At 38.5% G+C, this 144,179-nt stretch overlaps 9 protein-coding genes across 13 annotated transcripts; 3 read left to right on the top strand and 6 right to left on the bottom strand.

Moving 5' to 3' along the window:
* Positions 1 to 14,350: 14,350 nt before the first annotated feature.
* On the bottom strand, positions 14,351 to 16,623 carry LOC134823895 (craniofacial development protein 2-like). Its single transcript, XM_063835492.1, has 3 exons — positions 16,422 to 16,623; positions 15,315 to 15,388; positions 14,351 to 14,905 (listed from the first exon to the last, which is right to left on the bottom strand). Exons 1-3 carry the CDS (start codon positions 16,621 to 16,623, stop codon positions 14,351 to 14,353), a joined length of 831 nt encoding a protein of 276 aa, XP_063691562.1.
* A 70-nt stretch (positions 16,624 to 16,693) lies between these two features.
* Positions 16,694 to 30,503, top strand: LOC134823894 (uncharacterized). The gene is made up of 3 exons (XM_063835491.1): positions 16,694 to 16,718; positions 19,067 to 19,638; positions 30,276 to 30,503. Exons 1-3 carry the CDS (start codon positions 16,694 to 16,696, stop codon positions 30,501 to 30,503), a joined length of 825 nt encoding a protein of 274 aa, XP_063691561.1.
* Positions 30,504 to 30,665: 162 nt separating this feature from the next.
* Positions 30,666 to 43,046, top strand: LOC134824066 (protein pangolin, isoforms A/H/I/S-like). The gene is made up of 11 exons (XM_063835768.1): positions 30,666 to 30,820; positions 32,679 to 32,754; positions 33,252 to 33,330; positions 37,977 to 38,084; positions 38,236 to 38,345; positions 38,768 to 38,860; positions 39,019 to 39,155; positions 39,290 to 39,364; positions 39,716 to 39,797; positions 41,857 to 41,929; positions 42,100 to 43,046. Exons 1-11 carry the CDS (start codon positions 30,671 to 30,673, stop codon positions 42,677 to 42,679), a joined length of 1,563 nt encoding a protein of 520 aa, XP_063691838.1. The 5' UTR covers positions 30,666 to 30,670; the 3' UTR covers positions 42,680 to 43,046.
* An 8,549-nt stretch (positions 43,047 to 51,595) lies between these two features.
* On the top strand, positions 51,596 to 94,366 carry LOC134823811 (coiled-coil domain-containing protein 170-like). The gene is made up of 24 exons (XM_063835387.1): positions 51,596 to 51,713; positions 52,001 to 52,068; positions 52,733 to 52,799; positions 56,107 to 56,235; positions 56,517 to 56,600; positions 56,893 to 57,030; positions 57,234 to 57,317; positions 57,491 to 57,604; positions 57,916 to 58,012; positions 58,304 to 58,388; positions 60,395 to 60,482; positions 60,845 to 60,945; positions 61,669 to 61,796; positions 82,321 to 82,406; positions 82,622 to 82,720; positions 83,913 to 84,017; positions 86,183 to 86,302; positions 88,210 to 88,362; positions 91,452 to 91,532; positions 91,855 to 91,962; positions 92,184 to 92,282; positions 92,644 to 92,733; positions 93,176 to 93,289; positions 93,611 to 94,366. Exons 1-24 carry the CDS (start codon positions 51,609 to 51,611, stop codon positions 93,740 to 93,742), a joined length of 2,475 nt encoding a protein of 824 aa, XP_063691457.1. The 5' UTR covers positions 51,596 to 51,608; the 3' UTR covers positions 93,743 to 94,366.
* Positions 63,235 to 70,526, bottom strand: LOC134824101 (glutamine synthetase-like). Of its 2 annotated transcripts, none has more exons than XM_063835823.1 (10): positions 70,485 to 70,526; positions 67,773 to 67,908; positions 67,440 to 67,574; positions 67,080 to 67,299; positions 66,655 to 66,783; positions 66,287 to 66,453; positions 65,757 to 65,909; positions 64,521 to 64,611; positions 63,927 to 64,032; positions 63,235 to 63,519 (listed from the first exon to the last, which is right to left on the bottom strand). In XM_063835823.1, exons 2-9 carry the CDS (start codon positions 67,874 to 67,876, stop codon positions 63,955 to 63,957), a joined length of 1,077 nt encoding a protein of 358 aa, XP_063691893.1. In that variant the 5' UTR covers positions 67,877 to 67,908; positions 70,485 to 70,526; the 3' UTR covers positions 63,235 to 63,519; positions 63,927 to 63,954. The 2 variants fall into 2 exon arrangements, with proteins under 2 accessions (XP_063691893.1, XP_063691894.1); XM_063835824.1 differs by having other exon boundaries at positions 66,287 to 66,458; positions 66,660 to 66,783.
* LOC134824458 (uncharacterized) lies at positions 88,768 to 90,568 on the bottom strand. The gene is made up of 3 exons (XM_063836364.1): positions 90,557 to 90,568; positions 89,187 to 89,656; positions 88,768 to 89,079 (listed from the first exon to the last, which is right to left on the bottom strand). Exons 1-3 carry the CDS (start codon positions 90,566 to 90,568, stop codon positions 89,019 to 89,021), a joined length of 543 nt encoding a protein of 180 aa, XP_063692434.1. The 3' UTR covers positions 88,768 to 89,018.
* A 2,614-nt stretch (positions 94,367 to 96,980) lies between the features above and the next one.
* Positions 96,981 to 104,255, bottom strand: LOC134824227 (gelsolin-like protein 2). The gene is made up of 10 exons (XM_063836008.1): positions 104,233 to 104,255; positions 100,930 to 101,071; positions 100,694 to 100,811; positions 100,042 to 100,183; positions 99,292 to 99,424; positions 98,987 to 99,123; positions 98,584 to 98,679; positions 98,014 to 98,091; positions 97,578 to 97,707; positions 96,981 to 97,401 (listed from the first exon to the last, which is right to left on the bottom strand). Exons 2-10 carry the CDS (start codon positions 101,045 to 101,047, stop codon positions 97,265 to 97,267), a joined length of 1,089 nt encoding a protein of 362 aa, XP_063692078.1. The 5' UTR covers positions 101,048 to 101,071; positions 104,233 to 104,255; the 3' UTR covers positions 96,981 to 97,264.
* An 11,650-nt stretch (positions 104,256 to 115,905) lies between these two features.
* LOC134824551 (uncharacterized) lies at positions 115,906 to 120,400 on the bottom strand. 2 transcript variants are annotated; one of them, XM_063836459.1, is made up of 8 exons: positions 120,275 to 120,400; positions 119,861 to 119,945; positions 119,279 to 119,332; positions 118,855 to 118,953; positions 118,580 to 118,686; positions 118,147 to 118,301; positions 116,756 to 116,887; positions 115,906 to 116,492 (listed from the first exon to the last, which is right to left on the bottom strand). In XM_063836459.1, exons 1-8 carry the CDS (start codon positions 120,293 to 120,295, stop codon positions 116,315 to 116,317), a joined length of 831 nt encoding a protein of 276 aa, XP_063692529.1. In that variant the 5' UTR covers positions 120,296 to 120,400; the 3' UTR covers positions 115,906 to 116,314. The 2 variants fall into 2 exon arrangements, with proteins under 2 accessions (XP_063692529.1, XP_063692530.1); XM_063836460.1 differs by having other exon boundaries at positions 120,280 to 120,400.
* Positions 120,401 to 122,076: 1,676 nt separating this feature from the next.
* LOC134823984 (phosphoinositide 3-kinase regulatory subunit 4-like) lies at positions 122,077 to 134,117 on the bottom strand. Of its 3 annotated transcripts, none has more exons than XR_010161334.1 (9): positions 131,293 to 134,117; positions 130,396 to 130,551; positions 130,087 to 130,249; positions 129,730 to 129,874; positions 128,209 to 128,300; positions 126,758 to 126,901; positions 123,648 to 123,727; positions 122,452 to 122,675; positions 122,077 to 122,136 (listed from the first exon to the last, which is right to left on the bottom strand). XR_010161334.1 is itself a non-coding variant. In XM_063835584.1 (9 exons), the coding sequence occupies exons 1-8, from the start codon at positions 134,102 to 134,104 to the stop codon at positions 122,557 to 122,559; spliced, it is 3,711 nt and encodes a 1,236-aa protein (XP_063691654.1). In that variant the 5' UTR covers positions 134,105 to 134,117; the 3' UTR covers positions 122,077 to 122,171. The 3 variants fall into 3 exon arrangements, 2 of the variants coding, with proteins under 2 accessions (XP_063691654.1, XP_063691656.1); XM_063835584.1 differs by having other exon boundaries at positions 122,077 to 122,171; positions 122,557 to 122,675; XM_063835586.1 differs by having other exon boundaries at positions 122,557 to 122,675.
* Between the last annotated feature and the right edge of the window lie 10,062 nt (positions 134,118 to 144,179).

Here is a 144,179-nt window from a genome sequence, read left to right as displayed (position 1 = left end):
ATCCTACTGTTACTTGCTCTTCCTGAACAGAAAGCTATTAAGCGTCAGAGGAACGAGCAATATAATAGCATTAGCAAGCTAAGTAAATCCTATTGGCTCTCACGAAGGCACGTGACTTATAAGCACCGGAAGGTATGTCTGGCTGAAAAGTCTCCTGTGAGGGTTCTTATTGTGCCTGCTCGCTTCCCCTTTGCCATTATTCCCATATTTGTTCACAAGTAGTTCACCTATAACTCCTACAGCATTTTCCGGATTGAGTTGAGGAGTCTCAACGTTATTTACTGGTTTGAGATCTACTGTGATGGGTGCGTGCTCAATGCTCATCTTCAATTGTAGTGATCATGTAGTGTGATTGATATGATTGGTTTTTATGCTTTTGTTCGTTGATCTGACTCTATCTTGTTTGATAGTCAAAAAGTATAATAAGTCAAAAAGTATAATAACTGATCACTAATAAATATAATTGACAATTGTTAATAACCTACAGGAATTCAGCAAAAATAAGGACCTATATTATATTCTCCGTAAACTGTAAGTTAATATTCCCTCGTATCAGATGTAAAAACGAGACGGAGGATGCAAGTGCAAAAAGTCTTCAGGGATCGAAAGAGGAAGAAGTCCTGATTCTAATTCTACTTACTCGTTATCTGGTCGTGAAGAATTGAATTCTAGAGGGGTGAAAAGATTGTGGCCCCACACCCTTGCTTGCTATAATTCTCTTAAAACTATGAGAGAACTGATTGTTGAGGACTTGTCCCCCTATATGGGCATGTCGAAGTCGTGCTGCTTCAACAACTGCAACACCCCGATCGTGGAGGAACTTCCCCCAATGGACTTGTGGATCCCGAGGGGGTTAGTTCATGGAACGAGAGACCGTGTTGTTTTAGAAATTGTGATACTCTCATTGTGGAGAAACTGCCCTCGATGGATATATGGATCCCGATGGGGCTGGTGCACGGGAGTAGAGATCGGGGGTCTGGCGTACTGCATGTACCATTACATGAGTGCAGTGCGTCAGTACAGCAGGTTCAGGGACACGAGAGCCTGGTATAGTTGGTTTCGTTCTTTTTTCTGATAGTCTTGATTTCATTTTTGGATCATTTAGGATGTTAATGACGTGGATATTTAAGCAGTTTTTTAATTTCCTTTATTTTCAGGGTTTCGAACGTGGTCGTGACGGCTTTATGGTGAAGGTGTGCAAGGGGCAAGACGCCGTGGCTGGTATAATAGCTGGTCGAATTCAGTTCCATGAGCAATGTTTAAGGCCGGCTATAACGGGAACCGGTCATATGTTCCATGCACAGCGGTTGTATGGAGCAATCATACGGCAGATTGCGCTTTGTCGGGGAAACCACTGGATGCTCGTCAGTAAGGCAATTCGAGATTTCGGCAAACAGACTGTTCGCCGAACTGGGTGACTGGCTGTTTCCCGGTCCAGCTTCCCAGTTATGCTTGAATTGCAAGCATAATCCCAATATCCATCTTATCGAACGTAGTCAGTGCAAGCTACCTCTGTGCCATTATTGTGTACTTAGGATACACGTTCGAGGTTAGATCTTTATGTGTGTTACAGTTTTGATAGATGAATTTTTCTGGTATGTTGCGTTTCGTTCTTTTTTCTGATAGTCTTGATTTCATATTTGGATCATTTAGGCTGTTAATGACGTGGATATTTAAGCAGTTTTTTAATTTCCTTTATTTTCAGGGTTTCGAACGTGGTCGTGACGGCTTTATGGTGAAGGTGTGCAAGGGGCAAGACGCTGTGGCTGGTATAGCTGGTCGAATTCAGTTCCAGCAATGTAACCGGCTGTGGCCGGCTATAACGGGAACCGGTCATATGTTCCATGCACAGCGGTTGTATGGAGCTATCATACGGCAGATTGCGCTTTGCCGGGGAAACCACTGGCTGCTCGTCAGTAAGGCAATTCGAGATTTCGGCAAACAGGAGTTCGCCGAACTGGGTGACTGGCTGTTTCCCGGTCCAGCTTCCCAGTTATGCTTGAATTGCAAGCATAATCCCAAATTTCCGCTGGTCGAGAGACACCTTTGCCATTATGTAAGGTAGCGTTCGTGCCCGCCCCTTTCACACCTGCACCCTGACTACGCTTACGGCCTCGAGCGCCTAATGATTCTACCCTGCTATTTGATTCAACAAGACACATATTCCCCGAGTCGGCGACCAACTCACAAGGCACTCAGACTGGTTCCTCCCCCTCTAATTCTGCCCCTACACCCCGGAAGCGTAAACCCCGATTTCTTTTTAGTCAATATTGCCTCAAAGACTACAGCCAGATGCTCCTTTTACTAAAAAATTTTATCATCTTGTCGACACCCAGTGCAAAGGCCGCATTTTATCAGACTCATTTTGTTTGCTCCTACTCCATCAGCTCGAGTGTATTAACCCCCGTATGGTTGACGTGGAATGTGTTCGGGAGAAGGTTCGTCGCCGTCTACGTTCCCTGAGTCGGTTGAAACGACTGCCTACTAACATCAGTAGTAACGTGAACACTGGTACTACCGTTTTCACCTACCCCAGTGTTTCTCCATTAGTTTTCCGTAATGGAAACTTAGCGACTCCTCCCCCTGGTGATGACAACGCTATTGCTTTGTGCTGAAAATTCGATTATGCTGTCAGGACTCATGCCCCTGAATCAGAAGCTGAGGCGGCTCAGAACCTCGCCCAACAGTTGAGGACGATAATGGCCGGGGCCTCCGCTGGGTGCCCATGGTACGTTTATTAGTTCTGTGTTTTGTTCTATTCTGATTTTCCTTAGTCGTTCCATTTATCTTATCTTAGTATGAGTTGTAATCGCATGTCTATTTTAAGGGGTACTATGGTGGACGTCTTGACCGCCATCCAAACCTGGGCCCACACGTGGGATTGGGACGTCGACGTCTGTGTCGAAAGGGAGCTGGTTCGGCTAAGGATTTTGAGGCCCCTTGGGTGTTCGTGCCACACAGCTGAGGATGCCCCCCATGTATGTATCTACGGTGATGCAGGTGATGATCTTAATATGTTTTTTCTTATTGTTGGCCACTTTGTATTATTAACTGGGTTGATCACTTTTATGCTGACCGCTGTATTTCACACGTTAGTTATTCAAAAAAAAATGTATCGGGCCAATTCTCGAAGTTAAGCAGCCAGTATACCAATACATGAGCAGGGCCAGGAGATGTTATGTATCTATAGGATAGACTTAGAGTCAATGAGGTAATTAGCTAGCTGTTTTTATGCTGAGGTTATACTTATAGGAAAGCAATTGTAAAATAGTATAACAGATTTCGTTAAAAGTCTCATCAAAACAGATATGGGCGTATTCTGTTTTTGTTGATGCCAACCAACCAAGTCATTTTGTTTTTAGTTAATGTTATAAGAGTGTCGTTAAAAATTGGGAATTTCACGGTTTTAAAATACTTAGTATATATAGTTGCAGCAACAAGTTTAATATCCAGAGGCTCGGAAATTAGATATTTTTCAAGAGCTCTCTGAAATTGTTGCCTTAACTTATAATGATCACATCTCCCAATCTTTCATATTATGACGATGACATGACGCGGACGATGACCAATTCAGGCAGATTTGTAATCTTAATTATTTTCAGGGGTCAGACGTGGCACTTCCTCAATAAATGGGTACAAAGCAAAGCAACGACTCTAATATTGCGAATCATTACGCCGAATTTGATGCTAATGATAGAATATAATCCATACATCAAAATTCATGTTCCAGAAACTATCTCGGAAATACCTCGTTCAGAAACCATTAGCCTACCTCGAACATCATAATAAAAGATTCTTCAAACGACTGTTACAAAACAGTGTAATATGCAAAAAAGCTCCTAAAAGAAAAAATGTCATCCTGGAAATTTATATTGAACTATCGTGCCTATATAATACTAATAGTTACGAACATTTGCCAAGTGAACTTATGACTTACATTGATTACAAATTTATCTTCAATAAGAACAAAGCACTAAAATGGTTTAATCAAGATTAACCACAAATTTGAATCACCAACCAACGCTCTATTTGAAACCTTCAAGGTTTCGTTCAAAATTGAAAAACGTACGTAAAATATTGGAAAATATATATTAAATTGATTTATGTGTGAATTTATAAGTGGTCACATACTTGCTTTTATGCACACATCCAGAATTTTTATTAGCATTTAAATTATTATATTTGATTTTATTTCCACTTCGTGATATTGTAACGCGGTTAAATTTTAAAATTGTATTTTCATACTTTTATTCGGCTTTTGTTTTATATCTGATCGTATTTATGAATTGATGTATAGCCAAAACGAGTTCGTTAGTGTTCACTGTTCTCCTTGGTAATTTCATGTTTAATTCCTGTTTAATTCATACAATTGTAACGAGAAACAAATTTTGTTAAAACCAATTATGAATACAATGCGGAAAGAAGTTTCAATTACCGATGTTTCTAGTTATTATTGATTGTGACAAACTATATAAAAATATTTATTCTTGTGTTTTAAGAGAAAAAGATAAAAATCCAAAAATTAATTATAATTATTTTCAAAATTAATTTTTCGTGTGATTTAAGTATTCGTCTATTTTATGGACAAATAAAAAGGGTAATCGACTTCATTCAAAATATCTACTCATTACATTAAACTATTTCTTTTAAAAAGATGGTAAATTGATTTATTACGATATTTATTTTTTAAAACGATGGTACTGGTAGGTTCCTAACAAAAGTCTTGTAAAAAAATGTTTTTTTCTTAAGGGGGGAAGGTTGTGGGTTTACTACAGACATATATTATTTTTTATTAGCTATTTACAGAAATAATAACCACTTTCTTCCTTTTTAAAACATTAACATTTAAAATATTAGTCTTATCACAATGCTGGCAAGCATTACCGTTGCCCTTATATTCACAATACTATTTACCCCCTATACTATTATATCCCCTTTATTGTTTTCCAGGCATTAAGACTCATCGAAAGTAGTTCAGCAGGTATATTTAAGTTCAAAACATTCTAATTCAATGTTAAAGATGACAGGAATAAGAAATAGTTATATGGAGGTTTTTAAGAAATTTGCGCAAAATACGCGCCAGCATGTTATACGAAATTAGGTAAAAAACCCAAAATCGCCTAAGTAGTGGATGACCTTGCTGTACGGCAAGTTAAACAAGGATCTGAAACTACTAGGTTCCGTACAGACTCAACTCTGCACCCGTGTCAATATGTTCATTATATGCAAGCCTCTTGATTTATAATCACCGAGTCTAGTAATTGTTTAAGAGAGTTCTCTGGCAGTTACGAAACTCGAGAGACTGTGGGATACTGAAGGGAAAAGGAAGCAGTTTTAACGAGCTCTTCTCAAACACAAGGATATATCTTGTGAACTTGGCTAGTATATATGAAACATTTGATATGGAGTTGTAGAGGGAGTTATGTGCCTCGCCGGGCTAAAGTAGTGGATGACCTTGCTGTACGGCAAGTTAAACAAGGATCTGAAACTACTAGGTTCCGTACAGACTCAACTCTGCACCCGTGTCAATATGTTCATTATATGCAAGCCTCTTGATTTATAATCACCGAGTCTAGTAATTGTTTAAGAGAGTTCTCTGGCAGTTACGAAACGCGAGAGACTGTGGGATACTGAAGGAAAAGGAAGCAGTTCTAACGAGCTCTTCTCAAACACAAGGATATATCTTGTGAACTTGGCTAGTATATATGAAACATTTGATATGGAGTTGTAGAGGGAGTTATGTGCCTCGCCGGGCTAAAGTAGTGGATGACCTTGCTGTACGGCAAGTTAAACAAGGATCTGAAACTACTAGGTTCCGTACAGACTCAACTCTGCACCCGTGTCAATATGTTCATTATATGCAAGCCTCTTGATTTATAATCACCGAGTCTAGTAATTGTTTAAGAGAGTTCTCTGGCAGTTACGAAACGCGAGAGACTGTGGGATACTGAAGGAAAAGGAAGCAGTTCTAACGAGCTCTTCTCAAACACAAGGATATATCTTGTGAACTTGGCTAGTATATATGAAACATTTGATATGGAGTTGTAGAGGGAGTTATGTGCCTCGCCGGGCTAAAGTAGTGGATGACCTTGCTGTACGGCAAGTTAAACAAGGATCTGAAACTACTAGGTTCCGTACAGACTCAACTCTGCACCCGTGTCAATATGTTCATTATATGCAAGCCTCTTGATTTATATTCAGGTGCCTTAAAAACCGTGTTAAAATTGAGTTAGAGATCTGAAACTTTGCAGGGCGTCTAGACCTTGCCCAAATCGACTGTAAACAAAATTTCATGTTTCAGCAGTATCGGCAAGTGGGTTTTCTGGAACCCCTGTTTTACAACAGATTGTCGTGAAGCATATCACAGTGCTGGCAAGCACGAGCGGTGTCTTTATTGGGGGTATACTATGTACCCCCTTTACTATTGTACCCCCTTTACTATTATACCCCCTTTACTATTATAGCCCCTTTGGTACTCGTTGGAAGCCTCTTTCGTGCACGCGAAGCGTGCACTCCGGCCGGAGGCGGCGGCCGAAGGCCGCCGCCTCCGGCAGGAGTTTTTCAGGCATTAAGACTCATCGGAAGTCGTTCAGCAGATTTATTTTTAGTTCAAAACATTCTAATTTGATGTCAAAGATGACAGGAATAAAAAATAGTTATGTTGAGATTTTTAAGAAATTTGCATAAAATACTCGCCAGCACTGTTATACGAAATTCGGTAAAAAACCCAAAATCGCCATATTCGGGTGCCTTAAAAACCATGTTAAAATTGAGTTAGAGATCTGAAATTTTTCAGGGCGTCTAGACGTTGACCAAATCGACTGCAAAAAAAGTTTCAGGTTTCAGGAGCATCGGGAAATGGGTCTTCTAGAACCCCTGTTTTACGATAGATTGTCGTGATCACAATGCTGGCAAGCATTACCGTCGCCCTTATATTCACAATACTATTTACCCCCTATACTATTATATCCCCTTTATTGATTTCCAGGCATTAAGACTCATCGAAAGTAGATCAGCAGGTACATTTAAGTTCAAAACATTCTAATTCAATGTTAAAGATGACAGGAATAAGAAATAGTTATATGGAGGTTTTTAAGAAATTTGCGCAAAATACGCGCCAGCATGTTATACGAAATTAGGTAAAAAACCCAAAATCGCCATATTCAGGTGCCTTAAAAACCATGTTAAAATTGAGTTAGAGATCTGAAACTTTGCAGGGCGTCTAGACCTTGTCCAAATCGACTGTAAAAAAAATTTCATGTTTCAGGAGTATCGTGAAGTGGGTTTTCTGGAACCCCTGTTTTACAACAGATTGTCGTGAAGATATATCACAATGCTGGCAAGCATAACCGTTGCCCTTATATTCACAACACTATGTACCCCCTATACTATTATATCCCCTTTATTGTTTTCCAGGCATTAAGACTCATCGAAAGTAGTTCAGCAGGTATATTTAAGTTCAAAACATTCTAATTCAATGTTAAAAATGACAGGAATAAGAAATAGTTATGTGGAGGTTTTTAAGAAATTTGCGCAAAATACGCGCCAGCATGTTATACGAAATTAGGTAAAAAACCCAAAATCGCCATATTCAGGTGCCTTAAAAACCATGTTAAAATCGAGTTAGAGATCTGAAACTTTGCAGAGCGTCTAGACCTTGTCCAAATCGACTGTTAAAAAAATTTCATGTTGCAGGAGTATCGGGAAGTGGGTTTTCTGGAACCCCTGTTTTACAACAGATTGTCGTGAAGCTATATATATATGTATGTATAGACGCTTTTGCAGTAAATTGTAGCCTACATTTAAGTGTCCGTAGATCCAAAAGTATAAAAGATACAGTCATTTCGAACCACAGGTTTTAAAGATAATTGTTTATAATTTAGTTTACATTATGTCGAAAAATAATTTATCGTCATCATCATCACTTGATGACGTCATCAATTTAAGTGTTTTTAAAACTTGATTTTTGACAAAATAACAACTTTTCAAATCGATTTTAAAGCATTAAGGAGTAATTTTATTCAAAATCTGAGGACATTTTCATCTTAGATAATTGTTCAAGCATTCTGAAAATCTACCGGAAAGTTTTCCTACCTTGCTCCTTCATAAAGATATTCGCTATTGAAGTTTGTGCTTTTTTGAAGAATAATTTTATAAAAACACAAAAGTTGTGAATTAGTATTCTCTGGTGTTGGGCCATCCCTTGGGTTGTGGAGCTCAATTTTGCTTCCTAAAGGTCTAAATTGTGTTATAGGCTAGTTTTAAAGTTGAAAATCGAAAAGTTGCACACGTGGGGACACGCCCAAATTCATTTAAAATAGCTAAAATCACTAAAAATTGTTATTTTCACGATTTTTACCAACTTTGGAGTCCCGTTGTGATCCAAGTTCTTTTTGAAATCTTCTGAAACTTTTCATGCTTATCAAACTATATATTAAATAACACTATGCAAAAATTTATGGTGATTCAATATTTTATGCGCACGCAACGTCCGCTCAAAGTTTGCACGTGCGAAAGGTGAGAATTTTGCTCATTCGTGATTTCGAATATATTCTGCTTTCCCACGATATTAAAATGGCATTATATATGAATTTAATGCCAACTTGAATGAGTAAAAAGTGCTATATTCAGTCTGTTATTGACAGATATGCCTACCTAAACACAAGGAAACGTTTTCAAAGGTAAAATTTCGAAATCGTTGAAATTACCTCCTTATTAAGTTTCGACTGTGTAAATTATCCTGACATTATAATCAAAAAGAGATGATATTTGACCAAAACCCATAATCATGGGTAGAGTGAACCGCTGCCAGTGTCTCTCTTTCCAAACAAAAGAAAATGATATTAATTTGAGGAACCGTCCGCAAATGCAAATTGATACCGAGAATGAAATCGGTCGCTCGCTTTTCCCATTCATTTACGGCTTACGTATTGTAATAAAGCTTATTGAATGGGAAAAGCGAGCGACCGATTTCATTCTCGGTATCAATTTGCATTTGCGGACGGTTCCTCAAATTAATATCATTTTCTTTTGTTTGGAAAGAGAGACACTGGCAGCGGTTCACTCTACCCATGATTATGGGTTTTGGTCAAATATATAATATATAATATAGACGCTTTTTGCAGTCAATTGTAGCCTACATTTAAGTGTCCGTAGATTCGAAAGTATAAACGATACAGTCATCTCGAACCACAGGTTTTAAAAATAATCGTTTAAGCTTTAGTTTACATTGTATTGAAAAATGATTTAACGTCATCATCATCACTTGATGACGTCATCAAATTAAGTGTTTTAAAAACTTGATTTTTGACAAAGTAACAACTTTTCAAATCGATTTTACGCTATTAAGGAGTAATTTTATTCAAAATCTGAGGAAATTTTCATCTTAGATAATTGTTCAAGCATTCCGAAAATCTACCGGAATAGTTTCCTACCTTGCTCCTTCATAAAGATATTTGCTATTGAAGTTAGTGCTTTTTTGAAGAATAATTTTATAAAAACACAAAAGTTGTGAATTAGTATTCTCTGGTGTTGGGTCATCCCTTGGGTTGTGGAGCTCAATTTTGCTTCTTAAAGGTGTAAATTGTGTTATAGGCTAGTTTTAAAGTTAAAAATCGAAAAGTTGCACACGTGGGGACACGCCCAAATTTATTTAAAATAGCTAAAATCACTAAAAATTTTGATTTTCACGATTTTTATCAACTTTGGAGTCCCGTTGTGATCCAAGTTCTTTTTGAAATCTTCTGAAACTTTGCATGCTTATCAAACTATATATTAAATACCACTATGCAAAAATTTACGGCGATTCAATATTGTATGCGCACGCAACGTCCGCTCAAAGTTTGCACGTGCGAAAGGTGAGAATTTTGCTCATTCGTGATTTCGAATATATTCTGCTTTCCACGATATTTAAATGGCATTATATATGTATTTAATGCCAACTTGGATGAGTAAAAAGTGCCATATTCAGTCGGTTATCGACAGATATACCTAACTAAACACAAGGAAACGTTTTCAAAGGCAGAATTTCGAAATCGTCGGAATTACCTCCTTGTTAATGAAGTTTCGATTGTGTAAATTATCCTGACATTATAATCAAAAAGAGATGATATTTGACCAAAACCCATAATCATGGGTAGAGTGTACCGCTGCCAGTGTCTCTCTTTTCCAAACAAAAGGAAATGATATTAATTTGAGGAACCGTCCGCTAATGCAAATTGATACCGAGAATGAAATCGGTCGCTCGCTTTTCCCATTTAATAAGCTTTATTACAATTCGTAAGCCGTGAATGAATGGGAAAAGCGAGCGACCGATTTCATTCTCGGTATCAATTTGCATTAGCGGACGGTTCCTCAAATTAATATCATTTCCTTTTGTTTGGAAAAGAGAGACACTGGCAGCGGTACACTCTACCCATGATTATGGGTTTTGGTCAAATATATACATACGTATATATTCAGGGATAGACGCTTTGCCAGTCAATTGTAGCCTGTATTTAAGTGTCCATAGATTCAAAAGTATAAAAGATACAGCCATTTCCGACCACAGGTCTTGCAAATAATTGTTTATACTTTAGTTTACATTGTGTAAAAAAATTATTTGACGTCATAAACACCCCTTGATGACGTCATCAAGTTAACCGTTTTTAAAACTTGATTTTTGACAAAGTATTAACTTTTAAAATTAATTTTAAACCATTAAGGAGTAATTTTATTCAAAATCTGAGGACATTTTCACCTTAGATAATTGTTCAAGCATTCTGAAAATCTACCGGAAAGTTTTTCTAGCTTGCTCCTTCATAAAGATATTCGTCATTGAAGTTTGTGCTTTTTTGAAAAATTATTTTATAAAAACGTCAATTTTGCGATTTAGTATTCTCTGGTGTTGGGCCATGCCTTGGGTTGTGGAGCTCATTTCTGCTTCCTATAGGTATAAATTGTGCATTAGGCTAGTTTTAAAGTTAAAAATCGAAAAGTTGCACACGTGGGGACACGCCCAAATTGATTTAAAATAGCTAAAATCACTAAAAATTTTGATTTTCACGATTTTTATCAACTTTGGAGTCCCCTTGTGATCCAAGTTCTTTTTGAAATCTTCTGAAACTTTTCATGCTTATCAAACTATATATTAAATACCACTATGCAAAAATTTACGGCGATTCAATATTGGATGCGCACGCAACGTCCGCTCAAAGTTTGCACGTGCGAAAGGTGAGAATTTTGCTCATTCGTGATTTCCAACAAATTCTGCTTTGCCACGACAGTTTAATGTCATTATATATGAATTTAATGCCTACTTGAATGAGTATTAAGTGGCATATTCAGTCAGTGATCGACCGATATGCTTCCCTAAACACAAGGAAATGTTTTTAAAGGAAAAATTTCGAAATCGTTGAAACTTCCTCCTTATTAATGAAGATATCAGTTTATATTTCGACTTTATAAAGTACCCTGACATTATAATGAAAAAGAGATGATATTTTACCAAAACCCATAATCATGGGTAGAGTGGACCGCTGTCAGTGTCTCTCTTTCCTAAACAAAAGGAAATGATATTAATTTGATTGACCGTTCTCAAATGCAAAATGATACCGAGAATGAAATCGGTCGCTCGCTTTTCCCATTCATTTACAATTGTAATAGATTAAGAAGAACTATCCAAAGGCAGCTGTACTCGGCAATGAAGATTCAATAAACTTCAGCTTGTTCAATAAGTAATAACTACCACCCTTGTCCCTTACCCCGAAATACTAGGTATCGACCCGAACGCAACCCAAAGAGATTTTTACACTTTTACAGCATCTGATTGATGTAATCAATCGAAACTTAATTATACAATTCGTAAGCCGTGAATGAATGGGAAAAGCGAGCGACCGATTTCATTCTCGGTATCATTTTGCATTTGAGAACGGTCAATCAAATTAATATCATTTCCTTTTGTTTAGGAAAGAGAGACACTGACAGCGGTCCACTCTACCCATGATTATGGGTTTTGGTAAAATGTATATATATAGATAGATATCACGACAATCTGTCGTAAAACTTACTTACTTACTTTGGGCGATCCTCAATCGAAATCCCATTCACTGTCTGCCTCCACACGTCTCGATCGCACATAACAGTTCGAAGGTCGTCTAACTGGAGCCCAGTGTCACGAGCTACTACGTCTAGGAAGGTAAGTGGTCTCCTTCCACGGCCGGATTGGGCAAGTCGCCAGGGGAGGATAGTGGAGATAACTTGGTCAGAAGCTCTCATGCAATGCCCAGCAAATCTGGAACGCCTCGACGCAACCACTGAGGCAATAGATGGAAGGTTGCCATAGATCTGCTTGAGGGTTGGATGTTTCTTCCACGAGATGTTCTTGGCCTTCATTAAAAGACGGGTGTAGCATCCGTTGAGGCGCTTCTCAAGCTGCTTGTTTATGGTCCATGTCTCTGATCCATAGAGCAATACTGGTTCGACACAGGCTCTAAAGAACTTGACTTTCAGTTGTTCGGAAATGCCAGAGGACCAGACTTTTTGCAGTTTAATACAGGCTGACCAGGCCATTCCTTTCCTTGTGTTGAAATCCTTTCTACTGTCCGCAATAAAAGAGCCGAGGTATTTAAAGTCATCAACCTGTTTAATCTGGCGGCCTGAGATGGAATGTAAGTCGACAGTGTCAGGGATGTTGATGGTCATGAACTCGGTCTTAGAAGCATTCATAGCAAGACCAACTTGTGCGGCTGCATTTTCAAGGTCTGTCAGCAGAAGTTGGACTTGCTCTATGGTGTCTGACATTAAGGCCAAATCATCAGCAAAGTCAAGGTCTGTGATTTTGACCGCAGGCACTCTTCGACTTTTCCTAGGCACGATGGTAAGACCGAATTCTTCACCCATGCAGCTTCTTAGGACATAGTCAAGGACGATGATGAAGAGAAAGGGTGCTAGAGTGTCCCCTTGGAGAACTCCAATAAGTGTCCTAAAAAAGTCAGTAAGGCCGTCGATGGTCTGGACACGAGAGAACGATGAGTCATAAAGAAGCCTGATAGCATCTACAAGTGGAGCAGGGATACCGTAGAGGGAGAGGATGTGGAAAAGGGCATCCCGGTTAATGCTGTCGAACGCTTTCGAAAAATCGACAAACACAATTGCGGCTGAGCGATTTCCGATCTTGCATTCCTCGAGTATACGACGTAGGGCAAGGACCTGTGGGAGTGTGGATCTTCCTCTACGGAAACCATTTTGGTTTGGCCGCAAGAGGGGATCAATGAATGGGTAGATCCGGTTGAGGATGAGCTTGTTAAAAACTTTCGCTGCAACCGGTGCCAGTGAAATGCCACGGTAGTTTCCTGGATTAGTAAGATCACCCTTTTTGGGGATAGGAATGATTGAGGCCGTTTTCCAGGCTTGAGGGATCACACCATCCATGAGTGCTTTGTTACAGAATCCGAGGAGGTTTTCACGTAGCTGGGGAAGCTTCCAGACTGAGGGAGGGATGCTATCCAGACCGGGTGACTTGGAGGATTTGGCGGACTTCAGAACCGTGTCGAGTTCTGACATGCTGAAGGATGAGCAGCTGATGGGCAGGGTGTCAGAGACTCGCTGGTTGAAGAAGGGGAGGGTGAGGTCCGGCGGAGGCTGTTCTGTGCCTAGAAGGGACTTGAAGTGCTCGAACCAGATGTTGAGCCGTTCTTCGGTAGTGCCTCCTGGCACTTTGCAGTATGGCACAGTGTCGGAAGATGTTAGTTGCCTGATGATGTGCCAGGAACTGCGATGCCTGTGCTCAGGGTTAGTTTTCTCCAGCAGGTCAGTCTGTTGTCGAATGTGCTGTGAAGTAGCAGCATTATAGGCTTCGTCCAGTTGCTTCTTTGCGTCTTCAAGCTTTTCCTTGGACGAAAAAGAGGGGGAAATCCTGTGACTCAGGGACGCATCCTTTAGGATATTGCGATGGTGTGCAATATTAGGATCGTTGTAAGGATTTTCCCGTTTCCTCTTCCTCTTTTTTGGCAACACCTTAAGTGCTGTGCTTGTAACGCTTTTAACGAGCAGGTCGTAGTCGGACTCGAGCTCTGCTTCCTCTAGGAGTACACTGTACCTGTTTTTCACTTCCACTGCATACTGGTGTTTCATGATGGAATCGTGGATCAGTGGAGTCCAGTCAATGCTCCTAAGAGGGTCCCGTGCTGGAGTTTTGTTGACTCTGTAGCTGGCTTGAACAAAACATGTTACAATCCGGTGATCTGAACCGACAGTTTGCATGATGTTGTACGCTTGACAGTTCTTCACACTGTTTGCCCACTTCTTACGCCAGAGTACAAAGTCAATTTGATGCTTTGCTCTTTTGGGGTCTTCATAGGTCCAAATTTTATTAGCCGGTTTCTGGAAACAGCGGTTGGTGTTGGTCTACCAGATCCAGTAGTCGTTCGCCGTTGTCGTTGGTTGACTGATGGTATGTGAAACCGTAGCTATTACTGAGCTTCGCGTTGAAATCACCGCACACTGCTAGCATGTTGTGAGGAGGCACCTTAGAGATGATCCTGGTTAGAGCGTTGTAGAATGCAGTTTTATCTTCAATATCACTGCAGTTAGTAGGAGCATAACAGGAGAGGACTGTGAGGCGAGGATTCCCGTTTACATGGAGCAAGATGATTCTGCTATTAACTTTCTCTACAGATAGGAGAGATTTCTGAATTCTAGGAGATAAAAGAAACCCAACACCACCAACTGACGCATTAACTGAATTCTTCGTAGCAGAAGCAGTGATGAGCTGATATGATAAGATGTTTTCAATTCTTAGGGATTCTTTGTGGTGTTGGCGATGCTCTTGCAAGGAGATAACATCATTATGATGCATGAAGGCTGAGTGAGCTAACTCCTGTTTACGTGATACAGGGTTGAGAGTCCTACAGTTGAAGGTGCTAACCTGAAAAGGGGTTTTCCTACGAACTAAAAGGGTAGTAACAGGGTTGCTGCAACTATCAGGACCCACCCCTCCCGGGGGTTTTAGGGAGGGCCCGTCATACAGGGAGCTAGCTGCCACTGAGTAGTTAGGGGCTTGAACCCTAGTGCTGTTATCGTGTGTCATCATAAAAGTGAGGGGGGATTTTGTCTAAAAACAGGGGTTGTCGTAAAACAGGGGTTCTAGAAAACCCACTTCCCGATGTTCCTGAAACCTGAAACTTTTTTTGCAGTCGATATGGTCAACGTCTAGACGCCCTATTTGGCCACGTTACAAGCCTCTTCGCGTACACGAAAGAGGCTTGTAACGTGTACCAAAGGGGGTATAATAGTAAAGGGGGTATAATAGTAAAGGGGGTACATAGTATACCCACAATAAATGCACCGGTCGTGCTTGCCAGCACTGTGATAGTGATAATGACCACAGTCTCCTGCGAAGAAGGAGGGCCTGAAAATCCGAACGATGGGTTCAGTTGTCGTATTTCCAGTTTTGGTGCAGTTTTGATAATTTTATACATTGATTTATTCATTCTTGTATAGCCAAGACGAGTCCGTTAGTGTTCTCTCTGGTAATTTCATGTTTAATCCTGTTTAATCCTGTTTATGACATGGGTTTGGGGTTCAGTTGTCGATTTGGGATTTAAGTTGATTGGTCACCCAATTCAGCTGATTGGGTGCCTGTTAACTGCGTGAGAACTAGGTTCAATTGGGTTCAGTTGTCTGTCACCCTCTCCACCACTCCATCCGGTCTACTAGAGCTATTGCTCCAGCACTGAGACTGTGAGAGGCCCATGCATACGATTTTAATTACATTTATGGAGGAGCACTTATTATATTGAAGCAAAATATTATGCTAAATGGCTCGATGACCATCATAATCAAGCTATTATATATGCAATATGACACAACATTTTGACCTGTAGATTAATTCGGAATCAGCGTTCAAAAATAAATTCATCTAGCTATTTTATAACAAATTTAAACTCGTAAATATAGCATAAAAGTTTTAAAAGCTTCGGAAGTCTACAAACCATTTTCAAAAGTTCTACATTAGTACATCTTTAGTACAATTAGTTACCAGTGTAACTTTCCATTCCGAAAAATGTAATATAGTTGTAACAAAGCCAGGTTGTGAGAAAAAGAAAACATATTTTGCAATGAGTATAACTATGAGCACCCAAAACATATAAAAATGTCGATACAATCGACCACCATGATATTAAACGTGTTGTATTGATTTTTTCAGACCTAAAACTAACATTACAGGACGTGAAGAATAAAGATCTTATCGTTATCATTACATGCATAGAATAATCTAACTCTACATAATATTACCCTTATAATTCGTAACGATATACGCTATAATTATTTATGTCACATAAATCGTTACATTTTTTCGTCTAAGTCTTGTTAAGCTTAAAATAGAGTGACTGCAAGGAAAGAGACAAGCTGGATGAGAAGGAAAGAGAATGTTAGTTTACTTTCCGAGGATACATAGTTCTCCCTTTCTCCGTCGTCCTGGGATATCATGTTGCAGTTATCAGTACTGCAGACTTCCAATTTGCAGGAAATAACATTGTTATCTCCTACATCGTCTTCTAAATCTTCACACATGGCATCCTCCGTGTTTTCCGCAGTGGAACCGTCCGGCAGACACACTCTTCCGATCATGTCAACTGTCATTGATTCACCTTCTACAATTAAGCTTACAGTTGCGCAGACCATTTTGATTTGACTTTCATCACAAGGCATCATGCTGGATGAGTCACAGCCCGCAGGTAAATCTCCGGTCTTGAACAATCCACCATTTGATTCCATAATTTCCTTCGTGGCATCGGAGTCGTACTTGAAGGCTGCCTCGCTACACTGATAACAACTGATAGCGTTGGTACAAATCACAATACAACTTGCAGCTATTATAGCTAATATTATCTTCATCTTCTTAACTTCTGCTACTGAGACATGTTAATCAAAGCACGGTACACTTCAGAGTTCAGATGTATATAATAATAGTAACAATCAATCAAAGATATCAATAAAAAATATTTCATTAAAGGATACTAATAAAAGACAGAAATATTAAATATAATAGATTTTAAAATAATTACAACACTACAAATATATTACATTTATTGAGGATGATACAGAAGGAATGTATTTAATGTAGTTATTGAGGAGTCCTAACTCTCCTCACATCCTCAAGTGGAGTTTTCTTTCTACCATATATATATATATATATAATAACTGATAACCGTCTAGGGAAAAATATGAAATAACTCATCATGGATCACGTTATTCATTTTTACGGAACAATGCAACCTGATATACTGTGTAACTGTATATATAATGTGGAAGAAATTGTATTCAAAATTATGGAAAGATCAAGGATGGAATGAGTAAAACTAAAAACCGTATTTACTTTTAGCGCTCGCTCTCATATCTAAATGTCTTGCTATCACTTAACGACACGTCACCAATGATAATAACAATTAGGATAAACAATATACCCAACGAAGAGCTAGCAACTATATCAGACAGCTGTGGGGACTGATAACGGAAGCCAAATATTAGACTTTATAATTGGTTTGGGGGGGGGGGGGGGGGCTGTAAACCAATTATCTAATCACCTCGCAATGAGGAATGCGTCTTATAGTTATAGCGGTTAACTGGGACTTGAAATGATATATGATGTAGTTAAAATATGTCAAGAGGAAATCGGATGATCTGATGAATCACTTTACACTCGACTATTAGGTTTTTTGTTAGGGACTGGCCCAAAGAACAATCCATTACCTGGCTGGGGACCCCAGGCTATAATGTTCATGAACAACCACCGCGAATAGAGATTCGACAGAATGATCATAAGCTGAGCTCCGCGCAGTAAACCAGCCAATGTTTACTCAAAAATATATAAAATATAATAATTATTATCTATTAAAAGTCAAAAACTCACACATGCACAAAATAAGACATTATGACTCATGACTTACTTAAAGTTAAACACGTTTAACTTATAGAAAGAAATGGCCCTGAGGGATTATTCAGATCCAAACCCTTTACTCTGACCCCAATCATATTCCTAACTATATTCTTATCTGGAGTACCTTACAAGACATTTTTGTGGCGGACCAATTTGCGACGACCTAAATTTTGGCGGTCCGAAAATATGGCGAAATTGAACAAAAACCGTACATTTCGGACGTCACAGAAAATAAGGGTATTTTTCATCATTTTGTTTTCTGACACAAAGGAAATTCAAAATTTTCTAAAAATTGGTAAAATCATGTTGAAACAAAATGAAACTTATAAATCGATTTCTTCATCTTCCTCTAAGGGGTCCGGCTCGACTCTTTCAGTTTCACTTATTGAGTTTGGTATTAAATTGTTTATCTTGACTTAGTCTCTTATAAGACGTTTAAGTTAGCACATAAATGTAATTTATTGTAAATTTAAAACGTATTACTTGACATTAAATTCATCATGTGTCATGGAATATTGTGTTTATTTGTCCCACCATCATATCACTAAATTTTCAAGAACAAAATGAATCGATAAAGCCACAATTATTGGAATAAGCTAAAAAATAATCCGACGGGTTCTATTACGACGACCGAAATTTTGGCGGTCCGAAAATATGGCGAAATTTCGGAAAAAACCGTCGCATTTCGTACGTTATGAAAAAGTCTTGTAAGGTATGTACTTATACTTATAGTTATATGTTATAAAACCCTAACCATAACTAAACGACCTGCGTTATATCTCCACCGAAAGCACATCCATGAATTTGATACGTATGAAATAGTTCGATAACTCGCTTTATTCTGCACGTTGACCAAAATTTTTATACCAAAATCAAAAATTGAACAGAGAATAGTTTAAGAACAAAAATCGAATGACTATGAGTAAAAACCGTATTTACTTTTATCGCTCGCTCTCGAGAGCGAGCGATAAAAGTAAATAAAAATCTCATATCTAAATAATGTCTTGTTGTCACTAAAGACACGTCACCAATCACAATAACAAGGATATACAATACCCAACGAAGAGCTACTGCTAGCAACTATATCAGACATTCATGTATCACGTCGTGACCCCCAATGTCGTTTCACTGTAGATTTCACTGTAGATTTCACTGTAGAGTTCACTGTAGAGTTCACTGTAGAGTTCACTGTAGAGTTCACTGTAGAGTTCACTGTAGAGTTCACTTTAGAGTTCACTGTAGAGTTCACTGTAGAGTTCACTGTAGAGTTCACTGTAGAGTTCACTGTAGAGTTCACTGTAGAGTTCACTGTAGAGTTCACTGTAGAGTTCACTGTAGAGTTCACTGTAGAGTTCACTGTAGAGTTCACTTTAGAGTTCACTGTAGAGTTCACTGTAGAGTTCACTGTAGAGTTCACTGTAGAGTTCACTGTAGAGTTCACTGTAGAGTTCACTTTAGAGTTCACTGTAGAGTTCACTGTAGAGTTCACTGTAGAGTTCACTGTAGAGTTCACTGTAGAGTTCACTGTAGAGTTCACTGTAGAATTCACTGTAGAGTTCACTTTAGAGTTCACTGTAGAGTTCACTGTAGAGTTCACTGTAGAGTTCACTGTAGAGTTCACTGTAGAGTTCACTGTAGAGTTCACTTTAGAGTTCACTGTAGAGTTCACTGTAGAGTTCACTGTAGAGTTCACTGTAGAGTTCACTGTAGAGTTCACTGTAGAGTTCACTGTAGAGTTCACTGTAGAGTTCACTGTAGAGTTCACTGTAGAGTTCACTGTAGAGTTCACTGTAGAGTTCACTGTAGAGTTCACTGTAGAGTTCACTGTAGAGTTCACTGTAGAGTTCACTGTAGAGTTCACTGTAGAGTTCACTGTAGAGTTCACTGTAGAGTTCACTGTAGAGTTCACTGTAGAGTTTTTATGATACAGGGGGAGCCGCGCGGTCGTACAACGTATAACAAATCAAACAGCTGTGGAGACTGGTAACGGAAGCCAAATATTAAACTTTATAATTGGTTTGGGGGAGTTGTAAACCAATTATCTAATCACCTCGCAATGAGGAATGCGTCTTATAGCGGTTAACTGGGACTAAAATATGTCAAGAGGAAATCGGATGATCTGATGAATCACTTTACACTCGACTATTAAGTTTTTTGTTAGGGACTGGCCCAAAGAACAATCCATTACCTGGCTGGGGACCCCAGGCTATAATGTTCATGAACAACCACCGCGAATAGAGATTCGACAGAATGATCATAAGCTGAGCTCCGCGCAGTAAACCAGCCAATGTTTACTCAAAAATATATAAAATATAATAATTATTATCTATTAAAATTAAAGTCAAATGGGAAAAGCGAGCGACCGATTTCATTCTCGGTATCATTTTGCATTTGAGAACGGTCAATCAAATTAATATCATTTCCTTTTGTTTGGGAAAGAGAGACACTGACAGCGGTCCACTCTACCCATGATTATGGGTTTTGGTAAATATATATATTATATATGTATAGACGCTTTTGCAGTCAATTGTAGCCTACATTTAAGTGTCCGTAGATCCAAAAGTATAAACGATACAGTCATCTCGAACCACAGGTTTTAAAGATAATCGTTTAAACTTCAGTTTACATTGTATTGAAAAATAATTTAACGTCATCATCATCACTTGATGACGTCATCAAATTAAGTGTTTTTAGAACTTGATTTTTGACAAAGTAAGAAATTTTCAAATCGATTTTACACCATTAAGGAGTAATTATATTCAAAATCTGAGGACATTTTTATCTTAGATAATTGTTCAAGCATTCCGAAAATCTACCGGAAAAGATTCCTACCTTGCTCCTTCATAAAGATATTTGCTATTGAAGTTAGTGCTTTTTTAAAGAATAATTTTATAAAAACACAAAAGTTGTGAATTAGTATTCTCTGGTGTTGGGCCATCCCTTGGGTTGTGGAGCTCAATTTTGCTTCTTAAAGGTGTAAATTGTGTTATAGGCTAGTTTTAAAGTTAAAAATCGAAAAGTTGCACACGTGGGGACACGCCCAAATTGATTTAAAATAGCTAAAATCACTAAAAATTTTGATTTTCACGATTTTTATCAACTTTGGAGTCCCCTTGTGATCCAAGTTCTTTTTGAAATCTTCTGAAACTTTTCATGCTTATCAAACTATATATTAAATACCACTATGCAAAAATTTACGGTGATTCAATATTGTATGCGCATGCAACGTCCGCCCAAAGATTGCACGTGCGAAAGGTGAGAATTTTGCTCATTCGTGATTTCGAATATATTCTGCTTTCCACGATATTTAAATGGCATTATATATGAATTTAATGCCAACTTGAATGAGTAAAAAGTGCCATATTCAGTCGGTTATCGACAGATATACCTACCTAAACACAAGGAAACGTTTTCAAAGGCAGAATTTCGAAATCGTTGAAATTACCTCCTTATTAATGAAGTTTCGACTGTGTAAATTATCCTGACATTATAATCAAAAAGAGATGATATTTGACCAAAGTCCAAAACCCATAATCATGGGTAGAGTGTACCGCTGCCAGTGTCTCTCTTTTCCAAACAAAAGGAAATGATATTAATTTGAATAACCGTCCGCTAATTCAAATTGAAACCGAGAATGAAATCGGTCGCTCGCTTTTCCCATTCATTCACGGCTTACGAATTGTAATAAAGCTTATTAAATGGGAAAAGCGAGCGACCGATTTCATTCTCGGTTTCAATTTGAATTAGCGGACGGTTCCTCAAATTAATATCATTTCCTTTTGTTTGGAAAAGAGAGACACTGGCAGCGGTACACTCTACCCATGATTATGGGTTTTGGTCAAATTACTCTATATTAAATACTTAAAATTCCTGTCGATGCAGCTTTAAACATTTTGAAATGTGTTCAGAAATATCTAACATTGTGACAATTTCTGATAGGATTCATTCATCTATCAAAAGAGTAACACACATAAAGATCTAACCTCGAACGTGTATCCTAAGTACACAATAATGGCACAGGGGTAGCCACTGACTACGTTCGACAAGATGGAATTTGGGATTCTGCTTGCAATTCAAGCATAACTGGGAAGCTGGCCCGGGAACTATCTTGCCTGCATAATACTAGTATAGGAACAATGCTTTCAAAATGTATGTATTCATATTCATTATTCGTGTATTTTATTTTTTTTAATAGAAAAAGAGTAACGCAGAACTTTATTTAAACTGTCATTTTTACCTTAAATTATTTGTTTCAAGATAATATGTAAAATTGCATTATTTTATTTGCAATATTCAATTGTAAAATGTAAAACGATGGTAAGTTCCTAACAATTATTCCTGTCAAATTTTGTTTCCTTCTTGAGGGGGGATCCCAAACTAAATTTACCATCGTACCTGATTGTTTTTCTACCAGCACTCAATTGTACTTTCTTGTCTACATAACAAAGCCTAATCTACACAACGCGACCTTCATTGTGGGACAGAGTCATACTCTACGGTCCTTACCTATCTATATTCAACTTAACTCCGGACAGGTTGCATTATTATAATTACGTTCTGTGCAAAAACCGAAGGAATCTCAACTTACGGCTGGGCCATAATAATATTGATGCTTTTAGGGCAGCTTACATGGGTTCTTTTGCGATTGTTTTAAAGGCGACAACTAGCGCTATCCAGCGCTAGTTGTCGCTATCCGCAGCGCTGGTAAAAGATATTTAGCGGGATGATGATTAATCACCCTAAGTCTACACTCAACTGTCACGTGACTTTTTCAACCCGTTCTCTAGCTGGTCTTGAACGATTGTAGGTTTACAACCTACCAGGACGCGCGCCGAGTTGGACTCGTCGACGGTCAATATATGGAACAGATATTTTACGAGTATCACCCGTTAATTGAAGTTGAACGACTATTCGAAACCCTAACCCTCTATTAGGGTCTAATCTGATCCCAACACTAACCCTAACCCATCCTTAACAAAAGCAATAAAGCATATGTGATATGCTAAAACCCTAACCCTAACGAGAAATTAGATTAATTTCCTTATACCTTCATATCACGTGATCGAGACAGTTTTTCGCCAATATCAGGGGAGAATTTTTACCCTATGTCATGGGAGGTGATTCGGAATCAGCGTCCGAAAATGCATCGATCGAAGTTGGTTTCAACTGTCGGGGGCCTTTTTAGAACAATCTCGAAGATCGTAGAGTAATTTAGGTCGCTCGTAGAGTAATTTAGGTCGCTCAAAGATCGTAAAGTAATTTAGGTCGCTCGTATCCAGCGCAAAATATAAATTTTCGATAATTGTCGCAATCCAGCGCTAGTTTTCGCCATCCAGCGCTAGTTGTCGCGTTTACACTATCGCAAAAGAACCAGGTGATCGAAAAATGTTTTGATCACTACTATAGGTTCGTTTCTGGCTACAATCGAAGTAAGGAAAATACGTATAGAGGCCGTATAGAGGCCGTATAGAGACCGTATAGAGGCCGTATAGTCATAGAGGCCGTATAGACTATAGAGGCCGTTTAAAGGCTGTATAGAGGCCATATAGAAGCTATATAGAGGCCGTATAGAGGCCATAGATTAGATGTTTTGTGTGGCCATTTAGAGGCCGTATAGACTAAAGTGGCCGTATAGAGGCCATATAGTGGCCGTATAAAGGCCGTATAAAGGCCGTATAGAGGCCGTACAGTGGCCGTATAAAGGCCGTATAAAGGCCGTATAGAGGCCGTATAGAGGCCGTATAAAGGCCGTATAGTGGCCGTGTAGGGGCCATATAGTGGCCGTATAAAGCCAAAGACCATATAGAGGCCGTATAGAGGCCGTATAGTGGCCGTATAGAGGCCAAACCTAATCGCACATTTTCCCTTTAAATCCTATAATTTTAAAAGGTGAGTTACAAATCTTTTTCCCCCTCGAAATTTCATTGAATTATAATTTTATGGTTAAGATTGTCCCTTGTGTTGTGTAAGCTAGGCTGAATATTGGTGCTGGTGTCAGGGCGCCTAAGATAATTTAAAATTAACCAGACTCTGGTGTAAAATGTAAATTGTAGGTTATGAGAGAAAATTTAAGTGAAAGTAGGTGTTAGCCGAAACTTACTGATCCTGAATTATACAGATCTTACAGCATTGAAGCTTAAAAGCTTTGATCATTGGTACTTTGAATTTTGATATATTGTTCCTTGTTGTCCACGGAGAGACCCACTAAGGAACTCCACATAATCTCGAGATTATGAAACACAGATTTAAGTTCTCAATCTATAACTGCAACGTTTTCTCGGTTATTTGTTCAGTGGAGCTCGTTAAAAGCTGAATTGTACCTGATCTCTGATTCTGAGAGTTGCTAGTAAAGACCGCCAGTAGGCGGCCGCGAGGCACGTAAAGTAAAGTGATTGTTCACAAGCCAATAAAGTTATTATAAAGCAATAAATAGCTATTCGTAGATTTTCTGGTTGATTTCTAAGAGTGTTGACTGAGCCGAGACCCATTACAGATCAAAGAAATGCCGCCTAGTGTCAGATGTACCGATCAAGGGGTCCTCGTCCAATCAGACAAGGGATTGCAGGTCACATGACAACCACCAGCCAATAAGCTTTAACTACCCAGTTAGATTATCAGCCAGGACAAAGGGAAAATGTCATGTGACGGCTCAGTCAGCTGCTTATATCAGGACTCTCTTTCATTGGCCGCGCGCGCTCAACCGTGCCTCGCCACCATCACGTGACTTCGCGTTAGGGGTCACGTGACACCACGTGACACCACGTGCGTGACTTGAGCTAACATTGTAATGTAATGAGGCTACTGGCGCGTGATCCTGCTGGCGCCAGCTCATTGGACAGCGCTACATGTCATTTAACACCGGCTCTCCGAGATCAAAGTGAGAGCCGTTACCGGTCCACCAATCAGCACTGACCTCCTGTATCACGTTGACCAATCAGAGCTCAGGGAGTTGGTCACGAGATCGGAGCGGGTCGTTTGATGTTGTCAGAGAGCGCTACCTCTCCCTCCTCACTCCAACCCCATCTCTATTCGAGTTTTAGCTTGCTTTGCCTGGATTCTCCTTTCTCTCTCTCTCAGTAATCATCATCTTGATCTTCTCGCCTGGATCCCGTCCCATTGTTCTCGCTCCCCTCTGTAAACCCTACTCCTCTACACTCTAACCCACTCACCAGTACACTGCACATCTGGTCCTCAGTCCCACACAGTACGATACACACACAGTGTATTTACTGTTTACACCCACTTACACAGCAACTATATAATAACAGTTCCCGTTTCCTGTACTCTATATTTCCGGTGTTTATAATACTGACCACGTCACAGTTTCGTGTATTGTCTTGTAATGAGGACTGACTTATTGCTGCTTATCAAGTTTCTATACTGAAATCTACATATCGAGCTCTGTACACATTCACGTTGTTCTTTTTTCAGCTATGACTGCATTTTTCATCGTTAACAGTTTGTTAGTGTTCATGGAAACGATCACACCATGATTCGAGCGTGTTGTTTTCTGTTTAGTTATGCTGAAATTTATAACCGCGTCCTGCAGTAACTCGGATGAGTTCTGTAGAAAATTAGTTATCCCTGTTTAATTGTTAATCATGACCAGTACATATGCATATTTAAATCTGTGTAATTGTCAGCTTCACGCTGATTATAATACAATGACATGTCAGGTTATCGGGTAGGGTAATTAGATCGTACACTTATTTCCCAGCTGTACAATGTACAGTGTACATGTAATGAATATTAAGCCTGCTTATAACCCTCCTTATAAACTAGGCAAAGTAACTGCAGCCAGAATTTACCGATATTGACTGTTTCTGTCTCAGTGACTGTATAAGTGTAACATTAACTGTGACAGTTGCAGTATATGTATAAACGGTTGCAACTCAGGTACACGTGAATTATGTGACAGAATAATCACTGCTTAAAGTATCCGGCTCACAAATAACGTCATATTTGTCGTGACCTTTGTCGGTATATTGTGATCACCCAGACACTGCGATTCGTAAAGAATCGTGTACTGAATCGTATATAACTGCTCAGATCTGTATTTGAAGTGTAATGTCCAAATGTATAAAACTGTACTTGAAGTATGCTATTTCTATCTAAATGTATATGGAGCTGTACTCTAAATGTATAGACCTGTATTCTGAGTATTGTATCTAAATATCTATTCGAACGAGACAAATGAGGTAAATACCATTCTAATAATTCCGGTTGAGGGGTCTTATAGACTCAGTAGAGGGGTGAGGGGTCTATTGTAGTGTGTATTGAGGGGTGAGGGGTCTTTTGTAATGTACTCTTTTTGGATAACGTAATGATATTCACAGATTATAGTTGTTAGTTACTAGCAGGAGTTCTTTCTGATGATTTTTTCTGAATAGACTCAGTAATGACAATGTTCTAATGAAGATAATAGAACATTTCCATCACTGAGTCTATTCAGAAAAAATCAGACATTTTACTTGATAGAATCATCAAATGAGACTCAATAACACCACACGACTAAATCAGATTACTAGCAGAGGGGTTAGCCTTATTTTCACTGCCACAGCATTGACCAATATTATAAACCCTGAATAATTGTCACGTGTCACAACAAATATGGCTCACCTTCTCCGCTATGATAACCAAGCTTTATTATTTACTAAGCTTTACATAGCAGTACGTGCTTCTCTGGTTTGATAATAACAAGCTTTATTATACCATGCAATATAACTAATATCTGGATAGATAGTCGTAAGACAGATGTAATATCCGGATAGGAAAATTATTTATGAGTCATTTTCATTAGAAACGTTTATTATGCTGCACTGAGCCGTTAAAAAATTCTCGGTATATCATCTTTTAAACATCTTATTCTGGTGTGAAAATATTTAATAAAGTGTAGAAAATTCTCTAATATAACGAATCTACTCAATTACTCCTTTATGATACTCCTCAGTGATAATCTATAAATATGCACGTTTCTAAAGATATCACAATCTCAATAAACCAGACTGCATGGCTTTATTGATATAACGTGATATTAATAAATACCAGTTGGGGTTTCACTCCAGCAGAACATGAGTCTGCTCAGTCTGGTCAGTTTGCTCAGTTTGTATCAGACATGGAAGCTCCGTGCCATCCTCCCACTCCACATAATGGTACCTCTTGTTTCAATTACGATCTACTTAGTCCATAATGATAATATTCCATGCTCATAATTTGATTTATCACTATTCACATAGATCGGCTATAACATAGTGACATATACATAATACACAATAGGGTGTATATAACCAAGTGGTATTCTCAGATCAGCGCTTGTGTGAACTTGCTTGTTTTATCTTACTCAGTATCCTAACCATCATACCTATCTCTCTCTCTCCCTCTCTCTCTCCCTCTCTCTCTCCCTCTCTCTCTCTCTCTCTCTCTCTCTCTCTCTCTCTCTCTCTCTCTCTCTCTCTCTCTCTCTCTCTCTCTCTCTCTCTCTCTCTCTCTCTCTCTCTCTCTCTCTCTCTCTCTCTCTCTCTCTCTCTCTCTCTCTCTCTCTCTCTCTCTCTCTCTCTCTCTCTCTCTCTCTCTCTCTCTCTCTCTCTCTCTCTCTCTCTCTCTCTCTCTCTCTCTCTCTCTCTCTCTCTCTCTCTCTCTCTCTCTCTCTCTCTCTCTCTCTCTCTCTCTCTCTCTCTCTCTCTCTCTCTCTCTCTCTCTCTCTCTCTGTCTTACTCAGTATCCTAACCATCATACCCATCTCTCTTTGTTATCTGACAATGTGAAGCTATAACCTGGATTATCTATTCTCTGTGTTGAATCTGATAAACAGCAGCTCGACCCAGTCCGTGGACCAGTCTGCCAAATAAACGGGTGTGGGTTCACAGTTTTTTTTCCTCGGTCTGAAGACGCTTAAAAGACACATTTTATGAATAAAAATATTCGATAATTTCAACCCATGTCCAGTAACATACCGTGCAGTGTTAAACCTCCAGCTTGCAGACCAGGAAAACTTTGCATTCTTTAACAGTTTAGTATTAATTCTATATCACAAGTACAAGGTAAGGGGGAGCTGGCTCAGTATTACCTGTATATATATCTACGTCACCACCGGATTTACTCTTGTGGTCATCACATTACGTGTGTTGTGATCCCGGCTCCGTGTTGTGATTTACTCCGTAATTTTCTCTCAATCAGAGATCAAGTTCCTGATCGTTCCGTATCCCTCTGATCCCTCTCTCGCTTCCTTAATTGTTTGATATCTAATATTTTTCGCTTTCCAAAACCTTTTTCAAGAGTAATTATTACAGTTCGCAAAACACTGTCTCTGTCAACTTAATGGTGTCGAGAACTTTGGTAAGTTCAGATAATCAACAACCCATTTTCTAACGTATGTCGAGTGCTACATGTATTGTGAATTACAGCGACAAGGCGTACACTATCGCATTATATTACGGATTCTGCGAGGCTTTGACGTCACACCAGGACTCATACTAGGATTCTAAATTACCGTTTCTATATTCACACTCTTACACGGGGAGAGTTGGTACACTTCTTAACTTCCTTTACTTCTTAACTTCCTTTACTTCTTAACTTCCTTTACTTCTTAACTTCCTTTACTTCTTAACTTCCTTTACTTCTTAACTTCTTAACTTCCTTTACTTCTTAACTTCTTAACTTCTCAACTTCCTTTACTTCTTAACTTCTTAACTTCCTTTACTTCTTAACTTCTTAACTTCCTTTACTTCTTAACTTCCTTTACTTCCTTTACTTCTTAACTTCTTAACTTCCTTTACTTCTTAACTTCCTTTACTGGAGACCCGGAGTCCGGAACCCCCTCAAAAGTTCGGTCCCAGGCCCTAGTTTGTTCTAGGGCCTACCTCGAAATCAAATTTCAACATCAGGTTGAACCCCCCCCCCCCCGCCTTTTAACTTCCTTTCATCCATTTGCTGCATTAGTGTTCCTTTTAGCTGCCTTTATTTACTTTTAGTAGCACTTTCGGTTCTAATTCTCTCGCCCGATTTATTCGACTGCGTTATGCAGACTTTTTATTGACTTTCAGTAACTGATTACGTATTTGTTTCTATTTACTGAAATTTTACATTTATGTAAAATAAATAATAATTTATTATAAACACTTATACTTGTATTGCAGACTGATGTGTTAATATCATGAGCACTTCTTATTTGTTATTCAATTTTACTAAGACTTTTGGTTACACTTTTATTAGTTTTACAGGCTTACATCCCAATATCATAGTCCTAATAATTTTGTCATTCGGTTAAAAGTCTGAAAAGTTATCAGCTCTTACATGACACACGTTTTACCTATTTATTACAGTGATTCGGCCACATTGCACAATGCGCCACATGATACGCACAATGCGCCACATGATACGCACAATGCGCCACATGATACGCACAATGCGCCACATTCGCACATCACACCACATAAATCATGTCTAGAAAGTAGAAAGCCAGTTTGGTGACCTGATCATCAACTTACATGGTGTTACATTACAATTTGCATAACCCTACCTCACGCACACACACTGACAAAGTCTACAGCAGCAACCACACACACAGTCACGGCTACAACGCAGCATCTTATGTCATCAGTTACATGTCTTTTAATTTCGTTAGATTTCTCTTAATTCGGTTACACACGTACATTGAGAACCACCTCCGCTGGTTGAATTTCTCATATTTCACGTTCTTTAGTAAGTTAAGGCGTTAATTCTACAATCATAATAATTTCCATCTGTTTGGACTAATTTGAGCGTATTTATAGACTAATTTAAGCGTATCTAGACTTATCTGAACCTATTTGAGCTCATTAAGACTAATTTGTTGCTTCAATATCAATCCAGTTACCTGTCACCAGCTTATGTACACTGTGTAAACTCTAATACAATAAGTCAGTTTAATCAATCAGACCTACAAGTAATTAGTCTTAGGTATAAATAAGCCTTACTTCCCCACCTATACTTCATATTAACATCTCCACCTTACATTCCAAACAGTTCAACACCAAACAGTTCAACACCACACTCAAAACTAAACTCAACACCACACTCTCAACACTAAACTCTCAACACTAAACTCTCAACACCACACTCTCGACACCACACTATCAACACCACACTCTCAACACCACACTCTCAACACCACACTCTCAACACCACACTCTCAACACCACACTCTCAACACCACACTATCAACACTAAACTCTCAACACCACACTCTCAACACCACACTCTCAACACCACACTCTCAACACCACACTCTCAACACCACACTCTCAACACCACACTCTCAACACCACACTCTCAACACTAAACTCTCAACACCACACTCTCAACACTAAACTCTCAGCACCACACTCAACACCACACTCTCAACACCACACTCTCAACACTAAACTCTCAACACCACACTCTCAACACTAAACTCTCAACACCACACTCTCAACACCACACTCTCAACACCACACTCTCAACACCACACTATCAACACCACACTATCAACACCACACTCTCAACACCACACTCTCAACACCACACTCTCAACACTAAACTCTCAACACCACACTCTCAACACTAAACTCTCAGCACCACACTATCAACACTAAACTCTCAACACTAAACTCTCAGCACCACACTATCAACACTAAACTCTCAACACTAAACTCTCAGCACCACACTCTCAACACCACACCACGTGATCAAAACCATGACCTCACCATCAAAACCGCTACCTAGAACCACACTATGGCAGTTGAAGACGAGCTGGGCACGAGCGATGAGATCAAAGAGTTTAAGCACGAGGGAGAGCTTGACAGTCAGAAGGACTCACTAGCTGACATCAAACAGGCCCTGGCCATGTCTGCTGACAAACCCCCACTAGCCGCCGCTCTCGACGTAAGTAACCTGGTTTGTAAGTGGTTTGACGCGCGTGCACGTGTGTAAGGTAGTTGGGTAGTAGTAAGGGTTTAAAGTGGAGTTTCTTTGAACTTATTTTTCGGGATCGGCTGATTTTCTTTGAACTTTTTTTAGAGAAGAGCTTTTCTTTGAGCTTGGGCTCGGATTGCTTAATCGTGGAACTAGGACGAGCTGAGAAATGTTTGATTTTCATCGGAATGGTAATTTATTCTGCAAAATCGGGGAAACTTTGAAAGCTCTCAGTTCAAAGGAAACGGCCGTTTAATTAAACAATTTCTTTTGAGACAGCAATTCCTTTGATATCCCTTCGTAAGACAGATTATAACGAATACCAAGCACCCTGACACCCCTCCGCAAGCTTCTCAAACAAAGTATAAAATATGAAGTGTAAACCTTAAAAACATTACATTACTACAAACCTACTTCCTGGTTTGATGTATTAACACTGCTGTAGAACTACACGTGTGTAGAAATAGCACACGTACGAATACCACGCATGTGTGTATGAAGACCTCTATCTGACACTTGACAGTGACAGTGTATACCGGCTGCTTTGTCAATATGTCCATGTGAAATTTCCAACCTCGTTAGCATCATTAACCTCATTAACCTCATCGAACTCATTAACCTCATCAACTCTACTGTGTGGACCCTATAATTCCGGCCACTGAGCCTGATTTAAAATGCTCCACTGTTTCAGTTAGATTCACGCGTGGAAAGGAGGCAAATTTCGCATATGAAAAAAAATATGTGAAAAGATCCCAACAAGAATTGCGCCCGTTATTTCGTTTTGGCGGACGCTAGATTTCCATTTCACATTTACTATAAATTTAAGTATAAGCTCCAATCAGCTCACTTCAATCTTCATGATAATGATATTGACAAATTATGCATCAATTACGGGAAACACTTGAAATTCAGTTCAATTGCCGTAGAACTTAACTTGTATCTGTAATTCAAGAAATTATCAGCAAAGGTAAACTATATTCGTGTACACATCAATATACTACGCGTGCCACGTACAAATTGGGCGTATTACCTAATAATAATATTATACATTACATGCATCATATACATTAAAACACAGTCGTGCCGCGCATTCGTAGATCACAGGCTATCTATACATCACATCTCCGCAAGCAATCCTCGCGCGCGCGCAGCTTTTTCGTTGCATGGTAACGGACGGAATGACATCATATTCAGACCCGCCTATCGCGATCTCCAAAATCCACGTTTTTCTGCAAAAACCTCCATTCGTAACCTTTCACTATTGCCTTTTTTCAAAAGGGTGAAAAGGAAAAAATCAAGACAAGTTTTGGTCCCCGATTGATCTCTGCTTAACAGATGATAACACGTTTAATACACCACGTTCATGTACAATGTGATATGACGTCACAGACCACGTGGCGTGATAGGTCCTGACCAGTGTAAACTCATTATTCAGTATTACAGTCTGTTTCGGGAAAGAAAACATCGCATTATTATAGACCGACTGGCACATAACATAACCCGGTAGAAAGAACAGCGCTGAACCGTCCGCTTAATAGCGTTATATATGACGTGTGATAAGACGTCACAGACCACGTGATATGACGTCACAGATCCGACTGGCACATAAATAACTTAACCGTCCGCTTAATAGTGTTATTCGTCTGTAAAAATATAATGAAAGTTGTAAGGTTGGCACACGTTCCACAACACCTTACCGATCCATCTTTGTTTTAAGTCCACCCTGGATTAGTTATTTACAATTCGACTTAATGACGTTAATTATGATAATTACGCTAATTAGTAATTATAATAATGCTAATTGGATTACCAGACTAACTCCCAGTAGTATATACTTCAGATGAAGAACACCGCGGGATTACCTCCGGTTGTCATTGAAGTCGCTAACAGGATCAAGCAGGAACGTAAGTAACTTTAGTAACTTTAGTAACCTTTGTAGTAGGTAACTTTAGTAACTACAAGTATTAATACTTGTAGTAAACTTAGTTACTGTCCAGTGTTCACTTTTTAGTAACACTCTAGTAACTGTTTAGTGACCCTGTAGTAACTGTTTAGTGACCCTCTAGTAACTGTTTAGTGACCCTCTAGTAACTGTTTAGTAACCCTCTAGTACCTTTTAGTAACCCTCTAGTAACTGTTTAGTGACCCTGTAGTAACTGTTTAGTGACCCTCTAGTAACTGTTTAGTGACCCTCTAGTAACTGTTTAGTAACCCTCTAGTACCTTTTAGTAACCCTCTAGTAACTGTTTAGTAACCCCTACCAACTGTTTAGTAACCCTCTAGTAACTGTTTAGTGACCCTGTAGTAACTGTTTAGTAACCCTCTAGTACCTTTTTAGTAACCCTCTAGTAACTGTTTAGTAACCCTCTAGTACCTTTTTAGTAACCCCCAACCACCTCAGAGTTACTAAAGAACGCCAGCTCACTCTACATCGAGCAAAGCAGAAACGCCAATCTCCCCACTGTAAACCTGGCGTACGGGTAAGCTAATTCCTACAACTTTTCATGCCTTTCATCCTGACCGCCTCCCCCTTTCATCTTTTCAACTATGATAAGTTATATACCACGTGACATGACGTCGTATACCACGTGATATGCCTTTTGATATGGAAAACTGAGCATTTACCTTCTTTACCTTCGGCGGCTGGTCGCTTAAAGTAGTGTTTAATTGACGACCGTTTTGTAAGACAATTTGGAGTTTGCAGTGCTATCACATTTCATTGATCGGATCATCAAAACATATCGTTTATTGTCATTTCATGATTGGATTACAACTCGTATACCTTAGTGCAAGAAATATAGGCGGCAAGAATATAAGGCGCTAGAAATTAAGGCGGCAAGAAATTAAGGCGATATTTTTTTCGGAAAAAATACGATTTTTGATCGCAAATTTGGTTATAGTTTTGGTCGAAATAGTGTCAATTTTATTCTTTTATCAGTCTATAAAGCATAGAAATCTGTTTAAAAATACGATATATTGGACATTGGTCACATAAAAACTAAATGGTGCATGCACATTATATTTATAGTGATTGCTGTTCTGTCGTCTAAGTTTATAATTTTAAATTAGGTAGACATCCACTACATCAGCAAACTGCAAGTCAATTGGTATATTCATTGCATTTGACAAAATGATAGTGCACATTCTGTACGCGGCAAGGAATTTTTATGTATGTATACTACATATCATCATTAAAATTAAAAATTATTTCTTTTTAAAATTAAAACTCGATTTAAAGCTTAAAAATGAAATGTAAAATTGTACGAACATTCGAATTTGAACTGACATTAATAACACATGTACTGCAGTTTAAATCTCAATAGAATATAGTCCGAGAAGCCGAGATAAAAAACATGAAGTTAGATCCTGAGCGCTGCAAATGGATCAATCAGCATTCTTGAGTCAATACCGTCCTCCTTGCACCTCCTCACCGCTTCAGTGAGACCAGACGCACGCCATCCAGAAGCGATCAACTTCTTTCCTTCCACAGTTTTGAAGAACTCGTAGGAAGCTGTCAAAGTTTTGGCATGGAGAGGTTTCAGCACTGACAAGCGGATATCCAACTTGAAATCTCCTACTTCAGGATTATGCTGGATGTGATCTGCTAGACTACGACTTACGTAGGATGCACATGCCTCCCGCTCAAAATCTTTTAGCTTTTTATTCACTGTGAGATCTAGTGGTGACAAGAGATGAGTCAAATTTTTCGGTATGTCGACGGTACAGATTCCAAGCATTGAAAGCAGACTCAAAACTCGTGGTGCATTATGAGCACTAAAATCGTCCCAAATAACTACCACTTTCTGACTGTCAGGTTTTCCGAGGGATTTCTTCTTCTGATCAACGTAAGGCTTGATAACATTATTTAGGATATTCAAAGTTTCTTCAGTGTTCGACCAGTGCGTTTTGTTGTAAGAGAGAAGGAAACCTGCGGGAAGTAGATCTGCAGAAGGTAAGCACCTTTTAGTTGTTCCTTTGTAAATTAGTTGGTAGGGTAAGATGTCTCCTGACAGTGTGACCGCGAGAGTAGCTGTGATTGTTCTCTTGTCGCCACAGTGAGCCACAGCAGTACGGCTTTCTCCCCTCTTACTCATGGTGGAGTTGCTCAGGTTAAAAAACTTTGTTGGAGTTTGGTCCAGGGTGATAATCAGCTCCTCGGGAATGTCGTACTCGTCAACAACCTTCTGAAGAGCGAAATGATACCGTAACTTGGTTTCTTCATATGCTCCGCTGCTAACAGGTGGCCTAGACGTCGTAGCTTTTCTCTGAGAGAACTTCATCCGGGTGTACAATGATGTCAGCCAGGAGTGTGTTACCTCGAACTTCAAGAAAGTGCCGTACTTTGTTAGGTTAGCGTTCACCAATCCCATGAGACATCCACGTATTGTTGTCGAATTGACCACACCTCCAGCCTCTCTCATGGTTACCAAGAGTCTTCTCAAATCAGCATCCAATTCAGCCGGCAACGATGTAGGCCTTCCGCGTTTCCCCACAAGCAATGCTTCAGGAGCTGATCCATCTGCTCCCGAGATTTTGCTGTACTCTCGTTTCCACCTCCTCACTGAATTTTCGGTAAGATGAGCAAATTGGGGCTTGAAATGAGTAACTGTATCCACGATCCTGTTAGAAGTAGCATAGCGGGCGATGGTCGCCTTCTCCTTCGGTGTGTATGTTGCACGTTTTTTGGTTTTGGCTTTGGAAATGCTAAGACAATCAGCTACGCTATCCAGCTGGCTCTGACTCAAGCCCGACGTGCTAGGAGTTGGCAAACTGTGAACTGGGATATTTGCGACGGTTAGTGATTCGGCACCCACATCCTTATCCCGCATGTAGTAACCTAAGAGATTCCTGACCGACATACCTGTTCAAGTGAAATGTTAAAAGTAAAACTAGTGGCGAAAAGTTCACAGTTGATGAGCATTAAGGAATCACAAGTCTTATTCTCTTATTGTGAATTTGTCTTGATGACTTAGGTATCATTTATCAGTTGGTACTCTACCTAATGATATCCGTGTGACTAATTATGATATCCGTGTAACTCCCCAAACTTGTTATAACTACGACCATTGGCACAATCACAAACTATAAAGCTCATACAGCGCATGTAATAGTCCAGAAAGTAGATACACATTACACAACAGGGAGATAGGGAGCCACTATTATATATTTCACCATAATTTAGACAGCAGAAGGACAATTGTAATTAATGATGCGAAGCAATATATCGAACAGAAAAGGGCACCAAAATACTGGAGGGACTGCAACAAGCGGTGTAGTGGTCAATTTTAGCGGTTTAGCGGACCACTAACAAAAAATCTCCCAAACAAAACATTATTTTAAGCAGTTTAGCGGTATTTTCTAGCGGTTTAGCGGATCGCTAACGAAAAAAAAAGTGCCAAGTTAAGCGGTACCAGCTAACACCGCTTGTTGTAGCCCCCCCCCCCCCCCCCCCCCCCCCCCCCCTACTTAATACCTATGTACTTATTATGAGCAGCCATGACCACACAATTTGCAATATTTCGATTGTGCATGACCTACAACTCTACAAGTCTACACTCTATAATTGACAATCGGTATAAGCTTGTGCGGAAATTCCTAAAACAATGTATGTTTTGCATCGAGTAAATGCTCAAAGACGAAAGGCAAATATTATAGTACCTAATTAAGCATAAATTAAGCTAAATTGAGTACTTAAGCAAATGAGTACTTAAGCAAATTGAGTACTTAAGCAAATGCAAGCAAATGGCACAATTCATCACTCGAATGTAATCATGAAACACTGAAACTGTGCGAAAGTGGGTCGGCACTGCTGCACTGGCAGGAGGCAGAGTGAAGTGACGTCACTCGCAGGAGTCAGGACTGCAGGAGCGCCAGGCTGCAGTTGTCACGGCCGGCTCATAGATTTGCTCAGATGTAAGAATGCGATCAGTTACCGTGTGTATGATAAATTTCACGCGCATTGCTCACTTGCACCCACATCCCACAAGACCACAAGAGGTAGTTTAAAAAGTTAATCAAATCGTAACTTCAAGTCAAGAGGTCACTCAGCTTTCTATTTCGGTCCAGTTCCACGCTCTCTTCTACACACACACTCCCACCTCGCTGTTGTATAAAGGTATAACAATGTGTACTACTACAGTGACAATTGACATACCAGAGACATCATTTGTCATGGGGGTGAGAGGGTATCACTTTTATCAAAAGGATTGGACAAAACCATCTAAAGACGATACTTTATCATTCGAGAAGGAAGATAATAATCCCTACGATTCTTTTGCAGTCGCAGTGAAAGCGAAATTTCCGCACAAGCTAGTACCGATAACTGTAGGACATGTGCCAATTGAAATATCACGAATTGTCTACTTTTCGATTGGTCATGGCTGCTCCTACAAAGTAAAAGTCCTGGAGGAGAAACCTGCACGTTCTCCTCTTACACAGGGCGGCTTAGAAGTGAAGTGCTCTGTAACTGCTTCATGGACCAATGAGAAGGGAATAACGCTCCTCAAGAAGTTAGTCGACGAAAAGTACAGCTTCGACAAACGTTTGGAGGATGAATCAGCTGATATTATCAAGAAGCTATTTCCAGACACGACGGAGCAAGATGACGACGACTATCTTGGTTATGGATTGCAGCTGCTGGAGATATATGACTCTGATGAAGAAGGAGAAGACGAGAATATTAATTGATATATTAATGTATTTAGACTCAAGTTAATTTATTTTAAATATGTATTTCATTGAATTCTAGCAAATAACGAAATCGACATGTAAATTTAAAATAATAAAATCACACGAAAATTTCTTATGAAAAAATCGCAAGAAAAAAAATTAAGGCGGTTAGAAATTACGGTGGTCAGATATTAAGGCGGCAAGAAATTAAGGCGATTTTGTCAGAATCGCCTTAATTTCTTGCCGCCTATATTTCTTGCACTAAGGTAACTCGTAGTTGCTGTTGAGTAAAAATCAGATTTTACAGACTACGGAACAGAAGAATAAACATTAGACGGAATTCTTTTATAGCAAATTTCAATAAGAAAGGATCAAATGTTCTTGAATAACGAATATAGAATCGATGTTTAATCAGTCATTTCACTAATTACTTAATTAATCATGTAATTACCCTCAGGATGCCGACTGCTCCGAAGTTAAACGAGTTCCCCACTATATGTCTTCCCTCTCACATCCCAAATGTGAACGCTGCCTCATTGTCCGCCTCCTATGTTCGACCTAACTGGTATGTTTCTAAATCATAAAACTAGTTACCAATAGTTGCCACTGGTTGCCACTAGCTACCATTAGTTAGCACTTTCCGCCATACTGCACTTTTTTACAGATTCTAGTAAAATTGTATATTGAATTACTGATTTACATTTCACTCGTTACAGGGCGACTCCCATGTTGATAACGTCCAGTCAGAACACCACTCAACCCCGGGCCCACCAGCTACCGTACTACTACAACCAGAGTATCCACTACCCCCACCCCTTTACTCCAGGTACAGATCACGTGGTGTGTGACGTCATGTCACGTGGTGTGTGACGTCATGTCACGTGGTGTGTGACGTCATGTCACGTGGTGTGTGACGTCATGTCACCCTGTCTGTCTCTCAGTGAACAGTGAATTACTTTCTTCAAAAGTTACAACCACAAGTTAAAAGGTTCAAGTTTTTCCACTGCAAAACAAGCATGGAGCCTTGTGAAAACCACAAGTCCCACGGTCCACAACTAAGATCACCATGTAACCTATAGAGCGTGTAACACAGCGTGTAACAGTGTGTAACAGCGTGTAACACAGCGTGTAACACAGTGTGTAACAGTGTGTAACAGCGTGTAACACAGCGTGTAACACAGTGTGTAACAGTGTGTAGCAGTGTGTAACACAGCGTGTAACACAGCGTGTAACAATGCCATATTCCAGGTGCTGTCGGAAGCTCACAGTTGCTACCAAGTAACCCTCAACAACAGCAACAACCGCAACCAGCACCCCCAACTAAGGGCAAGGGTTCTAAATGTGAGTAGGAGGATTAGTAGAGAGGATTTTAAAAGCCGTTTTGTATTTGCGGTTTTAGAAAATAATTCAATGACAATAGACTTTTATTGACTATTTTGACAAATCAAGTATTAGTATTATGCTGAAGTGTTACCTTATCATAATTTTAATACTTACAGCGTCTAAGAAGAAGTCGACTCATATCAAGAAGCCTCTGAACGCGTTCATGTTGTACATGAAAGAAATGAGGGCCAAAGTAGTTCAGGAATATACACTGAAAGAGAGCGCAGCAATCAACCAGATCCTTGGCAAACGAGTACGTGTCTGTCTGTCTGTCTGTCTGTCTGTCTGTCTGTCTGTCTGTCTGTCTGTCTGTCTGTCTGTCTGTCTGTCTGTCTGTCTGTCTGTCTGTCTGTCTCTTTGTCTAACCTAACCTCCTTATCATAACAGTGGCACGCACTGGACAGATCTGAACAAGCCCGGTTTTACGAGTTGGCTCGCAGAGAACGTGCCCTCCACATGCAGGTAAAACTAACCCCCTCCCAGTAGTTATCACACGTTATGTGTGACGTCTATCACGTGGTGTGTGACGTCATGTCACGTGGTGTGTGACGTCATGTCACGTGATGTGTGAACCCTCCTCCCTCCCAGTACTTATATTCCCTCACTCCGGCAACATGATAATAGCATCCTCCAACCACCTAGTTAATTAGTGTTTACTGGATCAAAGACTTTGATCTTGTCTTTGAAGAATGGCCTGATAATTCCCTGTGACATTGTTCGATGATGCGAACGATATTAACCTTTGTTTTGTTTATTTCGGTTTATTTGATTACAACTTTGTAACACAACTTTGTAACACCCTCTCCCATTCAGATGTACCCGAATTGGTCCGCAAGGTCCAACTACGCAGCTACTGGTAAAAAGAAACGAAAACGAGACAAGAACGCAGAACAAGGTTAGTCCCAACTTACTTCTCCTTGATATTTGATGTTATCCTGCTGTGGCTCGATCACAGTGAAGGTCGTTCTCACAAAGCAAGGATCTAACTGAAACACTGGTATTAGCAAGGCTAATCTTATTTGTAATTTCTTCGTTTGTAAATCTTTCTTAAGCTCCAATCTCCTGGCTAATCTTACTTTCTTCCCTCTTAAAATTAAAACGGTTGAATTCAAGTTACACTTACAGAAGTTAACACGAAACTAGATCATGGACTATCAACACTTCAACAGTTTTCTTTAGATCCACTCAGCATTAGGCCTCAAACTCATCACTTGACCTTTAACTTAAACATTAAACATTCACCATCTGGCCCCCTTGATCTTCCACAACGGCCCTAAATAAAAAACATAGTTATTTAATACCATAATTTTTAGACATCCATGACACTGGTGACACTAAGGTATGAACATGTTTCTGTTAGCTGGGATATATAACTGTAAAGTTTCCAGATGCTGCTAATGTTAGGGAGGCGGGGCATGTTTCTTTTTTATTGGTCGGAGTTGGAGCCTGATTGGTGGAAACAAACAGAGCTGCTCTCTGATTGGTGGAAACAAACAGAGCTGCTCTCTGATTGGTGGAAACAAACAGAGCTGCTCTCTGATTGGTGGAAACAAACAGAGCTGCTCTCTGATTGGTTGTAACTAACAGAGCTGCGTTCTGATTGGTGGAAACAAACAGAGCTGCTCTCTGATTGGTGGAAACAAACAGACCTGCGTTCTGATTGGTTGTAACTGACAGACCTGCGTTCTGATTGGTTTAAAAGAAACGTGCCTAACTTCCTGGCAGAGAGCCAAATTCATAAATTGTACATTTTTTTCCACGTTCATGTTCCTTGTACCGTGTTCTAAGTAACTGCAATTCAGCTGAACAATTCGTAGCGCAGATTATTCGTCAGTTTTTGTTCGCTGTGATGGGTTTCTCAATATATTGTTCAATATATTGTTCAATATGTTGTTCGCTGTTTCCATGTTTTGTCTCATGAAGTTGGATATTTGGTATTCTTTTAGGCGAAAATTGAACCAACAACTTTGTAATTGTAAAAACTGTGCTAACATCAGCACTCAAAAAGTCAAAACCGATATTTCTGGTTCGGACTCGAGCAACACACCATATTATTGAACAATTACATTCGTGGAATTGATACCAGATAGCCGAATACTCTAGACTTTAGAGTATTATCTTTTCTAAAAAGCCGTATTATTAAATTATTTGATATTAAATGTCATGGCAATGACGGTTTCACCCGCTAGATTTAATTTATTCAAATGTTATTACAAGACACTCAAACTCTGCAAATTTACCCAATATTTCTGGATTGATCCGCTAGAATTAATACATATATTAAAAATTCGGCTGTAAAACTTGTCTGATCGATTCAACAGTGCGACAGATGATAACAACTTTAATGATGGTTCACTAATCTGCAGATTTCAATGTGACATATTGACTATTGAGGTTACCATATTGCTACATATGACTTAATATCAGTATTATAACTGAATCTTTGCTGAAATAAAATAAAAAGTAATGAAATGTTGGTACACGTGGTCGTGTACACTGTAAAGATATATTGCTTTTAAAGCCGTGTTACATTTTGTTCTCATAGATTACATATCTGTGACCGTCTACTGTCTAGACGTCTAGTGTTTATAGTGACGCCTATCAGTAAAAGTTCACCTGTCTATATGCACGCTTCTGCAGATGTAATAACAATTGTTGTTAACATTATTGTTAACATTTTTGTTTACATTGTTGTTAACATTGTTGTTAACATTATTGTTAACATTGTTGTTAATATTGTGAAAACAATCAGGACGTTGTTAATGTTGGTTTTCATCGGCAGGGTTTTTTAAATAATAGTAATACCTAACAACAAGTAGAGCATTTTTCATAAAGTAAAGAATTCTTATTACATTCCTAATGACTCGTGGGAACGAACCCAAATGGAATGCGAACAGTCATAATCTTATCAAATTTTTTTTCCTTTTCACCGTCGTAATCAATGTCGCTTTCAGAAGCAGGAAGTCCCAAAAAATGCCGAGCAAGATACGGACTCGATAAGCAAAGCAGCTGGTGCAAGCCCTGCAGGTAACCATGACAACCGTAACCATGACAACCGAATTTACAAATCATGAAAAACCTTGTATTTTATAATTATTCTTGTCTGAATTTGGATAACCAATATAACGAACATGATAAATTGTCCTTTGGCATTTTACCCTTTTATCAACATTTCACCAACTAAATCTCTCCTACAGAAGAAAAAAGAAGTGTGTAAGATACCTACAAGGAGGAGAAGACAGTGACTGTAAAGACGGTAAATGTGACGCGGACGGAGACCACCACAAGCCATCCTGCCCGGCTGCCCACGAACCTGGCTGCTCTGTACGCGGCGCGGACCAATGCGACTGTAACACCCACACATGCGGGGGCGAGTTCAACAGCTCCGAGAAAGTCAAAGTGGAGGAAAAAGAACCGTGCACGTGCAGAAAAGAAGCAGAAAGCAACAAGACACCAAATGTGGCTGTGAGCAGTAGCAGCACGGAGAAGGAAGGGAAAGATACTCTTCATCTGGCGAGTGTGGCGAATTTGTCTCTGACTCGAGAGACCCTTGTTACATCTGTCGCCAGCACCTCCCTCCCCACCATAGACACAAACTCCCTGTATAAAGCTGAGAACGTTTTCACGTCTCCTAAGTTTAGATCGGGTTTTGAACAGCCGGCGTCTCAGACGACCGCGGCAACGGTGACGCCGCGCGTTTTTATTTCCCCAGACTTTAATAATGTTACCCCGAATACATCGACCGTGTCCATGCTATCTCACTTTCCTAGTAGTTAATTTATAATTTATTATTTTACTATTTTACAAAATCTATTTTTATCCTATTTTAAAAGCATGATTTTTGAAGTAAATTTCTCATATTGCAGTATAAGTATTATACTCCTGTAAAACCGCATCATGCATTAATTGGATATTGACGAAAATTATAACTCTTCTTATTTGTCAGTTTTGAAGTATGATCGACGATCATAACTTCTGCATCAGACATGGCTATTAATTTTTTGATAACCACGAGCTTTGAAGTATTATCTAAAAACCGTCTCTGATGTCTGAACAATTCTAAAATCGATAACATGTAACAATCGTTTTTTAATCTCAATGAAGTGTTCTTAATTTGTAATTTTGGGCGTCTTCACTTACATTGAGTTACAATTTCAAATTTGTAATTGAGAACGTAACATATTCAAATATGTTCATAGCTGATAGCAAGAAATTAAGCTGTGCTGCTCAGATTGAAGTGATGACTAGACTTAAATTTAATAGTAATACATCGCAGTTCAATTTTATCAATATACTATCAACGTAACTCATCGCTTGATTGACGATGTCGACCGACCATCGACAATCGAAATCGTTTCTCTTCGATGCGAAGCAAGAATGCAAGTTTGCGCGGCGCGTCGAAGCGGCAAATTCCTTCAACTGGACGCGGCCGGCCATATCTAAATTTTAAAGGATTGAGCCGCACAAACGTGAAACGAACTGATCGTGTATAGTAGACTGCATAGCAGGCGGACTTATATTATATATTATATGTATTATATATTAACTAATTTATTAATATCTCCCCGCGCATTTCTCTTTTGACGGATCGGATGTTACTGATCGTTTAAATTTCTTCGAAGTGGCCCGAGGAAAGTGCTACGAAGTAGCGCGCGCCTGGCTAGTCATTAGTCCATGTTTTGCTCTATCCAGAGCTTGCTCTAACCAGAGCCCTCTCACTTGCAGTAGCGCGCGACCGCCGAAGGTATATATTCAACTTTTGAAACAAGCGCGTCACGCAGTACGCGTATACATATGGCTATGTGAAATCCAAAGCCCTCACGGCGGTAAACAAGCTTGTGAAACAAGCGCGCCCGCAGCGGCGCGAAAGCACATGGAGAGTTGTAGGTTTACAACCTCGCTCCTACTAAATCGCTCGCCCAAATTTTAAGAAAATTCTTGTGAAAAGGCCCTTTAGGCATGAAAGTGATCAAAACCGGTGTATTTTTGGACGCTGATTCCGAATCACCCCCCATGCATGACGTAGGGTTAAAATGCTTCCCCGGAGAGTTATGGGCAAAAAACCGTTTTGGTCACGTGACAGGCTAGTAAACCGTGAATTCGATTATTTAGGGCTCCGGTTAGGGTTAGGGTTGTGGTTAAGATTATGGATAGCTTCGGGGTTATGGTTAGGGTTAGGGTTGGGATTAGGGTTTATGTAAAACCGTTTTGTACGGCTGCAAAACCAAAAAGACCAAAGTCACGTGAAATTTTTGGGCGAGCGATTTAGTAAGAGCCTTACAACCTACCAGGACGCGCGCCGAGTTGATACATGTTTCGTATCCAAATATCGAAAAGTGGCATGCAACGTATGTCAAGCGCCGAGTTGGACTCGTCGACGGTCTGCAATATATGGAACAGATATTTTACGAGTATCACCCGTTAAATGGTTAGGTGAAGTCCATGCTAACAATGGACAAGTTTCTTTTCACATCTCTCCTATTTTATATTTACAATTTAAATTTGCACTGCATATGATATGCAGGAAGCTCGAAAATAGCGCCGCGCATATTGCTTGCGGATAGGCGTTCCTGTTGGTACTGGAAATATATAGATAATTACGGATTAACTATAAAACGGGTGATGTTGGTTGTAAAAGTTTTAAACCGTCGACGTTTTAAAGTTAATGATTAGTCCAACTGTGAATTTGGCGCGTTTTTGCAATTTGATTAACGATCGATGTCAACCTTTGACCTTGCTTTTGCTCTAACCAGAGCCCTTTCGCTTGCAGTAGCGCCGCGCACGACCGCAGTAGCGCGTCACGCAGTACGCGTATACACATGGCTATGTGAAATGTCAACCCTTCAATCGAAATTGTTGCTTTGCCGCGAAGCAACAATTGATAATGACAGTTCGAATCGCGCTGCGCATAAAAGCGGCGACGTCCTCCAATCGTTGCTTTATTTACTTTGCAGATCAACAGTCTGGCTGTTGTCATACGTTGTACGACCGTGGGTTCATATTATATATATAGCCATGTGTATACGCGTACTGCGTGACGCGCTTGTTTCACAAGTAGAATACTTGGCGTTGCTCTATTTCTTACTGGGCGGCGCTCAGCCTGTCATTCCGCCGAATCTTTATTCGGGCTGAGTGAATTACGATTTCCATCGCCCTGAAATTCTGAAAAAGTGCGAATCATGTTAGAGCGTACGTGGACTAGTATTCACGTGATCGTTCAGAACTAATTACAGCCGCGCAAAAGATCACGTGCATGCTAACTACCAATTGGAAAGAAGTGACGTATGCGCTACAAGAGCTGCGCGCTGAGTTAAATTGTAAAATCTGATTATTTGGTTGTAAAATCGCATAAACAATAAAAGTGCCTACTTGCGCGTTTTAGAGAGTTTAATTACGCCAGGCTATGTTTATGAACATAATAGCCTGGGGTCCCCAGGTAACTTTATCCCTTGCGCTTGCAGTAGCAAGTTGTTGTGAGACAAGCGCGCCCGCAGTGACGCGAAAGCACATGGTTAGGTGAATACTTGGCGCTACTGCAAGCGAGAGGGCTCTGGTTAGAGTAAAACCGTGGGGGTCACGACGTCATGTACAATCTGGTTGTAGGTTTACAGTTTATAATTTACTTAGCTTTGATTGACGATGCATCAAACCTCAAACCTGCGCTTCCAGATTATTGCTAAGTAGAGCAACGATGCGAAGCAAAAAATAGTTCGGACGGCCGGCAGCGCGTCGAAGCGGCGAAGTCCTAATAGAACATATACAATAATCTACCGAAAACGTGTGCATTGTTGAATGTGCCGTGCCGAGTTGGACTCGTCGACAGCCGCAGCCAGTATATAATAAAATCTAAGTAAACCCCTATATAATTATATATGGACACATTTATTTGAGTTTGAGGATATTGGTAAACAAAAATAATAGCGATAGTGGCTTAATTTTGACATCTATTAACCTATCCCGTTCAGAAGTTCTGAACATTAGCCAAGTAACCCATACTCCCATATGCACCGCTCAGAAAGAAAATCTATTGTTGTTAGGCACTATAATGTTTTAAATGTCACATTTTGTGTGACTTAGTTAACTGCAGTTGTCTAATTATCATTCCTTGGTCTGAAATATAGTAAATTAGGTCAATCTTACAATTATGATACAACATTGGTTAATGGGCACGGATCGAACGATTACAAGGCAATATTTGGGTAACTTTGTCACACTCATGATACCATACCTCTATTCTACTGTGAGGTGTCCTAAAAACCCTTTCAACTCATTATTTGATGGTTGATGTACCAATCATAGCCCTAAAATATATTGTTTTGAATAGTTAGCTAATACAGGCACTTGGTTATTGGGAAATGAGGTTAATTCTGTCACAATATATGAAATTTTAAATTTTGGGCGAATTATTTATATTTGATTTTGGTTTGAAAGGCGGGAAAACTTTATATGATGACAATGTAGTTGATGCAAGTTAAGATCAGTTGATGTTTACATTGTCACAAAAAATTATACGAAATCGTAAATAGGTTAAAAACAATGATTATAGAATGAAATAGTCTCTTATGAGTATTGCTGAAAGCACAGTGTAAGGCCTACACGGACCGCCTCTAACTAGCCAATCCCTGTTTACATGCCGTGTAGCAGGGGACTAGAAAGAGCTAAACTAGTAAGCGGGGCATAGCCAATACACTATACTTCCATCATTGAGTATATTACCAACCAGAAGGAAAATTTCCTTGTGTTTGGAATCTACCAAGACGAAAGTTGTACAATCCAGCGAAATTCCGAAGATATATAATAACTCTTATAATAACTGATGTGACAAAGTGAACATGTCTTGCCCCTATTTTGAAGATCTATATTCTATACCTCTATTAGAATTCAATATTCTTAAGTTTAACAATTTTAGGTTAAATTTGTCAAAGTCACTAAAAATGTGACAAAATTAACTTTCCCTGCCCCAACAATATCAAGATAGTGTATTAAAATTGGCATAGGATCCTTTATTGCCAATATAAATCAATCCAATCTACAAAATATATGTTAATGTGATGACGATTACCTAACTCTTATAATAACTGATGTGATAAAGTAAACATGTCTTGCCCCTATTTTGAAGATCTATAACTCTATTAGAATTCAACATTCTTTCAGAAACGATTGGAAGAATATTGTCCAGAACATCAGAGCTCAATTTTAACAATTTTAGATTAATTTGTCAATGACACTGAAAATGTGACAAAATTAACTTTCCCTGCCCCAACAATATCAAGATAATGCACGTTAAAATTGGCATAGGATGCTTTATTACAGGTATATTAATCGATCCAAACTACGAAAAATATCTTTTAATCTGATGACGATTACCTAACTCTTATAATAACTGTCACTGATGTGACAAAGTAAACATGTCTTGCCCCTATTTTGAAGAACTATACCTCTATTAGAATACTAATGGTAATCATCAAAACATTTTCGATAAACTAGTTATTTTGCCAGCAAGGAGCTAACAGAGTTATAATAATTTTTTGTGTGACGAAATTACCCTATTTTTGACCATGTTGTGGTAGTTTAATTGTGACATTGTTAACATATTACCACCTGATAATGACTCATGTGACTGGTACATGGTACTAGCAGTTTTGTTTGATCCATAGTACGTAATATAAGAGTATATGGGGTTTAAGCTGGAATATCATTATTTGTTCAATTTCACACATGTTCAGATATCATCAAGATTATGTGACAAAGTAAACTTGGTTGTGCCTTCTGTGTTTTAATTCCTTACGACTATAAGATATAATAACAATTCCCAGCACTTTCAGGCCATCAAATAAACCTACACTACTCAGCATTGCTTATCAGGGTGCCCTAAACATTCATCACATATTTTCTTTAATGTGTGACAGAGTAAACCTGAGTGCACCATCCAACGAAAAAAGTCGTCAAATATGTAGGTAATGGTCATATGTACCCATCCAATCAACTGGACACTCAAAAATTTGGTCAAAAACGGCAGCAAGGGGTCCATATTTACTCCGTCACATGTTTATAGGGTGACAATGTAACCATTTCCGTGCCGGCCGTATTTAAGCGATATCTTATCACCTCATTAAGATATCGTTATGTGACAAAGGTAGCCTAGAGGATGAGACGATTATCCTAACCATCAAGGGTTTATGTAATTTCAAAGTGTGACAAAGTCAAGTACACTGTGCCTTTTAATAGGGTCACTTATATTTACCAATATCCTCAAACTCAAATGAACGTGTCCATATATACATGATACAATTACCAAATTATTGTCACACATTCACACTTAAATTAAATAAATACTCCTTGTTGCGAATTTTTAGTGCAAGTACCAACATACATAGCTAGCAGTACACAAATATTTTACTGTATGCTTGAAGACCAGTACAGGTTCCTAACCTTAAAAGGAACTTTACAATTTGTTCTTTTGTTGAATATTGTCTGTGCAAATAACCCATATATGCTCATATCAATATGACAAAACGAGTTCCACGTCAGCCAGTTTGCAGTTATTACTGTTAGGGTTATTGGCATCAATCTAAAAAATCAAAATTCAGCCAAGACTGTAAAATTTCGGTCAATGACAAATGAAACAGCAGAAATGAAAAAGGTTTCTTTTCAGACTCTTCAAAAATGTCTCCTTCTATTCTGATGATTTTCCGTTCATCAAAGCTTTCTTTGGCAATCTAACTTTCAGTATGTCAATTGTGTCTTCTGTCATCCACTGTAAAATGGTCATTTAAGAGCAAATTCAGTCTAAACAGTGAAATTTGGGTCACAGAGATAAGAGCTTAAATTCGAATATGTCCTACCGGTAGGACATATTCAAAATTTTCATTGCCTCACAGTTTTCTCCGGATATACCAGTTCGAAATTTCGGTCAAGGGGACAGCAGAAAAGCACCTCTTCAAAAATCTTCCAAAATCTCTTTGAAGTTTCCTTTGAGAATAGAACTTTTAGTACCTCAATCGTGTCTTGTGCCATCCTCAGTGACCTTGTAAGATGGTCATTAGAGAAAAATTCAGTAAAAAAAGTGAAATTTGGGTCACGGAAAGTTGAAATTTGAATATGTCCTACCAGTAGGACATATTCAAAATTTTGCATCAAAGTTTTCTCCGGATATACTGGTTCAATTGCTCGATGGCTTGTGTCACTCTCACCAACCCCACTGATTGGTCACTGGTAAAAATTTCAAAACCGCAAAATTTCGGTCAAGGGGACGGCAGAAAAGCTCTCTCCAAAAATCTTCCAAAATCTCTTTTTATATTCAGATGATGATTTTCTGTTTACCAAAGCTTCTTTTAGGAATAGAACTTTGAGTGCCTCAATCGTGTCTTGTGCCATCCTCAGTGACCTTGTAAGATGGTCATTAAACAAAAATTCAGTCAAAACAGTGAAATTTGGATATGGGCATTGGACACATTCAAACGTCATATTATTAATTATATTAGGAACCGACCGGAATGGGCTTTTGGCTGCCGGACCGGATTTTGCCGTATATCAATCTATTATCCGGTTAGCCGGATTTTGCCGGACCGGCAGGATATTAATCCTACTAAGCCATAGTTTGTAATTACACGATAAGTTCTGCATTCCTAAGGGCAAATTAATACAACCACACCAATGATGTTTCCTGTTTAGGCCTAGCAGTAGACATTCACATAGGTCAAATATCAAATCAACAAGCAGTACGTTGTAACCAGAGTAAACAAGAAGTAACAAGATCAGAGTAAACAAGTTATTATCAGAAATGATATGCAACTGGCATATCCTACCTCTTGAGCGAAATTGGGCTGCACGACTTAGGGGACCCCCAATTATTAGGGGTCCCTCGGTGATCAGATCATGTCACCAATTAGTGACATATTTTTTTATCTAGACACTTATTTTACTTCGGAGTATTCCAACAGCCATATTGTTACACAAGTGCAACCAGCCAATTACAGGAAGCCGAAGGATTTGTTTTTAGCCAGTGACGGTTAAGGTAGTGTGTACCATACTTTCTTCGCCCAAGACTTTGCTGCAATGTGCAGCTCCTCATTTAACCCTCACACCCGATTTCTCGAGTATTCGGCTGAGTAGACCGGGGGGCTGCATAGACCACTCACGATCCTTAGCTGAATGTCAACGACACTCACCCCACGACCAGGCAGGCAGTGGGATTTGAACCCGCAACCTCACGATTGCAAAGCTGGCTAACCAACTGCGCTACCTGGCCGTTAGTTATGTGATCCATCAGTAGAATTTAATTGTAAATTTCCCACACACACACACACACAGATTTATTGAGATTATTGCTTAAGATATTTATAAGTATAATCACTGTTATTGTTAATTACCGGACTAACATCGCTCGCTCGCTTTTCTCATTCATTCACGGCCTGCAAATAATTAATTATTGGCGAATGAATTTCCTAAGGGTTTAAGATCTTAAAGAGTTAAGAACAGCTGCCCACGCACCACAGCTTGAGTTAAGCACTAGGCAGTGATTACAGTGATAACTGTTGATGGACCCTTCAGATCGTAGAGGTCTGCAACACATGCTCGCTTTGCACATGCATTGTTTTTATCTCTCTATGACTATAATAATAAAGTAATAAGAAATTTAAAGTCATGTCCGTAGCCCACTCGTCGCACGTGCATTAATTATGAGTAATTAAACTTGCATGTTGTACTGATGTAGCTTATTATTATATATTTTACCAAAACCCATTATAATTGGGTTGAGTGGACCGTTGCCAGTGTCTCCTTTTCACAAACAAAAGGAAATGATATCAGTTGGAATAACGGTTCTCAAATGCAAAATGATACCGAGAATGAAATCGTTCGCTACAGCAGAGAGAATTGAGAGAATTGTCTGAGAGGGAGAGATAGCCCAGACAGGAATACTTCATAGAAAGTTTGTGCTTGCAGCACCGCCAGGCATCTGTGAGGGCTGAATCCTTGTCCTTCTTCCGAAAGTAGATGTATCCATCAGAGTCAAGTAGCTGTTGAGATCCTGTCCGATTATAATAATTATACTACACCAATTGTCACTAATTGGTGACATGATCTGACCCTGATAATCGGGGGTCCCCTTAGTCGGCCTCCCCGCGATTGCACGTGTGAGACACAGTTGTTCTCTTTTTGTCATGCGTGTCTGAATATCAAAGCACAATAGTTCCCGATTCAGGGCACAATTGTACCTTTTTAGCATGCAGGCATATTTTATCACTGGATCATTTTTACTAGACAGCAGTCTGCTGTCTGCACAATATTTGACTCGGAGCCAAAACTGGATCACAATAATAAAATGTGATAAAGAGTATTACTAGAGCTACTGTTCGTAATAAGGTTCGGTTCTCCTCCTTTTTGAATTCCGCACCTAGTCAAAACATTTGATTTTTTAAAGATTCGAGTTAAAATGTGACGAAAAATATGCATTTCAAGATTTTAGAAATACATTTTTAAAAAGAAATATCCGGCAAAAATCCGGCAAAAAAAAAAAACCGAACCGGAGCCGGAACCGGATATTGAAGCCGGATATCCGGCCGGAACCGGATTCAGCCGGATATCCGGTCGGTTCCTAAATTATATCATTATATATCAATTATATCGAATTATATTAAGTTATATATATATTAAATTATATTGAATTATTTCCACTTATCTTATAGTGATGGCTACGGGAGAGATGTTACCTAAGATCTCCGAGGAGGGGGGCATGACAACACTCAAGATATTGTCACCTCGGGGTAAGCTCATGGAACCTTCCCCCTCCCAAAGAATGGTCATTGAGGTAGATAGCATTTTAATTAGGGAGGTTGATAATACAAAATATTGTCAAATTATTGTTATCTCTGGCTTATCTGATAATGTTATTCTACTTGATTGTTTCAGCTGTAAAACATATTTAAATGAGACACATATTTGTATTTACTTGAACCCAGCCCAATTGTCATTTTTGTGCTGGCTAAACCTGTAAACATTTCTGTTAAACAATGCATCCCGAAGACAAATAGTTGTTAGCATCGGATTGTTTTTCACAGTCATTTTTCATCGAATAAACATGTCGACTATTTTCAGTTAACAGAGCAACTGAAAACCCTTAAAAGCGAACTGGACAGTAGAGACAACAATATTGCTCATTTAAGGTTTGAAATAAAATTGTTTGTTATAGTTTGTACGGGGAGTATATTTGTATTCCAACATTTGGTGATTATAATTAATTAAACTGCTTTCTATAATCTTTGAGACAAAATTCGATCATAAATTAGACATGCTTATTACTAATTTATTAGTAGATTCTTAAATAAAACGATGCACATGTCACTGTCATGTGAACAGACGTTTATTGCTCACTAAAAATTAAATTTTATATCCTGAAAATCTATACGTATATTTGCTGCAGTGTTCCTCTGCCTTAATATAAAGCTTCTTCATGAGAAAATGTATTTAAAATTCAATGTGTAAATTTGCATGCATTTGATCGATTTGAATAAATATGTATTCATAACCATTTAAATCTTTGTCGCCACTTTAGCCACGAATCGCTGTGAAAGACATGATAATTGCAGTTATTTCGATCGTTTTTCGCACTTTTAAAATCATCATTGACCACTTTTAAGCTCGCTTAAGTCACACAAAATTGCACGCGTTAACAATAGAAAAACCACGGTTTCTATAAAATAAAACAGAGGTATTTTCGATGTAACAGCAAAGTTAACACTCTGTTATAACGTTAATATTATAATTAATAAATATCATAATTAACTATTATGATTAATTAATTATGTATAACGTAAATCCTTTTCCCAGGTCCGCTAATATCTCCCTGGAAACGGAAGTGAACTCAGTTCGGATTCAAATGTCTGGTCACACGCTGGTAAGTGACCTAAAGTTCTTATTTCTTGGCCAATTTTGTATTTCTTCATACTGATCAAAAGGCAATAAAATCATTTGACCCAACCAAAAAGGTTTTGATGGTATATCTCTCACGGTTTTCGTGAAAAGTTGTGTTAAAGTTGATGTCGAGGTGTCAGTAAAAGGGTAACAGATATACGTAAAAGATATATGGTAACAGATATATCGTCTCACTTTATATATTATACTATATAGATTATAGTAAGATTGTGACACAGCAATAATAGTTACACGTATAATTTGGCATGATCTTAAGCTCACAAAAGAGGATTTCAATGTTGATTAGGCGCAAATGTCGTATCTTATCAAGCAGTTTTTTAATTGGTTTTGATTCGTCATCTTCCCATGGTAGCTAGATCTAGATAGTGCGCAACTGTCCGGCAGCCTTTTAATTAGCGTCGACCAATCAAGGCACAAAATGAGTGTCACGTGTCGAAACATAAATCTATGGTTCACCTCCTCTTCATTATCTGTCGCTCGTTCTATACACAAATATCTATTTATTCTTAAAATTAACGTTTTGTACCTTTTTAATTGGAGACGACTAATGGGGGCCCACTTTACACATGCACCCTCAGTGAACCATCCGTCTACTTAAATTATTGTTAAATACAATATACATAGTAATGTTGAAAGTATTAAAACTAATGTGATGTTATAACCACAATAAACGTATAATGGTTAATTTAGCTTATTAAGCCACCTCATTTACATATCATTGTTATTGAGTGCTCCTCATTTCTAGCTGTCGTCCATTAAAATATTCTCTTTATCAAAATTTCCCCTTTTACAATCATAATAATAATAATAATATTATTGTTATTTACTGGACTAAGGGGTATACATGTGTTGGAGTTTTTCTCTTATTTTTCTTCTCTTGCTCTGCATGCCCTGATTCTTGTATAAACATGATGTTTGTTTAAATATTGTATATTCTTGTATTGATTGTGGTATTTTGTGGGTCAGATTCAGCAATACCCAATGGGTACTTGCTGAATCACTGTTTTATACACTCTGTAGCCAGTCCCTGTGTTCCGTCCCTTGCCCTGCAAGCCCTGTTTCTTGAATATACAGCATTTATTTATCGTGTATTACATTGTAGTATGTAATAAACATTTGTAGTAGTGTAGGATTGTTTGAATTTCTTTTTGCTAGGTTTTATAATATTTATTTGTATAATTTGTGATTGTTTCTCCCGGTTTTCTTCCCTTGCGTAGCAAGCCCTGTCTCTTGTAAAAACAACCTCGAAAGATTTGTAAATACACATAGTCTCTACACCTTTACCCTCTGGTCCCTAGGGTCAGCTGATCCCGGGCCAGAGGAAAACTACCGACTGCCAAGGTTTGACGCCTAGGCAGTCGAGACCTCTTATTGAGACCCTTTATAATAATAATAAAATTTGGTAGCTTAAACACAAACTCTAAGCCCAGTGGATAAACCACAAAACTTATGCTCTATTGTGTGAAACAAAGATACTAGATCAAGATAACTATCAAGGAGTGTATGCATAGGACATAAAAAGTTTTGGAACGAAGATGATAATCGAAAAATCATCTCAGTTTCTTCTAAAGCCTTTTTCTTTCAAGCCTTGTTATTTTCGATTATACAGAGACTGTACAGTGTACACACTGAATTCTAATCGTCTGCTATTCAACAATTCACACACAATTTATTTTAAATCCATTAAATAAAGACACGCCTATTATTCTCCTGCTCCGTGGTTGTTAACAAAAGCAATATGTTAACCCCTGGCCAATCAAACTGCTCGCTCCCGCTAATCTAACCAATCATCTCACTCTATCAACATCACGTGACCCTCAAAACATGCACCTAGACACACTCCAGATCACATAATATGTGCATATTGTGCGCTCAATGCACACAGTTTTAATGCACACAGTTTTAATGCACACAGTTTTGTTACCCATCCCTGTGTCATCACGTCAAATATCGCTCCCTGGGGGCTCTGTTACACTGCCACCTTGTCCCACTGTTACACTGCCACCTTGTCCCACTGTGACATAACTCTTAAACTGTGGCTTCACATTTAAAAATTTCCGCACGATTTCGTGACATTACAATATCTAGTGATTGTAATGCTGCTGCCCCCTTGTTTTAATGATAAATACAATAAAAGATTTGCACAGTAAAATTGCAACTTCAGCAGCTTAACATTAATAATACTGATCACGTGACCCACCTCAATGTTTATAGACCGTCTTTACAACTCGACAAATTGCGGCTCTGCTTGTGACCTCCCAACTTTTTTAGATCTGTGCTTGTTTGTCCAGGATTGCAAGAATTGCATAACACGGCTGCTCTCTCTCTCTATCTCTCTCTTGCACAGGATCATTACCATTCGCTAGTCTAATATACATTCTTGTCATGGCTTGTGAAAGTGAGTGTCACGTCACGTCACGTGATCACTATCAGAACTACAATGTTGTGTCACGTGACTGCTATCAGAACTACAATGTTGTGTCACGTGACTGCTATCAGAACTACAATGTTGTGTCACGTGATCACTATCAGAACTACAATGTTGTGTCACGTGATCACTATCAGAACTACAATGCTGATTGTAACTTGTTCCACCCTCGTGTTCCGTTATTATCTTCCACGCGTCATCACACCACAGTACACAATCCTGCAGCTGCTAAAAGTGCGTGTTTTAACAAAACGTGCGGCAGAGTTTAGTGTGCTTTAAAACGGAGGTAAATTCTAGAACATGATAAGATTAGCCACACAGACCATTTACGTTACTTACAAATATTCACTTTAAGTAGGGGGCAGGATTATTGTTATTTACATATCATAATCTCGGGTATTGTAAGTTAGAGAGTGCTTCTACATTCGTTTGTTGTCCGAGCAACAAAATGTTGCCATGGCAACGATTTCTGATTAAGTTTGTGCTGATACATGATATGGGTAGTATTGGGGCGGCTGGGGTCGGTGCGTTTTACAAGGGGTCTGTGAGAATTAATTAATGTCTTGATTATACACTCCAAGATATGATGTAATTTTAATAGGTTAAGCTAGGTAGTTACATACATGTTACATTAATACGTGCATCCTTTGTTGAGTGAAATAGTATTGAATCGTGAATATTTATGTGCATATCGGACATAAAAGGCCCTGGTAAAATGTTAAATGAGTAATTGCAAGGAAACAAATTGTTTCTTAATTTTGATCTTAAATCTGGGTTTTAACTTTTCGAATAGAATGTCATTAACAAGTGAAATTTCATAATCACAAAGAAATAATTTCAGAAATTGGATTCATTCTGCAAGGACTTATGTGATAGATTGGAACTAACGGCTGTAGAAGGAGATCTGAGGGAATTAGTCAGGGAGCGTGTGTCTAGGTTAAAATCTGATAAAGAGAGACTTTCTGCACAGGTATCCATCACTTTTATACACCACAATTATTTAAATATGTCGAGAATTAGCTATTCAAAATATTCATAATATTACAATAATTTAGTCGAGCATTTTTTCATTGTTCACACATCACTGCGTGCAAGCAAAGTCTTGTTGTGACGGACCAATGGTGCATAAGAATTCGAATGTATTGTTTAGCAGTCGTAATCTTGTCAATCGACCATGCATGTTATTTCTGTACTGTTACGCTATCTTCACTTATACAGCATTGCGTCACATTAATCCACCATTGTGTACAGATTGCCGCTCAGCGAAAGGAACATGAGAATCGGTCTAGTGATCTGGCGGCTGAACAAGTCAAAGTTAGTCGGCTCAATGATGAGGTAAAGAAATACTTGATACGGATCTTTAAAGTTTTGTGAGTTAAAAGGTCCATTAAAAGTTATGGAATGGTTTAATTTTAAACGCTTTCTATCAAAGAAATGCATGCGATGAGTTGGTTCACAGCGTGCGCTGAGAAGCGCGGTCGCCGAATGGAATTATTGTATACAAAAAGGCTCAAAATAGTTGTGCGCAATCAGTGTACTAATGCGCGCGCCATGTTAACCATGTGCTAGCCAGGTTGGATCTGTTCGAGAAATTTCATGATTTCACACGAATGCTATATTGTTTCAGGTATGTGAATCAAAGATAGTAGCAGCGACCAAGGATGAAGGTATAAACGATCTGAAGAAAAAGATCAGCAAACACATTGAACAAGAAGCAAGACTTGGAGCCCAGATTACAACGTTACGAGAACGTGTTCTTGAACTGGTTAGAACGATTGTTGAATTTCTTGGACTCACCGGCCACCGCACCAGAAACCTCACCCAATATGGATATGATTCTGAACCACCCTGTAGATATCCATAAAGATATACACATAATTATATATGCACATATAGACACGTTTAGACATAAGATATAATTTATAAACGTTCCCCTATCTTGAGTCACTATTTTTTAATTATTTTTAGGAAGCTCTCTCAAGGGAGACAGAAGAAATGCAGATAAGATATGAGATATCTCTTGCCAACGCTAAGAAAGATGTCGTTAACAAGGTGAATATTGTTTTTAAACAATATTATGTTTAAAAACATTTAGATTAGAATATTGTACTATTTTCGGTCAGATATCGGAATTTTAATTTGTTGAACGATTATTTGTATAAAAACTAGATAATTTTTCATTGCTACTGAAGAAAGGCGATTCGATAACAATCACATTACCTCAGGAAGAAACCTTGGAGGGTTTGAACTCGAAACTGAAGGCAGAAAGTGATAAACTATGTGAAACTGGTTCCAAGATGAGCAACACACTTACTGAGCTTAAGAAGTGGCAAAACCTGGTACGTTTTCGCTTCCGCTGGGAGTTGTTTGTTGTTATGATAGAAATCAATTAAGCAGTACACTTTGAACTAGATGTCTCACTACAGTATTAATTTGCGAGGTGATTCACCGTCTGTGATTTCAGTGAGGCCAATTCAAATAGCCAACAGAGCACCAAAATAGATAAGCAGCTTTTGAATTCTAGCAACATTAATAACCATTCACTATTATTTCACCAATTCTAATTTCCTTGAAACCCACCCCGGCCGCCGGTCGCCCCCACCCCCTCTCTCTCTGTTCTACTTCATGAACCTAACCTCCATGTCCCCAGTATCTGGATCTATCTGCCCGGATGAGGACATGTCTACAAATGGATCCAGCCTCGGCTGGTGAACATGACGCTGCTATCAACAAAATCGTAGAGCTGGGTACGTCTACTTTTATACTATAAAAGTGTAAATTTACCATCTACTTTTATACTATAAAAGTATAAAACGCACTGTATCACTGATATATGTAACACGTGACTGTTTAACTGCGTTATATAGTTCGTGTTTTATCACGCCACATTCTACCAACTCACTGCCAGTACCAGTACCAGTCACCAGCACAAGTTGTACCACAACCCCTGATTCTGGTGCTGGGGATATTTTCCAATAACTCTATTTTCTACAGAAATTTACCATTTAACATGCATTTAATTTATATTCCCATATTAGTTCACTCGCTAGAAGCAAGCAAAGAAAAGATAGAAAGCCAGGAGAAGAGCATTGCTACCCACGAACTGGAGTCCAAAGCGAACAGGTAGGATAATTAGCGAATAAAAGTTAATTTGTTCAAGTTTAATTAGTTAAGTTTAATTTATTTACGTTATTTCAGTTTTTGTTGCGTAGAATTAACGTTCAGACCAGTCGATTGACTCCTCTTCTTAAAATAAACACAGATTGCACTGGAGTAACATCACAAATATGATCAACAAAATATACATACAATAATTAATTTTAGGCTTACTTTCTAAAATGCAAAAAAACTCCCCAAAAAGAAGAATCTCAAGAGGATATAACCCATTACGTTCGCAAACATAACCCCAGTATAGTATGTTTAACCTGAGTCTTAAAAAGTAACATCCTATAATAAACACAAGGATTAAGAGTAGAATTAACAGCCACACACACCACGTACATGATAACCCAACTGTAATCAGTTAGAAACACCGTGTCATAATAATCACCATAATCTACCCACATATCACGTGACAACAGTGATACAGTTGCTGTTAGCAACCAGTAACCATAGTAACAGTAGTTGATAAATACAGGGATGTTGAATATAATGTAAAGCATGACTACTAGTAGTGTTGTGGTGATGGCTCGGAGGAAATGCCGGCCTCGACCGAACAGCCGGGCTTTTTTCCGGCAGTGTCGGAGTTTCAGAACTGTAACCAGGAAACAGAGTATGATAGGGATTACAGGAAGTCCTAGTTGTAGAACTGTGAAGATCTGCATGGAGTTAAACACTAAGTTCTTCTCTTTTGTATTATCAGCAGACAAATAACAGTAGTTGACTGAGGAACTGAAAACAACGTCCATTTCCTCACTAAAATAACACAGAACAACCACAACTCTGAGCAGTATAAAACACGGATAACTCACAGAAAACACGAATAGTTTCCGGATATCCAGCTGTTTGAGAGGGTGACACATGGTGACCATCCTGGCGTACAACAAAACAGCAACACACGCTACACTCAGCGAGGGTAACACCTCCCACAGCATCCCCCAACCATGACAGAAACTATCACGTGACAACAAAACTGGGTGACGGGACGAAAGAAAGGATTCAGCTACGGGGAGGATAGTGAGACATATCAGGAGGTCAGTAGTGGATATCCACTGGTAGATGCACCTGAAATACCTTCTGTTGGAGGTGGAGGGGGTGTGCTGGGTGCTGAAGAAGATGACGGAGATGGTGTTGAGGATGGTGCCGAGTACACAGCACACACAGCAGAGTGCACCTAGGAGTATGTCTGCTGTTCTGTTGTAGGTGCGAGGTTGCTCCATTGTGGAGGGAGTTGAGCACTGAGCAGCCTAAACTGGGTGCTTCTGGTTATATTGTACGTTAAGAAAAGTGGTAATAATATAATGCAGGAGTGACCAAAATAAATTCGTTGCACATCATGATTTTAACCAGAACTTTAACCATTAAAAAGCACTGCATCGGATGAATGTAAGATAAAATACGGCACAGCAGATCATAATGAGCAATAAGTACTTCAACAGAGCGGAAAATGACAACCCTAGAATATAATAGTGTAATGTCACCGAGCCATGAGGGACAGTGGTAGCACAGTGTTTCATTTCGGTCTCCAACCCTGAATGTTTTCAAGGGCACCTGGTGACAGTCTAGGATCACCTGGTGATGGTGGAATATCACCTGGTGTTACTGACTGTAGTGCAGCTTCACATCTCTGGGTCTTGCGACCCGTGAAACTGATTACTGATAAGATAATTGTGTTAAATGGTTGAAAGAGTTGAAAGAAAGTTCATGTGGGCGTGTCGGCAAAGAGTTGTTTGGTGTTGTGGAGGTAAATACGATATTATTATCATGAAAACTGGCGTTATTAATTCGTGACAGACTTAACTCTGAGATATAAGAATTAAGAAAATCTGTTAGTAGTACCATCCTGTATACCTTATCAAGACAGTAATTAACTTACGATCACCAACTCAACTACTCACTTATAATTTATTATATACTTTAATTATTATTAATAATTATTTTAATTAACATTAATTATATGTTTGGTTCAGAGAGACGATAATGAGGTTGGTAGCAGAGTGTTCCAAACAGAAGGAGCAGACAGACGGCCAGAACCAGACCGTGTCCCTGCTACAGAAAGTAAGTCATAGATTAAATAGTGGAAATTCATACCTTGCACTGCTTTTTTTAGATAAAGTAGTGGAAATTCATACCTTGCACTGCTTTTTTTTCTGAGGTGGAAGCTTGGAATCAGCGTGCTCGTTATTTTTATTTGTTTCATATAATCTCAGTGTGATTGTTACCTGCACTTGCAGTTATATAGCTCAGGTAAAAGTTGATATCGTTATTGCAGATATTGTAAAATATTAACATGTTCATCATGACTCGTACTAGAACTACGAAAACAATCATTCTAACATATAACACCCTTTTCTACGTGCTCCCTGGCCCTGATCCCCAAATCGTAGTTCACTAATAATACCACCAACCACCCCCTTCAGGAGAGAGATATGACGCTGGTTACGAAACGGGAACTGGAAAACGAATTAACCGAGCTTAACAAACGGTTATCAGCCAGTTCTGCGGCTCTCCAGTCCGTCAGGTTTGGAAAACAGTGAACAATTCTAATCAACCCATAATCCATAATCCTTTGTTTTTTAGTGTGATTTTAGAAGATGATAAATGATAATATGTAACTGCTTTGATCATAATTTTTAAGTGGTTCGAATTCGTGTAAAAATTAGCTACTGTATAAGGTTACGACGCTTTTCATAATGTCATATCTGGTATCTGCTTGCTCTATATAACCAGAGTCCTTGCGCTTGCAGTAGCGCACGCCCGCAATCAGCTTGTGACACAAGCGCGCCCTTGTATCACGTTGTGACACCCACGGTCGTTTCACTAGGTGACGATACAGGGGGAGCCGCGCACTTCGTGCGCGGCGGGTCATACAACGTATGACAAGCGCGCCCCCAGTGGTGCGAAAGCACATGGTTAGGTGAAAGTATCTGCTATACTCATAGTTGACGGATGTTACTCGTCTAAATTTCTTCGAAGTAGCGCCGCGCTACTTCGAAGAAGAAAGCAGCGCGCGCTACTAGCGCGCCGCTTTCTTCTCGAGGCAAGTGCGCCGGGCTAGTAGTAGTCCATTAACAATGGACAATAATCATAGTCATTAGCTACAAAATATGGCCGTAACAGTCATTATTCTATAAATTTACTGCACTAGCGTGAATACTGCCTACTATAACAGCTGAACAGTGCATAAAGTAACTATTAATTAACTTTCAATTAACTATCAACTAACGTTCCTGTCTATTCCTAGAACAAATTTAAAGAAGAACGAAGACAAGATGTCAATGTTGAACATAGCACTGGACACCCAGACAGACGCAACTAAGATGAGCGACCTCAAACACTCCCAGTTTATTGACACCATCTCTTCCGTTCTAGGTCAGATGTTTATACTTTATATTGTTATTAGTTTCAGTATTGTGTCACGTGATCACGTTGTAAATTTACCAGGCGCGCCTATGTTCTATGCGTTGCACTCGTTTAGAGTTTCTTCAATGTGAAGGGAACCGAGCAAGTGAGTAGCAAGCTAGGTAAGTTATAAATTAGAGGTGATGCTCGTTCGTTTCTTTTCATTTAACACTAGCTAGCGCTGACTAAAAATTGTCGATATCTAGCGCTAACTTCTTTTTCTTCTGATTGGTCAGCATCGACTGAAAGCCTTCCTTTCGGCGGCTTTCACAACGCGTCCCTACACCCTATGTCTCCAACTCCTGCTGCTGGAGAGAGAGACTCCAAAGGTATATAATATAAATATATTAAACATAGATATCGACAACAGACTCCGAGAGTCTTGAAGCTCTGTTACCACCACCCCTGGAGCAACCCCATCGGGTTAAAGGGGAGGTCATGGCCTGATATGTGCAACTCGTAGGAGTATGCAGTGTTCCTGGTGGGTGTTACTTCTAAATCTGTTTAACGGGATTGTCAAACAGTTGATACACCATTGCCTAGGTGTCTTAGCGGAAACTTGTCTCTGGCTCTCGCTTATATGTTTATATCTTGAATTTTGAACCGTCCATGAATATTGCTAAGAGTGATTCCAATCTGTAACGTCACTGTAGACCGCTCCTCTATCCTTGTTTTGAGTTTCCGATCCAGAAACAAATCCTCAATCCTGGTGTTACACGAGAAGTGGTAGCCTGTGAGCGTGTTAAATCCTGGGGTTACACGAGAAGTGGTAGCCTGTGAGCATGTTAAATCCTGGGGTTACACGGGAAGTTGTAGCCTGTGAGCGTGTTAAATCCTGGTATAACACGAGAAGTGGTAGCCTGTGAGCGTGTATACCGCTCCTCTATCGTTGTTTTGAGTGTCCGACGAAAACCAAATCCTGGCGTTACACGAGACGCCTGTGAGCGTGTTAGTTTCCTGCGGAAGGTGTTAATTGCCTGTGGGAAGAGCGGTTATGCTGATTGCTGCTGTTCTAAGATTATAAGTAGAGGCTATTAGAGCCTGTCCTTTATTGTAGAGATGGCTAGTCCCTTCCTTTGCACAGGTTAGAAACACCCATGTGCAATGTACCTCCCGTTCGAGCCACCCACCCCACACCGCGTGGAGGTTCGGTGAGGTTTTCTTGGGGTAACTAGCGCTATAATATAGCTATTGCTAGCTATCGTGTTTAGAGTTATACTATCGCAAAAGAACCCTTTTCTATGGTAGAATAAGTTACGAAAGTCGATAAGAACAGTTGTCCACATTATTAAGTAACCTTCGTTAGGTTACTATCTTAGTTAAATATATGTCACACCTTTGTCATATTATGTTGCAGGAAAAAGATTCCCGTTGATTTCATCCCATTAATTTAAAATATAAATGAAACATTATTTTCTAACTTTTTTCAATAATATTTAAAATTTTAAAACTATGTGAATTGCACAAGTTTCTGAATCATTCCAAAGAATAACTCTTAACGAATTTAGCAAAACGTGAACGTATTCAATCAACACACTTCACTGACGAAAACATTTTTTACTGAAACAATCATTGTTTTTTATGTAAACAATCTGACCCCATATATAATAATGTCCTCTATATATAACAACATAGTACAAATTGAAAACAAATTCTAAACAATTTAAACATGATGACATCATCGATGCTATAGCAGTGATGCACGCCGCCGCCGGACGCCGCCGCGCCGGCACATTTTCACACGCCGCCACGCCGATACCTCTCAAGTCGGCGTGGCGTGAAAGGAAATAGAAAGAGTATGGAGCCAGTCGGGGTTGATTTTGAACTCTAGGAGATCCAAATTGTCCAACGACAATGTTAAGAATTTGATTTTTCTTAAATATAATTGTAAAAACCACCAAATATAATTGTAAAAACCACACTTATTACATCATTATTTCATGCACGCACGTACGCCACAATTTTTGTGGGCCTGGAAATTCAAACCTAAATTTTAACAAAATTATGTTCCACGCCGCCGAACGCCGCCACGCCGGGCCATTTTGGGCACGCCGCCGCCGGTTGGCGAAAAATGAACCGGCGTGCATCACTGTGCTATAGAAGGTCATAGGTCACGTGATGACTATATTTACTCGCCAAGGCAGATGGTACGGACAATTCTGTCGGTAACGACGTACGGGTCAGCGTTGCTGCTGGGTCTTCGGTCCTAGGTGGAGATAATTTAACAATTAGTTACTAATGAGTCAATTAATCAGTTAATTAACTACTTAGTATTAATAAATTAACTGATTAATTGAGTTAGCAAAACCAATGCTTACTAATATTATGTTGCTATTGCTAGTTGCAACTTGCATTGTATATCACTATAATACAGGGGACATGGTTTTTGATTTTGTATAAATTCATGCGAACAATTTGGGTTTTGCTTCGCCCTTCTACGAATCCTAAACATCATATCCAGACAAATTGATATAATATTAATAGCACCTTATATTACATTATTTTTGTATAAATTTGTATTGATCCCGTTTGATGCGACAAGGAAAAATGCTCTTGTCGCATCAAACGGGATCAATACAAATTTATACAAGAATACATTGCAACCATGCGACTCATAAACGATATTCCAATCCGGATTTTACATTATATTATTTATAAGCATAATTATATTAATCATTATCTGTATCATATTACCTCAAAGTATCCCTTTCCGTCGGCTGCAACCTGTCGAGGAATCCTAATACTCGCACCACGATGGGCCACGCCGAAGTTGAACTTCTCAAAGCTGAAAGACAAACAATTATTTAGATTATAAAGAGGGGAGATTGAAGATTCTAACTATAAAAATTGGGAATTTGGATACTTCTTGTTTCCATGACATAGACAGCATCAGGGGCCTAATTAACATTCTATATATGGGGTCGAGCTAAGCTAAACTAATAAAGTCTGCCATCGTTTGCAGAGGATATCTATGGACTATGATCGATATTCGATATAGTATAAGAGGCATAGTAGGTCCGTACTACCCTCGATTCTCGCCGTTTTTATTAAAAGCGGGGTATTCCCGTATTCACACCATCTTTATACCTTGTTCCCCTTGATCTTTCATCACAGTTCATTTCTTCTAAAGTCATTTGTCACCTCTAACCCCCCTTATAGAGTTAGTGGGCTCTTTGATGAAATTACCGTTTCACATTTCCGGTGAAGTCTTTGATATGGAAGTCTGGGAGTTTATTTAGCGGTCTCACTATATACTGGAAGGTTGAGATAAATGGCATACTGTATATTCTGGTAGAAACGGGCAAAAATAATGTCCTACGATGAGACTTCAGAGTGGTCCACTGTTTCCAAAATTAGTTAATGTAGACTTAAGATGATTTCTAAACGTATTATGGCCGTAGAAGTGCCAGGGGCGACTATCAGATTTCTGTGATTATGCAATATGCAAATGATTACCCTGCAGGAATATGATCATATGATCATATGATCATGATTATGATGAGCAAAATATATTTGTGGAATGTTAAGTTGTTGACATGTTGAGAGTAAATAAAGGCACACGGAATTTTCAATAGGGTGATAAGCTGTTGAGAATGAATAAACGCATACGGGATTTTTAAATGAGGTGATAAATCGTTGAGAGTCAATGGACACACGCGTCTACTGAAACTGCAAATCACTAGAAATTCTTTGTAAGGTCTGCGAACACTAAACATAGTACACTTTCTCTCTCCTTTTGGAAAGAATACTAAGTGCTCCCTCTTTTCCACTTTACATCATTTCTCATTTCTGCAAGTCTAGTGGTCCCCACCTAACATTCCCCCACCCCCCAACTAATCAGCCCCCCCCCCCCCCAACTAATCAGCCCACCCCCGGCCCAATCCCACCCCCACCCCCAACTAAGCAGCCAGCTCCATTCCCCCTACTAACCTGGCTGTCTCGTGGAGTCCAGTCAACCTCCGCTTGTTATCCTCTCCTCCTGATGGGTCGTAGTCGTGGATATGCTCCTCGTGCTTCTTTCCCATTAATTCGATCGCTTCGTAGATCTTCTCCAGTCCTCCTTCCTCTCTCATCGCTAATGTGCTGTAGGAATGAGTTATGTGAGGAATGAACACACTTGCAGGTACCACCCGTTTTCACACTCAGACCTGAGTTTAGTCATTTTCCTATACGAGATTGGGGACGGGTTCTATAAACAAACAAACAGTGAGGAATGAAGAAAATTTTATGAACTGGAAGAGATCTAATTATTGATTAATTTAAGCAGCAATACAGAAGTTTCTGGAAACGATTTGACACGAGGACAGTGAAGCAAAAAATATCAGATCGGATTATCTCGAACAAAATAAAACCCGACCAACTGAATTTCTGACCTTTGTGGATTGGAAATAATACAAATTATAATTAAACTGCAGGAATAACTTATTCCCGAAAGAAACATCTCGCCCATTAAAACCAACCTGATGTTCGTATGACATCCCGCGCCGTTCCAATCCCCAGGAATAGGTTTAGGATCGTAGCTGATAACCACGTTGAACTCTTCCGCAATCCTCGAAAGTATCCATCTGGAAACCCAGAGGTGGTCACCCATCGTGATACCTTCACAGGGACCTACTTGGTACTCCCACTGAGGTGGAGTTGGTGAGGTGTCTTTTTTAAATCGTTCCTCAATATTTTGAAAAAGTGTGGCCGTCTGATCGTGGATCAATGTTTTACAATTTCGGAGAGCGGAGAAAATAGATTGATTTATACAGCTCCAGTGAAATTACATTTTCAGCGACAAAATTTCTAGATGTGAAGAAAATAGGATCAAACTAGATTATCATACCTGAGAAGGCATGACCTCGGCGTTGGATCCAGCGATCATGATGCCAGCGTACATACAAGCTCTGTAATGAGCCTCCACGATCTTCCTTCCTTTTACTTTGTCAGATCCAACACCGCAGTAGTAGGGGCCCTGAAAGTGAAGTGAAAGTGAAATGGACAGTGAAAGTTTATAGTTGTATTTCCATGGTTTTCTGATGGTGGGGCCTCTTTCCGAATCCGTCAAGGATATGAATCATAGCCCAAAATTAATATTGTTGACCTAATTTTTTATCGTAGAAACTGAACCAATCTAACACCAGATCAATCCCACACGAAACTTTCATAATCGTGGTACGAAATTTTCGACCAAAAATATTTTAAACCACTTCAAAATGTCGCGCGACCACGAAATAGCAGTCGCGCGACTATAAAGTAACTGTCGCTAACCTGGGGTCCTGGGTAACCGTTGCTTGGCCACCCATACGGCTGTCTCCCAGTGAAATCAAACATGGTGTACTCCTGTTCAATTCCGAACCAAGGTATGACCTCCTTACACTTCTCCATGTTCTCAAAACAGCTGCGTCGCTTGTTGGTAGGATGGACGTTACCCTCGTGGTCGAGTGTTTCACACATAACGAGGATGTTGTCACCACGTCGGAATGGATCCCTGGTGAGTGATTGTAGGTGAGCTGCACTTGGTTGTAAACCACACTAAAGCAGGCAATCATAGTGCACCGCATTTTGCAACACTTTTTAACAGTGTACTCTCAAATAAAGTGCCTGGTGGTGAGTAATGAGTAAACTGACTTGAAGCAAGCGACCGGCTTGATGTAGATGTCACTGTTCTGTCCAAGGGACTGCATAGTGCTACTTCCGTCAAAGTTCCACACTGGCAGTGTTTCCGGATCCATTGTGGGCTCCATCAGTGTCTTCGTTTTACCCCTGGGACATTATTTGAATTATTATTAAATATGATTTTTTGTTAAGGATTTTCCTGAGGGGGTTCAATCGGCAATCCTCAGTATTGAAACTCGCTGCTTTGCTGTGTGGTGGTCACGTTATGTAACGACCCTGTTAAAGCTTTACAAATTTCAACATAATATCGGGGGTTTCGGTACATCAGGGTTATACTGTACATACCTGAGTCCCTCTCCAGTACCATCAATCCAGATGTAGTACGCCTGACACTTTCCTCCCTGGTCAAGATCCATAAAGGGGTTCGTCAGTCCATCAAGCCCGTCCATAATGCTGATATCAGTCTGGGTACTTAGTAACTATTTTGTGATAGTCTATTAATGCTTTTCATACAAGTTACAACAAAGTCTTCATGTTATGTAGCCTGGGTTTGGTTAAATAAATATATTTCCATCACGATACGTCGATACATGATACTCAATAAATGTAACAGATTTGTAGTGTTTTTTTGGAGTTTTTATGGTAAATAATCTTAGCACTGCAACAGATGTAACTTCTTGGAGTCAAATTGAAATTTCGAAAAGGTTGGGGTGAAGTAATAGAACATAGTAGAACTGATAAACTAGATAGAATCTATTAGTTTAAAAGAAAATATTACGTATTATTGTAACGGCAGGCTAAAACGAGATAAGTTATCGCTAAACAAAACGACCGATAAGATAACAACTTTAACGGATTATCATTCATTAAGAAATATATAAAGATTGTTGTGATTGGAGTAAATGCAATATTACCACATAATGTAATTCAACGAATCACCCGGCGCCTTTCAACTCAAACTTCCTTAGTAATAACGTTTGAACTAACAAACAAAAGACCACGTCGTCGATAGGTGCTGAGTAACTGTTGGCACCACGCTGACTGCTGGTTTATATACCGCCTCCTTCAACGATCTTATTTGATTACGAGGTGAGAAGAGATCACGTGACGAGGTGAGAAGAGATCACGCGTCGTGATTCATGCCAGGATGAGTTGGGAGGAAAGTAAGAGTTCTCGGATGTAAAAGTAATACTTTTATTTGGCTGTACCTGGTATCAGACAATTGTGGCTTTCCAGAAGATTAGTAACCCTATTTTAAAAAACTCGTATGTGTTTATTCATTCTCAACAACTTAACATTCATCATAAAAAAGCTCGTATGTGTTTATTCATTCTCAACAACTTAACATTCATCATAAAAAAAGCGCGTATGTGTTTATTCATTCTCAACAACTTAACATTCATCATAAAAAAAGCTCGTATGTGTTTATTCATTCTCAACAACTTAACATTCCATAAATAAATATTTCCCGTCGCAGTATGATCATATCCCTGCAGGGTAATCCGATTACCCTGCAGGAATATGATCATGTTATGATGAATGTTAAGTTGTTGAGAATGAATAAACACATACGAGCTTTTTTATGATGAATGTTAAGTTGTTGAGAATGAATAAAAACGCAAAGGCTTTTTAATAGGGTGATACGCTGTTGCGAGTCAATGGACACATGATGAAGCTGCTAGACACTAGAAATTCTCTGTAAGGTCTATGAAAATAGTACCCCTCTCCTTTAGGAAAGCAAACTAAGTGCCCCCTCTTTCCCCCTACTCTTTCCCCCTACCTGGCTGTCTCGTGGAGTCCAGTCAACCTCCGCTTGTTATCCTCCCCTCCTGATGGGTCGTATATAACAAAGAAACATAGTATAACCGTGGCACTATATCTATCTGAACTCGTCTGGATTCTTCAGAAAAAAGCTTTTAGATTATAATCTTCTCGGATCCCAGTCTTATTCCAGAGAATTTCCTCGGAATATGGGATTTTCCCGAGAAATCAGCAGGTTCAAGCTAGGTTGAACGTGGCAGGTTCAAGCAGGAACTGATAGTGTTACTTTCCTCCTAGAACTCATTGCTACCTTCTAAGACATCCTGACGTGATCTCTTCTCGCGATTTCTAGGATAAATCTCAGTATTTTTCCGGAGAAATCTTCTGAAATCTTAAGACTGGGATACTAGGAGATTGTAATTTGATCATGAGGTGAACTAGTTTGTTTAGAACCTGGAATGGAAGAATCTATGAGCCAGTCTAACTGGCAGTCTGACCGTCTTCAATTTACCATCACAGTGATCACACACGAACACAATTGGATGGAAACACAAACCTATTCAGTATTCAAGGAGTTCTTCAATGTTTGTAGGTAATAACTTAATAAGCGCTGAGTAATGAACAAATTGTTTGTTAGAGTCAATAAGCTAAGAATCTATTAATTCTAACCGCCCCTCCCCCCTCCGTAATCAGTTTTACATATTACTATTGTGTCGAAATTACACTAGCGTGATCATTTGGAAACCCCACTACCCCCCCCCCCCCCCCCGGCTGATTACGTAACATGTGAACAACCCCTATAATATTAGAAATAAAAACCAGATCGGACTGGATAAAGATCAGCCGGATCAGTGAACAGACCGGATATCTAATTCTGATCAGCTCCCCTTATAGTTGGCAGCAGAATGAATAACAGAATGATAAAATGTTGTTTCAATATAAGAATACATAACGTTTTAAAAAATAAATGGCAGATATGATAATTAAATCTGAACTTTAATTTATAAGCGTGGCCAAACTGTTATATTCTTCAGAAATGAATGAAGGATCATCTCTGATGAATCCAAAAAAAATCTGCTGATAAAAACAACAACTCGACTATCAGTTTTAGTAACTGTTCAAATGTGAGCTCTCCACCGAATGCTTGGGCTTATAAGCGCGCCAAGTAAGAGGATACCAAGTAATTACATACTGATAGTGATAGTTGGATAATATCCGGTTGGAAGAGACAAGGAAAAATGAAACAGGAAGTCAGGAATGTAGGCAAATTTTCGGCGTCAACGCCATCTTCAGGCTCAAATTATTTGTTATATAGTAGTGTTGAAAGTATTAAAAAGTAATTAGATCGCCAGACGATGGTAACCGGTTTTGAGAGTCCCCGATAAATTGCTATTCTTGTATTTAATTGATCTGCAGTATACTTTAATTGAATTTATTCTGCTCGAGTCCAAAGCGATCACCAGCAGACAAAATACGGGTTGCTGATCTTTCTTGGTGGGAACTTTGTAATTACGTCACAGACCTCGTTAGTCCTTGCTCCTTATAACAAGCAGAATTCAAAAGTCGAAACAGCTACCCATTTTGGTTTTGACTCATCGAGTCATCGAGTAACAAACAAAATCCTCTTCATTTAAAGTCAGCCACCCCGACGCGACCACAGTCTACTCCTTCAAAATAATATAGTTCACAAGATACTGTGGGAAAGAGTGAACTTGCATCGCAGCTTGTTTATCTAGATGTGTACCGGTATACGTTCCGCTTCCAGCTCAACCATCAAGAAATGGTTAAAAGGATCTCTTAGCATGCTGTAGTATTAATTTTTAACTGAACTCGCCCAAATTGTTCTCAATACTGAATTCGCCCAAATTGTTCTCAATATTGAACTCGCCCATATTGTTCTCAATACTGAACTCGCCCAAATTGTTCTCAATACTGAACTCGCCCAAATTGTTCTCAATACTGAACTCGCCACAATTGTTCTCAATACTGAACTCGCCCAAATTGTTCTCAATACTGAACTCGCCCAAATTGTTCTCAATACTGAACTCGCCCAAATTGTTCTCAATACTGAACTCGCCCAAATTGTTGCCCTCAATACTGAACTCGCCCCAATTGTTCTCAATACTGAACTCGCCCAAATTGTTCTCAATACTGAGCTCGCCCAAATTGTTCTCAATACTGAACTCGCCCAAATTGTTCTTAATACTGAACTCGCCCAAATTTGTTGATAGATTGTTGGTTTTTATATATACCTAAAATTGTGAAAAATTGTGCGGGAAGTTCCAAATTGTGGGGAAAAGAGCGGTTTTTAGTGCAGATGTGTGAGAAACAGCTAGTGTAATTCCGCACCCACCGCAATCATACGTTCCATCTGATTGACGTGTTCGTATGTGATTGTCAATTGAAAGCGGTTATCAATGAGAACTCAGTTCCTCGCATACCTCCAGGAATCAGAAACGTGGTCTGGATTCTTACATTCCTGGTATTCTAAACAAAGTGCCTGATCTTATAGTCAGATTATAGTCTCCTCGGATCCCAGCCTTATTCCGGAGAAACTATTACGGTAAAGTTGGTTGATTGTTCCATAAATTTAAGAATCCAGATCAATCTGCCTGAAATAACAGGTATGTGGGGTGAACAACCTATGTGATGGTCAATTTAAGCCGGTAACCAATGAGAACTCCTCACATACGTCATACCTTCAGGCTAGGTACAGTGGTCTGGTATTCTAGACAAAGTGCATGATCTAATAGTCAGATTATAGTCTCATTGGATTCCCAGTCTTCAGTCTTATTTCTGAGAAACTAGTACGGTAAAGTTGATTGTTTGTACCAGAAATTCAAGAATCCATATCAATCTGCTTGAAATAACAGGTTGATGTATGTGACTCAGACTTTAAGTTTAGCTAATTGGAAAGAAAACTGTAATATTGCTTATTTCCCGGAATTTACAGAATTCCGTCTAGTCTCAAAGATTGAAGCAAGGGGATTCCTGTACTGGAGTGCGACACGTACCCTAATGCGACACGTACTCTAGTGCGAAAACCTCCAAGATCGACAATGTCGCACTACAGTACGCTACCTAGACTGTAGTGCGACAAGAACTCATCGTGACCATTTATATGGCCCAAGCATATAAACTTGTTATCCCAATCAGAGATATGTCTTTATACGATGTGGATCATTTGGACATGGCTTGAACCGACCCGAGGAAATTGTGATCACCTGCTGCTTACGACTGGATCAGTGGATCACTTCGAAATACGTGACGTGAGCCGACTCGACGAATCACTTAATGGTCCATAAGAAGGATAGGACCTGACCTGAACTTGGAAATATGACAGGATCTGGTGTCGCACTACAGTACGCTACCTGGAGTGTAGTGCGACACTTAACACTAACTCTAGTGCGAAAGAAGGAGGTCATCGTGACCATTTATATGGCCCAAGCATATAAACTTGTTATCCCAATCAGAGATATGTCTTTATACGATGTGGATCATTTGGACATGGCTTGAACCGACCCGAGGAAATTGTGATCACCTGCTGCTTACGACTGGATCAGTGGATCACTTCGAAATACGTGACGTGAGCCGACTCGACGAATCACTTAATGGTCCATAAGAAGGATAGGACCTGACCTGAACTTGGAAATATGACAGGATCTGGTGTCGCACTACAGTACGCTACCTGGAGTGTAGTGCGACACTTAACACTAACTCTAGTGCGAAAGAAGGAGGTCATCGTGACCATTTATATGGTCACGAACACCAGGGGAAGATCACTACGAACACCACGAACACCAGGGGAAGATCACTACTACAGGCTATCAGCTCCAACAACCTAGCGATCTGTAATACAGGTAATACACCCACATTTGTAGGAAAATTAGGACATTCTGTTATTGACCTCACACTTTGTAACCAACTAGGCCTTAACCTTATCAGAAATTGGAAAGTGGATAAAGGTAAATCCCTGTCTGATCACGAGGCCATTACTTTTACTCTAGGACTAGGGGACCGGGTTAGCTTTGCATCACGTTCATCTTCTAAGTGCGACTGGAAGCTATATAAGGAGCTGATAGCATCTGAGTTGGAGAGACATCCGTACTGGTTCTCACCAGTCACTGCAGCGTCGGATCTCAATGCTCGACAGCTTTTCTTCTCTGACATCTTGCGGAGAAGCTTCAATGCTGCCTGCCCTATTACTCATGGTAACATTCGATCTACAGTACCATGGTGGACAGCGGAACTTACTACAGCAAAGCAGACAGCTCGAGCCCTGAGACGTAAAGCTAACCGGACCAGGAATAACCAAAACTGGGAACTCTCCAGGGATGCCAGCAGGACATACAAAAAACTTTTAACCAAGGCAAAACGTACAAACTGGAAACAATTTTGCGATAATCTTAAAGGTACTTCAACCCTAGCTAGGGTACATAAAATCCTCAGCTTTAACAAACCATCTCAGGGAAACCTTAACAGCCTCAGGAAACCGGACGGAACATTAACTGACACGCCTCAGGAAACACTAACACTCTTGAGCGACATACTCATCCCGAGCGATGGTACAGGGACAATCCGGACGCCATACGAAGGAGGAGATCCAGAAACCATAATCCAAATCACAGCTCCAAACAGAGTTGACAGGGCAGTTCGCGAACTTCAGCTCAACAAAGCTGCAGGACCGGATGATATAAGGAACGAAATGATACTCAAAGCTTGGGACCACATTAAAGATCCAGTCCGTATGATCTTTCACAACTCACTGGCACTAGGAATTACTCCAGCATCCTGGCATCATACCACAGGTTGTATTATACCAAAACCCCTCAAACCGGACTACAGTAACCCTAGGGCATTCAGGATAATCTCACTAACATCCAGTTTCCAAAAATTATTAGAAAGGCTCATACTCTGGCACCTTGAGTTAGACCTTAAAATTCCAGCTAAACTCACTAAAAACCAACACGGTTTTAGGAAAGGTAAATCTACGGAATCAGCGATCCACCTGTTAACCCGCAGGATCGAAGATGCGATGGCAACAGGGAACTACGCTTTAGGAGTGTTCCTAGACATTGAACAGGCTTTTGACGCAGTCAGCTTCACAGCGATCAAAGGAGCTCTGCTGGAAGCCAACATCCCTCCAACCATTTCAGAATGGATCTACTTCATGATAAGTAACAGGCACATTACTCTCACGTATTGCGAGTTCAGTATCACTAAAAAAGCTACTAAAGGTAGCCCTCAAGGAGGAGTACTGTCACCACTATTATGGAATCTAACTCTTAACACCTTCCTTAGCAGCCTAGGGATCCACAATAACTTTATACAGGCATTCGCAGACGACTTGGTAATCCTCGTACGAGGCATCTGTAAAGTCACGATCAGAGACATAGCCCAGCAACAGCTACAGAACATCAGCAACTGGTGCACGAGCAAAGGATTAAAACTCAGTGGAGTCAAGAGTACAGCAATCCTATTCACCACCAAACAGGACAATAATCTAGACTCCCCGCTAACAGTTGACGGAACTACAGTTCCCACAGTTAATAGTACAGTCTACCTAGGGGTTACTTTCGACCAGAAACTTAATTGGGGTACTCACATACTTAAAAAATGTGATAAGGCCATAGGACAACTTCACGCTTGTAAACAAGCTGTAGGAAAAATCTGGGGCATCTCACCGGCGGGTGTGAGATGGATCTATAACCAAGTCATTCTCCCCTCACTAGGTTATGCAGCGATAGTTTGGCAACACTCAACAGACAGACACTACATCTCTGTCAGACTGGAAACAGTTCAACGCCAAGCAGGTCTCATGATCACTAGAGGACTGAAAAGTACTCCCACTCCTAACCTGGAGATCCTAGCTAGAATCCGTCCCATCAGCCTTAAACTTAAATCTCTAGCAATTAAGTCGGCAATGAGACTTAAATTACAAGGAACATGGAATAAACAGTACCATTACAACCAGCGAGGACACTGTAAATCACACGCTTACAACGTCGAGAAAATGATAACTAACATAACTTACACAGGATGCACACTTCAGGACAATATCCCCAAGGTTACCATGCTGGACAGACGTTTCAAGGTAATTATACAAGAAAGGAAAGCTGCCATCAACTACATCGATAATCTTCCTCCCTACATCTGGCAGATCTTTACAGACGGCTCGAAAGCAAGTGGAATTACAGGAGCGGGATTCTGTGTCATCAAAGCAGCACAAGAGTACCACAGAGTCAGCTATCAACTTGGCACGCTGGCAACAGTCTACCAATGCGAGCTCTTTGCGATCCACATGGCAAGTATCTGGATCAATGATAACATAGGGTTACCAGCTACCATTAACTTTTTCTCAGATTCCCAGGCCTCGCTTAAAGCGCTTACCAGCACTAGCATTAGCTCCAGAATAGTACTGGACATCGTAGACCAACTTAATACATTAGGTACCTCCCACCGAGTAGAACTTAGGTGGGTCCCAGGACACGAAGGAGTACACGGTAACGAACTTGCCGACGAACTCGCAAGAGAGGGATCCAGCAGTATCCCCATAGGACCTGAACCATTCCTCCCACTACCTGAAGGAATCATCAACAACGCAATCGATGAGTACCTATTCAAACTACACCTCAACGCATACCGACAGGTCGACCTCAGTGAAAAAGGGAAAATCCCTCTTGGACTATTCCTTAACAAATACAAATACAGGAATATTAATATCACAGGAACTCACCTCAGATGGCTAACATGGCTACTTTCAGGGCACAGCCCACTAGCTTACTTTCAGACTAGGGCCAACAACGTCAACTTTGAGACACAAGACTGCGAACACTGCCCAGGGGAAGCAGAAACATCACAACATTTCCTCTGCGAATGTGTACAGCTGATGACTATCAGACTGAGGATATTTGGTAAACCTCTACTCACAATGGAGGAAATTATCAACAGTAAACTCAACCACATCATAAAGTTTGTGGAACAGTCAAAAAGACTAGACAAGGAAGATCTCTTTGGGTAAACTACTAGGAATTAACACCAGGAAATAACACAATTTCAGGAAAACAACATCAGGAAATAACCCACTCCCAGGAAAACTAATAATAGCACAAATTCCAGGAGATGACCTGGCTCGGAAGTCCCTTGTCTGCCCACCGAAGTACCACAACCGAAGTGGGTTTGCTCTGAGACAGGTAGTGACAGCTTCAAGACTCCAGAGGTCTGTTGCATTGATATTTATTATTTTATGAGTTCGTATATACTTTGGGAGTCCTGGAATGCAGCTAGCAGGAGTTGCATTCTGTGGGCACGGCGAGAAGGCCTCCATCTTTTTCGTAAGAGGCCAGAAACCGTTGACCAGAACAGAGAGAGAGAGAGAGACCATTTATATGGCCCAAGCATATAAACTTGTTATCCCAATCAGAGATATGTCTTTATACGATGTGGATCATTTGGACATGGCTTGAACCGACCCGAGGAAATTGTGATCACCTGCTGCTTACGACTGGATCAGTGGATCACTTCGAAATACGTGACGTGAGCCGACTCGACGAATCACTTAATGGTCCATAAGAAGGATAGGACCTGACCTGAACTTGGAAATATGACAGGATCTGGTGTCGCACTACAGTACGCTACCTGGAGTGTAGTGCGACACTTAACACTAACTCTAGTGCGAAAGAAGGAGGTCTTGTCGAACTTCAGATTTCGCACTACAGTACGTGTCGCACTACAGTACGTGTCGCACTACAGTACGTGCCGCACTACAGTACGTTTAGTACTGTCTAAGGGAAGCTGTGACATTGGTCTGCTATGTTATAATATTATATGGCCAAATCTGCAGAAAAAATAATTCCATAATTCTTGAAATTTAAAAAAAAACCAATGCGAAATGTAAAGTAAATTCCTAATTTCTACTCAGCGACCGTTAATCATCAACAATAAAGCACAAAACAATAACATCAACACGATACGATCTAATGACAGTAGCTTGTATTAAATCGCAAGAATGAGTTACACAGTAAAACACAGCAACTAATAGTCTCCCGAAACGTTGCTTCCTCCTGCTGATATAGCATTAAATAACATACTGACATACATGATATAATATGTATGTTATATCGCTATATATATTTTTACCTCAGTCCTCAGATAATCAATTAATTGGATAATTATCAATTAGCTAATTAGCAAAAATTTAAAATATTTTTACAGGCTCAAAATGATCGGAATAGCTTAAAACACGGAGAAAAGTAGTTTTTACAAAAACTTCGAACATTTTTCACTTACATTTTTGTTCGACAAAAGTTATCTAATTGCATGAACCGTGGAGAAGGCAACCAAAGGCACATTTGAAATCGAACCGATAGCCTGTTGTACTACGGTAATGTCATAATATGTAATAAATAAAACCTCTCTGAGTCTGTACTGTTAATCGTGCTAATCTGAACCGTCCTACCTGTATTTTTTCCACGTTTCATGCTACCCTGTTCATTATTACTTTAGCCGAAACATTTTTTTGGTTTTAGCTTAATAGTTGGTTCCTGAGATACAGAGTTCTCCTGATTTCGATAAGAGCTTGCGTCATTTAGACATTTTCATAAACATCCTTTTTCAAGATGCCGAGAAATTGCAGTCTCCGTTTTTTGTCGAACTCCAAAAACTGAATTATGAATTAATATGTGTTTTCTTTCGAACATACGTGTAACGTGACATTTGGAATTGTATATTCGGTTTAGCCGCTATATAGGTACGTTTCACCACTGGAAACTTACAGTGAATTTTAGAAAATTGACCATGGAATAACTATGCTAAATAGTAAATATGCTGTCTATGTAAGTATGTAAACAGTTTTCTGCACAGTCTCCAGGCTCCCCAGTCCTTTTCCCGATTGGGACGGATCCAGTTATTCTCTCTGTCGAATTATTTCCAATCGAATTATAGGTTTTAATTTGGCCCTCGAAAGCCTTCAAGTCTCCTAGTAATTCATTCTTTTCCCATCACAAAATATGATATCAATATTGCTGAAGTGCTATAGTCAGGCAACAGTTGATCAGGCGATCTGCAATTCTAGCGATTAAAAGTCTTGAGGTCACGCATATAGGGCCCCGCTGACCCCGCTGCGGGGGGGGGGGGGGAGCCATCTTATCCTCAATAACTCACTTTTAATCGGAGGGATTTCAATATATGGATTGGGCGCAACTGTCGTACTCGTATCTGATCAAGCAGTTTTGACAGGGGTGTAGGAAGGAGGGGGGGGGGGGACAGGCGGGCGATCGCCCCTTCATAAAATCTGGGCAAGGGTGAAGGGGCCAAAAAGGGCCAACTTTTTTATTTAGGTTTCTAAACATTTTTGGGAAAACCACTTTTCTCCACGTTTCATGCTACCCTGTTCATTATTAGTCGAAAATATTTTCGACTTATCGAGAATGACTCGGACCGAACATTTTTTTAAGTCAAAACTTTTTCGAGTCCATCCCCTTTGCATGTACTGTAATTAATTATGAAACTCTAATATCCTGTGGTTAACGTTTTTCAGTTTCAGTTCTTTTATTTATTTCGATTTAGTAATTCCTGATTGCTAAAATCTGCCGAGATTTACTGAACTCCAACTACAAATGTAAGTGATTTATTTTAGTATTCTTGAAAACAAAAATTCACGAAGTTTTTTAAAAAGCCTTTTTCTCCATACCACGTTTCATGCAATTAGATAACTTTTGTCGAAAAAAAATTTAGAAATTTTTTTCAGTCTTGAAAAAAAAATGTAAGAGAAAAATTTTCGAAGCTTGATAATTATCCAATTAATTGATTATCTGAGGTAAAAATTTTGCGGACGTCCTAAGTAGATGGTCCCTAACCTCTTCCCTTACCACATTATTCAGAGATCCGGGCCCGTCTGAAGTACTGCGAAGGAGTTGGTCAGTTGGTTCCATGAGTCGCTGCATCATCGTAAATCTCTCTGACTGAGTCGTCAGTATCACTGTTTCTTCCCTTATCGATATCACTGACCACACTGATTCTTGTACTCTTTCTTTGTCGTAAGCCCACCTCTCTCTTAAACTTGGAGATCAGGAACTCTTTGGCGGCTTGAGATTACCTTGTAGGTAAAAAGTCGCTCTGATAAACCACAACGTGACTGCTAATCGGATTCCTATAGATTCGGATAACCAAATACCAGTAGTATGTTTTACGCTCAAATCAAATGTAGAATAATCTAGAAATCCAATATCAACCAACTTGATCAACCAACTTGATCAACCAACTTGATCAACCAACTTGATCAACCAACTTGATCAACCAACTTGATCAACCAACTTGATCAACCAACTTGATCAACCAACTTGATCAACCAACTTGATCAACCAACTTGATCAACCAACTTGATCAACCAACTTGATCAACCAACTTGATCAACCAACTTGATCAACCAACTTGATCAACCAACTTGATCAACCAACTTAATCAACCAACTTGATCAACCACTTGATCAACCAACTTGATCAACCAACTTGATCAACCAACTTGCGGACATAGCACATTGTTTAAATACTGCACCTAACGCCATTATTGATTATACATTATAAGATCAAAGAATATTGAAAGTAAAATTGTTAGCTACGATCCCGGCACTTTTTTCCAGTCCCGGTCGATCCTTGGTAGTATTGCTATAGGAGAAATGATTAGTTGTTAAGGCCGCTATATTATCATTATTAATCAAATGTTTGGCACACAGCCCCCATATAATAGTGGTGTTCAGGTCAGGAGCAGGGGAGATATAATTTTTAAAATTTTATTCTTTGTAATTTTCAATAACCTTGTCTAGTCATTGACTACTGATAATTATATCTACATTTTTCAATGTTAGGGTAGAGACTACTGGTAGGAGCGATGTACAAATAAAACGCTTGATCGAGACAGACTTTAAGTTCGTCATATTTTAAGCGTTTAATTTCTTCGACATTTTTCATGAATTTTTTACCGTTAAGTTTTTTCGAACTATTTTTTTTAAATGCCGAAAATCGAATCAGCAAATCCTTGACATTACATAAAAATAAAATTCTGAATGTTTACTGCAAATATTTTCGGTTCTGAGATAGTTTATAAATTAATCATCAATAGTTAATAAATTAATCATCAATCGTTATAATCACAGCTATCACGATTTCCAGAGCTTCAGTCACAACTGTCACTTGTTAGCAGTGGATGGTCTCGAAAAATCAGCCGTGGGCGATGGTGTGATATTTTCTTATCGTTAAAACGTGACATCATGATTGCTACCTGCCCGCTAAAACAAATACCAAACGTAAACAACAGATCGGTCATCTTGCATATCATTGGTATTTTAAGAATTTAAGAATTCGCAGAACTTTAGAACCCAAAACTAAGCACTTTTGGCTCCGAATCTACTCGTTAATAACCAGAGATCTGTCCGGTCGGTCCGAATCAGCTGATAATCTTAAGCAATAATATCAATAAATGTGTGTGTGTGTGTGTGTGTGTGTGTGTGTGTGTGTGTGTGTGTGTGTGTGTGTGTGTGTGTGTGTGTGTGTGTGTGTGTGTGTGTGTGTGTGTGTGTGTGTGTGTGTGTGTGTGTGTGTGTGTGTGTGTGTGTGTGTGTGTGTGTGTGTGTGTGTGTGTGTGTGTGTGTGTGTGTGTGTGTGTGTGTGTGTGTGTGTGTGTGTGTGTGTGTGTGTGTGTGTGTGTGTGTGTGTGTGTGTGTGTGTGTGTGTGTGTGTGTGTGTGTGTGTGTGTGTGTGTGTGTGTGTGTGTGTGTGTGTGTGTGTGTGTGTGTGTGTGTGTGTGTGTGTGTGTGTGTGTGTGTGTGTGTGTGTGTGTGTGTGTGTGTGTGTGTGTGTGTGTGTGTGTGTGTGTGTGTGTGTGTGTGTGTGTGTGTGTGTGTGTGTGTGTGTGTGTGTGTGTGTGTGTGTGTGTGTGTGTGTGTGTGTGTGTGTGTGACTGATCTTGACAGGGAAGTTCATGGAATTATAAATCATTTAAGGACCTATAAAGAAAACTGTGTATAATAATAAGATCATGAGTCCAATCACAAGTGTCGGCTGCCCAATCTAGATCTAGCTACCATGGGAAGATGACAAATCAAAACCAATTAAAAACTGTTTGATCAGATACGACAGTTGCGCCCAATCGATATTGAAATCCCCCAATTATAATAAAAGTAAACTTTATTCAATCAACAAGAATTGCGCCCGTTTGTTCGTTTTGGTGGACGCCGGACGCTCGATTTCCGTTCACTACAAGCTCTGATATAATTGCTACACGAGGCATACAGCGTGTGTCAACTCTGATCAGATAACGTCATAATATTGAATTTTAAATACGGGAAACACTGATCCAATTCAATTGCTCATTGCTGTAAAAATTGCCGTAGAACTTAAATAGGTAGACGCCAGACGGTAGTGCGCCATCGACAGTGAGCCGCGCGTGCCGACTGCATGTAGGATGGTTTTTTAGCGCTAATTTCAGCCAGCACGAAATTCTTGAAACAAATGCATATTGAATAACCTTCCCTCGATCTAATTTTATCAAAAATTGGTTTGCTTACTGATAGACTTACAAGAAAACTGTCCGAAAAAGTTGAGGCATATCCAATCATCAGACATTATGTTACAGCTCACGTACAAATTGGACTTATTACTGTCGTTTTGAGAATCTGACATGGCGAATCAGACCTCGTCACTGATTGGGAACCTGTTAATGGCCTGTTAGGGTGTGGGAAACGGGCGCAACCATCGGTAGGCCCAAATATCATACTTTTGATATCAGTATTAATTACTATTGTATTTTATATAGATGCCATCGTGGAGTAGGTGGTCTATAACTGCATCTTTTCAGTGTCACTTTGTGATAAGCCATCAAATTGAATAGAAATGAATGTTAAGCTTATCATATATCGTAATTTTACGCCTTCAAATTACAAATTAAGTCATTATTATAGTACAGAAATAAAGTTAAGAGACTCGCAGTTCAGATCGCTGCGTCCATTGGTTCATCAATTAAATTTCTGACCAATGAGCGCACGTTATTTCATCTAATCACAGCGCCTATATCGCCCTATATCGTCCAATCACAGTACGTTATATTAAGTCATAATTAATCAAGTTCATCCCTCCAGGTTCCTGCGGTTATACTGTAAATCGGAACGAACAAGAGATAAAGGAGGCGCTAGAGAACTTTGTGATGGCACTAAACAGGACCAAGGTAGGTTTTTTCTTTTCTTTTTGATTTTTTTTATTAAGAGAGGCTAGGTAGGTAAGGTGGTAGAATCACCGTGACGTCTTTGGGTCACAGAGTATGGACCTTCTTTTATTCTTTGAAAGAAATTGTAGTTTAATGAGAGTATCAACGGTCTTGAAAACGGAATGAAATGTTGAAAAACGAATGAAACGTAACTTAATTAGCTCCAATTTCTTCAGGTTGAAAATGTTGAAAAGCAGAGAGAGATAGAAAGAATAAGTACAATGTTGTCAACTACACAAGAAACTGCCGAACGCTTCCGCCACAAAGCTGCTGAGGTAGAGAAATTACTGATATTACTTATTAGAATTAAGAGTTATATAGAAAAAAAACCTTTTAGTGGTTGTACAAATATGAACACTTTATTTGTCAACTTATAGATACAGAATCACGGATATTGGTAATTGGCATTACTGGTGACCTTAGCTGTAGAAAGAATTGAAGTAGAAAGCATAAATAAAATACTTATATCCCTCTCCCCATGATTTACTAAATGGGCTGACCAATCAGCGTTCTAGACTTACATCACGTGACAATGACGAACCAATGTAAGTAAAAGGCACCAAGAATATACTAGAATGTGTAAAAACATGAAGTAAGTAGGTACCTACTAGGTACTATCACAACAAGATCCGTGAGCAGGGAAAATGGCATGTTTGCTAACCACACTAACCACACTAACCACACTAACCACACTAACCACACTAACCAGTAACCACACTAACCCTAGTAACCAGTAACCACACTAACCACACTAACCATACTAACCACACTAACCACACTAACCACACTAACCAGTAACCACACTAACCCTACTAACCACAATAACCACACTAACCACAATAACCACACTAACCACACTAACCACGCTAACCACACTAACCACACTAACCAGCAACCACACTAACCACACTAACCCTACTAACCACACTAACCCTACTAACCACACTAACCCTACTAACCACACTAATCACACTAACCACAATAACCACACTAACCACAATAACCACACTAACCACACTAACCACACTAACCACACTAACCAGCAACCACACTAACCACACTAACTACACTAACCAGCAACCACACTAACCACACTAACCACACTAACCCTACTAACCACACTAACCCTACTAACCACACTAACCACACTAACCACAATAACCACACTAACCACACTAACCCTACTAACCACACTAACCCTACTAACCACACTAACCACACTAACCACACTAACCCTACTAACCACACTAACCATACTAACCCTACTAACCACACTAACCACACTAACCACACTAACCCTACTAACCACACTAACCACACTAACCCTACTAACCACACTAACCCTACTAACCACACTAACCACACTAACCCTACTAACCACACTAACCCTATTAACCACACTAACCACACTAACCACACTAACCCTACTAACCACACTAACCACACTAACACTACTCCCGTTACCAGGCAGACGCACTGGTTGAGGACAAGGAGAAACAGTACTCCGGATTGGAGGGTGAGCTGATAGCTGCTGATTCCGTCCGGGACGCTCTACGGAGGGACAAGGAACAGGTTAACTCTTTATTTGTAAAAAATGTAAACAATTATTTTAAAAACTCCTTATTTATTTTTGGTCAGGACTTTTAAAGCACATAGTTAGCATATTTGTAGGTCATGAGGTGTTTTATAATTTAACTCTGCAGTTATTCGTGCTGGTACAAAATTTCAAAGTGTCATTTTCTTAGAAATCAGGCTACATTCAAGTAAATTTATGCATACATCCCAGAAAGCGGCCATCTCATGCAGGGCAGGATTCAAGATTTTAATTCACAAATTAAGTGACCAAAAATTACCCGACTAAAAAATTAAATAATTTATAATAAATTAAATAAATATAAATAAATATAAATAAATTTGACCAAAACCCATAATCATGGGTAGAGTGAACCGCTGCCAGTGTCTCTCTTTTCCAAACAAAAGAAAATGATATTAATTTGAGGAACCGTCCGCAAATGCAAATTGATACCGAGAATGAAATCGGTCGCTCGCTTTTCCCATTCAATAAGCTTTATTACAATACGTAAGCCGTGAATGAATGGGAAAAGCGAGCGACCGATTTCATTCTCGGTATCAATTTGCATTTGCGGACGGTTCCTCAAATTAATATCATTTTCTTTTGTTTGGAAAAGAGAGACACTGGCAGCGGTTCACTCTACCCATGATTATGGGTTTTGGTCAAATATCATCTCTTTTTGATTATAATGTCAGGATAATTTACACAGTCGAAACTTAATAAGGAGGTAATTTCAACGATTTCGAAATTTTACCTTTGAAAACGTTTCCTTGTGTTTAGGTAGGCATATCTGTCAATAACAGACTGAATATAGCACTTTTTACTCATTCAAGTTGGCATTAAATTCATATATAATGCCATTTTAATATCGTGGGAAAGCAGAATATATTCGAAATCACGAATGAGCAAAATTCTCACCTTTCGCACGTGCAAACTTTGAGCGGACGTTGCGTGCGCATAAAATATTGAATCACCATAAATTTTTGCATAGTGTTATTTAATATATAGTTTGATAAGCATGAAAAGTTTCAGAAGATTTCAAAAAGAACTTGGATCACAACGGGACTCCAAAGTTGGTAAAAATCGTGAAAATAACAATTTTTAGTGATTTTAGCTATTTTAAATGAATTTGGGCGTGTCCCCACGTGTGCAACTTTTCGATTTTCAACTTTAAAACTAGCCTATAACACAATTTAGACCTTAAGGAAGCAAAATTGAGCTCCACAACCCAAGGGATGGCCCAACACCAGAGAATACTAATTCATAACTTTTGTGTTTTTATAAAATTATTCTTCAAAAAAGCACTAACTTCAATAGCAAATATCTTTATGAAGGAGCAAGGTAGGAAACTTTTCTGGTAGATTTTCGGAATGCTTGAACAATTATCTAAGATGAAAATGCACTCAGATTTTGAATAAAATTACTCCTTAATGGTGTAAAATCGATTTGAAAAGTTCATACTTTGTCAAAAATCAAGTTTTAAAAACACTTAATTTGATGACGTCATCAAGTGATGATGATGACGTTAAATTAATTTTCAATACAATGTAAACTGAAGCTTAAACGATTATCTTTAAAACCTGTGGTTCAATATGACTGTAACGTTTATACTTTTGAATCTACGGACACTTAAATGTAGGCTACAATTAACTGCCAAAGCGTCTATACATACATATATATATATATATATATATATACTTCACGACAATCTGTTGTAAAACAGGGGTTCCAGAAAACCCACTTGCCGATACTGCTGAAACATGAATTTTTGTTTACAGTCGATTTGGACAAGGTCTAGACGCCCTGCAAAGTTTCGGATCTCTAACTCAATTTTAACATGGTTTTTAAGGCACCTGAATATGGCGATTTTGGGTTTTTTACCTAATTTCGTATAACATGCTGGCGCGTATTTTGCGCAAATTTCTTAAAAACCTCCATATAACTATTTCTTATTCCTATCATCTTTAACATTGAATTAGAATGTTTTGAACTTAAATATACCTGCTGAACTACTTTCGATGAGTGTTAATGCCTGGAAAACAATAAAGGGGATATAATAGTATAGGGGGTAAATAGTATTGTGAATATAAAGGCGACGGTAATGCTTGCCAGCATTGTGATTAAATAAATTAAATAAATATAAATAATGATAATTTATCTCCAGATTGTGATGTACCTTGAGGAGTTGAGCTCAACGCTACAATTAGACGGTTCTATTTTGGAGGCTGGTATCGAACTAAGGGACGCTATTACAGCGAAATGCGAGCTTCTCGTCAACAATGAGGTAATAAGGTTCCTATAATAAGGTTCCTATAATAAGGTTACTTTATAATAAGATAATACTGTATAGTGTACCTATGTCATGTAAAATCCGGATTTGAACATTATTTATGAGTCGCATAGTTGAATGTTTTCTTGGGTAAATTTCTATTGATCCCGTTTGATGCGACAAGGAAAAGGCTCTTATTATCAAGGAATTATTCAACGTTTCAATGTAGTAAAATCGTTACATCGTATTCATGATATCAAATTATTTGTTATATAGTAGGTAGTGTTGAAAGTATTAAAACCCTATGTCCTATATAATATAGGGCCTATGTCCTATATACTATTTTCTTGTCTTCGAATAATTATCCCACCTATGTAATCTGATAGCCAACAGTTTTATCTGCACAGGGGATACCAGGTTTCTTTTAATTGGGGAATTTTAAGGATTAGAGATCATGTTAGCTGAAGATTACAAGTCGGAAGTCTGCACGTGACAGCGTCCCCCCTTTAGCCCTCCTAGTCCCCCCTTTAGCCCTAGCGTCTTGCTGTTAAGACATGATGCAGCGATCAAAATCAAATGTAGTAATAGCTTAAATCGAATTTTCAAAGGGCGTTCACAACTGTACAGTGCACCTATATATTTTACATACCTATAATACGGTACCTAGCTTTGGTCTGCTCTTATCTTTGCATCACATGAAGTAAACATTCATAGTCATTATACTCATTATTATTTATTAATAGTAATTATAGTCATTATAGTCATTATAATCATCATAGTCATTACTATTAGACAATCTTTCGAGATGAACATCTTTTAAATTTTCAAATACCCAGAAAAATGACTTGTGAAGTCAGCTACGATAACATGTATGCGATAAGCTGCTAATGACTATATTTCATCACAAATCAATTAATGTGATTGTTTGGGCCGTTGCCATTCGTTCTAATCTACTTAGGTCCTAAATATAAATATTCACATAAATCAAAGTAAGATGAATCAGCTTGGTGCCTGGTAGATTAATTGTGATGATAAAACGCCACTCGCCCGTAGATACAGCTATACATATTTACCGAATACTCCACTGTTTCTGACGTCATTCTCCTGTAAAGACCGCATTGCCTTTATTTTATTCCTCCACTTTTGGGTATCGCTGCATAAAGTGTGTTCTAGTTGAAAAGTATAGTACAGCTATGTTCAAGCTCAATAGATTTTTGACCGATTTTGGCCCGTAAATAATGAAATTGAAAATGATCCCCATTTTTACCATTTATTCCTTAAATTTTGCTCAAATGGGCATGGGCATTTGAAACCGACGGGATAGCCGGCCCGTTAAAAGATGCTTTGTCGGATAATGGATATCTGATGTCAACCGGAAAGCATTCTGGGATCTGATACACTCGGTTCCGACTTGCAAACTAGGGTACATGTCGAACTAGGGTACTTGTCGAACTAGGGTACGTGTCGAACTAGGGTATGTACCGTGTCGAACTAGGGTACGTTCGCGAGGGAGCTTTAGTAAAAAAGAGAACAGCCTTTCTGTAAAACTAGAACTATTTGTAATTAATTAATTACTTACAGTTACAGGGACCGCTAGTAAAAGAGAGAACATCCTCTCTAATTAGTAATTAATTAACTAATAACAGGGAGCACTAGTAAAAGAGAGGACAGTCTCTTTGTTCAATTAATTGATAATTAATTAATTAATAACAGGGAGCACTTGTAAAAGAAAGAACAGCCTCTTTGTTCAATTAATTGGTAATTAATTAATTAATTAATTAATAACAGGGAGCACTTGTAAAAGAAAGAACAGCCTCTTTGTTCAATTAATTAGTAATTAATTAAATAATTACAGGGAGCACTTGTAAAAGAAAGAACAGCCTCTTTGTTCAATTAATTAGTAATTAATTAAATAATTACAGGGAGCACTTGTAAAAGAAAGAACAGCCTCGCTGTACAACGCGCAGAGGAAGGTAAAGGCTCTGAAACAGCAGTTAGAACAAAAGGAATTGCAGATGAACCTACAGAGACAGAAGGTAGCCGCTCTGGAAGAACGAATCACTCGGCTCAATCAGGTACTATTTTTAGTTTTAACTTTTATCACTAATTTAACTGCGATATAACTGCTCTATAACAAGTACAAAGGGTTATGGAATTCCATGTGGTGGATGGAGATCGGAGATGTAAGATGAGTAATTAAATTGTACACTCTACTGATTCTTATGAATATGACTAATGACTGAGTTATATGACTTAGTTTTACATGCCTAGCACCATGATACGTAGAGTCTGCATAATGATGTTGTACGTGTTACCTTCTATGACGCTGATGCACTTGATCTCGAAGATTCTAAGGTTCAGCATTATCAACATAGGCAAATGATGAATGAAAAACATTTATAGTTGAGATACATAATGTATTGGTCTCTTACATTTCAGGGGAAGTTAAATAAATTATTTAAGACAAGTGAAACAATCAATTTGGACAAATAACTAATATCAAAAGTTGTAAAACATGTACTTATCCGAATATTTGAAAGACAATTGGATATAGACTTAAAACACCTAATTATATACCTAATACCAAATCTATTTTTAATTTTACTGAGAGAAAAACGTCCGGACATGCAATAGGCTATCTTATTTTTTCTGTTTTCTAACAAATGTGCTTCAAGACAATTTTTGAAATTATGAATTCTTCAACCCAAATTTCTATTTTGGGTCAATATTCTTATTTCTTATTCTCGTCTTCGTATTTGTTCTCGATCTGTTCCTCGGCATCATAAATTGCTCTGAAAATAGAATCAATCATTAAATGTTATTCAGACCTATTACTATTGTATAACTGAGTTCATAACTTGTTATTTTCGATCATTGAACATCATGATATCATAAAAACCTCAAAATTTCGCACAAGCCCTCCTCCTTGTAGCATATAAAGTCAGCTATAGCCCCTCCCAATGGATTCATCACTGCTTTGGTTTCCTTGTTAAACATCTGCCTAGCAATGTCTTTCAAGCCCTCCTGTATCGCTTCATTATTCGCCTCCATATTTCCCAGTAGCTCTCTTGCCTTGGCACACATCTCGTTTGTCTTATCAGTATCTTCGTCACAATTCACCTTTTTCAGCTGCATTGCATCTAACAAATTATCAGCCTTCCAGGGTTTACAATCGGCGTCCTCAAGTTTGCATGTGTATTCTTCAATGAGAACATCGAACTTCATAAACAGTTCCAGGGCTGCAGCGGATAATTGGCTGCCAAGGTCTGCTTTTTTGTTCTCAAGTTCAAGGTTAACCGGCTGTGAGACCACTGCCGTAAGTAGGAGGGCCAGGAACAGATTCATCATGAGCTGTTTTGCTAAACTTATCTATAGGGTTGTTATAATTAATTATTAATTATTAATTATTGATATACAGTTGTTTTTTACCATCATTTTGAATTGAACCAAATACCGCCGACAAGAAACGCTGCTTTTAGCATTTAATTCATATTAAATTTTTTTAAATAATTTAAACACAACGATTCTAACATTTGAGAAGAAACTGTGCCAAAGCAGAAGGCAAAGTATACTGCAGGGGCAACTATATTTAACGGTTAAGGATATAAACCCATAATGAAATTTACGCTGATTTTTAATGGGACAACACAAACAAATTCAAACATTTCTCAATGTTACTATGATAGTGATATTGGGAACGAAGCTAGGGTGCCCGAAGGATAAGACAATATCCAATGTGGTGATGTGATGCGTAACAGTGTTAATATTACAATAAGAATAAGAATGATATTACAATACAAGAATGTAAAGAATGATCTTCAAGAGGCTTCCTTTGTGCTGTCTAGGGATGACTATTATTTGCCAATCTATTATTTTCCAACTTGAATAAACGCAGAGTACAGACTCCAGGTATCGTACTCTAGTACAAACAAGAATTTTGCCGCAGTTACACCACGCACGATCAATATTCCCTACAATTTACTTGTACCAGTATTACTTGTACCAGTATTACTGGCAGTAATTACTCCAAGTTAAAAGCTTGACACACGTGATAATAGAGGTTGCATTTTTTGCAAAACTTGAAAAAAAGTGCAAAATATTTACTTATCCGCCACTAGACAATATTTTCCATAAATCACTGGGGATCCGTGCAATTGCATGTATAATAGTAATACCATGTGATGTAAAATATGTTAGGCATAAGGTGAGTTAGCAGTTAATCTGTTAAGTGAGATTTTTAACATTGACCATTATAATTTTATAACATACCTTTGTGAACATTATATGGACTATAACTCATGAGGGTAAAGGAAATACTTCTACGAACATAGTGATAGTGTAAAACTTATACAAAGGATGCCACAATGCTGACAACATGCCGCCACCTCTAAGTCGCCCACAAAAAGCCACTGAGCTGCACAATTTTGCCACTACTCGATAGAATTAAAGATGTTAAGTGATTTAAACCTCATTCTGTCCGATAACCATAATGATAATTTGCCATAGGGTTACATGTTCCAGAAGCACGTGCCTAAGAAAAACTTGTTTACTTGAAGAACCGTGGAAATTTCTGCGAATTCGCCGCGATTTTCGAGATTTTTCTTAGTTTGGCTTGTCGAGGCGCCGCGATTTTTAGCCTAGATAATCGCGATTTTCTTTTGTCCTTGACTTGCAGCAGGTGTTTAGTAATATAATATAATATAATAGATATATGACAATATTGGGAACGAAGCTAGGGAGGCGAAAGAAGATGAAAGGGGGTGCTAAGATCCCATGTCGTACGTAGCATGGGTGATGCTATTACAAAGCAGTGCTTCTATGTAAGAGTGATCTTCATCAGGCTCCTTGGCTCAGTGTATATTATTCAAATTATAAATACTAGTGTAACCCGTGCCTACGGCCGGGACTTCACTATCGCAGTTGAAATGCAAAAGTATAAACCCGCCTATTATATTCGAAAACACGCATTACATTTTCGTAGTTAAAACGGTGCGAAAGTATGAACTCGCTCATTCCAAACATACCACAATTTAATTCTGAGTGCGCCTCACGTATCTAATAGTAACTCTTGATAGTTTTTAGTTGGACGATAACATCATTTACTTTGTCACGCTTATATTATATATATTATATAATAGGTAACAGCTAACATACTATGAACCAGGTAGAAGATGATAGAGACCAGGGCTATGTGAAGCTGAAGAAAGCGCAGAGGAATGTGGAAAAGTTCGGGACAATGTGTCAGGTAAGAATCTCCGATCTGTGATAATTAATTAGGTAATTATAATCAACTAATATATTTCTCGAGAGTAATTTATTTATTGACTCACAAATAATTACTGCGAATTAAGTTTAATACTGGTTGGTCGGGAGCTGTTCCAGAAAAATCGGTAATATGCGAGGAAATTTTGGAGGAAATTTGGTGCCAAAGAGGAAATTTTTAGAAGACAAGATCTTTTTTTTAGTACCTCTAATTACACTCTACTTATCACAGTAAATTGTTAATCGGTTGACATGATACAAATTACTAATCGACCACTAATTGACTAATTGACCACCGGCTGCAGGAGAAGACAGTGGAGATAACGGAACTGAAAGCTAAACTGCACGACAAGGCCAACGTGGAAGAACACCTTGCTGACGCCAATAATAAGATCACTGAATATGGGCGGCAGGTATTTCTTATTATATAAACTGTGACGTCACACCACACAAACTGTGACGTCACACCACACGTGTAATTGGACAGTGAGTCAGCCTGTATTCATATGACAAGCTTTTGACTTTTAGTTTTTGTCTGGTACCGACTTTTTTATTAAAACATTAGAGTAATAGAGTAGTCTTATAAAATAATACTAAACAGCTCCGTGGTTGAAATAATACCTTAACTTTCCAGGTAGCTAAAGTTAACAAGCTGAAGGAACAGCTGAGAGTCGAGCTGGACACAATTCAGAGTGAACTTCGAACAGAGCGTAGCTATTTGAAATCTCACAAGGTTTGTACAATTGTACAGTAACATTTTTTTCCCCGAATAGGGCTTAACATACACAATGTAAACAATCAAAATCCCGATTTACCGAGCGCCTTTTTAACTCCGCGGTAAATTGGGATATAACTCCTTAACTCACCATTTTAGGGGTGTGGTCAGGTAAATCAAGCTACCTTCCATTTTTCCACTGCTCTGAAGTCTGAACTGTCAAATCAGATAATGGATATATTACTGGAAGTCATACATTTTTTAAATCGGCGCTGTTCTGTATTTACGGATTTATTCGGTAAGAATTCGTCATGGCAAGATCTTAACTAAAATAATTTTTTTTAAAGAAGAAAAAACGTTCTGAATTTTGTTTTTTCAGGAATTAGCGAAGGATTCTACGACAAAGCTTAAAAACGAGCTGACAGAAACTATGAGAACGTTAGAAGACAGCAGGAGCAGGGAGAGACAGGTAAGATTGATGACGTCACTATTCATTTTATGACGTCACTATTCATTTTATGACGTCACTATTCATTTTATGACGTCAATATTCATTTTATGACGTCACTATTCATTTTATGACGTCACTATTCGTTAATCATTTCCAAAATTATTAAATCTTCGCGAAAGTTTGTAAACATTAGAACGTACTTCTTTTTTACTGTTTTTTTCTTCAGACCTCCTGGTTGGTGGCATGTGCAATTTTTTTTTTAATGTATTTTTTAAATTTTTTTAAAAAATCTCAAATTATCTCTAACACTCTCAACTAATTTCAATGACACCCGTAACTTTAAATCTTATCCATCTCCGACTTCAGTTGTTAGAATTCCGGAATGTGTTGATTCAATACATTTGAAGTTGTATTAATCATGTTAAATTGGAAAAATGTATGTAAATTAACATTTTTTCAGCTGTTGGAATTCCGGAATGTGTTAGCTAAAGTGATCGGTCTGGAGATAGAGGCTACACCAGTACCTGATTACGAGATAATATCCAGACTAGAAAAACTCGTCGAAGCCCACCAAGTAATTTATAGTTTATAGTGCTTATTATTGAACGTTTTATAGAGATTTTGGAGTGAACATTTTGCTTTTTCATTTCAGTCAATTTTTGTCCTAAAATTGTTACAATTTGTTTTTCTTGTTCTTGCAAAATTCATGTGGCTTATTCTTAATGTAACAACCCGATTAGTTCTATACATATTGTGGTGTATTGATGTTCCAACAATCAAGGGACAAGACATTTGCAAGTCATCTCAATATTTAATTTATCTCACCAAATAGTCCTTTACAACATTGATGATAGTTGTTAAAAGGTTTACTAAAAATAACGATTTTGTCTTTCAGTCGCATCTCCAAGCATCCCAAGCACTAGAAGCTGGTTTAAGACACATGGCATCGGGCTTCAGAAACAGCTACGATGAAACTATGAGTGTTTTGAGTCCTCTCAACAAATCATCTGCAGAGGTCAGCAAGTGATGGGACCTTAAGCAGAATCACGTGACGTCATCATATGCCACACGTGACGTAATCATATGCCACGCGTGACGTCATTTAATGCCACACGTGACGTAATCACATACCACGTGACATCATAATAATCTCACGTGTTGACACGTTACGTTTACTAGACGTCACGAACTGACCACGTATTTTTCGTGGATTATGTGAAACGATTCCATCGAGATTAAGGGATTAGATAGGTAAATATTCGTTTTTTTGAGAAAGTGTTTAAGGGAAAATATAATTAAATATAGTGTATCGATTTTTATGCATACCAGATCAAATAAGTTTTAAATTTAATATTTGTTAGGCTTTCAGGAACAAGGCTCTTTCTCTTTATATAAAGCGAAGCGTTCTCAATGATGATAAGATTTCACCATTATTGAATTTAGTTAACTTCAACTAAAAGTAAATAAGATAATAGGTGGGCCCGCCTTGATTAAGTTTACAATTATTAATTCTAACTTTATTGCTTAACTTAGTGTTCAATCAGTACTTTACTCTTTTTGATATTGAAGTTTTTATGTGTTGAAGTTGTTTGTAGAGAATATAATTATATATTCAGAATATATTATATATCCAGACATAGTCACATAACAGTTCAGTGGTAGAATTATCTTATATTATTATTATCTAAGTTTTACTCCACATGAATAAATATATAACTCGTTACGTGTATTTGATTGGTTTGCTGTACATGAATTTATCGTTAAAACAGGCCAAGGTTTTGGGCAAGTTATCAATTATGATGGCGTTATTTTTGCTCGAAACCTCGTCTCAACACTGCAGTTCGGCTGTCAAAAATAAGCTGGCAAAAGCATGAGGCAGCGGTCATATTTAATACATTTGAAGTTGTATTCTTCATGTAAAATTGTAAAAATGTATGTACATTTATATTTATTCGTATGTGTCTTTCAGAAAAGTTAGTTTTATTTGACAGTATATTTTAAGTCATTCCCATAGATCAAACTCAGAAAGCTTAACGAAATAAAAATTCATTGGCCATTATTTCACAGTTATGACCGAATTTTCTTTCTATTCAGTAACCAATTAATCAGTTAACAATAAATATAATATGTAATAGCATACATAAGGTATTGGAAATCAAAATCCTGAAAACAATGGCGGAACGATCATATTGTTCCTTTTTTAAGTTGTGTCCCATTTTCAATAATTGAAGATGAAATTTAATGGAAATTATCTCAGATTACATTTGATTATTATCCTGACGATTATAAATTAGTCCATCACGTGACAAAAGTAATTTAAGTTAAAATTAATAAACACCAGGCGCTACTGGCCGTAACTTTATCTTTAATTTTAGTTTACATAACCTGGGGGGACCCCAGGCTATAATGTTCATAAACAGAATAGAGATTCGGCGGAATGACAGGCTGAGCACCGCCCAGTAAAGCTTAGAAATAGTTTTTATAGCGTTAAAGTTCAGTTGTTCTAAGAGCATAAGTTCAATTCTATGATGGCCTTGCATCCAATTGCAAAATTAGCTGCACGATATTCTCTATCTCAGAACGCTAACAATTTAATACCATCAGCAAGTGCAGTCCATCCAGCTGATCAAATTATAAAGGGCTTTTCTCTCGGCTTCGCTGATTAAATTGTTGATTGGGGTTGATCATAATTTTCTGATCATATATGATATAGGCGAGGCTACATCTCAAAATGAATGAAATATAATCAACATCTAAGCCATGGCGCATAAGCTCCACTTTTTTTGCTTGTTAATCAAAAGTGATCTCCCTTCATCTATGATCAATATCTGAAAAATGAATTTTCATCTGATCAAGTCCGGTTTGTGCAGATCTTTCCAGCAATTAATTTGGTCAGTACTTTAAGCAAGCGCTGATAAAACAGATGCCCTTAAGTCGTATGTGGTGTGGTGTAACGTTAAGCTTAAGCTTCCCAGAAATCACGCGAGATTTTTAAAGCCAATCTCAATCACGGAGTTGCTGATAATTAAAATGGTATATGATTATGATGAGAATTTTACAGCGATCACGCTAAACCACAGCGCCTTTGCAGGTATAAATAGGAGTTGGGGTAGCTTTCGACGGCAGTTATATTTTTATCCACCAATCTTGTGAAGAGCCAAAGTTGAAATCTCTACAATCGTTGAAATGTCCAAATTTATCGGAGCATTAGTGTTTTTAGTGGTGGCCGTCTGCATCTTTGAGCAAGGTAACTCAAACTGCAGTTAAACTTAGTTTAACTTTAAGTAAACTTTCAATCACATTGTTGAGTTTAATATTTTTTCTCATTATAAAATATATAGATGATATCCAAAGTTTTATCTCCGAATTAAAAGCTAAATGTGGAGTTCAATTTGAACGCGATAATGGATTACAAATTGACTCCTTGAATTGCGTGATCCGGATATTAAATCTGATATATGATATAGTATTAATATTACAATCGTTCCATAATTACATTATGTTTACATATGTTCTGACAGTGATTATTTTATTACTGAAATCCTATTTATGCTATTGAAAAACATTCATTTAACTATCCTAGCCTGACAAACAATCAACCCTACAGGAATATCAGCATCAATCGATCTTGCAGAGGATTCAGGAGAGATGATGATGTCCGAAGTTAACTCTGCCGGTATAGCAGCGTCTGAGGGCGAACTTCTCGACTCGGACATAGTTTCAGAGCACAATGCTGAAGAAGGTGGTTACTTCGGACGATAGGTTACATGACCCGGAACAGCTTGGTCACGTGTTGAGTCACGTGGTCAAGTGACAGTCGTGTGATTGTTGTAGTTGATCTGACAACTCTACGAATGGAGCTGATGGGAAAACTTGGGGTTCCCCGATAAAATCAAATTGGAGTGAACACCAGTGCAAAACATTTCTTGTTAAAGATTTTTTGTGCTATTATTTTAAGAATTTCTTTTCGAGATTTCTTCTGATTAAACCGAGTGTTTTTATGTAACCTGATCGATATTTGCATTGAGAGTTATTTGTTTTTGTTGTTGTTTCAAGGTTAGGCATACAACTTGATTACAGGCCCATTGTGATCGTAATTCAGACTCAATTGGTGAATAGTAAATTAAAAGGAAATCTTGCTGGGAAATTTAGTTGATCTATTGTGAATAAGAGTTTGAAAAAAGTTGCTGAAAATATATCGTATTATGCTGAAATAGAATGCATCTCGGTAGACTTTAGTAGAACAAGAAATAATCAACAGTACGTTCTTCGGGTTTTACAAAATTAAATAACCATAATTATAATCATCCACAAATTATCGAGCACATTAATTATATAATTACACAATCAGAATTAGGTTTTTCTACAAGAGCCACGATATAGCCAAAAAATAGTGTTTAAAAAGGAAGGTCAAAAAGATTCAACAAAACGAATAAAAGGAAAACAATAATATGTCAGATAAAATGCTCAAAATATGCCCTTTTGTTCCTCAGTATGCCCAGAAAAAAACATTTCCTTGTTTTCGGGAGTTAATTAATCAATTAATTAATTAAGCCTTCATATCCGCGTACATGTGGTGAGCACGACGTTGGTTAACGACCGAAATACTTCTGAGGGGCCTGTCTGTCTTGGATACGTAGGTATGAGCATAAGACATACCGTTCTTCTTTTCTTCCGCACTGGCACCTAATTAATTGGTTAAATAATAAATTAGTTTGATAAAGTGCACTGTTAGTTTCTAAAACTGAAAAGCTTTCAAACCTTTGTTATGAAATGTTTGGTGTACCTATTACTTTTATAATTGAGAGTATAGTTATCTTTACGCTTTAAAAGAAATAAAAACTCATTACAGTCATACATACCTTCTCCAACCCAAACGTAGATTGACTTTTCCAAATCAACAATGAACACATCCTTAGGGTCCAAGTCGTCAACTTCAAATGAGCCTTCGGCAACTGTGTCCATCTTTAGGGTTCCTGAATCATCGCTTACCTAGAAATATGATTATGAATTTAGATGTAATTAACATACAAATTATAAGTAATCTACATACTATTCCAGATAAATTATATGTAATTTACATATTATTTGCGAATAATTTCACATTTGACTTGTAGTTGTATTGCAATCGATGAACTTTTCAGTTGTGCTAAGCTGTCTTTGTCAATCATACTCACTACCCATAGGACAGCTGCAACTTATAGAGTTATAGATAGTTCACACTATAATAGATACCTATTACCTTGGTGGATAAGAAGATAAGAAAATGAGATAACAATTGAAAATATGATAACTCACCCTGATAAGCTTCTTGGAGTGTGGTCCTGGAGCTGGAGCCTTTTCCTTCTTGTTCTTATCTCCTAGTACTCCCGCTACCTGAAGTTTACACGTTAAGTTACATGTTAGGTTAGTCTCCTAGTTAGTATAAGTTAGGTTATTACATGTTAAAGTTAGTAAATAATAATATCATGGCTAGGATTAGTGTCATTATGACGATACCTATTACACATAAGTGATGTGCTGTGAGAGCAATTACGATGAGGATATTTTTCTGACTAGATGACAAATTAGAATCCTCACATGTTTCTCGCAATTAGAGGCTACCAAGATTATCCAATTTAAACGGTTTTTAACGGTTATTATGGCAGATGGTTAGTTCAAAAAGGGCGCCAAAATAACGAGGGATCGATTGATCAGTTATGAATAAATCTTCCGTTTTTATTAAATTTACTGGTTAAAGTCAGTAAAAGTTTTTAGTTTTCTATTCTTATTACACCAATCACTATATCAAATTTACTACTAATTTGTTAGAAGCTAATTAATTAGTTGAAGTTAATTAATTAGTTAATTAGAAGTTAATAATCATACCACATCGTGTTTAAGAGGGTCATCGTCAATAGTTTCGACCTTGGGTCGTCCACATCTCTCACTCTTTATCTTCAGACAGTGGTGCATTGCTTTTACCTGGAATGGAATGTGACTGTTTAATATTTTCAAAATGAAATGTTTTGATCCTTTCAACGCTCCTAAGTTGAAAGTTAATACTAGAAATCTTCCTTTTGTTACTGTCTTATCCCCACCAACTACTTACATTAAAAGTTAAACCTTAAACTCCCGTTGCTGAATTTCAGACGAAAGCAAAAATTCAGCCAGATTTCTATTTCAGATCCAATATTACCTCCTATTTCAGATCCAATATTACTTTCTATTTCAGATCCAATACCATCTATTTCAAATCCAATATTACCTTCTATTTCAGATCCAATATTACCTTTTCGTCTTTGTCACAGTTGGGAGTATTGATCTGGTAGATCTGGAGACCGTTGTCAAGAACAAAGACATCTTCCTTGTTGAGTGATTGCTTGTAGAGGCCAACCTCCTTGATTACAGTGTTAGCGTAAGTGGTACCTGGTAAGTTGTAGAGATTACATTTTTTTACACGGACCACAGGCTTTCATTTTTCTCAACTACCAATGCTCTATATAGGACATCCATCCAATACAAAATATTCACCCTAAATTATTGCGGAATTACTAATGTCGATATGAAAATTAATCCAACACAAATGAAACTAACCAACAAACTGGAAGAGTCTTGGTTTGTATTCGGTCGGTTTGACGTGTTTGAAACCACTGTCAGCTCCTCCTTTCATCAGACTGATTCCGTTAGGGAAGTAAGAGGAAAACATGGTCGACTCGTTGCTTTGGATCTAAAGGAAAGGTTGGTTATTAGATGAACGGTAGAACGAATTTGATTAAGATTCTGGACTGGATTGGTGTAAGAACAATTTTTTGAAGCTGTGCAAACAGAACAAGTTACTGCGGTTAGACAGGCAAACAGACAAACAGTCAAACAGACAAACAGACAAACAGACAAACATACAAACAGACAAATAGACAAACAGACAAACAGACAAATAGACAAACAGACAAACATACAAACAGACAAACAGTCAAACATACAAACAGACAAACAGACAAACAGTCAAACAGACAAACAGACAAACAGACAAACAGACAAACATACAAATAGACAAACAGACAAACAGTCAAACAGACAAACAGTCAAACAGACAAACAGTCAAACAGACAAACAGTCAAACAGACAAACAGTCAAACAGACAAACAGTCAAACAGACAAACAGTCAAACAGACAAACAGACAAACAGACAAATAGACAAACAGACAAACAGACAAACATACAAACAGTCAAACAGTCAAACAGACAAAAATACAAACAGTCAAACAGTCAAACATACAAACAGTCAAACATACAAACAGACAAACATACAAACAGACAAACAGACAAACAGACAAACATACAAACCTCGCGATGCTGAACAGGTTTGTCATTGTGGAAGGTATCCAGTTCAACAGTCTTGTACGCCACAGTACCGTACTCATCTTGAGTGGAATACTTTCCAATCCAGAAATGGAGGTCGTACTCCAGATCTTCCTCATCAGGGTTCCTGTGACCGAGGCCTAGTTAATACTTTAATAGATATCACGTGATCCGGTGATCTGTATTACGTGTTCTATACCGCGTGATTTGTAGAATGTCACGTGTTCTATACCGCGTGATTTGTATGTTGTAGAATGTCACGTGTTCTATACCGCGTGATTTGTACAATGTCACGTGTTCTATACCGTGTGATTTGTACAATGTCACGCGTCAACAGTCACGCATTGGACGTACAGAGGCCAGGTCAATAGTCAATACAGATAACTAAACGAAGTTCACATAATCAGGAAACTATGAAATTAAGATGACGGGTTGGATTGTAGTGTGTAACTGTAAGCTTTATACTTGGTAAAAGTATTCGGTCAGGTTTATGATTTATTAATAACAATACCCTAAATGCTTGTTTGAAGTTAAACAATTAGTAGTACCAACTTCCAAAATCTAATAACAAGAAATAGCAATTAGTCCAAACTTAAACAGTCTATGCTATTTATAGTGATAAATAACTACACCGTACTTGTATGTGTTGAGAACGATGTAGGAATCGCCGCTGAAGAACTTGCCGTAATCTTCCTTGGCCCACTTCTCTATCTTGAACTTTACAACCCTCCAGATCTCAAGACCCACTTCTTGTCCTGAATAACATATGAATATTTGAGTCGAGTAGACTGAAACTGAACAGTGTGATATGTAACGCGTGATCCGTACCGCGTGATCATCTGTACCGCGTGATCTAGCACGCATGAGACGTACCTGATCCATGCCAAGCAGGCTCTGCGTTAGCTGAGTCCTTTTTAACACCTTTCTCCACATCACTTCCAAAAAGAGCGAGGTTGCTGTCCTTCCAGTCGTACTTCTTTGGTTTGATCATTTTGTGAAGGACACGTTCCAAGCTAAGTGTGGGAGATTTAAACGTTTTTTAATTGCATCAATGTATTACTATTACAATTACTTAGATTTGGACTTAGGGAACAAAATAAACTGTGAACATGTTGTCAGCAAAAGCATGTTTAAAACAATCAAAAATTCCGAATGACCACGATACTGGATTAGGATACGATTTATAATTTTATAGTAAGCAAAACGTTTCTTATTTGCATTTGACACAATTTTTGAGCAAACAAAAAAAGTTCATTATAAAAATAAAATAACTTCAATTGGATAAAGTCATTTGACGCTAATTGCGTCAATGGAGGCACACTATATAAACATGAAATGAAAAGCAACCAGTTCAACGACTTAAAACAAGAACGTTCAGGATCAGGTACGCATGGATCTTTGTACTACAGAAAGCTTTTTTAAATCAAGAGAGTTAGGAAGAACTCCTCCGATGACGCAGAAATTAGATCTTAGAAACTTCAAATTGCATTATTTCACTGTATCTTACCGAATGTTGATACTAATTGTATTATACCTACAATACTATATTATTGCCATTACAATTTCACTACAATCTTTCAATAGAGCTCACATTTGAGTTTTGACCCTTAAATTAGATAATATCACGACGAACACGCATCATATTATTAGTTGGGGCAGTTTATATTATTATGAGTTGGGGCAATTTGAACAAATAAAGCTAATTTACAGACTCCAGTGTCAAGTGTGGTCAGAACTGTGAATTTGTTTTGCAGTGAGTGGAGACTCTCATTCTGTCCCCAGTAATCTATCATGATCGACCCACTCAAGAGAGAACGAAACAACTTTGAATCGATAGCAAAAATGTTGAACAGATTTTGTGTATTTCTTGATAGGACGCGGACGGAAACAACGTAAGGAAATAATCCTGGCTCTTGAAAAAATACATACTTTATACCAGCACGAAATGGCCTATCTCGCGTTTACAAGAGACCAGCAACGAATTTTGTGAACTTTCAACACTTTCAAGAAATGTGTGATATGCGCATCAGCCTCTTCCACGTACCGGCTGCAATGTCTATGTGCAGTAATTGAGGTATGTTTGAGGTATGTTTGAGTTATGTTTCTATGTCAGACCTGGACCAGTGAAAATGTGCAAAGCAAAGTAGCTGGCAATTGCACCAATAGAGAATTTGTTTATTCCGTGATAAAAAGCACATCAAAATCAACGTATTTTTAAAATATATAAAATATTTAAAAACGATAGTACCCCTGACCCAGCTGAATTCCTGTAGCGTAGGTATTTTCTGTCAGCAGTCTGGCCACTAATCAGTGTGTCAGCGCGGTTTATTTTGTGTCCTTGCTTAACATCGAACTTTGGATTTGTAGTAAGTTCTGGAATTTAGTCCGTGTCGAATGTCAACTTTCATTGAAAGTTGACATTTGTGGACGCACATTCGTCTTCAAGATGCAAAATTTCGATGTAGCGTCCTTGTCAACAACAACACTGAGCACATGATTAGGAAATTACTCAAGTTCAATACCGGATGTGTCTATAAGTATAGCTTTATCGTGTCCAAACCCAGGATACATAACATGAAGACTTTGTTGTAACGTTGAATGAAAAGCGTCAATAGGATAGCATTGGCAATAAATAAATACCAAGTCGCAATACATTTTTAAAAGAATAAAAAGACACCAGAAAGAACTCCACATTATATGTGTTGTAGTACGAATACAGCATGTGTGAAGTTGGCACGACCACCACAAGACTCATGCTTGCCAATATAATCCTCGCTACACAAAAGCTTTATGTTCTTGTACAAGCAATTAGACAATCCACTTCCTCTATTCCTTCATTGTATTGAATATTGCATGCTGTAGAGTGTAGAGCTGAGCTTCACAACTCCAACCACATGAGCATAGAACAAGTGAGGATCACTTTGTTAATAGCTCTGGCAGAATAATATCGAGCAGAATTGATCCAATTCTAAGTATGAGTAGATCATGATGGAGAGCTTTTCCGTGCAGTGCTTACTACTTACGTAAAACACATTTATTATTGAAAGTTAAATAGTTTTACCAGGCTTCTACACTCTACAGTGTATTATATTTTCCTATTTTCTATTAATATCTTGTGCTCAGTTGCCTTGCAGTTCCTGTTTCTTACAGTATATAATATTGTACATATTGTATACGTGAACAAAGAGTTGTCTGTACTAATGGAAAATTTCACCACATACAAAAGAAAATAAAAAGAACAACTTTAATTTTATTTTATTAAATTGTGTTCAACTTCAAGGTAAAAAATCTTTTATTCACTTAATTGGCTTTAATTTATTTGTATTTTGTTGGGCCAAATAATGCCATGATTTAATTTAAACTAGAGTGAAATTAATCAGGGTCGACTTAAATTAAATCCGGGAGTTTTTCTTCGTCAATATACATACTACAGAATACAAATCACAAAATACCAAGTTCGCAGAGACTGACTGAGTGACAAGGTAATACAAATTTTGAGAGTTTATAAGATTTTAAAATAAAAGTTTAATCTTAATAGATATAATGAACAGAAATGGAAAATTCCGGGACGGTTGAATTTAGCAAACGCACTAATATGCTCTATTCGTTTATAAATGTGCTGCAGATTAAGTATCAGAGGCAATAAGACAACCACTCAACGTAATAATGCTCGTAAACACTCAACAGTTTCTACGAGTTTATAATAACTCAATAAGTTTATTAAGAAGGGTAGCCGTTAATTTTACTTCCTGAACTCTGGCAAAAACGGAGGTACGTGGGATGCCTTAAATTGGGCCTCATAAGTCATACTCATAAAATTAAGAGCAGAAATAATAAAATAATATTATTCACATGATTCACATAAAAGTGAATAACATTATTATATATGACATGTAAATCATTTAACATATATGATTGCATTCTTAATTTGTATTATTGCTTGGAATACCCTTAAGTTTAAACCTAAAACAAGCACACGGAAAATTTGCACTAAAGCAAAGTGTGAATGTGCCGCCTCACTGTAAATATCACAAAGAACACAGCACACACACGGACGGAGCCTGCATTTTTAAGTTATATCTAGTTAAATGCAGTGAAACTATCGGACTACGATAAATGAGGACTTGCCACCCCATGGCAAAATTAAAATATATCGACTCTGTTATATTGTTTCCTCAAATTATTTGTTATATAGTAGTGTTGAAAGTATTAAAATATGACGGCTACTTACACTTCCAAAAAAGTATAAGCATAACCCACAACACCGGCTACTCAAGTGGGTTCAGCCGGAAGCGGGTCGGGGTTTACTTTTACGGACCATACCACGTGACCAGTAGTCACTAGTCACGTGACCAGCTAATCCGAGTGTGATTGGACGGCTGATTCAGAGGTGTGAACAGGTAAAACGTAAATTGATAGATGAAGCTGGCTGTTTGGTGGGCAATACTGTAAACTGTTTTGTGGGGTTCTGTAGAAATGGAAGGAGGTACGTGATGGGATGGAAAAGTTATTTGATTATGTGGCATTAGTCCGATTATCTGGTTTAGGTCAAACTTTGGGGAGGAATAATGATGGAAATAAAGATGTTGAGATGTGATGATGTTGTTTAATTATTGGGGAGGAATAATGATGGAAATAAAAATGCCGAGATGTGATGATGTTGTTTTTACACGTTATTGTCCACTTAAGTGATTATGGCCAGGAACTAATGAGCGGTTGGATATTATTCAATGGTATTGCTAAGAAAAATGTGTATTTTTTATAGCGATTAACCAATAATCAATCAAAGAGTCGAGTTAAATTAACAAATATGGTTCATCTCCCTATCGGTATCCACAATCCATATCTATAAATCTATGATAATGACAAGGTGATCAATACTTTTACTAACACGTGATAGCTTCCAACAGTAAAAATCGATATTGTTTAAAGATTTTGGCATAGGCCTTTTCGAGCGTGCTAAATCACTCTACAGTCGATCTTCGGGATCTTTCCAAAAGGGTCCCCGTCGAGTTAAAAAACGATTATCGACAATGCATTCGAACGTTAAAATACCAAACAAAAAAAATCAGAATGCAGAGGAAATTCCCTAGAATTATAGGTCTACACAATCAACAATAAACATTCGGAATTAAGTTCAAGTTCATGAAAATCTCCCGAGTTAATCGAGTAATAACTCGATCGTCTGAGCTACATCGTGATGGAGACCTGACCAAACTGACAGAATACGAAATCTGAGATGGATGAAGAAATAACCAATCGAATTTTGTTAATGCTGTATCGTGGGCCAGTGAATATAATGATTAGATTTCAGGAATTGAAATGGGGTGGTAATAAAAAACGCATGACTCATGAGGGTTTTGTGCGTCATTAACTGTAACAACAGTATTAAATCCGCTTACTGGGAATTATATGTAATTATATGCCCCTCGTAATTAGACGTATTTATCGTCGAATCTCCACACCATTTATATATATCATTATCAAATTAAAAAATGAATTCAACGGCGACCCATCTAAGTGTGTGAAATGAATGGAACACTGTCCTCAAATCGTATGGAGCTTTGAAATGTGCTGGAATGTAATATAAATACTGAATATTCTATACTTTTAGAATTAAAACAAGTCCTTCATATTATAGAGCGAGGGTGTGCAATTTAATATAAATCTGAAAGATTTCAAACATTAATATCATGTTATGTACAATAGCCTTATATGGGAATTTTGAAAATATAAATCAGTTTTGGTCACTATCTGTATCATGTTGAGGTTTGTTTAGCTAGCCGAGATCAAAATTCTGTTAAAATTCCCATACTAAATAGGGAATGACTCGCAAAATAGTCACTGCAATTCAGCTTATATCACGAAACAAAACCGAGCAACTATATTGAACTAAGTATTCCAAAGAATTCGCGTCGAAAGCGGTTCGTATTGTGCGATCGATCCTAATCACGAAAAACAATGTAATTGATGTGACAAGAAAGTATTTAGTCATTAGTGTTGAAAATATTTAGGTCTAATCTTCCATTGTCTTGTCAAACGTACTCAGTATTGGTCATCAAAAGTGCACAATTGAAATAATCTGCTAGCCATTGAATTGCTTTACTTTCGGAATAGCTCCCCGGTCTTTGCTCAATTGTATACAAAATAATTGTCTGTAGCATAATCGGATTTACATAAATAACACTTCTATTCCAGTTCCACTATAAAATATTACATTGTGCAAGTTATCTGCGTAGCAAGGGTAACCCAGCAAACCGCTTATACGTAATAAAAACAATCTACCTTATCGGACCTTATTTGGACGGACATTACATGAACGGACATAATTATGAACGGACATTAATATGAACGCTCGAAGGCATTCAAAACCATCAAAAATCCGAATTTTTTTAATTTCAGCAAATGATTTTTAAATCCATTTTTATACAGGAAGTAAGAAAAGCAGTCATTAAGCAGTAAAAATGTTAAAATATGTGTACATGATCAGTGTCTAATATCACATATCATCTTCATCAAATGGGTTTTCGTGCATGAAATAGTCCATGCTTAAACAAGCATCAGTGATTTCTAGCTTTATGGAAACCTTTTTTATTAAACTACCCCGGTCCTGCATTTCAGTGTTAACTTTAACAAGCCATTCGGCGTGAAGTGGTTTTATCTTAGACAACTTTAGGTTAACCTTAACATCACGTGGAGCTTTCCTCGCACTGTTTCATTACCTCCCCTCAGTAATATGAACTATAACAACGTCGGACAATGTCCTTGGCAACACGATTTACCGTAATATCTAGAGGCTGGAACAAGTTTGTCATGTTGGCGGGGACTAGCTCATGAACTATGTTGTTGAGAACCTTTCCGTCGTTAACTTACGGCACACAATAAATGTTCTCATAGTCATATTCTGGACAAAAAGTTCGAAATGGAACAATTTTTGAAAAAATTTCAACGGACTTTAACTTGGACGGACATTAATTGAACGGACTTTATTTGAACGGACATTAATATGAACGCTAGGGCCTCCAGCGTTCAAGTAATGTCCGTCCAAATAAGGTCCGATAAGGTAGTTAAGAATTAACAACTTGCTGACGAAATATATTAACACTGAGCGCTGTGTAAATCTAATATTATAAATATATATTATATAATATATTATTAAATTATAGATAGGAGAGCCTGCATTTCATTTCAAGTTAAATATCATCACTGATTTTCACTGTGTTAGTGTTACAAAGTAGAAAATCATTCATCAACCGTTGTTAAAACATAAAAATCTTCAAATTTCAACATGATGACATTTTATCCATGATGGTACATATGAAGTGTTCAAATGGTTAAGATATGGTTAAGATATGGTTAAGATATGAGCACTTGTAATTAAACGTGAGGCACTAATCTTACCTCGATTATTCGCAAGGATACTGCTAGTGTTATATAAGATAGCCTCTTTAATACAATAATACCTTGGCTTTTGAGGGCTACGGGCGATAATTCCAGACAGCTTGCTGGAGGGAACGCCCGGCCCGAAAAGAAGCCAAGTAAAGGTATTATCATGTGATACGTGCGCATAATACAATATAAGAATATAGTGTGTAATATATAGTTTTGAAACTTCCCACCAGCCAGTCCTAGGTGACTCGCAGTCTGTGCTGATAATACCTTCGCTTCTTTTGCGGGAAATTATCTAGGTAAATTATCAGCTCTCAGTGTCCACGAGTTTTAGTGCATATAATTCCCGGAAAATATTATAATTAATATAACTAGTAGTAGCAGGAACCCGTCTTTGCAGTTGCACTTAAAATGTTTGCAGGAATAACAAAAACTGCAACCATGTCGAAAATATTTTTCAAAATGATTACAAAAATCATGATCGATCAACTAATTTTATAACAGCATTAAAGCATTTGGGGCGTGCAAATGTGGATTGTGGAAATGGAACAAATCTTATCAACTCAGGCCAGGCCTGACAAAAGACAAAGCTGTAATATACGAGTATATATATTATAGAGGCTGCGTTACAAAATACACGTTCGAGACTTATAATAGATTATATATGAGCAATTTAACGTTGACTGGATTCTTCAGAATCATGTTTTAACCCATTAAACCCTCAAATAAATTTGTTGAACCACACGAAGGTTGACCTATTAAATGACACAGAGTATCAAACCAGTTTCTACTAAGAGTTCGATAATGAGACTCACTACCATATAAGAGATAATTGCCAGTACAGGTAGTGTGTTAAGAGGTTAAAAGGAGGGGGACAACAACAGCTGCTCCGGGAGGAACCCTGGTAATGATTGCGGAGGTTCCTTGGCAATGATAGTATATTGTAGTATATTATAGTATATTAATATGGTGTTAGTATAGTATTATACTTATATTATTAATACTGAAACCATGCCCTAATATACTCTTATAGAATATTATAGATAATAATGTGGGATAAAGAATGAAAGGTTTCTTGGTAGTGATAGATGATAATGTGAGGGGTAAAAGGAGGGGTACAACAATGAGGGGTACAACAACAGGGAACAACAATAAACAACAGGTGGTGAGCGGAGCTACCCTGGTAAGGGGTAATGATAGATAATAATGTGTGCTAAAGAATAAGGACGTCGTTCAATAGGATCGTATACTGCTAGCTAGTAGACGAAACTGATATTTGTTTTTATATATTATATACTTTTTATAAGTAGTGTAAGTCTCACGTGAAATAAGGAGCTTAACAAAGTGGTCCATAGCTTGCCGTATCTTATTTAGCATTCAGCAGTACAGTATAGTACTTACTGGGCGGCGCTCAGCCCGTCAGCCCATCATGTCTTTTAATGGACACTAACCCAGGTAGTACAGTGCATATAAAACAGTACAAGTATATATAATATAGACTCTAAACAGGGAGTCAGGGCCATGTTTCCTCTCGGATTTGTTAAAACTCATGGTATCACTAGAACTATAAGTATAAGGGTTCCATTTTGTACAAGGCACGTTCTCGGGTTAATACCAGATATGATTTTACTGAATGACGTGCTGCATTAATAATGTAAATTGTAAAACATCTAACAAACATCTTGACGGTTAGTTCATGTAAATATTTGCTTTGTTATTACCTGGTTCAGTCTAGAATTAGTCTAGAATTAGTCTAAAATTAGCTTCCGTAGAATAATATATCTGAAGGTTGTGTCACGTGCAAATTGTTTAGTTATCAGATATGCGCGCCGTTGCCCAATAAACGAATTGCCGGATAAATGTATTTGAGGTATAGTACGAACTGAAAAATGTGTTCTACAAGATTGCATGTTATATTGTTATACTTATAATGATAATGAAAATAGTCGAACATCTATTGCTATATTAAGGGGGTATATACACTAAAATCGGCCAACCCAAATGACCTCACTGCTTACAGGAAGTTCACCATCTAGCGCACCGATTCCAACCCGAAAAATTTGATTTCGAGAACACTAATTTCCGTTAAATCGACATGGGCACATATTAGGTGCGATGGGTGCGGGATCGCACAATTTACCGTTTTCCGCACACTTCCGCATAATTTATTGTTTTCCGCACATTTCCGCACATTTTGTGATTATCTGCATATTTCCGCATAATCTAGCATTTTCCGCGTAATTTGGCATAATTTTGAAATTTTCGCGTTAAGATTTTCGAGTGTAAAAACTAAAATATGTTAAAAGTCGGGCCCTTTTATATAATAGGACCGTGACTCAGGCCCTTTCGGGACCCTGACCCAGGCCCTTTCGGGACCGTGACCCAGGCCCTTTTGGAACTCATGCTTAGGCCACGTGACCCGGTTACCACGTGACCGAGGCCCTTTCGGGACCGTTACCCAGGCCCTTTCGGGACCCTGACTCAGGCCCTTTCGGGACCGTTACCCAGGCCCTTTCGGGACCGTGAACCAGGCCGTTCTGGAACCCTCGTCGTTACCGTACTTCGATTATAGTGTATCAGTTATCATTCGTAACTTCACCACATTTGATTACTCTATATCAGGGGTTGAAGTTGTTGAGTAGATTCTATGATCCAAAGTAGGTGATAATAAATCAAGAGGCTTGCATTTGAACATATTGACATGAGTGCAGAGTTGAACCTGTACGGAACCTAGTAGTTTCAGTTCCTTGTTTAACATACCGTACAGCAAGGTCACCGTACCCACTACTTTAACCCGGCGAGGCACATAGCTCACTCTGCAACTCCGTGTCAAATGTTTCATATATACTAGCCGAATTCACAAGATATATACTTGTGTTTGAGAAGCGCTACTAGAACTGCTTCCTTTCCCTTCAGTATCCCATAATAGAAGAAGTAGGTGTAAAGGGTAATGAGCTTTATTCGTTGTAGAATGTAGCGTAGGCTTTATTGTGGGCTTAATGGATCTTGGATCAAATGGTTCACAAGTACTGACAATCAATGCCAACAAGCGTGTCACATATTTGCGATCACGCATGGGATCTGATCGACTCTATCAAGAGGCGTCTTCAAACAACTGTCTCCTGATCTCTACCAGATCAAGTCACTGTTCTCAGATAACTGAATCTCAATATAGGTTCAATCCAGTGGCGTAACGAAAGGCCCTGCTGACCCCGCTGTGCAGGGGGGCGCCAAATCGTCGTTTGAATGTGGGACAATTTCGAAAACTTAACTAAAGTACTAGCAAAACTGCGCGTTTTGCTCTAGATACACACTTTTTTAGAGATTTTACCGGCGTATTCTTTAAAATCATCTAATTTGTTCAATTTTAGGGAGGGCACCAAAAGGGGAGGGGGCGCCAACAGGGGGGCGCTTTTTTCGGCAGGGGGGCGCCAACAGGCAACGTTACGCCACTGGTTCAATCATAGTCTTAGTAAAGAACTACACCCTCAGTAACACATAAACAGACCTATTTTTATAAGAGCGGCGGTTATACGTTTAGAATTTCCAAAGTCCTTGAGAAAATGCAAAAGAAAACCGCACAATTCCCGCACAAATTTCGAAAAATCGCCGCACATTTGCCGCATAATTGGTTAAAATTTACCGCACCTTACCGCACATTTTACCTTTATAGTCGGGTGCGGTACCGCATAATTTCGATTTTTTTACCGCACCTAATATGTGCCTCTGTTAAAATCGACCATTTCCTGGTTAAAATGCATTTTTCGTAAAAAATATTATTTTTTTGATGAGAAGCTATATAGTTATATATATTAAAGGACCAGTTAACTGAAAAATTTGTAGTCTCCAATTTGGCTAAGATTTAAATCAGCTGTGACAAACTGGTAAAGAATCGTATCGCCGAAAGAACCAACTCTCTAGCGTACGTGTAACGCGTGTTATTGCAATAATAAGCTGTGGCCTCGTGACGTCATAAAGTCCCTCAGTGCGCGCTTGCATAGCGTAATTTACATTACAAATGTTTATCATCGTCAATAAAACACGTGTAACTCACTCAAATTTTAGAATTATGACTATTACCCTAGTTCTCCAAAATCCTTATAGTTTTGGCTATCATCCTAACTAAAGGAATAGCTGATTGGATGTACAGTGCTCACGTCATGATTTCAAACAGTGATATAGTTTCTTGAACAGTGGCGGGTGAATGTACGGTTAGAAAGTTTCTGCTATTACAACTTATGTCATATGTGATAATTTTGGATTGTTCTCATTGCTTAATTACACAAGCAGGGAGACTGTACCGATTATTTTTCCCCAGTCCATGAAACTCTAACGAATTTAGAAAGGATACAGATAAGTAGGAGTTTGTTCAATTCCGAGAGCAATTATATTTATAGCATAGCGAAATTTCTAACTTTAATCTGCAAGTGTCTGCCAGTACAGGAGACAAGAAGTCTGGCTACTTTACGGCCGTTCCTCTGGGACCATTAGTAGAAGTAGCTTCTATCAGAACAGTGCCGTGGGAACAGAATTCCCGCCAAAATACCCGGTCTACCAAATAGTAAAATTACTGATTGGAGGTGTGTACGGTGTGAGGTGTGTTTGAATTAGACTTCCGGCTTACCTAGTTGTTATCCTAATTGCATTATCATCGGTGCATAACATAAATAAACTACTGGTAAGTTTAAATACCAAGTGCAAACGTGTTCAGTCGATCGACCCACTGAACAACTATAGAATTTCCAAGACCCTATTATTCTCTGGCCATATATTACGGCACGATCGATTGTTAGATGGCTAAATGACCAACGTTAATCTATACAATTCTAAAACTATGAGCTAGCACTTAAATCTAAAAATACCTTTTTTATATTACTCATGATTTTTACATTTCACGTAAAACATTGTCGCCAGAGGTTGATCATGATTCATGGACACTAACAGCTTAATTTGAGATAAATGACTTATGAGTTTCTCTAAAGTTAACTCTAAAGTTGTGTAGTCCAGTCATTTATGGACATTTATGGAAATGAACCTGCAAATGTTCTAATACTCACGAAACTTTGCACAGACCTTCCCGAAGTTATGATTAAATGATTTTCGTTTGGAGACATTTTTTTGACCGTGGAGAAAACCCAGGAGGGTCACGCCCATATTGACCCAATAACGTAACCGACCCCTTGCTTCTGAAGGTCGTAGAGACTTCAAAATAGGCTTGAACGAAGCCGCATATGCATGTTTATATAGGAGTTATTGAGCAACACATGGCCTAAAATCCTTACTTTTCGATAAATTCGCCAAAAACCATTTTGGGCGTGGTGCTAAGCCCATTTTCGATATGATCGTGATGGAGTCTTCAGACAGGATGTAAAAGAACCGCAATTAGCATATTAATATATGACTTACGAACAAACATATGCCTTAAAGTGCTTACTTTTTCAGTTATTGGCGAAAAACTGATTTTCGGTTCCAGAAATCATGCAAAACTATGGGTATCTGGTTAATTGGGCTATGAAGGCCCTAAAGGTTTTTGAATGTATGCAAATTGTGCAGAATGGCCATGTTTATATACAACTTATGAAGCAACATGTACCCTAAATTACTTACTTTTCGAGTTATTCGGGGGAAAAGATTGTATTATGTCCATTTTTTACCTGTAAAATACAGTCTCACGAGCTACTCTGCGCGCAAGAGGGACTTTATGACGTCATCGCCAAAATAATACAAACGCTATTTACACGCGTTAGAGAGCAGTTAGAGATTTAGGAATTTCGACTCGTTGCTTAGTTTGCTATTTGTCACAATCTGTCAAAATATGAGGATAACTTTTTTTTCAGTTAACTGGTCCTTTAATATAGCTATATAATAATTTAGCTAATTATTGTGATATCATAATCAAGCCGACACAAACCCCTGTTTTGGTGTATACCCCTTAATGTATTGGCTTTACCAGTTGGTGGATTCAAACAGGACAAAAATGCATCCTCAGTGAATTTAAAACCAAAGCAACTTGAAATATATTTCATGCAAGTTTCAACATGCCAACAGTAACACTTCCCATAGCAATATTATACCTGCAAATTAGAATAACGGAAGCAGTAATTACCCACTACCCAGTCAGTGTTATTTGATTACCCAAGTAGCGATGAATAACTTAATTACTGCTATATTCGTTACTTACCCACAACTACAAGACAAACTACCCGCTATAATATCCCATGTTCGTATAATTGAGATAATCATAATCATAATGACCGCTAATTAGCTGGTTAGTCACTATTTAATGCTCAATTAGCTGGTGTTTAAATAAGCTGACTTTACCATGGTATAATTTCAATCCAAAATTGATTTAAAAAGTTACTTTTTACAAACAGTAGTCAAAGAACTGAAAAGGATGTCTTATCATGAAGGTTTTGGTAGTTTCTTAAATTTACACAGAGATAAAGGCTGGTCGTCCTGAACGTTAACATAAACGCTAAAAATGCGGGGAAAAAACTAAAAGTTAAAGCAAAAACATATTCATGTTTATAATTGTAAATACGTGCTAACGGTCAACCTTATCCGAGTTAAACCAAGGCATCTAAGCTGTCAGCCTTCCCCGGACGAAAATAAGGTGAGAGCAGCTTGGAGCTGACAAAAGTTTGGTTCTGAGAGAACAAGAGGACCAACTTTACCAGCGCTGATAGGCGCTTGTCAGCACGACTATTACGGAAATATGTGCACTAAATTCCACTTTGCACTTGCACTGCAAGTTGCAGGGCAGCCCAGAATCTGATAATATAGTCCTTTGTAAATACACGTCTCAAACTCAAAGGACATTCTTTTGGTCGGTATTTGGTGGTGAAGTAGGCACAGAACTGACTAACAAAAGCTTCTCTGAGGTCGAGGAAGGGTAGTGTGTATGAGTGGGTATTAACTATTCATTGAGCATGAAGCCGGTGTTTACAGAAGTGGAAGCCAAATAGAAGCCAACTGGAAGCCATGCGAAGTTAGCTGAGATTGACATTTGGATTTTACCGAGAACGTTGCAGAGCTGATGTTCAGGTCACGGATATTGAAAGAATATAACTAACACGATAAATATAAAATATGCCATTGTATTGCGAGGATATGGCTAGAGTGACGAAAGGAACTTTCAACTAAAACCAAAATTCGATAAGTAGAGAGTCCTTGCCCATTGTACCTACTCACAAGTAACATTGGTTAAAACTTATGTTAGGTAAATGTGACTTACATGAACACTATAACCAAACATTGGCCTCTTTGTACGGAAAACCAGTGTGTTTATATACGTGCCCAGTGACTACTGTAATCATTGGAAAAGGTAAAGTATATTCAGACTTCAGAGGAGACCACATATATTGAGGAAAAGTGACTTTGATAATTAACTTATTGAGTTAGCTGGTTCCTTGTTAAGGAATTCAGGAAAGTCATCTGTTAGTGTGCGTTTATGGAATATATTTCAGTGTTTATTCTGGGTAGCTGTATATTTTCAATTAAGAACTGTGGCTAGATTGTAGGTTAATAACCTACCAAAACGCGCGCCGAGTTGAACTCGTCGACAGTTGACGAGTTATATTTGGAACAAATATTTTATGAGTATCAACCGTTATAATGGCTACAATATTTTACTGAGGCAAAAAAAGCCGTAAACATTGCTCTGGCGATCCAGCCAAGAGAAAATATTACCGTTTAAATAAAGCGTTTAAACCATAAGTACAGGATGAAGTTCAAGTAATGCTGCTTCACTGTTGACTATGTGATTTTACTTTTATTCTCACTATTACAAATACCAAAAGCGAGTCATGATCTAAAACTTCTTATTGAAATGATGAATATGGTTACATTAAACAACTTCCACTCGGTTACAAATTATACCTGGCTTACAAAACTTATCAAAACCCATTTCTAAAATTCTGAAGGAACACCTATCAATATAACACACCTTCAATATAACCAATAATACTAACTCATTTCAAACGGGTGCCTGAAAAACAGGACTAGTTGGCGTGAGACTAGTTGGTGTGAGACTCGTTCATGGCGGCGGCAAAAAGTTAACCCTAACCCTGTAAGTCTCCACGCCGACAAGCCTCACGTCAATGAGTCTGGATCATACTTCAAACACTTAATCAATAATCATAAACAAATTATGCATACAAATAACGAAATCGAAACAATTAATTCAAAAATTCAAATCCATAATAAATTAAAAACCCAGACCAATTAACAATTAAAGAGTAATCAATTAACATAAAAGTAATATTAAACATGTTTATAATTAAGTCATCACAGAAACGAACTAAGAGACACAACGAATTGTCCAATGTATTTTGATCTAATTTAATGACCGCATGAAAATTGAACATGCGGTTTAACAATCCAGAAGTCTAAGAGGAGCACTTGAAGAACAGATCATCTTAATACACACTATCTCCCTAGATTAGTTACCGGCGTTAACTCGAGAAGGGATGTTCATGTAGTGAAGGAGGACACTGATGTTTTGCATTGTTCTATGAGAAACACGGGCAGATTATTAGCGCATGCTGAGAAACTGATAGTTTTTATAATAGTTAATAGTACTATGTTTACAGTATGCACTGAAGCTGTGGAACATAGTGCCTCACACAGTAAAGCCTGATACATCCTTTGGCATATCTAGGAAGTTTCTTGAACTTTTAACAGGTACCCCTCCTCATTTAACCCTCATAAAAAACCGTAGAAAAATTCATCCCGCAGAAAAATCCCAATGTTCACACTAGGCAAATGTGCCTGACAGTTAATAACAAAACCAACAAACACTCGGCACATTTATCACAGTCTGAGGTGTAAAGCCTGGCCATTAACAACACCAATAAAACCCACAGCAACACTAGTTGGCCCAATTCTCATAGTCAGGAGTAAGTTTAATGGCTTGACAAATAACCCCCATAACACCCCCAAATACACAACCCCATACGATCAGCCAGCCCAAGTACTGCAGGACCACGGTGTACATGATGTCCTGGATCATCTGTGGAGTTACTTCCAGCATCCGCTCGCACATGTACCTGGGGAGGTATTCATTTCAATTTTTAGTTATGAGCCAATATTATTTTGTTTTATGATTGTTTTGAATATGATTATTTTGAAGACTACTGATATTAATTAACCTGTTTCGATGCCCCTCGAGGTCTTTCAATCATATTGATGTAAATTACAGGGGTCGGGAATATCCGAGATAGGTTTAAAATCGTGGATACAAATTCAGAGGAGATAAAATTTGTGAGGAAGCTTAAAGTTCCTTATCGATATAATAGAATGAAATTTGCACCTGTTGAGTTCATCTCGTAACTTGTCCAGGTTCAGTGCTCCATTGTCAGGTTCTATAAGATGATTTAACACGCTCGGCCCAAGGTCAGACAGGAATGAAACTATTACTGGTTTTATCAACGGCTTGAACGTACTGAAAAAAAGTTTATTTATAGTAATTAACATGTATGTATTTTATTTGAGTATGCAAAAGTATAAACCCGCCTATAATATTTGAAAACACGCATAACATTGTCGTATGAAAGTATGAACTCTATCTCCAGTCCAAACAGTCCGCAATAATCAGTGCCTCAGCTAGCTCCCCAGGCGCCGCGGCTGGATCGATCGATCGATCGATCGAAGGGCCGCCGGGCCGGCCGTACGTGTTGCGCTGCTGATATAGCATGAAAAGTATTGCGCGCTACAGAAAATTGAGTTTTCCGGGATCGTCCACGAATTGCCACAATTGTCACAAACAGATGAATCTTAGATGAAAAACTGATCGAAACACATTGCCGCTATAAAAGTCAAGATGTCCAAGTACATGGGTATTATTTATAGAATAAAACGGCATTTACCACGTACAGTGCGTTTACAGTTGTTTCAAAGTTTCATACAATCGTATCTGAATTTCTGTTCAATCGTGTTGGGTTTCGTGCACAAAATGAACTATTTCCCTGAGTCAGTGCCAAACTCGATAAGAAAACTATTCACTAGTAATATGCCAACATACAGCTCCGACCGTGTAAGTAGCGCTGACTGGATGGAGCAATATGGTTGATTTTAGATCTTCTATATTCTTCAAAGGACCACTACTAGCTATCACCGAGACCAATACTAAAATAACTTGCCCCCCCCCCCCCCTCCTAGCTTATTTTCAATAAACATCTGTAAGGTTAATGTGAAACGTATTATTCTCGAGCAACAGTCAACTGAATGCTTAGACGGAGCCTGGCCCGTTTTTCTACTGAACAACATTTCAGGCCTAAGAAGTTCAGATAGACAGCCATCTCAAAAAGAACCTTAAATTGCCCACCATTCACCAGTCATACGATTTCATATCACTATTAATTTAGGCAACGTATGTCATATATACAACGTGCGTGCGTGAGTGCGTGAGTGCGTGCGTGAGTGCGTGAGTGCGTGAGTGCGTGAGTGCGTGAGTGCGTGAGTGCGTGAGTGCGTGCAACAACAACAACAACAACAACAACAACAACAACAACAACAACAACAACAACAACAACAACAACAACAACAACAACAACAACAACAACAACAACAACAACAACAACAACAACAACAACAACAACAACAACAACAACAACAACAACAACAACAACAACAACAACAACAACAACAACAACAACAACAACAACAACAACAACAACAACAACAACAACAACAACAACATACCCAACGTTTATATCCATAGATTCAACGAGCTGCCCCTCGGGTGATGCTGATATCTGATCAATCTTATCCTCAATTATCTTCTGCCCTGTTTCTGTGTTTAGGAAGAGATTTATCTTGTTTTCTACGTCTGCTTCAGCTGCTGCCTCCCTCAATTTCTGACAGATGATTAATGATTAAGCACAAGATAGTAAGACGTGTTATACACACGAGCACTGAGTCGTTAATTAATTCAATTAATTAATTAAGGGCGTGAGAAAGCGTTTTGGTATAAATCTGTGAGTAGCTGACGACTACATACACGTGATGCAGCAGTAAATGTATAAATAAATATTCGTGGTAGTTGGCAGCCAACCATTAAAAAATCTTATATAATATGCAGATTTTTCATCAGTAATGTAACCATTATACCTGTGGAATGTAACAACCATTATACCTGTGGAATGTACTTGTTGAGAAACTCCGGCTGGAAGAATGTACCCAGGATCATATCTTTCATCGCACACCTTATGGCTTTATATCTTCGCCTTAGGACACCACTCCCTTGAAAAGTGGAAAAGTTAAGCGGCATTTCGAACAATAATGTAAGTTAAACAAGGCGATCTATGAGATTGAGTGATTAGTGAATCATAACAATTAAGTAATCAAGTGATTAGTATTTAACTAATTAAGCGATTAGTAAATCATGACAACGAGTTGATATAAACATACCGTAGATTAAAGGAATTTTGTAAAATAACATCTGTATGGCTATCCAGTTAGTAAAGCCTCCACTGAAGGCGAACAGACCTATCGACAAGAGGTATTTACCTGGAAATAGATATATATCATATACCCATATAGTTCTTAGTTGCAAGTCAATAACTTTGTGAATTGTTAGCTTATTAATATGTAAATCAAAGATATTTTGAACTCAAGACGGTGACTTTAAAAGTGGACTGATTAAAACTGATTAAAACCAATTAAATACCAATTAAATGCCAATTAAATACCAATTAAATACCAATTAAATACCAATTAAATACCAATTAAATACCAATTAAATACCAATTAAATACCAATTAAATACCAATTAAATACCAATTAAATACCAATTAAATGCCAATTAAATACCAATTAAATACCAATTAAATACCTGCACTCTGGGAATGTTTGTTATCAGAACTCACTGCAAACATTGACACAGATCCTGAAAGTTAGATACGATTATGACTATTTTCAAGTAATTTGTGGTTGAAAGTGACAAATAAAAATGTCAAAAAAAACCCCGAAAAGATGGTGTTATCTTCAGTGATATAATCAACCTTAAATTCAGGTCTTATCAAAATTATGACATCTTTATGCCAAACCTAACCACAAAATGTATGTCTACAGAAACAATAGTTGATGCATGAGATCTAAGAATACACACCAGTATTTTCCAATTACAACAAACAATCACATTGGATACATTTTAGCTTTACATTAAATTTAATCCTATAAATGTCTCTGGAGCGCCTTCCCGAGACTATAATCTCTAATACAAGGATGTATACACATGGATTGTATAACCATAATATTTGAAAAACAATAGAAATATCAAAAGTGAAAGCTGATAGTTCTCTTAATGTCACGCGTCAAAAATACATGCTTCACATCTATAACAATTTCATAACCAGTAAATAACAATCCTAAATAAGGGGTAATTAAAGTAATTAATGTGATTAAAGTGACTTACCCGCACAGACGACTAGAATACTGAAGGTGAGAGCAATGTGACCTTTATCAGTCACACATCCTGAACACTTGTGAGGACAGGACTCCTGCAATGAACAATATTTGAGAACAATAAACAGTATTTGAGAACAATAAACAGTATTTGAGGACACAGCTATCAAATCACATAGTTTAAATAGTTTTAGGAATAGGGCTGTAGAGCTGGAAATAATACATTTTTGTTATTTTGGGTGTCATAATATTCAAAGAGGGGGTTCAACCCCATTTCCTCCCATACCCAAATCCAAATATCTCGTTGTTTTTGGGGAAAACTTGGGCACCATTCGAGCAAATTCGCGAGAAGAAAGGTAAAATAAAATAAAGAAAAGTGTCATCATATTACACGAACAATTACTTGCATCATAAAAGTACATACCTCACCATAAGTATCAACCATGTTCAAAACTCCATCTCGTATAGCAGATATTATACCTTAACAGGGGATGTGATATTCCTTTTTATTTAGTGTATTTAAGTTCTAACTAGAAACGTGCAGTTTCATCCTGAAGAGTGATTTGTGATGGAACAATTATAGAGTGCTTATCTTTAAAATTGATAACAATTTTAACAGAATTTTAGCAGGAATAAAATGTTAACAATAATTGAAGAATGTATGCTAAAATATGCTTGAAGGGTTAATCATGAATTTCAATAAGCTAAGAAGAAAAGAGACTAAACTAATGGTATGCACAATTACAAGATGTACAATGTATAACATTGACAGTAACACTACAATGTATAAATTCACTTGGCTAACTTGTTTGATCTAAAATGAAATAGTGAAAAAGAGCGGCATAATTGGATCGCCAAAAGTGAGGTCATAATATATGGTTAAGTTTGAGATAGTTTATATGATCAGAAATTTAGTTTTGATTCAGATTATTTTATTGGAAACAGTGAAACAAATTGGGGTAAATTTAGTCAACTTCAGATTTTCAAGTAATCGTTACAAAAAGTCAATTGACATTAAAGAAGCACAGCTTCAATTTGAAATCAACAAATAAACAAAAATAATTTAGAATAACAGTCGATCATAATAATTAAAACATAACTTAAGACTGTCTCAAAATACAGGGTGGGCCAAAAGTCAGTACCCATACGTTGGCCTTAATAGCTCCGCCGTGTTTTATATTTGAGAGCTGTTGCTTTGCAGACGGCATACTGTACTTACTGGTTCGAGGATTCCGTCGTCAAAATTTGAAAATTCGAATATTTTAGACCACGCCCATTCAATATTAAAACACCTATATTGTTTTCTCTGAACATGCTGAACGCCTAATTTTTTCAGAAACGGTAGATTATCAAATGTTGCATATGATCTGAAAACATGAGGCAAAACGGATTAGAAATGACGAAGTTATCAAGCATTTTCTGTATCTCGTTAACAATATTGACTGGGTGATTATGCATGACACCGTGACACGACACCTTAATTGGGCACCCATAACAATTCCCATAATGTTTAACGGGGTAGTTAACGGGGGCACCTTATCACGTGATCAGGTAAACCAATCACCTGATCACACGTAATGAATAAACTCGTTATGCTTCATATCTCGGTCATCTGAGAAGCTACAGTTCTAATTCTTTCAGGACAAACGTAATTCGAATGGCCAAACACAATTCAATATCATTTAGCTTGATCCGACTATCCAAACTATTAAATAAATGTAAAAATGAACCTCCATTTGAAAAAAATGAACGCGAATATTTTTCGAGTTGACAAATTCCTCGAACCAGTGGTGGTACTAAGTCATACCAGAAAGAAGTATTAAAATTGGGCACTCAGTGACTGAGCTATAAAGGCCAACATATGGGTACTGACTTTTGGCCCACCCTGTATATTATTAATTAAAGACGATAGCTTGATCGCGGAAAAATCCTTTTACCGACAAATTCGTCAACTTCATAAAATCATACCAACATTGACTAACCAGCACACAAAATGGCATAATAATGCTACTCATTGACATTTGAATCCAAAAACCAGCATACAAATTGTTCCCATACTCCCAAATTATAACAATATAAACCGTGACATAAAATTGACCGCCAAAAAATAGCTACAAAATTAATAACTATTAACGAAACATAATATCTGGAAACGAACGTCTAATTGAAACACAGAACTGAACAATCTTTTTTAAAGTAACCAAACACAAAACTATTTCAAACAAAGTTTCTTCAAATTCATCACCCATCTTAATTCTGCCAATTCACAGCTTAATCTCAAAACACCTATTTCCAAATCTTCAAAACACCACCCACATCACCTATTTCCAAATCTTCATAACACCACCCACGTCACCTATTTCCAAATCTTCATAACACCACCCACATCACCTATTTCCAAATCTTCATAACACCACCCACATCACCTATTTCCAAATCTTCATAACACCACCCACGTCACCTATTTCCAAATCTTCATAACACCACCCACGTCACCTATTTCCAAATCTTCATAACACCACCCACATCACCTATTTCCAAATCTTCATAACACCACCCACGTCACCTATTTCCAAATCTTCATAACACCACTCACATCACTTATTTCCAAATCTTCATAACACCACCCACATCACCTATTTCCAAATCTTCATAACACCACTCACATCACTTATTTCCAAATCTTCATAACACCACCCACATCACCTATTTCCAAATCTTCATAACACCACCCATGTCACCAGTTACCAGGCACGGCTGTGTAGTTTTAACAAACTTAACATCTGTTATCACGTGATGATGAGCGGGTGATGGTCTGTTTAGTCCTGAGGAGGTTAATTAGTTAATTGATTAGTAACTAATCAGGTAATTAACCATTTAGCTTATTTATCCAGTTAATTAATATATGATAACGATTTTGATCAATATACAGGGAGGGGGAGGGGGGCCTAAAGTCAGTACCCATACGTTGGGTCTTATAGGTCACCGCCGTGTTTTATATTTGAGAGTTGTTGCTTTGCAGATGGCATACTGTACTTACTTGTTCGAGGATTCCGTCACCAAAATTTTAAAATTCGAATTTCGGGGGCACACCCAATCAACATTAAATTGCATATACTCGTGTTTGTGAACATGTTAGAGACTCCGTTGTAACATATTATTGCAATAGGTCATTTAATCCGGAATATAATCTGAAAAAATGGTGCGAAACGGATTTAAAATGACAAAGTTGTCAAGCAATTTGTTTATCTCGTTAGCAAAATCAATGATTACCCAATTACGACACCGTAATTGGGCTCTCTGAACGTTCCCATAATGCGGATCTAGCCTCAACTCAATTACCTGATCACACGTAATGAACAAACTCGTTATGCTTCATATCTCGGTCATCTGAGAAGCTACAACTCTCATTTTTTCAGGACAAACGTAATTTAAATGGCCGAACACAATTCAATAAAATTTGGCTCGATCCGACTATCCAAACTATCAAATAAATGCAAAAATGAACCTTCATTTGAAAAAGATGAACACGAAAATTTTTCGATTTGACAAATTCCTCGAACCAGTGGTGGTAGTAAGTCATACCAGAAAGAATTATTTCAATTGGGCACTCAGTGACTGAGCTATTAAGGTCAACGTATGGGTACTGACTTTTGCCCCCCCCCCCCCTGTAGTTGTAAGTTTATTGGCTCCTTTGAATGAACAAGCATACCACATTGCCACGATACATTAATGTTAAGGCTAATTGACGTATAATTAGCTAATTAGTTTAATATGAACATCTAAATATAATGTACCTTTACTATCCCCGGTATTTAAGATGAGCGAGTTATCTTCTTCCGCCATAATCACTTCCACTTCTTTCTCATATCTTCTCCTGTCATAACACATATGTAAAATGGGCGGGGGCCAGGGGGCGGGGGGAGGCGCGGGCGGGGGGATAGGGGCCAGGGGGGCTGATAACAGCATTATTGTAATCTTAATATAAAGATAATTTTGAACTGGAACGGTTAATGACTAACATCTTAATGTGTGTTAATTAAAGCTGCAGCAACGCAATGATAGGTGTATTGAGAACACTGCAGTTTACAAACGGCTTAGTATTTGATACCTAATCATATTATGTTACTGGTAGAGATAACTGCTGTGTGTGGTGAAATCCCGTGTGTTCTACTTGGACATACTGAATAATATAAGAAAAAACCCGCTAAATCCTGCTAAAGACCGCTAAAATCCACTAAATGGGGGGGGGTCCAACCCGATCCAATCCGATCATTCCGATCCCGATTTTGGCCTCATCAACCCTCATATCGGAAAAATCGGAAAAAATTTAAATCTTCCCTCTGAGGTTTCTAGGCGATATAGGTAGCTATTTCTGTACTTAAATATGACAAGAAATCGATTGGTGGTGGTCCCAGAACCCCAAAATAGTTTCTTGTTCCAAACAAGAATCGTTTCGTCCGAAAAAAAAACACACTGTCGTACCAACTCTTGTTTGACAGAAACATCCACCCCGGTCCACAATTGAAAGAGGTACGGTTGGTAATAACAATCGTAACAAATAGCGAACGCTTTAGTAACTTTTGATTTAAATTGTCTCCACAATTTGTAACAGGCTATCTGCAGAAATGGGTAGCACAGTTATCTCTTAGATACAAAGAATAGTTTACACAATTTTTAATAACATTAAAAGGGATGAAAATCACTTTATTTATCAAAATCTTTATTTATCATGTAACAACTTTTCCATAGTACTGGAGAGTAAAACTATGTTAAACAAAAAAATTCTACAGCACATTTTGAGTCAGTAACAGTAACATGTCAATATGTTACAGACTCACATGCGTTTAAAAACATTTTAGTTACAATAAATTGTGTAAACTGATGAGGAGGAGGATGAGGACTGAAGAAGAGGAGGACTGAGGAGGAGGAGGAGAAGGAGGAAAACTGAAGAGGAGGAGGACTGGGGAGGACTGACGAGGAGGAGAAGGACCGAGAAGGACCGAGGAGGAGGAGGAGGACTGACGAGGAGGAGAAGGACTGAGGAGGAGGAGGAGGATGAGGAGGACTGACGAGTAGGAAGAGGACTGGGGACTGAGGAGGACTAAGGAGGAGGAGGAGGAGGAGGAGGAGGAGGCTGAGGAGGACTGACGAGTAGGAAGAGGACTGGGGACTGAGGAGGACTAAGGAGGAGGATGAGGAGGATGAGGCTGAGGAGGAGGAGGACTGATGAGGAGAAGGAGGAGGAAGACTGAGGAGGACGACTGAGGAGGATGAGGACGAGGACTAAGGATGAGGACTAGGAGGATGATAACGAGGGCTAAGGAAAAGGACTGATTAAGATGAGAAGGAAGAGGAGAAGGAGGAGGACTCAGGAGGAGAACTGAAGAAGAGGAGGAGGACTGATGATGAGGAGGAGAAAGAGGACTCCAAAGGAGGACTCAGGAGGAGGAAGAGGAGGAGGACTCAGGAGGTGGAGGAGGATGAGGAGGAGGACTCAGGAGGAGAACTGAAGAAGAGGAGGAGGACTGATGATGAGGAGGAGAAAGAGGACTCCAAAGGAGGACTCAGGAGGAGGAAGAGGAGGAGGACTCAGGAGGAGGAGGACTAATGACGAGGACGAGGACGACTAGTGGAGGACTGAGGATGAGGACTGATGAGGAGGAGAAGGAGGAGGACTTAGGATTAGGATGATGAGGAGGAGGACTGAGGAGGACTGAGGAGGAGGATGAGGAGGAGGAGACTGAGGAGGCGGAGGAGGAGGCGGAGGATGAGGAGGAGGAGGACTGAGGAGGACTGAGGAGGAAGACTGACGAGGACGAGGACTAAGGACGAGGAGGAGGAGGAGGACGACTGAGCAGGAGGACTGATTAGGAGGAGAAGAAAGAGGAGAAGGAGGAGGAGGAGTCAGGAGGAGGAGGACGACTATGAGTAGGACTCAGAGGGGACTGAGGAGGAGGGTGAGAAAGAGGATGAGGACGAGGACGATTATGAGGAGGACAGAAGATGAGGACTGATGAGGAGGAGAAAGAAGAGGAGGACTAAGGAAGAAGAGGAGGATGACTGAGGAGGAGGAGTCAGGAGGAGGACGACTACGAGGAGGACTGAGGAGGGCTGATGGGGAGGAGAACGAGGAGGAGGATGAGGAGGAGAAATGAGGAGGTGGAGGAGGACTGGGAGTAGGACTGAGGAGGAGGAGGGGACTGAGGAGGAGGGTGAGGAGGAGGAGGAGGACTGATGAGAAGGAGGAGGAAGACTAGGGAGGAGGAGGAGGACATCTAAATGTTTTGTCTGTTTTTGTCTGTTTTTGTCCGCCCTACTTTTTGTCCGTTTTTAACATATAGGGTACCGAACGGACACAAAACATGATCCCCCAGCCAAGCATGTGTTACGATACAAATGTACGTGACTATACATTTAAGGTGCAGTGTACTAGTGATATTATGGTATGTTTAAAGACGGGACCACAAAATGACAAAATATAACCCGGTACCTAGTGTTGTACTAATACATAATAACAAGTAACAGGGATAAAATTAATGAGCAGAAACAATCGATCTCACGTCAAGAGGCCAAAGCACCTGGGTCTGGGAGTACATGACAACTTCAACTAGTAGTGAGCATACTAGCCCCTGCAGTGGAAAAACACATAAAACATACTATTGGAATGTCCAATTGGTTCGTTTTCTCATAACAATATAGCATATGTAGGGGTTCTGGTTGAATTATATCACTTCTGAGAGGTTTTAGAGATCGATTCTGTAAATTTCTCAATTTTCCGATTTTTCCGATTTTTCCGATTCCGATTTTGGCCTCATCAACCCTCAAATCGGACATCGGGTTGGACCCCCCCCCCCCCACTAAATACCGCTAAAAATACCGCCCAATACCGCTATAAGGACCGCACCTGTATGTTTGAGTAGAGTCGATCTCAGGAGGAGCCGATACAACCGAGCAGCCTGACTCTCTGAGCGTGTTCCAAAATCGCAAACTGTGGTCCGCTCCTCCGGTCACCATGGTGTGGGGGGAGAGGGGTAGGATAGCGTGTACCCTGAGGTTAGAGGGGTGTCACCATGGTGTGGGGGGAGAGGGGTAGGATATCGTGTACCCTGGGGTTAGAGGGGTGTCACCATGGTGTGGGGGAGAGGGGTAGAATAGCGTGTACCCTGGGGTTAGAGGGGTGTCACCATGGTGTGGGGGGAGAGGGTTAGGATGTGGGGGAGAGGGGTAGAATAGCGTGTACCCTGGGGTTAGAGGGGTGTCACCATGGTGTGGGGGGAGAGGGTTAAGATATCGTGTACCCTGGGGTTAGAGGGGTGTCACCATGGTGTGGGGCGAGAGGGGTAGGATAGCGTGTACCCTGGGGTTAGAGGGGTGTCACCATGGTGTTGGGGAGAGGGGTAGGATATCGTGTACTCTGGGGTTAGAGGGGTGTCACCATGGTGTTGGGGAGAGGGGTAGGGTAGCGTGTACCCTGGGGTTAGAGGGTATCACCATGGTGTGGGGGGAGAGGGGTAGGATAGCGTGTACCCTGGGGTTAGAGGGGTGTCACCATGGTGTGGGGGGAGAGGGGTAGGATATCGTGTACCCTGGGGTTAGAGGGGTGTCACCATGGTGTGGGGGAGAGGGGTAGAATAGCGTGTACCCTGGGGTTAGAGGGGTGTCACCATGGTGTGGGGGGAGAGGGTTAGGATGTGGGGGAGAGGGGTAGAATAGCGTGTACCCTGGGGTTAGAGGGGTGTCACCATGGTGTGGGGGGAGAGGGTTAAGATATCGTGTACCCTGGGGTTAGAGGGGTGTCACCATGGTGTGGGGCGAGAGGGGTAGGATAGCGTGTACCCTGGGGTTAGAGGGGTGTCACCATGGTGTGGGGGAGAGGGGTAGGATAGAGTGTACCCTGGGGTTAGAGGGTATCACCATGTTGTGAGGGAGAGGGGTAGGATAGCGTGTACCCTGGGGTTAGAGGGGTGTCACCATGGTGTGGGGGGAGAGGGGTAGGATAGCGTGTACCCTGGGGTGAGAGGGGTGTCACCATGGTGTGGGGGAGAGGGGTAGGATAGCGTGTACCCTGGGGTTAGAGGGGTGTCACCATGGTGTGGGGGAGAGGGGTAGGATAGCGTGTACCCTGGGGTTAGAGGGTATCACCATGGTGTGGGGGAGAGGGGTAGGATAGCGTGTACCCTGGGGTTAGAGGTGTGTCACCATGGTGTGGGGAAGAGGGGTAGGATAGCGTGTACCCTGTGGTTAGAGCTGAGGGGTGTCACCATGGTGTGGGGGAGAGGGGTAGGATATCGTGTACCCTGGGGCTAGAGGGGTGAATTCTAATAATTCACTTTCGCTTTCACTTTCACTTCTTACCCGGAAGTAATGGTAGACGTCATGTATGAGTCAGGTGGCCCGTACCACAGGGATCTTTCCTTGCTTCCACTCTCGATATTCCATACACTCACCTGATCATTAAACATTAAGTTAATATTATAACACTGAATGATTAAATAGTACAACTAACAGTAAGCTGACAATTTATTAAGCTTATTATTCTCTGATTCAGAACGTCAAACAGCTCAGATGGAATTGTATTTATAATATATTATATACAATTTATTGTACATATATATATACAATTGTATGTATGCAATTGTTTATAATTGTATACCTTACTTGAATATTATAGCGGGTTAATTTATGACTGGGAAAATTAATGACCGGGAAAAATATGGCGGACTTTCCCAAAACCCGCCAAATTATCCCGGTCATGTATTTACCGGTGGCCGACCTTTCAAGTTTTTTTTTCAGAGGTCAACAAATTTTCAACCGAAATTTCTGTTTTTGTTACTTGTTAAAGAAGTTATTTCAATTTACAGTTATTGATATTACTCAGAAATAGAAAAAAAAGACACGTCTATTTAAAGGAAAATAAATCTAAGCAATAATAAGTCAAATCTTCATTAAAGCGTATTCTCATTCTCATTATCGCTAATGTCCCCTCCATTATCATTATTGACATCCCCCTGCTGCTGACCGTCAAATTCGAAGTTGTATTGTTGTCTTAACAAGACTTTCATTTTGTCCGCTAATGGGGCTACTGCTTTGAAGGTCAGTCGGAGCTTAATTTCCTGCCCACCGCTTGGTATTGGGGAACGTATGGGCTTTGCATCTTCAACTGCTCCAGTAATCAATCCACCGTGGACCATGAACTAGTGGCACAGTTTACTCACTTCTAGCGGGATGTGGCCACAAGAAAAAGTAAAACTCCCTCTTTATTTAGTCTACGCACTGCACAGTGCACACGAGAAGCGATCAATCTTTAGAGACATTATTATTATAATAAATATTATATATTATTATTATTTTCGTTTTCTTCTATAACATATAAATTGTTTTCTTCTCTACGATTCACTGATTCATGGGCAAGAGAAGTGAGAATCACGGTCCACCCTGAAATCTGATTTCTATAACCAAATTGTGATTTTTATAACGAAATTATGGTAGCAACCGCCAATAAAGTTACAGCCCTCCATCCACTGCTTCAAAAGTCTTCTCTAGCACATCTGAGACTTCAGGTAAAATATGATGATCACCACCCCCTTGGAACCCCATAATCTGAGTCGGCGGGTTTTTTTATGACTGGTAAAATTTTTGACCGGGAAAAATATGGCGGAATCTTCCAAAACCCACCACTTTATCCCGGTTATAATACTCCCGAGTAAGGTATTATATAATACAGTTTATTTATATATTATAAGTAAACATTAAACCAATCATAAATTATTCATGAGGGCACCACTTTGTTGTTGAACTAAAAGTAAAATAGTCTCGAAAAAATGCACTCTAAAACAAGATCACAAACTTTTAATTTATTTCAAATTCCTGACATACCTCGTTATAACCCTGAACCCCAACACAAATAGAGCTCATGCAGGCAATACTGGGTTTAAGAGTGAGAATGCATGCGGAGGTGTCGTGCCTCCAGGAAGTTATCGGGAGGTGAAACCTCAGGTCCCAACACGTGATCCAGCCGTGCCTGTTGTAGGGTGTCACGTGTTAGAAGATGTCACGTGTTAGAATATATCACGTTATTATTGTGTGATTGTTTAAGCAGTTAATTTAGTTATCAGGTATGGAACTGTAACTAGACTTATCAAACTGGCACATGATATCAGACAACCCAAGAATTTGTTACATTTAAATTCCTAAATTCCCAATACTACACCAAGCTTCTTTTAAAGTTTTCACCTGGTGCCAAGGCAGATCCAATGCTCGTTCTTATCAATACACATAGCACTGACCCCACCAAGGGAAGGATCATTAGACAACTTGAATATTCTGGAAGGAGAGCGCAGATCCACACCAATCATCTTGCCGTCATTTGTACACACCACTAGATTCTGGTCCTGACCTGGTTAGAACGACACTTCAGTGGTGAATTATGATTTATTTATAACGAGAAACTTTGTATGATAAAAATTAGGTATTGAAGTTTAGTTATTAAGGCTTCTCAGATACCCAGAAAAATCCCGAGAGAAAACAACAACGGCCACCAACCTGTACCAAGAGTGTCCATATCAACCACAATATCGTCATCCTGAATAGCAAGGTTCCTTGCAGCGCAAACCTTCAGTTCCTTCACCCCAACCTCATGCAGTGACCCGTTCCTTGTAGCCACCGCTATCTTATCCCCCGTATCGTAGAATGCAATACCTCAAGGAATACAAGGATTACACGGAATACAAGGAATAAAAGGAATACATACAAGGAATGTAAGGAATACAAGGAATACAAGGATTACAAGGAATACAAGGATTACAAAGAATACAAGAATTACAAGGATTACAAGGAATACAAGGAATACAAAGATTACAAGGATTACAAGGAATACAAGGATTACAAGGAATACAAGGATTACAAGGAATACAAGGAATACAAGGATTACAAGGAATACAAGGAATACAAGGATTACAAAGAATACAAGGAATACAAGGAATACAAGGAATACACGGAATACACGGATTATAAGGATTACAAGGAATACAAGGATTACAAGGAATACAAGGAATACAAGGATTAAAAGGATTACAAGGAATACAAGGAATACAAGGAATACACGGAATACACGGATTATAAGGATTACAAGGAATACAAGGAATACAAGGATTACGAGGATTACAAGGAATACAAGGATTATAAGGATTACACGGAATACAAGGATTACAAGGATTATAAGGATTACAAGGAATACAAGGAATACAAGGAATACTAGGAATACAAGGAATACAAGGATTACAAGGAATACAAGGATTACAAGGATAACAAGGATTATAAATTAAAAGTTGTATATTACAATCGTAATAGCCAAACAATATAATAGTCGTAAACTATAAAGTAAATAAATAGGTATGGAATGTATGATTCCAGCGAATTCTGTTAAGTTTTCGTATTTACCTCTGATTGGTTGCCCAGGACGGGAGTATGTGTGTCTACTGTTGTTCACAATATTCCGACTATCAAACTTCCTCGTGTTCCAGATCTTAATACAACCATCATCCGAGGATGTTGCTAAGATGGAATGTTTTGGAGCAACCTTAACATGATTTATTGCAGCTTTATGTTCCCTGATGTGGCACACCAGGGTTCCTTTAGGTTCCCAACTCTTGGAAGGAAGTGGGGTTTGGCGTTCTGTTCGAGTTTGGTGAAGGTACTCGGCTTGTTTGCGTGTCAGCAGACCGTCCAATTGGCCACCCACGTCAGGTTCTGTCAGTGTTTTGAGGTCAACGCTAAGGTCGATGTTGTGAAAGAGCGGATCTTTGGAAATCTCAACCAGGAGGTCCTCGTTTTCGGATGTTATGTCAAGTTTAACTTCGGGTGATTTTGCGGGTATGATTTCAGCGGATTTAGGTGATGGCTTGTTTTGAGATGATTTGGTGGTGGGTGTCACAGGGGCATCGATAATGGGATCCAAATAATTAAGGCTTCTGAGCTTATCATCCTCAATTACAATCGTGCCATCGACAATATCTTCAAACAGGTCATCTTCATGACTGCTTTTCTTTCCAATAGCGACTTTCAAGATGTAATCCTTCAACTTAAGCACCTGCTTCTCTTGATCCAGGCCCATACCTAGATTCTTCAACTTTTCAAGGATGGATTTTAGGTCCGATGGAGGTTGGGATCTGTTAGTGGCTGACAAATATAGTATGATTTTGTCGTTCAGAGGACAACCAACTAAGAAGTCAAGTACAGGCCGAGGCAAGGGATCAGCCAAAGCCTGGATCAGTGCTCTTTGGTTATCTGGGTTTCTGATTGGTATTGCTAGAATCTCGTGAAGAAATGGCAGTATCTTGCAGTAAACATCTGCCACGTGAAGTTTATTGCAAGCAGCTGATATGAATCCAACAGCCCTGTATCTTATCCATAAGTTCGGATGACAAAGCAGAGGTGAAGTTTCAATCGCTAACTCTTTTAAGAGATTCTCTTCCAGCAGGCCCAGTTCAGAAAGTGCTATTAGAGCAGATATGGTTTTGCTGATGACGAATTCCTCAACATCTGTCAACCCCTGTTCGAGCAGTGGTTTCAGCATATTGAGACTGTGCCAACCCACGAAAGCCGCTACCCCCACTACACAATCGAAGAACGCAGCTCTTAACCTCCAATCGTTTTTGTAATTAAGGAATGTTATCATATGGGAGAGTATCAGATCGTTTGCTTTTTGTTGCCCAAAAAATACACACAGCGATGTAATACATTTTTCCAACAGGATCCTTCTAGCGACGTTATCTTCACCAGTCAGCAACTGGACAACTGGTACTTGCACGATGTTGTGAAGAGCTTGCAACTCTGCATCAAAACTAGCGGGCGGGTTGGTCTCTAAGAAAGACAAAGCATGCTCCGCGTATGTACCAATATTTTCTGCAAACACTCTTTGAACCAACTTCTCAGGATCCGTAGACAACTTGTTGACATACGGAAAAATGTATTCCGGAAAAATGTTGGCATCTGTTGTTGGTAAACTGGAGACATTCTTAAGACAGTTTGACAAGCTGACAATGCAGTTGGCTCGAATACTTGGGACTGCGTCTGTTGAGAAATAAAGAATATGAGGAACAACTCTGTCAATGACTATTTCGTCTGGTGTTAACTGAGACAAAGCCTCTAGAAGCTGCAGAGCTTTGACTTTCACAGAGTTTTTCTGTATGCCACGGATACATGAAGTTACAAGGGACAGTATTATGATGTGACCATTTTCTGCATCTACGTATTGTAGTTTCGATTGAAAGGTTGGAAAGTTTTGGTAAATAAACGTTAACTTTTTATCAGATGAGTTAAAGATGGGGCTACAGAACATTTTAAGGGAATCATACATGAACGAGAAGTAGGCGGGGAATATGGAACTGAATTCACCAGTATCACTTAAATAAGCTGCTGCTGTCGACCGGTCCTCAGGATCCAATGATATCATGGATTTTATAAGTTTCACAATACTTTTGTTCTCAATTATATCCACAGTTTTATTGGGGTTATAATCTCCATTTCTATACGATATCAGTTGATGTAAATTAAAGATCTGTCCGCCCTCTAAAAAAAGTTCTGCGATGACGCAACCAAGGGAGAAAATATCCATTGGAGGAAGTAAACATGAGGCGGTTGAGTTGAGTTGCTTTTTAAACCTCTCAGGGGAAATATAACAGTTTCTCCTACGAGATGTATCATAGAAAAAACTGTAAGCAGCTGGATTATCCTCAAGTAATTCAGTCGGTTTGTAACAAGCAAAGTCTGTCAGCATCACCCAGTTCCAACTGGTGAGAAGAAAATTCTCTGTCTTCAGATCTCCATGGACGACTCCTCTCGAGTGACATTCCTCAAGAGCCCTCAACATCTGATAGACTATCCATAGCTTCTCCACTTGGCACAAAAACGGCCTAAGATTTATCCGGTCATACAGATTCGACCAAACAAACTGTCTTATCAATATCCCACTTCGGTCGGTTATCAGCGCCTTAGGGAACGCTAAAGTTCCCGGACAACCACATAACTGAAGATTTATGTTGTTGACTTTCTCCTGATACGACTGCAAGAGGTTTTTATCAACTCTGGGAAAGACTTTAACAACAACAAACCCGCCTTTGTATTTTGCTCGCGCTATCTTAAGGAAGCGAGTGCTGCCCATCTTTTCCACAAACTCAAACTCCTGCAAGTCTGAGAAGTAATCCTCCACTGAGTACAGTTGAGTGGGTACCATTGATACGTGATTGCCCATGTTTCTTTTGGCATTACCTAGAGAGTGAGACTTGTAAGATTTTTAAATTAACAGAAATGTCTCCGTCTGATATTGTAAGGATGATAGAAATTGTAAATTATAGGGAGCTGGTCATAGCTACCGAAATATCTTGCCTTATGAATTTCGTATTTTTAAATAAAGCAGTTAAGATTACTCCCTGTTCCTATGCTAGAATCGTGTAAAAGATAGCTTATCACTATACATTTAATAATAATGTCTTAAGGTTGTTTATTCAACTAAGTGGTTAGCTTTGTACAGCAGGTCGACGAATAACTGAATAAGTGTTCATTGAATAAATGTTCAGCTGACTATTAATGAGGAAGTTACTAATTTCGCTCTTAAGGCCCAAAATAGAAGATACCATCTAGGTGTAATACTGAAGCTAAGTTATAACACATGGGTCCTAGAAGTGGAAAAAGCTTCCTTTACACCTTCACTTTTCTCCACAACAGGAGGCATGGGAGTCGAAGCGCAACGCTTGATTAAAAAGCTTGCACAAAAGATTGAATCTCCAACTGATCAGCGATATTCAGACTCAGTTACATATCTTAGAAAGCGCTTGCGCTTTGAAAGAAAACAACAATTTCAAGAAAACAACAATTTTATTTAGTATCAATTAAAGCAAACATAAATATATTTTATATATAACTAGCAGGACCTTTTTACCAGATATCTTGGGGGGACTTTGAGGTATTAAAGACAACAGTTATTTCGATAAGGGGGGACAGAGGCCCCAAGTTGCGATATAAACCAGACAATATTGAAGATTTAGATTTAAATATTGAGCCCTTTGGCTAGAGAATACTTTCTTAGATATTTTGAACAGTTTTTAATATTGGTAATGTTAATGAATTGTAATTGATTGATAAGTCATATTTAGGCCCGTGGCCAGTTTTCAATACAGTTACAACACATTTCATGGAGTTTGTTACACAGTGAAAAATTCTCAAAATTCTACCTATTTCTATTGATTTTGCTTATTTTAAATGAGATTTTGTACTTGAACATACAATAAAATTATCAATAATTCAATCAAACAAAATATTTTTATAATAGGTAAAAAGTTTGGATTTTTTCATATCAAAACGGAAAAAATATTTAAATAAAAAATAACTTATTGGTATAAACAAAAAAAATAAACACTCAAAAATTTTTGGCTGCAAACTTACTTCATACTTTTTGTATGACATATTAACATTTTAAGCTACATTTTTGATACTATATTCCGCCTTGATTCACGATGTCAATCCTTCGCATTTCGCCGATCTGCATAAGTGTGGTTGCGAGAAGCATTGTATCACGTGGTGACCCCCACTGTCGCTTCACTATAGTAAACCCCTGTAGAGTTTCAACGATACAGGGGGAGCCGCGCACTCGTGCGCGGCGGGTCTTACAACGTATGACAAAAGAAGCATTATTGGATGCGCGGCGCTGCCCAGTAGTGCATCGCGCTACAATATTTTTGACATACGTTGCATGCCACTTTTCTGCCGAAACATATCAACAATATTCCGCCAATCATTTTTTCAAAATGATAAAATCTACAATGCAATTTCTCATTATTATTTCAGATAACTCTCTTTTTGAAATAATTCCGACCATAATTTAAATTTGTTTGCTATTTTTGGAATTTTTACATTTTTTCTTTTTCTTTTTATTATTATATTACCGTACTAATGTTTTATTAGATCAGATCATGAGTTGATTTAATTGACGATGTCAATCCGTCGAGATCGATGCGAAGCAAGAATGCTAGTTTGCGCGGCGCGTCGAAGCGGCGAAGTCCTCCAAATCATGAGTAATTTTACATTTTAGCTTTTAACAATTGCAATTATCGTCCATCAAATTAATATTTAAATATGTAAATATTACAATTTTTGTGCATAGCGATAGAATTGAACAAAACCAAATATATTATGACAATCCAATTATTATATTAATTGAAAGATATGGTTAAAAATATTGAAGGTCTTTTTATCTTTCTCATATGAACAACATAATCAGTCAATAAATGCTTAAGTGGGAATAACAGGAGAAGCATTATTGGATGCGCGGCGCGGCTTAGTAGTGCATAGCGCTACAAGTTGGCTGTTAGAAAAATTTTATGTTTAGTAACCAGTATTTGGTATTAGTAATACAATATATTAGTTGAACTCAACATGACTTTAGTTGATTTAAAGTAAATTATAAAATTGCTTGAAGTATGGAAACATATGCATAACTGATAACAGGTTTGACAAAATACAGCGACACACGGGTCCGTATATAGCCGATTTGACAGGAAGACGGAGGCATGGGAGGAAAATTATGCACCATACGAAATACGGACAGAAAACTGCAGCCGAGTTGACACTTGACAGTTGACGAGAATTTGATTGAAAATGAGGCTCTTATTGTTCAATAGAAAAAAATGTTATCATAGTTTGAGAGTATGCTGTATACTGGTGTGTATTTGTGCAGTGGTGTTATTGTTCTCATCATTTAGCCATGTTTCTCATTGCACTAAGAGGAATCAGAGGAAGATCAACGGCCCAGCATTTTGAACTGCACGACATATCCTTCAACCTCATCCCCCAGAAAAGGAGCTTTGAGGTCTCCTGATTTGTTTATGTAAATTTTGATATTTTACTGTACTATTTTATGTTGTATATAATTTTACGGACGAAATGATCCCAGGACGCCCAACCCACCGCTTCGGCGGGTAGTTGACGCACCTTTCACAAGCAAGAGCCACTTTGGTCTACTTGCTGTGAGGTTTCTTAACAACATGGGTTGGGGGTCCCCCCTTTGCTTTGAAAAAAAAAGAAAAAAAAAAAAGTTAGCCATGTTTCTGTAACTAAACAAAGAAAATAATTTATTGTAGCTTTTATATTGTGTAAAATTTTACGGACGAAATGATCCCAGGGGGGACTCCCAACCCACCGCCTCGGCGGGTAGTTGATACACCTTTCACAAGCAAGAGCTACTTTGGTCTACTTGCTGTGAGGTGTCTTAGCTACATGGGTTGGGGGTCCCCCTTTTTTTCTTATTTAAAAAAAAACAAAGAAAATAAAGATGTTGTTATCTTCTAATATAAAGAGTTCATAACATGCTCAACTTTGTTATTTTATTTGGAGAGCAAACATTCCAGCTTGTTGTCAAGTATCTTTACAGTCTCTCTTGGTACTGCATGTCATGTTTCTTTCTCTGATGCTAGTACAGGTATTGATGAGCACAAGCAACTATGTGGCCCAGGATCATTATATGTAATGACTCGTCGTAGCCAAGCACTGTTCCACCATCGTATCGATGCAGGCGAGATAACTGGGCTGCGCTACAATATAACATTGAGATCAGTCAGTTCCCTGAATAGAAACGCTACATGTATCATTGGGGACTCGAACACCGGCGGACTGAAATTCGGTTCTGATCCTGCCAAGTCATTCGGCAAATGGCTTCCTGGAAAACGATTCTTTGCCCCAACTGTCGATAGCATTGATCCTTATGTGTCCTGTGGCTATAGAAACTGTGTTATATTGTGTGGGGTTAATGACCTGAAACAAACAGATGTAAAAAGCCAAAACGATATTGATATAATCTACAACCATCTAGTTTCAAAAATTGCCCAGATTCAATCTATTAATCCGGGTGTGCATGTATATGTTTGTCCAACAATTCCTTCTAAACGTGCTGATTTAAATAGAAAGCTTATATACTTTAACAGTTTGATTCGATGTAGGCTGCTCCCGTCCAATTTTGGTGTCAGTTATGTGGATGGATTTGATGAGTTCTGTGATAGGGATGGTCTCCTTGACCGCTCTCTCTCTCGCGACCTCAACAAATACCAAAAACCGGACTTCCTTCACCTCAACTGGAGGGGACTAGCAAAGTTAGGTCAATTTATTCGTAACACTGTTCTTCTCAGGATTAACGGTGGTATCGACAAAAGGAAGAGGAGGTCCACAAGGGTAGACGATAGATCCTACAGGGATGCGACTGCTGGAAGAGAAACTGGTCCTGTTGTTCCTGCTGCTGCTAGTCAGGGTCACGTGGATGGTTACCAACCATGACTCCCCTCATTAAGGAGGTATGTCCTGTCTGTTCTAAGAACATAGTCATCGGCCAAACAATAGTTGAATGTTTTCACTGTGACTGCATAATGCACCATAAATGCTATCGCAAATCAAATCCAAATAGCCAATCTAATGAGTTTTACTGTACTCGTTGTATCGATTTAGACAAGGTTAAATACAACCCATTTAAACTACTCACTGACAATGACGACGACGACAACAACCTAGACGAATACACAACCAAAATCTCAAATACTTTAAATGATTGTAACTCATACACTGCATCTGACCTTACAAATATTCTCTGCAACCAAGTAAAGAAACAATCATCTATTCTCTTTCAAAATATTGATGGAAATAAATCAAATTTTGACAACCTTGCCATTGAAACCTGTAGGTACAAAACAAAATTCTCCGTAATAGCCCTAGCTGAAACCAACACTGGAAAAGAATTAAGCAATCTATTTCAGCTCGACGGTTATAATAGTTACTATCAGGACACAGCACCTAACAAACAAAAGGGCACTGGAGTAGCCCTTTATGTTGACGATAAATTAAATGCTACTGTAATTGAGAATATATCACAAGTCACAGAACATCTAGAAATACTTGTCTTATCATTAAGTAACGAAGATCAACCTGTTAATGTAGGTGTTTTGTATCGTCCACCAAGTGGCTGTATTTCCCAAGCTCTAGTTGAACTTTCTAACCTTCTTGATCACATGCCGAAGTTTAGTTATCTAGCTGGAGACTTTAATATCGATCTTCATGATAAAGATAACAAAAATGTTCAAAAATATGAAGAAATATTATTCAGTAAAGGATTTTGTCCGTTAATATCTATTGTTACCCACGAAAAACCAGGCTGTAAAGCATCCTGCATAGATAACATTATTACTAACGATATTGAGAATGTGATTACTTCAGGCACCCTAGAAGAACGAATAACTCATCACTCACCTATTTTTAACACATTTAACTGGAATGTTGAAGTCAACTCTGAAAAAACTTCTTTTAAACAATATTACGACTTCTGTCAATCAAATGTTAACGGCTTCCTAGTGGATCTTGAAGATGAGCTTAAAACTAAAACAATCCATAACTTTACTGAATTCCATGACACTTACAAAAACTGCGTCGAAAAATCGTTTAAACTAGAGACCCCGAAAACCTCTAAGAGAACTGTTCAGGTTAACCCTTGGATAACTCCCGGCCTCATTTGCTCAATTAATAATCAGCATAAACTGTACGAAAATTGGGTTGAGATAAGAAATAGAAAATGTAAACTCGGGGAAACTGATAACAAGGGCGGCATTTGCCAGTGCCCTGAATGCTCACTAAAACGTAGTCGCTACCTTATCTACAAAGAATACAGAAAAGTCCTAAAGAAAACACGTCAAACTGTGAAAACAGAATACTTCTCTGGTAAATTTGCTGAAAATAGCGGTGATAGTAAAAAGACCTGGGAACTAATAAATCGTATAAGAGGTAAACGGCGGCGTGAAATAAAGCCGCTGTTCACCATAGACAACGTTAAGATAACAAATAGAAGGATCATAGCAAACGAATTCAATAAATATTTTGTATCATTAGCCTCTGACCTAAATACCGCTTACAATGATCTTGGACAAATTAACATAAACAGTATACCTAGTTTCTATGATTATCTACCGCTTTCAAACACTTCCAGCATTTACATGCATGACTGCACAACAGACGAGGTTAGCAAAATCATATCTGAACTTAAAAATGGCAAGGCAAGTGACATACCGATTCATGTAATTAAGCAGTCCTCTAAAATAGTTACTCCTTTACTCACTGTACTGTATAACGAATGTATGAAAGATGGCATATTTCCAGATGACCTTAAAGTTGGAAGGATTAGTCCCATTTACAAGAAAGATAACCAGGAACTCCTTGAAAACTATAGACCTGTATCAACGCTAGCTGTGTTTGGTAAAATATTTGAAAAGATTATATTCAATAGATTATACAGCTTCTTTCATTCACAGAACTCCTTATATGAAAACCAGTACGGATTCCGTAAAAATCACTCGACCAGTTATGCCCTAAATTACTCAGTGAACCACGTAGAATCTTGCCTCAAGAAAAAACAACACGTTCTTGGAATATTTATTGATCTTAGTAAAGCCTTTGATACAATATCACATGAAAAGTTACTGCATAAGTTAGAAAATTATGGAATCCGTGGAAATGCAAATAACCTTATAGCAAGTTACCTGTCGAACAGATACCACTATGTCTCGGTATTAGGTGAAGAATCCGAGAAACTTCCAGTAGTCTATGGAGTGCCGCAGGGGAGCTGTCTTGGTCCCTTACTTTTTATTATTTATATTAATGACATCCGTAACTCATCAATTATAGGAAAGTTTATACTATTTGCCGACGACACTAACATATTTATAGAAGACACATGTGTCAAAAGACTATACGAAAAAGGAAATGAAGTTCTATCATTTGTGTACAAGTATATGAAACTAAACTTATTACATATTAACATTAAGAAATGTTGTTTTATTCATTTTAAACCCTCACGGGCCAAAGAGGAAGTAGAGAATGACGAGAACATACTAACTTTAAATAATGTAGTTATTAAAAGAGTTCAAGAAGCTAAATTTCTAGGCGTTATTATTGACGACCAACTTAACTGGAAATCACATACGCAGTCACTTAACTCAAAACTTAAATGCGAAGTAGGAAAGCTGTGCAGAATACGACACATTGTCCCGAAGCAGTATTATAAGGATTTATATCATACTCTATTTGAATCACATTTAGGATTTGGAATATCTGTGTGGGGTGGTATTAGCAATAACCGACTTGAACCTATCTTTAAAACACAGAAAAATCGTTTAAACTAGAGACCCCGAAAACCTCTAAGAGAACTGTTCAGGTTAACCCTTGGATAACTCCCGGCCTCATTTGCTCAATTAATAATCAGCATAAACTGTACGAAAATTGGGTTGAGATAAGAAATAGAAAATGTAAACTCGGGGAAACTGATAACAAGGGCGGCATTTGCCAGTGCCCTGAATGCTCACTAAAACGTAGTCGCTACCTTATCTACAAAGAATACAGAAAAGTCCTAAAGAAAACACGTCAAACTGTGAAAACAGAATACTTCTCTGGTAAATTTGCTGAAAATAGCGGTGATAGTAAAAAGACCTGGGAACTAATAAATCGTATAAGAGGTAAACGGCGGCGTGAAATAAAGCCGCTGTTCACCATAGACAACGTTAAGATAACAAATAGAAGGATCATAGCAAACGAATTCAATAAATATTTTGTATCATTAGCCTCTGACCTAAATACCGCTTACAATGATCTTGGACAAATTAACATAAACAGTATACCTAGTTTCTATGATTATCTACCGCTTTCAAACACTTCCAGCATTTACATGCATGACTGCACAACAGACGAGGTTAGCAAAATCATATCTGAACTTAAAAATGGCAAGGCAAGTGACATACCGATTCATGTAATTAAGCAGTCCTCTAAAATAGTTACTCCTTTACTCACTGTACTGTATAACGAATGTATGAAAGATGGCATATTTCCAGATGACCTTAAAGTTGGAAGGATTAGTCCCATTTACAAGAAAGATAACCAGGAACTCCTTGAAAACTATAGACCTGTATCAACGCTAGCTGTGTTTGGTAAAATATTTGAAAAGATTATATTCAATAGATTATACAGCTTCTTTCATTCACAGAACTCCTTATATGAAAACCAGTACGGATTCCGTAAAAATCACTCGACCAGTTATGCCATAAATTACTCAGTGAACCACGTAGAATCTTGCCTCAAGAAAAAACAACACGTTCTTGGAATATTTATTGATCTTAGTAAAGCCTTTGATACAATATCACATGAAAAGTTACTGCATAAGTTAGAAAATTATGGAATCCGTGGAAATGCAAATAACCTTATAGCAAGTTACCTGTCGAACAGATACCACTATGTCTCGGTATTAGGTGAAGAATCCGAGAAACTTCCAGTAGTCTATGGAGTGCCGCAGGGGAGCTGTCTTGGTCCCTTACTTTTTATTATTTATATTAATGACATCCGTAACTCATCAATTATAGGAAAGTTTATACTATTTGCCGACGACACTAACATATTTATAGAAGACACATGTGTCAAAAGACTATACGAAAAAGGAAATGAAGTTCTATCATTTGTGTACAAGTATATGAAACTAAACTTATTACATATTAACATTAAGAAATGTTGTTTTATTCATTTTAAACCCTCACGGGCCAAAGAGGAAGTAGAGAATGACGAGAACATACTAACTTTAAATAATGTAGTTATTAAAAGAGTTCAAGAAGCTAAATTTCTAGGCGTTATTATTGACGACCAACTTAACTGGAAATCACATACGCAGTCACTTAACTCAAAACTTAAATGCGAAGTAGGAAAGCTGTGCAGAATACGACACATTGTCCCGAAGCAGTATTATAAGGATTTATATCATACTCTATTTGAATCACATTTAGGATTTGGAATATCTGTGTGGGGTGGTATTAGCAATAACCGACTTGAACCTATCTTTAAAACACAGAAAAAGTGTATAAGAATTCTGTTTGGGGATAGAGAAGCTTACCTAGAGAAGTTTAAAACGTGTGCCCGAACACGACCTGTTGATAAGCAAAGACTGGGGGTGGACTTTTACCAAAAAGAACACTCCAAGCCCTTGTTTAAAACCCACAGGTTGTTGACGGTCCACAATCTGTACAAGTACACTTGTCTCTTAGAACTATTCAAAATTAATAAGTTAGAGGAACCATTATCACTGTACTCATCATTTAACAGGTCACCACGACGAGAGGATTATTTCATTACATCACAACCATCCTCACAATTCATCTACCAATCATCCTACATGTGGAACAGCTGTCGACAAACATCAAGTAAGATAAGTTTTAATACTCCATCAAACGGGTTTAAGAATATATTGAAAATTGCCTTACGAGAATTGCAATTCAAGCATGATACACTTGATTGGTGTGAGCTTAATTTTGCCACAAATGAGCTCAAGTTCTGATTTATGTGAGTTACTAAAATGACCATATATCTTTTCTCATACATATAACCACTGCACTCCAACCAAAAACATTACTTACACCATACTCCACAAATGATATATATATACACAAACACACTAGTACCGAGCAATCGCACTGTAAAACATGCTCACGATACACTCAAAATTGGAAATATTCAACGGCTCGTATATGAAACTTACACTTACACTCAGTGTACACCCAGTGTTAACTAGTATTACACACTGGTAAACTCTACGTAACGCGCGAAAATAATAATTCTATGGCGTTTTCATTGTCACATTTCACGTCGACGGGATTAAACGCGCGCGCGTAACATCTTATCTTACTGCTATCTCAACGAATAAACACACAACGACTTTGACAATTGACCGACGACTTAACGATTGTGAGTTATGACGGACTTAACTGTATGGGTCAACTACTAAAACTGCATTGTATACTATCTTAATCATTATACTGGACATGAGATGACGAAGTATCTTGAGCAGCACTTTATACCTCCACTTAGGACTTGATTAGTCACGAACAATAGAATCATTATAAATCAATACAATAAAACATCTTGATCAATAAATGCCTAGCAGCACCAGACAGCAGCCGTGTACCTTTTTCGACTCCACGGAGTCCCTGATGGACTTTTGTTTACTTTTGTTAATAATTTGACCGCAACCTTTCTTTCTCGAAACACAAATCCTACTGTACTTCATTACAGTATTAAAATAATATAAAGCAAATCATGTGAATATATGACTACGAAATAGATCTATAGACTTGTCCATAATATTTAATACCGTATTGATGGTTTTGAATTTTGTATATTGAATTTTAATGTGAAGCGTTTACTCTTCCCCCTCGGCAATTAATTAGAAAGTTAGATTAATGACAACAATTGCCAAATGACGTAGTAGA

The sequence above is a fragment of the Bolinopsis microptera genome, chromosome 12 (genome assembly GCF_026151205.1).
Source record: "Bolinopsis microptera isolate Bmic1 chromosome 12, MBARI_Bmic_1.0, whole genome shotgun sequence".
In the NCBI taxonomy this organism is placed as follows: domain Eukaryota; kingdom Metazoa; phylum Ctenophora; class Tentaculata; order Lobata; family Bolinopsidae; genus Bolinopsis; species Bolinopsis microptera.
Note: the sequence above shows the minus strand (reverse complement) of the source record. Positions and strands in the feature narration are given on the sequence as shown.

Bases quoted from the DNA above. Each gene is read 5' to 3' on its own strand.
- LOC134824551 (XM_063836459.1), bottom strand. From the start codon at position 120,295: ATGGTTGATACTTATGGTGAG. The intron at 118,954-119,278 runs GTATTTAATTGG...ATCTATTTCCAG, and splicing joins CAAACATTCCCAGAGTGCAG to GTAAATACCTCTTGTCGATA. The intron at 116,888-118,146 runs GTATGTTGTTGT...ACTTTTTTTCAG, and splicing joins TCTATGGATATAAACGTTGG to TACGTTCAAGCCGTTGATAA.
- LOC134824066 (XM_063835768.1), top strand. From the start codon at position 30,671: ATGGCAGTTGAAGACGAGCTGGGCACGAGCGATGAGATCAAAGAGTTT. The intron at 38,346-38,767 runs GTACAGATCACG...GCCATATTCCAG, and splicing joins CCCCCACCCCTTTACTCCAG to GTGCTGTCGGAAGCTCACAG. The intron at 39,798-41,856 runs GTTAGTCCCAAC...TGTCGCTTTCAG, and splicing joins AGACAAGAACGCAGAACAAG to AAGCAGGAAGTCCCAAAAAA.
- LOC134823984 (XM_063835584.1), bottom strand. From the start codon at position 134,104: ATGGGCAATCACGTATCAATGGTACCCACTCAACTGTACTCAGTGGAG. The intron at 130,552-131,292 runs GTAAATACGAAA...GTATTCCTTGAG, and splicing joins TCCTGGGCAACCAATCAGAG to GTATTGCATTCTACGATACG. The intron at 126,902-128,208 runs GTAAGAAGTGAA...CTCTAACCTCAG, and splicing joins ACGTCTACCATTACTTCCGG to GGTACACGCTATCCTACCCC.
- LOC134824101 (XM_063835823.1), bottom strand. From the start codon at position 67,876: ATGGACGGGCTTGATGGACTGACGAACCCCTTTATGGATCTTGACCAG. The intron at 67,575-67,772 runs GTATGTACAGTA...ATAATGTCCCAG, and splicing joins GGTACTGGAGAGGGACTCAG to GGGTAAAACGAAGACACTGA. The intron at 66,784-67,079 runs GTTAGCGACAGT...CTTCACTTTCAG, and splicing joins ACGGTTACCCAGGACCCCAG to GGCCCCTACTACTGCGGTGT.
- LOC134824227 (XM_063836008.1), bottom strand. From the start codon at position 101,047: ATGATCAAACCAAAGAAGTACGACTGGAAGGACAGCAACCTCGCTCTT. The intron at 98,680-98,986 runs GTAATATTGGAT...ATTCCATTCCAG, and splicing joins ACTGTGACAAAGACGAAAAG to GTAAAAGCAATGCACCACTG. The intron at 97,402-97,577 runs GTATGTATGACT...CCAATTAATTAG, and splicing joins CTACGTTTGGGTTGGAGAAG to GTGCCAGTGCGGAAGAAAAG.
- LOC134824458 (XM_063836364.1), bottom strand. The intron at 89,080-89,186 runs GTTTTTATGATA...TTCTATTTTCAG, and splicing joins GGCTTGTGCGAAATTTTGAG to AGCAATTTATGATGCCGAGG.
- LOC134823895 (XM_063835492.1), bottom strand. From the start codon at position 16,623: ATGACAGTTGACATGATCGGAAGAGTGTGTCTGCCGGACGGTTCCACT. The intron at 15,389-16,421 runs GTAAACTAACAT...TCGGATTTTCAG, and splicing joins GAACTATGTATCCTCGGAAA to GCCCTCCTTCTTCGCAGGAG. The intron at 14,906-15,314 runs GTGGGTATACTA...ACCCCTTTTCAG, and splicing joins GCACGACCGGTGCATTTATT to GTTAGCACCTTCAACTGTAG.
- LOC134823894 (XM_063835491.1), top strand. From the start codon at position 16,694: ATGCTGGATGAGTCACAGCCCGCAG. The intron at 16,719-19,066 runs GTAAATCTCCGG...ATTTCACTGTAG, and splicing joins GGATGAGTCACAGCCCGCAG to ATTTCACTGTAGAGTTCACT. The intron at 19,639-30,275 runs GTAGAGTTCACT...CTAAACTCTCAG, and splicing joins AGTTCACTGTAGAGTTCACT to CACCACACTCAACACCACAC.
- LOC134823811 (XM_063835387.1), top strand. From the start codon at position 51,609: ATGTTACCTAAGATCTCCGAGGAGGGGGGCATGACAACACTCAAGATA. The intron at 58,389-60,394 runs GTAGGATAATTA...TGTTTGGTTCAG, and splicing joins CTGGAGTCCAAAGCGAACAG to AGAGACGATAATGAGGTTGG. The intron at 93,290-93,610 runs GTAATTTATAGT...TTTGTCTTTCAG, and splicing joins AACTCGTCGAAGCCCACCAA to TCGCATCTCCAAGCATCCCA.